This window comes from Bufo gargarizans, chromosome 6, assembly GCF_014858855.1.
Source record: "Bufo gargarizans isolate SCDJY-AF-19 chromosome 6, ASM1485885v1, whole genome shotgun sequence".
In the NCBI taxonomy this organism is placed as follows: domain Eukaryota; kingdom Metazoa; phylum Chordata; class Amphibia; order Anura; family Bufonidae; genus Bufo; species Bufo gargarizans.
Window position 1 is genome coordinate 267,336,840 of NC_058085.1, and position 144,179 is coordinate 267,481,018.

General features: G+C 44.0%; 2 protein-coding genes across 5 annotated transcripts; both read right to left on the reverse strand.

Annotated features, from left to right (window-relative positions):
* Positions 1-13,218: 13,218 nt before the first annotated feature.
* RGS19 (regulator of G protein signaling 19) lies at positions 13,219-75,437 on the reverse strand. 4 transcript variants are annotated; one of them, XM_044298995.1, is made up of 6 exons: positions 52,668-52,749; positions 43,800-43,923; positions 29,858-29,976; positions 29,465-29,539; positions 28,683-28,917; positions 13,219-14,481 (listed from the first exon to the last, which is right to left on the reverse strand). In XM_044298995.1, the coding sequence occupies exons 2-6, from the start codon at positions 43,857-43,859 to the stop codon at positions 14,293-14,295; spliced, it is 678 nt and encodes a 225-aa protein (XP_044154930.1). In that variant the 5' UTR covers positions 43,860-43,923; positions 52,668-52,749; the 3' UTR covers positions 13,219-14,292. The 4 variants fall into 4 exon arrangements, with proteins under 4 accessions (XP_044154930.1, XP_044154933.1, XP_044154931.1 ...); XM_044298998.1 differs by lacking the exons at positions 43,800-43,923; positions 52,668-52,749 and adding an exon at positions 75,287-75,437; XM_044298996.1 differs by lacking the exon at positions 43,800-43,923 and having other exon boundaries at positions 52,668-52,773.
* An 18,049-nt stretch (positions 75,438-93,486) lies between these two features.
* Positions 93,487-131,974, reverse strand: LKAAEAR1 (LKAAEAR motif containing 1). The gene is made up of 4 exons (XM_044299284.1): positions 131,892-131,974; positions 118,152-118,488; positions 107,186-107,308; positions 93,487-93,675 (listed from the first exon to the last, which is right to left on the reverse strand). The coding sequence occupies exons 2-4, from the start codon at positions 118,458-118,460 to the stop codon at positions 93,613-93,615; spliced, it is 495 nt and encodes a 164-aa protein (XP_044155219.1). The 5' UTR covers positions 118,461-118,488; positions 131,892-131,974; the 3' UTR covers positions 93,487-93,612.
* Positions 131,975-144,179: the final 12,205 nt, after the last annotated feature.

Here is a 144,179-nt window from a genome sequence, read left to right on the forward strand (position 1 = left end):
ATTGAGAGCTGAGTGTGGAACCAACTTCACAGGCAAGGCTGGCGTCAGCAACCGGCATACCCGGGCAAGTGCCAGGGCCCACAGCTCCTGCGAGGGCCCACAGCACAGCTGTCAGAGGCCAGAAGCAATGAGCGCTTCCATCAATACAGATGGAAGCGCTCGTTGCTGGAGCGCAGGGAGATGGGTCCTGTCAATCAGCTCAGCTCCCCGCGCTCCTCCCCTCATTCAGGCCAGCCGCTCTCTGAATGGTGAAGCAGGAAGACCTCTCCCTGCTCCACCATTCAGCCTGCAGGCACGGATCATGCTGCCGGCCGGTGTGGGCAGAGCCTGCAGCCCGGTAGTCTGCATAGGCTCCACCCATACCACGCTGCAGAGCGATCTGTGCCTGCAGGGAAGAGAGGACTGTGAGCTTCAGGAACGGGACAAGGTGAGTAGTTACTGTGTTTTTTTTGTTTTTAATACAGAGGGGTCACAGAGGACTTTATTACTATGGAGGGGGCACAGAGGACTTTATTACTATGGAGGGGTCACAGAGATCTTTATTACTATAGAGGGGGCACAGAGGACTTTATTACTATGGAGGGGTCACAGAGATCTTTATTACTATAGAGGGGGCACAGAGGACTTTATTACTATGGAGGGGGCACAGAGGTCTTTATTACTATAGAGGGGGCAGAGCCGTAAATCTGGCAGAGCAATTTGAGGAATGAATGGGGACATTTCTGGATACATGTGTGGATACATGTGAGGTACAGGGCTGGTTCTATCTGTGTCAGAAAAGGATTGTCATGTCCCTTTAAGTCTTACAACCTTTGCATATCAAAATAATAGCTTTTGTGTCATTGTAGTCTAGTAACATAGTAACATAGTATATAAGGCCAAAAAAAGACATTTGTCCATCCAGTTCAGCCTGTTATCCTGCAAGTTGATCCAGAGTAAGGCAAAAAAAAAAAAAAAATGTGAGGTACAAGCCAATTTTCCCCACTTAAGGGGGAAAAAAATTCCTTCCCGTCTCCAATCAGGCAATCAGAATAACTCCCTGGATCAACGACCCCTCTCTAGAAGCTATAGCCTGTAATATTATTACACTCCAGAAATACATCCAGGCCCCTCTTGAATTCCTTTATTGAAATCACCATCACCACCTCCTCAGGCAGAGAGTTCCATAGTCTCACTGCTCTTACAGTAAAGAATCCTCTTCTATGTTTGTGTACAAACCTTCTTTCCTCCAGACGCAGAGGATGTCCCCTCGTCACAGTCACAGTCCTGGGGATAAATAGATGATGGGAGAGATCTCTGTACTGACCCCTGATATATTTATACATAGTAATTAGATCTCCCCTGTCGTCTTTATTCTAAAGTGAATAACCCTAATGTTGAAAATCTTTCAGGGTATTCTAGTCCCCCCATTCCAGTTATTACTTTAGTTGCCCTCCTCTGAACCCTCTCCAGCTCTGCTATGTCTGCCTTGTTCACAGGAGCCCAGAACTGTACACAGTACAACATGTGTGGTCTGACTAATGATTAGTAAAGTGCTAGGACTATGTTCTCATCACGGGCATCTATGCCCCTTTTGATGCAACCCATTATCTTATTGGCCTTGGCAGCAGCTGCCTGACACTGGTTTTTACTGCTTAGTTTGCTGTTTATTAAAATTCCTAGGTCCTTTTCCATGTCAGTGTTACCGAGTGTTTTAACATTTAGTATGTACGGGTGACTTGCATTATTCCTTCCCATGTGCATAACGTTACACTTGTCACTGTTAAACCTCATCTGCCACTTCTCTGCCCAAGCCTCTAATCTATCCAGATTCATCAGTAGCAGTATATGGTCCTCTTCAGTGTTTATTACTTTAAACAGTTTAGTGTCATCTGCGAAATTTTTTATTTTACTGCGCAAGCCTTCTACCAGATCATTAATAAATATATTGAAGAGAATAGGGCCCAATACTGACCCCTGAGGTACTTCACTAGTGACAGTGACCTAATCTGAGTGTGTACCGTTAATAACCACCCTCTGTTTTCTATCACTGAGCCAGTTACTTACCCACATACAGACATTTTCTCCCAGTCCGTGCATTCTCATTTTATAAACTAACCTTTTATGTGGTACAGTGTCAAATGCTTTGGGGAAGTCCAGATATACGACATTCATTGATTCACCACTGTCAAGTGTAGAACTTGAAAAAAATTGGTTGTCTTCCCAGGATAGGTGACTGTGTGTGCAGTTCTCCTGGATACTGCTCAAAATCAAAGCAATACTAAAGGAAAGGGAGCAGTGACAAGTTAAAACTTAGCTTTTAATATATATACATTTTCCCTAGACAGAGAGTAAAAACCCCTTACAAACAAAAAATAGATACATATGTGTAGGACCTAAATTGGTGTGATACCAATATGGCAACACACCAGGCTAGGTGCAGTCCTCCCTAGGCCTAAGTGATCAGTGGTATAGGCACATAGAGGACCGGGCGTGGCGTCCCTATGTCCCAGTCCCAAACAGGGGGTACCAGAACTCTAGGGGACGCTAAAAAAACGGAACGGTCTTACCGGTTTTGTTGAGACCTCACTTATTCACAACGTATGGTGTGTTGGTGAAGAAGGTGGTCACACACCGAGGGCTTATCAATACCGGATGGTGATGGAGGCATCCGAGACTTCGGTCAAATGTAGTAGTAGTATGGCCTCAAAGAAAGAGAAACTTTCCCTAGTACGGCCCTACTTGACCTATTTGGCCCTGGTGACCTAACACGGGGTCCGTGCCCCGCAAGGGGTGGCCCCGTCCGGAACCATGCCCTGATAAGGAGTCCCTATGAAGCCCTAAAACAGGGTGACCAGAGACTAGACTCGTAGTATTATCAAGGTAAGGGAAAATTATGCTACAATAAATAGCCGCAATATGTTAGCGTGTTCCAACGCATTTCATCAGCCCAACATATTACAAGGCTGCTAAATATAACCATAAGACCCCATGAATCGTCAGGGGACACAGGGCTTAGTATTACATAGCTCCTGCTTATATACCTGCTATAAACAAAAGAAAGTAGGGGGTACTTGTGTCAAAGCCCCTCAATGCAGTGCAAGGTAGAGGAGTGTTCAAATGAGGCATGTAGTATGATCCACCTGCAAAACATATAAACAAAATGGGCGACCCGTTAGAATAGAGATCCCACACTGCCCACTAAGTGATGAGTGAGGGCTGGTACTCACAATACTCCTGGAACGGCGTGTTGCAGATGTCCAGGGTCGTGGGCACAGAGGTTTACCGTGCCGTCATCACACGTGCCGGCCTGGCAGGCACTGACAAGCACGCTGTATTTTAAAAGGGGAAGGGGAGGAGAGTCGGCCCATGCGCGTGCGCTCTGTATGACGCCGGCCCACGTGACCGGACCATATGACATGATCGGGCCATCGGAGGTGCGGCGCTCCGAAACAGCGCACAAGCGCATGCGGCCGATCGATGCCAGGGCTGCCCATGGTGAGTGCAGCCTCAGTGACGTAAAGACGTTACTGAGCCGCCAAGGCTGACTGTAGAACGCCAGGCTAGTAGGTAGTTGGAGAGCTGTTAGGAGAATATGTACAGGCATAACAGCTTAAAGGGACTCTGTCACCAGTTTCTAACCCCCATTTTTAAAACTATTGTTCTGTCCATGGAGCCCTTGTGATTACTAAGGTGTTGTTATAAGCTAAATCTGCTGGCTCGTTTTGATAAAAAAACCTTTTATCTAACCTGTCAGTCATGTAGATAAGGTGCCCAGGGCGTTTCTCATGGTCTGAAGATGCCGCCCGCCTGCCGTTGGTGCCCAGCTCCTCCTCCGCTCTGATCAGCGCCGCCTGAATGTCAAGAAATACGCCTCCGGCTCTCCCTCTTTCTTTTCTAAGATCCCGCGCGTGCACACAGGCCTGTGCCTGATGCGCCCGTGCGGACTTTTCGATTCAGCCTCATTGAGCGAAGTGCGCGCAATCAGGCGACACCTTCCGATTTATACTTTTTACCATTTATATAATTGAAGAACATTTTAGGGTTAGTTTTGCTCTCTTTGGCAATTAATCTCTCGGTCTCTAGTTTGGCGGCTTTTATTCGTTTTTTACATATTCTATTTGTTTCCTTATAGTTTTTCAGTGCTTCCTCGCTACCCTCCTGTTTTAGTGATTTAAATGCTTTCTTTTTGTCATTTATTGCTTTCTTTACAGTTCTATTTATCCACATTGGTTTCTTCTTGTTCCTTAATTACATTTTAGGATTCTTTTTTTCCGTTGCTAAAGCTTACTGAGCGCTTCTTTTTGTGGGAAGAATTGTAGTTTTAATTGGTATCATTTATGGGTACATATTACTTTTTGATAATTTTGCATTAATATATTGGGAGGTGAGTGAACAAAAAACCCAGCACGCTGGGGCTACTTATTATGTGTATTTTTTTGCTTTAACTAAATACAAATTTTATATATTTGGGGTTTTTACATTTTTAGTGCAACAGGGGAATCACATATACTGGACTACTTATTTAGTGCAGTATTTAATACCTGCCCATTTACTCTGACGTTTAGCCTCTGGCAGGGCCTAATAGGCTTCCGTAGACGGCAGACCCAGAGAACAATTTTAGGTCCCCTGCTGTCATAACAGCCACTGGCACCATGCAACTGCAACATGGGGGTGGGGTCAAGGGGTGAGAAAAAGGGGTCACCTCCATCTGAAATCACTTGGGTCCCAACTGTTAGAGCAGGAGCCTGGCTGTCATTAGACAGCACATCACTCACTGCAGCTGGCATGGGACAGTGGTGCAACACTTAGGCTAGGCCACATAAAAAGGTGGTGGCGTAGTCTAAGGCTTCTTAGTGACTCCCATTAAAAGGAGTACTGATGGTGACTAAAGGGTTAATGTAGTTTCCACGTCTTCTTTAAGTAGAATCACTGTATAATGAAAAGTAATGCAACTTTCCACTATACTTTGTGTTTCAATTTCTTCACTGTTTTCAAAATCTCTGCTTGATGTCACTGAATGGGCAAATCTACAAATAGCTGAGATTTCTAACAGCTCACGATTTGTTGCAGTTTTATCCAATCTCGACAATCCTAAATAAGTGTCCCCAGGATCGTTGATCCCTATTGATTCACACATGAATCTAGGGATACATTCTCTGCTGCGCCCTAGACACTCCAGCTCAGTCTGACACATACCCATCTTGTACAATAAGATACCAGAATATACAGTGAGGCTCATTTATAATGACCTGAGTAGACCATAGCCAATAGTTTCTTGCTTGAGGGCTGTGGCTTAATTTGCTAACAATGCTTTTAAAGAGGTCCTGTCACCTCTCCTGACATAGCTGTTGTAGTAACTACTTGCATCCCCCATGTAATAACAATTTTGGAGCATCTATTCTTATGGCTCGGTGTTGTGCCATTCCTTTATTATTTCTACTAGAAGTTTATGAATGAATTCTCAGCAGCTTGCAGTAAAGGTACAGACGGGCGTTACCAGCTGGGGGCGTGTCCCTGCACAGTCTAACACCAGGAGTACTGATTGGACAGAGTCAGACAGGCCGCTACTGGTAACACCCAGCAGTACCTTTAATGCAGACTGCTGGCAATTTATTGGTAAACTTCTAGCAGGAATAATAAAGGAATTGCACAACAAATAGTCAAAAGAATTGATGGTCTAGAACTGTTATTACATGGGGAATGCAAGTAGTTACTAAAACTGACATGTCAGGAGATGTGACAGCTCCTCTTTAAGAAATATTTTTGTGGGTGTGTGTATTACTGCTGTATACAGTGATGATCACTGCTGAGGTCCCCAGGGGCCACACCCGGCTTCTTCAGAAGGCATAGGAAAAGAGGAAGGTTGATAATGGCAGATGGAAGTGTAAGGCTAGATTCACACGGACAAAATCTGACTGATAAAAAATTGGCAGATCAGTAGGTGTTTTGGGCAGCGGAAACGCCACCAAAAACATAAGAAAAAAAAAAGATTTAAAATCAGTCGCAAAAAACGTGACCATGTGCATGTGATGGTGTTTTCCCATTTATAACAATGGGAAGCTGTTGGTGGCATTCTGATAGCAGTTGTTTTCCACCGCGTATTTTATCTGTGTGAACAGGAGAGAAGGAAAAGGAAGAGCCTACTTCGGCCTACTCATTCTATCTGTCAGGGAGCCTTCACTTTTATGACTGAGCTGTCTGACTTAAATGCCAGTGTATTGTAAGGATATTTTTAAGTACTGATTGGTTCTGTCTCCTTTAATTCTGTCTATTACTTTTAATATTCTGCATAATAAAGTTCACCTTCTAATGTATTGGGTTAGAGAAGTACCCAACCCCCATTGTGCTGATAAGACCACATTCCTGAGTGATCTCAGAGACATGTGTGATGCACACTGGAGGAGGGGCTCTGATGGGGATAACTCTGGTTTGCACACATACATATGGGGAACTCCACCTAGAACTTCATCCTTGGTAGGATGTAAGTATTGAATTGCGCTATCTCTTGTAACACCCTGGGGTGTAAGTCATGTGTTATAGCATGACCGACAGAGTCTCACCCCATATTGCATGTTGCATATTTAGGCTAACGATGTATTTACTTTTTATTATTTGGTATCTGATTTGTCTGTGTTATCCTATATTTAATTTCACTTAATAAATATATTTATTCACTTAGCTTGCGTATTAGCTTATTCATTCTCAAATCTTTTAAATTCACATTTTGAAACATCCAGTGATAAAGTACAGAGAAGATACACCATATTGGACTGTACTTTATCACTTTGCTATAATTGTCCCGCTGTGCTATAATTGCCTGATGTTATTTAGACTAGTAATGGTTCCCCTGCATAAATACCCCCCTCTTAGGGCACGTTCACACCACTGGTATTTATTTCTGTTGTTCTGCTCTGTTAGTTTCAATACGTTTTTATTGAGGATTTTCTAAAGTGTAAATGTACAGACAGTTGTACAGGTAAATAAGATAAAATAAAATAATACAACTTATAAAGACAACATAATAAAAGGAGTGTTCCTTATTTCACATTTAATCAAAATGTCATGCGCATACATACATATACTCAGATACCATTGAGTTGTCATCTACATTTTCATTCTCACTGGCCCTAAGCTTTAGCACCCAATATCTTATGCTCAGGTGACACTTATTGGCAATGACGTGGCATAAGTGCTTGATAACCACATAAGCTACCTATTGTGTGCTACTATCCTGGACGGCATAGTTTGGGCAAAAACCAGTTCACAGTGCATATGATAACTTACCAGCTGCACTACTTCCTTTGTTGAGGAAGTTTGTGCCATCTTCCAGTGTCGAGCTATTACCCTTTTTAAAGCATTGAGAATGTGGGCTACAATCCACCTAGCTTTGTATGGGACTTTGTCAATTCCGGCTCTAATGTTGTTTGCAGACTCGTCACCTCTTCCAGAATATTTGATATAGCTGCCCAGAAGCTATTGACCGACGGACATTGCCACCAGATATGGGTTGGGGTACCTATGTGTCCACAGCCCCTCCAACAGTTTGGGATGATATGGGATAACCTATTTGGAGTTAAGTACCATCTGAGTTGAATTTTCCTATTCTGTTAAGTATGGTTAATACACCTAGAGCATTTCATAGATCAATATAAAGCAGCGGTCCAAGAGGTCAGTGGGAATTCCTTCCCCAGTTCAGCCTCCCATTTTAACATAAATGGCTGTTTTCCCCCACTGTTAGATGAGAGTAGGACTGAGTACCATACAGATAAGCTGGAGCGGAGTGTGGCATCAATTTTAAATAACCGGTACAGTGGGTCATCTCTATCCAATGCTGTCTGTGGCGGATTTTTAGATAGCTAGTGACGAATCTGCAAATACTGATAGAAGAGGGAATTAGGCAATGCATATTTGGAGTATAATGTTTCAAAATCAACTAGGACTGAGTTGTTGAAGAGGCAACTTAAGGTGTCAGTGCCACATTCCAACCATTTGGTGAGATAAAGTGTAGGGATGTGGTATTCAAGAACCGTGATAGGAAATGAAGTAAAATCCAGATATGTATGTGCTCTGGATTTATGTAAAGTGAAGAAAGTGGCTTGCATGGTATTTAGACGGAGGGGATAATTGTGCGGTTTTAACCTATATGCTGCTAATAGTGCTTTCAGGGACTTCCTTTTAGAAAAGTGTTCCTCTATATGCAACCATTGATGGGGTGCGGCCGGAGACCACCACTCCATGGCCTGATCCAGCAGATTAGCTATGTAGTAATTATACAAGTCTGGGACTCCAAAGCCTCCCAAACGAAGGGGGGATGTAATGCCTTCTTGGTGACTCTGGGGCAGGAACCGTTCCATATGAAACGTGTCATATCCTCTTGCAGTTGCTCAATTAGTTGTTTTGGTATCTTAAGGGGAATGCAGCTAAATTTATACAAAATCTTTGGCAGAATTAACATTTTAACTGTGTTTATTTTTGCAATCCAGGATAATTGCACTTTAGAGTACTTAGCATAATCCTTCTGCAGTTCTGACCTTAGACATTTGAAATTGGAGGTAACCAACCTACTGATAGAGTGAGTCAGCTCCACTCCTAGATAAACCAATGATTTTTTAACCAAGATATATTGAAAGTGGTTACTTATTCTGCTTTTCAGGGTGTCCGGAACATTGATAGGTAGCACATTGGTTTTGTTGACATTAAGCTTGTAGTAAAGAGAGTGAGGAATACTGAGTGATAATCTTGGAAGCTGCCTCTAAGGATCTCAGGGGGTCTGATAGTGTCAAAATAACGTCATCGGCTTATAGCCCGATTATATGGGAACGTTCGCCTACCAATACACCTGAGATGTCCCTGCATGTGCAGAATTTTTCCGCCAGCGGCTCCATAACCATGGTAAAGATAAGGGGCGATAGTGGGCACCCTTGTCTGGTGCCTTTGGTAATTGGAAAGACGTTGGATAAAAAACCTGAGGCTAAAACCCTTGCAGAGGGGGTGGAGTATAAACAAGATATAGCTTTCAATATGTGCCCCTGGTTCTCAGTATTTCCTCTCTAGTTATGGGTTGGTTTAAGGCATCGGGAGACAAAGTGGGAAGTGATATTGAGTCTAAAAAAGAGGATATGCTAGCTGAGCAGGGCTGGGGAGTATGATGATCCGACCCTAGATTGTATAAGGAGTAGTAAGATGCAAAAGCGTTGGCTATTTCCTGTGGGAGTGACTAGTGAGTTAGCATAATTCAATCTGTCAATCCTAGCCTCTGCCTGCTTTCGGTTTAACCTATGAGTTAGCAGTGCACCTGTCCTGTCCCCCGTATGGTAAATTGGTATGGCAATTTGCTTTGAGGTCTCTAATCCCTAGCTCTTGTCGATATAAGAGCAGTGACCGCAAGTGTAGCCTGCATTTCTGTAACTCTGCTAACGAAGAGGCATTTTGATGTACTGTAGTTTATGCCTCTTCTCTGCAGCTGTTAGTGCATCCTGCATTGCCAGATCCCTGCTTCTTTTCATTCGTGCAGCAGACTGCAATAGGATACCTCTCATATATGCTTTATGCGCGAGTTATAAAGTGTTTGTATGTATTCCTGAAGTATCATGTAGGCTCATGAATTCCTGTAATGTAGCAAAGTATCCTTCAACCCTCTTAGGACATTTGATTAAGTATGGGTTCATTCTCCACTCTGGAGGAGGGGGATTAGGAAGGTCATCTTCAATCATTATGCTCACAGGCGCGTGATCTCACCACGTAGCGCTCCCAATGTCAGCCCGCAAAACCCTATGAAGCAGGTTTCTAAAGACTAGTATATAATCAATCTGTGATTGGGACATGTGTGCTGAGGAGATAAATGTATAATCGCGCTCTCCTCCATGTTGATATCTCCAAATATCATGATAAGGCGATTCACAGAGAATAGCCTGCAGATCCACCTGGTGACTACCGTGTGGTGAGATGTAGTCAAGGTCTGAGTTAACCGGGAAGTTAAAATCTCCACCTATTACCACTTCCCCAACAGCTTCTTTTTGCACTTTTTTTAAATAGTCTCCTGCCGAAGGCCAGCTGACCGACATTGGGAGCATACACTGACACCAACGTATATGGTTTACTATCAATCGTGCAAACTAGGATGACATATCCAATAGAATCAGGGAAGCACCTTATCAAAGAAGACGCGACCGTGGATTTTTTACAGATCATAATCCCCGCTTTCTCTCTGTTGACAGCATGGGAGTGGAATATTCTGGGGAACACCGGTGTACGCATCTGTGCACATCCGCCTCCAGCAGGTGGGATTCTTGTCTAAAGGCTACATCACTTTTAGACTTGAGGATCTCTGTCCACAGCTCCGTACGCCTGTACGGGGGGTTCAAACCCCTCACATTAAGCAAATAAACCTTTAACCCCATGACATATAATCAAAAATTCCCTTTGACAAGCACAACCCCTCCTCATTGTAGTGACAGAGTGGAGCCTGATGTTGTATGTCACTTGGTACATGATTGTCCATCATAGGAACACATTTAAGAGATGAAAAGGAACAACTCAAAATGGAAAATAAAAACAAAAAAGGTGATGTGAAACAAAAAGCCAACTTGGCAAGATATCCCTATCAGGGCTTCAGACCCAATGGTCAGGAAAAATATGAGGTGGTGGGGCAGAAAAAAGAAACACCACCCCTGCCTCGGACCAACACTTAGATCTGGTCCTTTTTTATTTCCCCAGCAAATTTCTGCAACTCACGGATCAGGCAGTGTCCCATTCTGGGGTAATCTTGTCTGGACGGACGGCGGCATCTCCCAACAATCGTTTTTCTTCGGCAGTGAGGCCCCATTCCACTAGCTTACGGGATGCCCCTTGTGGAGAGCTGAGCATTTGTAGGGACCCGTTGTAGGTGACCAACAATTTCACCGGAAAACCCCATCGATACTTTACTTGATGTTCCCTCAGTATTTTGGTGATGGGAGCAAATTATTTTCTTTCCAATGTTGCTGCAGAGAGGTCTGAGTAGATAGAGATGCCCTTGAAGATATCAGATGGTGCGGGTTCTTGTCTCAAAGCTCTCAGGAATTACTACTTAATCGTGAAGAAATTATGTGCAATGACGTGACAAGGCAGTGAACCGTCCAAGCCCCGCGGTTTTTGCACTCTGTGGATGTGGTCTATAATTAGGTCACTCTCAGTGACCGTCGGCAATGCTGTTTTAAGAAGCTCCTTGAGTAATGGCTCCAGCTCGGCTGACTCCACATTTTCTGGAATCCCGCGTATTCTAATATTATTTCGGCGGTGCTAGTCCTCCAAGTCATGCAGTTTGGCTGACAGCTTGCCGATATCCTCCTCTATGGCCTCATGGGCGTCTATGAGAGAGTTGTGTGAAGTGGCGAACTCCGCCCTCTTAGTTTCCAAGTGCGCTGTGTGGTCTCCAATGCTTTGTATATCTCTTTTGAGCTCACTCAGCAATCCCATCATGTCCTCTTTCATAGAAGATGATTTTCCAGCAATGACCTCATAACATCCTTTGTGAGGTGAGTATCCAATCGTCCGTCATGCCCCAGCACTTTGGCGCCGATGGAGGCACTCGACATGGACATTGGCGTGGCAGCGGAGGAGATAGGAGAGCGCACTGGCGGCGTGATGCTCCCTAAACCCGGCTCAACAGAGCCTGTTTTGCCGAAGAACTCGGTCAATTTCGGTGGAGCTGGGCACCTTTTAACTTTCCCCATGCCTGGTGAGTACTAGAGGTTACCCCAGGTCATGTCTGGTCCGCCAGGTGAATCGCTTTGAGTCTCTTTCCACTGTGTAGGTCTGGAGCTAAGGGATCAAGCACCCAGCGCCATCAGCGTGCAGGCCACGCACCCCTGTTCTGCTCTGTTAGATGAGCAGAACAATGAAAATAATGGAAGTGCTGGATTAAGAACATAAGTGACCCGAACAGAGCTCAACAAATTCCATTAAGCGTAATGAAGTCCATTCAGTTTCCGTTTGGGGTCTTGTCTTTTATTTAGTTGTAGTACTACAACTTTCGTACTCCTTCTCGGCTATAAATACTCTTCATAAATGGTAAGAGGAGTATTTTACTCTTCTGCAAAAAATGTAGTGTGACCTCTGATTTTTGGTTTCAAGTATAATGGCTAAGGCTACTTTCACACTAGCGTTCAGAGTGGATCCGTCTGCATTATATTGTATAAAATTTTCTAAGTGTGAAAGTAGCCTGAGCGGATCCGTCCAGACTTTTACATTGAAAGTCAATGGTGGACGGATCCGTTTGAAGATTGAGCCATAGTGTGTCATCTTCAAACGGATCCGTCCCCATTGACTTACATTGTAAGTCTGGACGGATCCGCACGCCTCCGCACGGCCAGGCGGACACCCGAACGCTTCAAGCAGCGTTCAGGTGTCCGCCTGCTGAGCGGAGCGGAGGCTGAACGCCGCCAGACTGATGCATTCTGAGCGGATCCGCGTCCACTCAGAATGCATTAGGGCTGGACGGAAGCGTTCGGGTCCGCTTGTGAGCCCCTTCAAACGGAGCTCACAAGCAGACAGCCGAACGCTAGTGTGAAAGTAGCCTAATATGCTAATAGTCAATAAGGCCTTATGCAAGCTTTATTCTGTCACACAGAACACTACTAGTATAGTGATAGATAATGGAGCCTGATGGCAGTTGTAATTCGTTCCCATAGCATTAACATGTGGTATGATGGGAGTTGCTCACTACTTCCATAGGGCAATGGTACATTATGGGTCACATATAGTGGCCTACAGAGTATTGATAACAAGTGTATCATGTCCCTGAAGGACAAAGAAAGTGTCTACCCAAATGATATTGAGCATGGTTGTTGTACTCTGCTCCCAGAGAAGCATTAGTGTAGAAATGTAGGGTTTTATACTGACCCGCGGGGGGCACTGTTCCTGGGTAACATGTACTTCTGACCCGCATGGAGAGCTTTATTTCATGGAATGTATACTGCTGACCAGCAGAGAGAAATGACACATCAAACATATATTTCTAACCAGCAGAGGGAGCTATAACACAGGGAAAATATATTGCTGACCAGCAGAGGGAGCAGTGACACAAGCCATATATATATTGCTGTCCAGCAGAGGGAGCTGAGACACAGAGGACACCAATTTCCTAGTGCTGTTCCCTTGTGCAACAGCAGAGGGAGTAAACAAACAAGGCAGCACTATCCTATACAGGAGTACACATAAGAGGCTTATATAAAACATTAGCCACATCACATAATATAGATATAATATATATATATTTGCACATATATATTTTTATAAAAAGTCTGTTAAAATTTTCATGGAGGTGTTGAAAGAAAAGTAACACTGTTAGACGGTGACATCACATCTGCTCGAGGAGTGCTGGAGTATTTGGTAGCTTTAGGAAGTTTTGGCCAGCAGGGGGCAGACAATACCCCCAAATCTGATATAGACCCTGCTGATGGATGAAAGGTATCGTTTCTCGACTGACCTCTCTCCACAAACAGGCAACGTCTCAGCTTGAAATGAGGCTTGATAATGTCCACACTGTAAACAGACGCCCGCCCCCCCCCCCCCCTACATGTTGTTGGCAAGTTGTGGGTATTATGTGTAATATAATGTATATGTATTTAAAGCAGGAAAATTTTGCCCACCCTCCCCAAAATCCACCACACTGGTTCCTCACCACTAATTAGGAGAGAACCTAGCACCCCACTCCTCAACGCTCAGAAACGTAAAATCAGAACAGAATCCCCAATAACTGAATAAAATCGTACCTCCCCCTCCATATTAAATATCTCACTGACGATGCAGACACTGAACAAGGAGGGGGTACCAGAGCATTTCACATCTCTATTTCTTCCAGTACTGAACTTCGAAGCCTGGAGCTCATAAAGCACACTTCCAACCCGCCTCCCTCCCCAAGCTCCCATACTTAGCCCTTTCTATCAAGAAAGGCATTACTATATGAAATATTTGGACCCCTCTCCTCTCAGGACCCCCCCTGGGGAGTTCAGTAGTATTTACGTCCTGAGGTAAGTTCCCCCCATACAGTACCTAATGCCCCATTGTCTTCCTGCACACAGTAAACAGAGGGGGAGAGGGAGGTCAGGAGAGGTGTGAGGTGAAGGCGTCGTCGTTAAATTCTCCTTAAGCTATGGGGGGCTGAGGCTCTGCGGCGCTCTGCATTCCGAGGCAGGATGGATCTTGGAAAGTGGCTGGAGGAAACAGGACGTGCGCCAACTGCCCCTTAAATTTCCCCTTCTTGCTCCCAACAGCTTGTATAAAATGTGCGTATCGACCAGTCTCTGCAGCCCCTGAAGTGGTTCAAACCTATGACTCCGAATTGGAGCGTGAAATGTTCTGGAGCATGGATTTGTAAATGCCCGAGTTAAGAAATCGTGGGTAGGAGTCTCTGTGCATCAGGGTGTATATCTGCAACTGGGCATCGTCAAACGTGTGAGAGGAGGGCTCCTGCATCCGTCTGTTGATCACCTCTCTAACCCGAGAATCCAGACTGACCTGTAGAGGGCGACAAAGAGCTTGTCAGCACAAAACAGCATACACATACTGTAAACATAGAGAGCAGTATTATAGTAGGTATATTCTTTTACATATGGACAGTATTATAATAGTTATATTCTTGTACATAGATGCAGTATTATAGTAGTTATATTCTTGTACAAAGGAGCAGCATTATAGTAGTTATATTCTTGTACATAGGAGTCAGTATAAGGCTACATTCACACATCCGTAATAATGGGTCCGCATCCCTTCCGCAAATTGCTCTATGGGGCAGGAATGGATTCGAACAGCAAACAGTGTGCTGTCCGCATCCGCATTTCCGGAGCGGGCCGCCGATCTTCCGGTCCACAATTGCGAAGAAGAATAGGCATTTCTATGGGGGTGCCGGCCGGGTGTATTGCGGATCTGCAATGAACTACGGACGTGTGAATGGACCCTTACAGTAGCTATATTCTTACACATAAGGGCAGTATTATAGCAGTTATATTCCTGTACTGTATATAGTAGCCAGTTTTACAGTAGTTCTATTCTTGTACATTAGGGCAGCATTAGTTATATACTTGTACAAAAGCACAGTATTTTAGTAGTTATATGCTTGTATACAGGAGGCAGTATGATAATAGTTATATTCTTGTACCTAAAGAGTCAGTATTATAGTAGTTAAAAATGTGGGGGGTTCAATCAGCACAACCCTGTATGCAGGTGCACATTGCTATGGCGAAATACAGATACAAACGCAAAAACACAAATGCAATCGCACTCTGCAACCAGCACTCTGCCCTGCCTCTATGCTGGATGTTGAATGAGGCATTGGTGTACATTTTGGCCAAAGCGTAATAAGCCACTCACCACGTCAAAGTCGCCTCCATGAGTGGTCCCTAACACTAGTTCCTACCTGTTATGGGCCATGACAGCCACACAAAGTCCAGGGAGCGCAGGTACAGCATGCACGCCAAGCACACTCTGCTTTTAACCCCGTCGGGGGCCATTACAGCTTTCATCGGATCCAGGGATGCAAGTACCAACATGCATGCTGAGCCCACTATATACTTCTCCTGGAGCCAAATGGCTACTGGTAGGCGCTATGAAAGCAGACTCAGTTTTATACTGACTTTAAAACCAGCCTCCAGGGCAGACTAACTGGTCAGGTGTGCATTATAGTAGTTATATTCTTGTACATAGGAGGCAGTATTATAGTAGTTATATTATTGTACATAGGAGGCAGTAATACACTAGCTATATTCTTATACATAAGGGCAGTACTATCATATATTCTTGTACATAGGTGCAGTATTGTAGTACTAATATTCTTCTATATAGAAGGCAGTATTATAGTTCTTGTACATAGGTGGCAATATTATAGTAGTTATATTTTTGTACAAATAGGACAGTAGTATATTAGTTATATTCTTGTACATAGGAGCTAATATTACAGTAGTTATATTCTTGTACGTAAGAAAGAAGTAAGGAAAGTATTATAGGATTTCCTTGTATATAGAGGGCAATATTATAGTAGTTATATTCTTGGATATAGGAGGCAGTATTATAGTAGTTACAGTGTAACTGTTACACTGACGAGCAACAAGGTAACAATGTTTTGAACTTTTGACTTTCAGGGTCAATATCTCACAATCCACTACACCTTCAAATGTTAAACTACCATCATTTTATAGACAATCATCTTGGTTATCTCATACATAAATTGGACTTGCAACTTTGCTCCTAAAACGTATAGATTGTAAGCTCTTGAGAGCAGGGCTCTCACTTTCCCCGTGTTATTCAGTTATTTATTAGCCAGTTACGTTGTGATGTCTTTTGTTTTGTACATGAACCTTGTGAATGTGTAAAGCTCTGCAGATTATAGTGGCGCTATATAAAGATTATTATTATTTAAATTTTTATAATTTTGTTAGTATTTTGTAAATCCACCTTTGGCTTTCAACACTGCCTGAATCCTTCTGGGCATGCTCTCGACCAGATTAAAGCATGTCTCGACCAAAATCTGTTCCCAGGTCTCTTCTACACATTCTCAATGTTGGTGAATACTGGTAGACTCACTTGGGTACAAATACAGCTTTTTCTTCAACTCCACCAACAAGTGTTTGATTAGGTTGAGGTCTGGGGATTGTGGGGGTTCATTGTCATTGAGCCATTTCTTCGCCAATCTCGACATATGCTTCTGGTCACTGTCCTGCTGGAAAACTATCCAACCCTTTTCACTGGAGTGTACAAAGTAACTCGTCTTGTAGGGTACTCACATGGAGCTGAGCATTGAAACCACCATCGATTCTAGTCAAGTATCCAACGCCTTTGGCTATGAAACAACCCCATATCATCAGGCTTCCTCCACTGAACCTGACAGGTTCTTCAATTTTTTTCGATCCATTAGCCCCCTTTTCCCTTGTTTCTTCCAGACCCATTTGCACCCATCAGAGCCCAGTCTATTGACTTTCGTCTCATCCCTCCAAATCACCTGTTTCCAGTCTTCTACTGTCCACTGTTTGTACTTTTTTGCCAACTGGATGTCAACTGCATGGATGTCTGTGATCTCACTGACGTGAAGCATACGAGTCACCTCCACTGCCATGTTTGTCGTGCCAGAACAGATAGACCTTGTCATGAGCCGACTTATCGACTCCAATATTTTGCTTGGATGTCCACCTCTTGGCTTTGGAATGGATGAACAGACCTCATTTTGTATTTTTTCAACTGTCATGGCACTCACATGATGCAGTTTGGCAATTGTCTTGGCCGACATACTGCTATCGGTGAGATGGATGATGCTGTTTCTCTTTTCTTGGGAAATCTTCTTCATAGCTTCTCCTGGATTCAAACCAGTGACCTTTCACTTGGGAATCAACCTAGTACCACACTGAGCTATTAGGGAATGTGAGAAAAGGTTGTAATTTGTAGTGTACAAGAAGAAAGAGATTGTTCCACCACCAGGAGCAAAACAGTAACAATGCAGTTACATGACAAAAATCTGCATAACTAATCATATGCTAAATAGTTGCAAGTCCAATTTATGTATGAGATAGCCAAGAGGATTGTCTATAAAATGATGGTTGTCTCACGTCCGAAGCTGCATTGACTTGTGAGATATGGAGGCTGAAAATCAAGAGTTTAAAACATTGTTACCCTTTTGCTCATCAGTGTATATTCTTGTACATAAAGGCAGTATCATAGCAGTGATATTCTGGTACCTAAGGGGCAGTATTATAGTAATTATATTCTTGTACACAGGAGAAGATAGACTTGTGAGTTCCCTGCTGGGAGGTGGTATGGCTTCTCAACCAGCAAAGGAAGAGGGAAGCTGGGCTGATGATCCTGGGAACCCCAGAGTCTGGAGTATGGCTTACAACATGGTGATGGTGGAAGTGATAATCTGAAAATGGTGACTAGTGAATCAACTGAATCTGAAAAGTTTATTTAAACTGGAAATCCAAATTTTTAAATTGAGAGATGAGATTAAGATAAAGACTCATCCAAAGAAAAGGCTGATGAATTGGACAAGCGGATTTGCCATATTGAAGAGAGATAAAGAAACAAACACAATACCCAAAGTAGAGTGCTGGGGAATGGAGAAAAAGAGGGAGGCCAGAGCCCAAAATGTCAAAATTAATGAAACCATTAATAAAAAATGTACTGATTATGAAGTTGGGTATAGTTTGGTGGATATAAATCACAGAAAAAATGCACCAAACGGATATGCCACTGACTATACTAGCTAGTCATACAAGCAGATATTAAAAGCTGAGACTTTTGCCAATATATTTCTGTCAGGAACACATCGGAGCCCATCATGCACCATGTCATGGTCTCTCAGCATGGCAAGGGTCCTACCTCTACGCTAACTATGGTGTGAACACAGTCTGAAGTATAGTCAGTGTCATATCAGTTTGGTGCATTTTTTCTCTGATTTATATAATTATATTTTCATCCGCACAATGCTCCGTTTTGTGTAGGATGCCTTTGTGGTGCATGTGGACCGTGGCAGCATCCTCCATTGTACGCATTTTTTTGCTGGGGATGGTCGTTTGCTGTGGTCCACATGCGGTGGGACTGCTCCCCCAATGAGAAACACGCTACAGTGTTTGGGGTTTGAGCAGTTCCCCCATATTTGCCACTATATTTCTGTGATATAGTTTGGTGGAGCAGGAAACCTCTTAATAGCGCCTACAGTAATGTGGATAGATCCAGCTATACTAATCTGGTCCAGCAGGCTCATTTAGTGGTTGACAGTGCACAGTATACTTGCCATAAGGGGTTAACGCCAGCAGAATAGATCGTTTGTAGTTTTGTACATTAAGAAAGACATGAATTATGGTCTGTGGTAGGCGCTAGTGGAAAGTGAACAGCTCGTGCCCCAGGATCCACTACAAAGGCATTTACCACCTTCTATAATGAGCAGAAAATGACCCAGTGTATGTGTGATAACACGATGGAGTGGTGGAAGTGCATGAAAGGGGACATCAAGTAGTTTAATATAAGTGCCACCAGGAGACACATTAATGTGGAGATAGTCTGTGTTGAGACTGCAGCTGAGCCGCTTATACAGCAGGACAAATAGTGGAGAGAAGGTGGATGAGCATCAACCAGATAAAGCAGAAGATGAGAGAGAGGCAGTATGATCTCCTCAAACCTCTTAAAGCAGGGGGCCTGTTTGATAATGGGGAGGTTTACACCTCTGACCCTGTTATTGCTTGTAAGAACAGGGCAAAGCAGGAGGCTTATGACAGGATTATTAGATGAGAACAGGACGGAGCAGTCAAAGCAGAAGAAACTCCATCAGGTCAACGGAGATTAATATGGGAATCTGTTTAGAGGGGGCAGATTAGGGAAGGGGACATCAAATTCTATCTGAAGAGTGTGAAAGTATAACTGAGCCCATAACTGAGGAGGAGGTGAAGAGGAACATTGACTTCTTAAAACCCAAGAAGAGTCCGTTACTAGATGGTGTGACCAGAGAGTACTATAAAGAGTTCAGGGACCTATTAGCTCCAGATCTGGTGAAGGTTTAAAATGATATCCTCTCTGCAGGGAAGATGTTGCAATGTCACTTTAAGGCATACAACCATATTCATTTTGCGGTCCGCAAATCGTGGATCAGCAAAATTTGCATGGAGTCAGTGTGCTTTCCACATTTTATTTGTAGACCCATTGTTTTCAGTGGATCCATGGTTTGCACTCTGTGGACATATTCTATCTTTCTGTATAAGGCCTCTTTCACACGACCGTATGGCTTTTTCAGTGTTTTGCGGTTCGTTTTTCACTGATCCATTGTTCCGTTTTTTTGTTTCCGTTTCTACGTTCCGTTTTTCCGTATGGCATATACAGTATACAGTAATTACATAGAAAAAATTGGGCAGGGCATAACATTTTCAATAGATGGTTCTGCAAAAACGGAATGGATACGGAAGACATACGGATGCATTTCCGTATGTGTTCCCTTTTTTTTTTGCGGCGCCATTGACTTGAATGGAGCCACGGAACGTGATTTGCGGGCAATAATAGAACATGTTCTATCTTTCAACGCAACGGAAAAACGGAATGCATATGGAGTACATTCCGTTTTTTTTTTTTTTTGCGGAACCATTGAAATGAATAGTTCCTTATATGGAACACAAAAAATGCCCCGTGAACAGAAAGAAAAAATGGTAGTGTGAAAGAGGCATACGGAAGTGGAACATGGATGATTCGTGTGTTGGGTCCACAAGAAATGGGGATGCAACAGCATCTGTATTTTTCAGGTTCGCATTTTGTGTACCCCAAAAGGGATATGGTCGTGTGCATGGGCCCCCAATCTGTCTTAGTTTTACTGCCAAAGGGAAATCTAAAGGATACTAAAAACTGGCATCCATTGTGTCTGTTAAACACTTATTATAAAATCCTGGCCAAGATCTTGTATTACAGGCTGAGCGAGGTGACTAATAAGCTAATCTTTGCTAACCAGACGTGTGGTGTGAAAGACCAGACTAAAGAGGACTAATTACGGCTGGTGAGAGAAGCTATAACGTACATGAAAAAACATGAGGTAGGAGCGTATATTGTAGGCTTAGACTAGAGTAAGGCCTTTTAGATTCTTTAAAAGCAGATGTTGTTGGAGCACGGCCTTCCTGCTCGCTTTGTAGAATGGCTGCAGGTTCTCTACAGGGAGGCAGTAAGCCAGCCTCTGATTAATGACTACCAAAGATATCTCTTCAGGATCATGTCAGGTATGAGGTAGGGTTGTCCTTTTAGACCACTATCACATTTCTTTAGTCTGGATCCTTTCTTGGGGAAATTGCTGAATAATATAGATTTTCAGGGGTTGAGATGTCATATTCAGGAAAAAGTGGAAGATATAAAGTTCTGTGCTTACATGGACGATGTGACGCTCCTGGTGTCTTCTACAGATGACGTGCAGCACTAGAACAAGAAATAGCAGCGTTCTCCAAACTGTCTAAGGCTAGTGTCACACCTGCGGTGTGAATTCCAGCAGGCTGTTCCGGCAGAGGACGGCCTGCCAAAATTCATCAGAGCCAGCACTGCCGGATGGCGACGGAATGCCTGCCGGCCACATTAAGTATAATGGGGTTGGGCGGAGATCCGGCCGCATTCCTGCAAACAATGTGGAGGATTGGCCAGACACAAAACGCTGCATTCTGTGGTTTGCATCTGGATGATTCCCAGCACTGTCTGCTGGAAGAGCCGAATGGAATTCACACCAGAGGTGAACATGGAGAAGGTCGAGGCGCTGTGGCTGAGGAATGACAGCAATGTCCTCTCTGTGCCCTTCAGGGCAGTTCAGGATAAGATCAAGATTCTGGGTGTTGTGTTTGGAGCGGTAGATGAAGGGAAGGTGAACTGGGAGGAGAAGGTGGCAGTGTGTGAGCAAAAGGTGCAGAGCTGGAAGCATTGAAAGCTGATGTATCAGAAGAAGATCTGCTTGATGAGAAGATTCCTGCTTCCGCTCTTCCTGTGTATCTCGGTGGTGTTCCCAAAGCAAGATAGTGTGCGCCCCAGACTAACCAATGTCTTTGTTCACTTCTTGTGGGATAGCAGGGTGGGAGTGGTCAGGAATACCACTGCTTATCTCCTCCATAGGGATGGGAGACTCACCATGCCCTGCCCAGGGCTCTTCTTTAATTTGATGTTTTTGATGAGAAATTTCTCATTTTGGAAGGCTTCGGTGATGAAGCCACGGTGCTGTCTGAGTGCCAAATCCAGCAGTTTGTGTCTGTGAGGTCGATAGGTGACCCCATTCAGAGGATCTCAGGGCACATTAAGAATAAAGTGTCCTGGTATGACATTCATATAATCAGTAAGATCATTAGGTGTATGTATAAAGTCAGATTGCTCAATACGAAGGTGATGCACAACAACCTGCTGAGATCTCAGTTTAGGGTCCAGATATAGCCAAGGAAATCTCTAAATATCGATGTAAGACAGGCTGCAAAAATCTTACAGGATCTTAAAGGTGGTGTGGCTAGGACTTTATGACAGAGCCAATCTGAAGTGCCAAAATGTATCAGACAGATCCTGTCCTGGAGATCAGTGTCACCAGATTCTAGAGACAAGCATCTCTTATCAGAATGTCCATTCAGTACACAAGTATGGAAGGTCGTGTCCCTGGCCCTGCAGTTACCCCATCTAATAGGACAGCTGTACCCTCAGCTAATGTAAGGGGACTTCCCACCGCAGCTCGGGATATATTGTAAAAGTTCTCTGTATGGAATAAATGTGGTGAAAAGGTACCATCTGTGGTATGCGTGATGCTGCCTGGTCATTAATAAAAAGGTCACCCATGTAATACTGTCAAGTATAATATAGAAAGTCTGAAGACAGTATATAAGAAAGACCTGGAATATAATCCACATAATGTATACTGGAAGAGGATTCATGTACCATGTTCTGCATGATGTTTCTGAGGTTATTAAAGGTGTATTCCCATCTTGGACATTGGGAGCATATCACCAAGATATGCCCCTAATGTCTGATAGGTGTGGTCCCACCTCTAGGACCCGCACTTATTCTTAGAATGGAGACCACAAAGTGCCAGAGGGCGCACCACGCATGTGCAGCCGCCCTCCATTAATTTCTATGGAAGCTCCGAAAATAGTCGAGCAGCACGCTCGGCTATTTTTGGAAGTCCCATTGAAATGAATAGGAGGAGCACTGAGCAAGCATGGCCACCGCTCCATTCACTTCTTCTGGGGCTGACGGAAATTGTTGAGCCAGTGCGCGGCTAGGAATGAATGAAGGGCGGCCGCGCATGTGCGGTGCGCCCTCCGGGACTTTGTGGGCTCCATTGTAAGTATAGAACATATCAGACATTGGGAACATGTCCCAGAAATAAGACCCCAATGTTGAGATGGGAATACCCCTTTAAGTGATGGAATCATATGTTTGTTCATTTTACCCCTATAATTTTATTGTAATATTTTGTTGCAAGTTTTAAATAAAAAGATCATTATACTAGTTATATTCTTAAACATAGAGGGAAGTACTATAGAAGTTAGGTTTTTGAAGATAGAGGGGGTATTATAGTAGTTATATTCTTAACCATATTTCTTTTTATTGAAAGAGAGCAAAAGATCAGGGTCGAGACCCATACATGACATTACAGTGGCGATGACAAATCTCCATAAGCACATCCAGCATATACATCATGTATGGACAATACAAGCAATCTTGCCATAGTCAATAAGAAACGCCAAATAAAAATGTAGAAGGGAAGAAGGGAAAGGAGCAATCAGGAGGGAGGGAAGGGGGGAAGGGGGGGGGGGGAAACAAGGAAGTGAGATAACTTCTGCTCTATCCTGTAAAATTCCTATGGGCTTTCCATGGGGACCACAATTTTAAGAAGCGGGCACGTGAGTTGGTCTCCCAATGCGCCAGCTCCTCAAAACGGTAAATCTGGTCCACCTTGTCAGTCCACATAAGGAGAGTCGGTGGGGAGTCATTTTTCCACAAAAAGGGAATAAGTAGCTTCGCTGCTGTAAGCAGCATCGTGGGGAGATCATGCTTAGAGGGAGTGAGAGAGCTGTTAGGGCACCATAATAGTACGAGCTTAGCATCTAGTGATATCTTAGTATGGCATATTTGGTTGACCAATGTCTCAATTGATTTCCAAAACGGTTGAATCTTATGACAGGACCACCAAATATGCGACAAAGACCCAATACCTGTGCCACATCTCCAACACGATTCAGGGATCTCAGGGTTCAATTTATGCAAGAACTCTGGTGTTTTGTACCATCTACTGAGAAGCTTAAAGGAGTTCTCCTGAATCCTCACGCATCGACTGAAGCCGTGTGAGTGGGACAGAATGGACGCCTTCTCCGGCTCCGTAAGAGACATGGATAGCTCCCGTTCCCAGGAGACCACATAATGTAGCTCTGGGGGAAATGAAGAAAGTATTTCTTTATACATCTGGGATAACGGTCTAAGGGGGGGTTTAGCAGCCAACACCCTCTTTTCAAGCCAGGAGGGGGAGCTACTACCTGCAAAGGGCCCAGTACACTTTTTAGTGTCACGTTTAAAATCTGCTAAGTGGAAAAAGGGTGCCGCTTTAACCTCAGGGAGGTCCACCACTGAATCCCAGTTCAAACTACCGTCCGGGAGAAGGACATCTCGCAGAGGAATGTCAGCGAGCTTAGACCAAATCCCGGAGGGGTTTAGCACAGAGGGGTGGATGTGGCTCTGTAGTAAGTTAAGTGGCATACTAGGGTTAGGAAAATTAAAAGTGCGAGATTGAACCATCTTGGACCATTCAACCAGCATACCCTTCCAAACCGGAGTATAGTAGTTATATTCTTGTACATAGGGGGTAGTATTATAGTAGTTATATTCTTGTACATAGGGGGTAGTATTATAGTAGTTATATTCTTTTACACAGGAGGTAATAATATAGTAGTAATATTCTTGTACATAGGGGCAGTATTATAGTAGCTATATTCTTGTACATATTTGACAGTATTATAGTATTTGTATTCTTGTACATAGGGGGACAGTATTATAGTAGTTATAATCTTGTACATAGGGGGTAGTATTATAGTAGTTATATTCTTGTACACAGGAGGTAATAATATAGTAGTAATATTCTTGTACAGAGGGGCAGTATTATAGTAGCAATATTCTTGTACATATTTGACATTATTATAGTAGTTGTATTCTTGTATATAGGAAGGAGCAGAGGTCGCAATAACGCCTGTACAAGCGTCATAGATGCCTGTTCAGACCATTTTACTCCCTGGAAAAAGTCTAGGGCGTACAGATATGCCTTAGACTTTTCCCTGCCATTCATCAGCACAGTGAGCGCTGTGAACGGCGAGGGCAGTGCAGCGATGCTGCTGCTGCCTGAAACAACCAATCACAAAGCTCTTTACAGTAAGGAGCTTAGTGATTGGTCAGTTTGAGCGGGCTGCCGCAGCTTATGGCACACCGCTCTGAAGTGAGGAAGGAAGCGCACGATCGCCACTGGCGGGGTAAGTGGCCTTGCTGTGTAGTAAAATTTAGCGGGGATTGCAGATCTGAGCGTCTTGTTTTTCTCTAGAATAATGAGTCTGAAGCACTCAGCCGAGCGCCGTCTCTCCTCCCTGCTGAGTGCAGTACTGAAGATGGCCTCAATAGAAGGGTTATGGGACCTTCTTCACTACCGCGCTCAGTAGTGAGGAAAAGTGGCTGAGCGCTTCAGACTCCTGCTCATAGAAGTCAGCGGGGGTCTCAGCGCTGGACACGCCAACAGGGGACCAGCAACAAGCAACACCAACCTCAGACTTGGGTCTGACCGCCAGCTGCAAGACAGTGAGGACACGGGAGGGAGACCCTCAGGGCAGGTCATTCTATTGTCCCGTAGTCAGAAAAATAAAGGAGGATTAGCTTATAGGTGCAGCAGACTGTGATGTGCCTGTGTACCCGGTGCAGGGCCCAGCACAAGCCTCCTGGCTGATACACAGATGTCACAGCATGACTGACTTACAGATACCCCTACTCTCATTGTCAATGCTAATCCTGGAGATAACAGGGGGAGAAGAGAGGATGCTGCATGAGGAGTAGGGTCGGGTTCACACACAGACAGTAGTGGCCAAGGAAAAGCATCACTGTCCCACTATATACCGTACACTATTAACCTATGTGCACTATAGTCCAGGACACTATCACCCTATATACAGTATACTGTATCACTATGTACACTATAACATTATATACAGTACATCACACTATGTACACTATAATAGTATAACAGTACATAATCACACTACATCCCACTATGTGTACTACATACAGTACATTACCACACTGTGCTACCCTAAGCCTAACACCCAGACCCTGCAGAGCTCTCTGTGCCACCCTAAGCCTACATAGCCTCATACTGTGCCAACCTGACCCTGCAGAGCTCTCTGTGCCACCCTAAGCCTACATAGCCACATACTGTGCCAACCTGACCCTGCAGAGCTCTCTGTGCCACTCTAAGACTACATAGCATTAGCATCCAATCTGAGACCACTGAGCTTGCTGCTTGGTACCAAGTTGCCCCTAAACTCCATTTCCGCTGAGTGTAAGGGTCCATTCACACATCCACAAAATAGGGCCGCATCTGCACTTCCATTCCACAAAAAAATAGAACATGTCCTATTCTTGTCCGCAGACACGAACAAGAAAAGGCATTTCTATTTAAAGTGCCAATTTGCGAACCGCAAAACACTTGCGGACATGTGAATGGACCCTAACAGTGTCCCCAGCTTTAGGCGTTGGAGGAATGACTAATAAGGAGTCTACTGTTCGCATCTATACCGGCAAGAACTGGTGACACTGTTGAGGTGGCACTGGTCTTATGTTTAGTATATGATGTCAGCTACATTTAAAATTGTCTAAATTTGCTATTTATGCATGGAAGACAGTTCTAGAATACTGGTAATGGTTTTCATGCATAAATAGCAACCCCTAATGTTATGTAGGCCTTCGTATTAACTATTTGAATTACTCTAACTTTCGTACTCCTTATCGGCTAAAAATACTCCTCAAAAATGGTAAGAGGAGTATTTTTACTCTTCCAACAAAAATGTAGCGCGACCTCTGGGAGGGAGTATTATAGTAGCTATATTCTTGTATATTGGACAGAGAATGATAGTAGTTATAAGCTTGCATATAGGTACAGTATTACGTTATAGTCTTAATATATACAGCTATACATTTATTTTCTAACCTTGATACCATATTCTACTGTCAGTCCCCCACAATTTTCAGTTACATGAAGTATACTTCCCTTTGCTAACTTTAAACCTCAAATCTCAATGAGCAGAGGCAGAATCCAGGGAATTATCGTTAGTTAGGTAAATGGCCACATGAGGGCAGCAAAGTCTCTCAATTCAATGTGACTGATCAATTTGCCTATTACTAACCCAAGGACAAGCGGTTTCTTTTCTCAGGTCGATATTTTCTAAGCTTTGTAATGATTCACAATCCTGAATAACAAACAGCTCAATGTGGAATGTAAAAAAAAAATTTCAAATATGCCATACAGATATATGTCCAAACAACTCTTCACTACCTTAGATTGTGAGCCCCATTGGGGCAGCTTGATGCTAAGGTCTATAAAGCACTGCGGAATATAGTAGCGCTATATAAATGTGTAAAAAATAATAATAATAATAATAAAAAATTAAATAATCTTACTTTTCTTACTATTAGTTTCAGTGGGGGTCCTACCTCTGGTAAGCACGAGAACAGGGGCTCCGTACCTCTTGGTGTCCCACTGAAATGAACGGAGCTGCAGATTCATCTCTGTGGAAATTTCGGATACAGCGGAGTACAGCTCTAGGGTAGGACCCCTGCTGATCTAATAGTTATCTCCTATTCACAGGATAGGGGATACCATTGAACTACTGGAATACCCCTTTAAATACCCATGAATACACCCACTTCAAACAAGACACAATGTACTCTGTCTACAATTGAATGCAAAATCCATATTCAGATAATCAGAATATGGGAATAATTTCAATGAAATTTTTTTTACATTTACATATTATTCAGATACCTTACTGTATGCAAACATACCGTATTTATCGGCGTATAACACGCACTTTTTCCCCCTGAAAATAGGGGGCAAATGATGTATGCGTGTTATACGCCGATTAGGGCTGAAACGTGTCCTCCGGAGGCCAGAGAGGCAGGACTGAGCCGGCCGGCACAGCAGAGGGAGGAGGAGGGGGGAGGAAGGAGGAAGGAGGAGGGAGTCCCTCCCTCCCCACTGTGCGCGGCTGCCGCTGAAGACCAACGAGGACAGAGTAGGAGGAGGAGGGGAGGGACTGTGGCCACTGCGCCACCAATGAATGTGCCGGCCATATCCCACAGTTCCGATCGGAGTCCCAGCAGTGTAATGCTGGGGCTCCGATCGCTTACCATGGCAGCCAGGAGTCACGCTACTGAAGTCCTGGCTGCCATGGTATGTTAGTGAGCAGAGAGCAGCGCATTATACTCACGTGCGCTGTGGCCGCCGGTCGCTCCTTCTTCTGTCTGTGCGGCGGATTGCTAATGCTTACAGCATTAGCAATGCACCGCACAGACCTATGAGAAGGAGCGACCGGCGGCCACAGCGCACGTGAGTATCATGCGCTGCTCTCTGCTCACTAACATACCATGGCAGCCAGGGCTTCAGTAGCGTGACTCCTGGCTGCCATGGTAAGCGATCGGAGCCCCAGCATTACACTGCTGGGGCTCCGATAGGAACTGACACTGCCACCAATGATGGGGGGGAGGAGGGGGACCCTGTGGCCACTGCCACCAATGATTAATACTGGGGAGGGAGGGAGGGGGGGGGGGGGGTTTGCGTTACCAGAGGGGGCAGATCAGAGGCTTTATTTGAAATTTAATTTTTTTTCCTGAAATTTCCCTCTAAAATGAAGGTGCGTGTTATACGCCCGTGCGTGTTATACGCCGATAAATACGGTATATATAAAAATATATTTTCTGCACAAAGTATGAAACTACTTTTGGCCACAAATCATTACAAATATGTTGCTTTCCTTACATTGTACTGATCTAGAATACATAATGTATTATACTCCAGTCGCATCCAGAGCTACATTTAAAAATCTGTTGGCTGCCACTTAGATTTAGTCAGTCTTGCAGCTTTGGTTGTAACTGGAGTACCAGCCATGAGTCAAGATTAGTAGAAGATGAACCTAATCTATAGTAATAGGTACTGTTACCTCTTTGGGAGACAGAATGGAAATATAATCCTCGTAGATCATGCGTGCCTGTTCTTCAATGCTATGCTTGCAGTTGTCTTTCTTCAGCTCCTCACATGCCAGCCAGAACAGCATGTTCTCCTCACTGTACTCTGTGCGGAGAAACTCCCGAAACACGTTGCGACCAGCCGGGTTCTTCATCAGCTTCTCGAATGAATGAGACCAGCTGTGCACCTCTTCTGAGGATGGTTTTGAGCTATAAAAGAAAAAGTAAGATCAGTGACGACCTTCCCTCACAATAAGGCCGAATGCACACGGCCGTGAGCAGTCCGTGGAACCGCGGCCTGGATTCCTGCTGAGAGCAGGAGCGCACAGCGTCATTGGATGCTATGACGCCGTGCGCTCCCTGCTGCCGCCGCAATACAGTAATGATCTATACCAGTGTATTACTGTACTGTGGCGGCAGCAGGGAGCGCACGGCGTCATGGCAACCAATGACGCTGTGCGCTCCTGCTCTCAGCAGGAATCCAGGCCGCAGTTCCACGGACCGCTCACGGCCGTGTGCATTCGGCCTAACCCTATAGGTTTAAGCTGAAAGACTCTGTGCTGCTGGAAAACACTGCACCTTACAATATGAGTCTGTAGCCTCCACTGGCCTCCTTACCATGCACTCCTGATCCCACGTACATCATCATACGAATGAACATGTCATTGCCCCACACAAGATCAGCACACCCCTCTCCGGTAATACTCTGCTGGGCACATTGTCCCTTCCACTATGTGACTCTCAGTGCCACACTTACCAGACCTCACAGTGAGCGACAACCTCCAACTTGGTGTCTCGTGATAATCTCCGACGTCTGTTGCGCTCGTCATTCCTACATAGGAAATGGAAAAATAAAATTCCTTAAAGTGTTTCTAGCCATGGATGGTTGAAAGGCCTTAAAGGGGCATTCCAGCCTTTAGATACTCTAGATAGGTCATCAATATCAGATCAAGAGGGTCCGACACCCGACTGGCAACAGAAAACAGCTGACTGCCAGGCAGTGCTGGTTGTCAAGACCCCCAAACATCTGATATTGATAACCTATTCAGAGGATAGGTCATCAACATCTAAAAGCTAGATGGGGCCTAAGTTGTTTATAGTGCTGGAATATGAGACACAGATGAAGAAAGAACGAGGAGACCACACTCACCAGGAACAGCTGCAGCAACAACACCAGCAGAGGCAGCAGGGATTGTTCCGGTGGTTCCGGGTGGGCTGCTTCCTGTCATATCGTGACATGGGAGACTCGCTGGGGTCAGGCCCTGTGTACTAAGGGAGAGATATCATCGTTAAATGGGGACCCAAAATTCTTCTGTATAACAAGTCTCAGTGCGTCAATGTCATTGCCCTTCCCCCAAGTGTCAGCATAACATGGTCTTCTACTCCCAAGCATTCTCTAATTGTCCTGTGCCCCAAGTGTCACTGCCCTGTACCCCTAATGTCAGCATAAGTCATATTATGACAGTGTCCTGTCCATCTGTCAGTGTGTCATTATCCTGTCCCCAAAAGGTCAGTGTGTCAGTATCCTGTACCTCACTTGTCAATGTGTCATTGTCATGTCCCCCCAAGTGTTTTATTTTGTCCAGTTTAAGGAACAGGAAATTGGCAATCATTATTCCCTATACTAGTGATATGTGACTCTATTGCCCGTGTGAAACTATAACTTTCAGCATGCACTGACTGCCACGGACTAATGCTCAATACACACACACTGGCACATGTATACTGGCGCTGAGTGTAGGGAAGCCTGGATGTAATAAGAAACATCTACTGAGACAATAACAATTCAGAATCCTGGACTATGACACAACGTTCTGAGAAACCCTTACAAGTCCGCAGAAATTCCACGCAATACACCTTTGTGCACACACGTTCTGCGTTCATGGAAAATGTGAAGAAAAGCTCCATTTCACTCCAGAATTGTATGCCAAATTGTGAGATGACTTTCCACTCAGATGTCCAAAAAATATCATGTTTTCAGGTTTACATCATCGAGACATCAGGTTCAGTAACCAGCATTTAAATGAAGCTATGGAGCCAAAGACGGGCCATACCATTTTGTGGAGAGGGTGGACAGAAGTTATTAGCACACCAACATAAGTCCTTAGAAAGCATTAAAGGTGGAAATTTACTGAATCAAGTGGAAAGCCTCTTTGGAAACTATGAAACTGGGGAGGGTCCCATATTTGGGAGGCCCCACAGAACATGAACCTGAGCAGGGTTCCCTAAAATTTAAGAGGGAACTACATGTAGATCATGACAAGTTAAGGGATCTCCTGACGTGTATAATCTACCACAGTATATTATATTTACGGGACCCCCCTGACCCATGTACCACCAGCTGTCCCCCCACAGGACTACCCATGGCATCTGTCTTACCGTTGATCGAAAACACAAGCATCGTTTACTCATCCTTCTCCTGAACTACTGGCAATGTCTAAATGGAAACTTCTGTCCCCTCACACAACTATGGGCCATTTTATCTTGGTCTATGAAAATATTGGAGTCACTTATGCAAATCACCCAACCATAACTGATAAAAGAACACAGTTTACTATTGTGAAGCGATAAAGCTCCGCTCTGCATCACCCACAAGTTTCCAAGTCAAAACTTTATCCTGGAGATGTTTATATCTAGAAAAACATGGACACATGGTGCCCCATGGGTCAGATCCCTCTAGATGGCAGCAGATAAGGCCCGACCTTTCCCATATGTTCTAGGAGCCAAGAGGGGTCACATGACACCTTCCTGGAGCCCTGACTCCTTACAAACCAAAAGAATCCTTAGGAGTCACCTTAAGGGATGGAATAGGACATTTAATGCAGTTGAGACCCACGTTCTCTTTAAGGGTATATGCACACAGGGTAATTTTTTGCCGAAGCTTCTGCAACTGAAAATCTGTTTCAGTCGTCAGTTTTTTTTTTTGGTGGCAACTCCATGGATTTCTGAAAGTCGCATTGGAAGTAATGAGACAGTGGCATGTGTGAATATATCCTACATACACCAGCCAAAAGCTACTTCAACAGCACTTCATACATGTTCATATGAAGTTCTCAAAATTGGTATGGAATGGAACATGGCATGTAAAATCTGAAACTGTTCAGCTCACAGCAAAGCTGAGTTTGTCCATGTAAAGTCCATCAGACGCAGCAGAGCCAGAATTATCATTTAGTGCCACTTATACTGATATCACTCGGCTTCACGTTACATGGACACAAACGTATCCTGTTTTGGAGGTCCGCAAACTGCGGATCTGCAAAATACAGACACCTTCCTTGGACAATCCGCTTTTTTCTCAGTTCCAATAATAGAAATTACTATTCTCGTCTGCAAAATGGACAAGAATAGGACATGTTCTATAATTTGCGGGACGGACATACGGATGCGGACATTTGTGTGCCGTCCTTTTTTATGTGGAACCATAGAAATTAATGGGTCCGCAAAACACGAGGATCAGTCGACAATCCAAAATTCGGTTGTGTGCGTGAATCCTCAATTAAGGTTCTCCATAGGTCTTGCAGGTAAATGAACCTCTTTGTTTTAACTCAAGAACCTTAAATAGTTACATAAAGTCAGCTCTGCTACATCTGTGCAGATACAATCACACTATGTATCTGAGCATACGTCACAGCTGAAGCCGATTAGAGGAAGCCCCAAAAACACAACTTCCCCCAACTTTCCATCCTTCGCTGCAGACGTGTAAACCGCAGGGCGGCCCTGAGTCCGTGTATCCTCTGTGAGACCAGACACTGTGCAGAATTGTACCGTAGAAGGAGCAATTTATCTCCAAGAATCTGATATTCAATAAGCATGAGATCGGTACTGGTAATGTTGTATAATGGTACGTTTTTAGTTCCATCACAGCCCTATACAACTAACTTTGTCAGAGCTACGTTTGTCAGATGCAGAAAGGTCCTATCCCCAGTCCATCAGATGCTAGTATAGGAGAAGGTCTAATAGTGCAAATTTTTTAGCTACCGGTACATTGGCGTTAGGCAGAAGCAGCAGAGCCGAGCTTAGCAGGTGCAGCAGGCTTAAAGTTGGCAATATTCAATATGTTATCTCCATAGGTCTACAAGTTACTGCAATGCAATACAAGGTAGTCCCAAGAAACCAACTGACAAAATCGGTACTGCTATAACCGTACTTAACCTTAATTTAAAGCCATAGTACACAGCAACCTGCACATTTCTGGTCCCTGTGCTAGGACCTCGGTCTCTGGCACGTCCTGTAAATCCATCTCCGCTGACCATGAACCAAGTTCAGCTTCCCAGTCGGGTCAAAAGTAAGAGATTGATGCATGGACAGCAATCTTCACCCACCTTGTATCCCATGGACTGCTCTCCCAGCGGGTGCATCTGTTGCCCCCGTTCTCCAACAGCCTTTGAGCAGACAGACCGCTGTCGGCCACAGCTCTCTCCCCGGTTTAGGGATAGGAGAGAATAGGAACACTAAGGGTGTGGGTGAGAAGCGATTATGACATCCTGTGGTGAGAATGCAACTTCCTGACAACTACACTTCCGCTGTAGAGCGAAACCAGCTTCAGGCAAACATGTACAAAAACACACGGTGGATGGACCCATGACAAGGGTGCAGTAGCTGCTCTGGCTTCTAGAGGCTGCTGTAGAGCTTTATGAGGGTGGGTTCATCCAGGCAGGTTACAACTTGGCATATGGCAGAAACAACAGTCACCCAGCTCTTCCACACCTCTGAAGGACATCTCCTGCTCCTGTGTTGACATCACTAAATAGATATGCCATGCAGGGCTCTAGGAAAGCTGAGTGACAACCCTATCTCTTACCACTCAGCTACACCGGAAGCAGATATAACTAAGCCCCACAATTCCCGTTGGCAAGTGACAAAACAGACCTGTGTACACTGAGCCGTCCTGAGCCACGGTCACACCTGAACAATACACACATGGGACCGTTTCCTCCATCACACATTCACATTATAGACAATGCAGTTTCCTCCTTTTTACATTCAGTAAAATACAGATTGCAAGCTCTTGTGAAAGTTCCTCTGCCTCTTCCTTCCCTGCGCAATACAAAGTGACTGTTTCCTGTTCTGCTGAGACTTCTCGGGTTTCTTCAGTCCATTATTGTCCTCGTCTTCCTCCTTCACACATATGCGTGTATATATATATATATATATATATATATATATGTGTAACCTGCTCCCCCCCCTCTTCCCAATGTAGGAGGACCCTGATATAGAGCACTGAATCCCAATTGTCCAGTCCCTTCCTACAGTAGGAAGCTCATATTTGGGGCGTGTAGTTCAGAGGTGGACTTATTAGGGTTAATGGTATTTGAGAGAAATCTGAAAGAGACAAAGTAATGGAGACTTAAAGGGCAGGACAGGTTTCCTTCAGGTTAGTGGACAATATCCAGCCAAAACTGACTGTAGTGGTTGAAACTGCCCTAAGTAAATGTCTCCACCAAAATCTAGTCTAATAAGCAGAAGAACAAACATAAGTTCCCCATCAGTCTGGAGAAACAAGAGACTTCCTGTTTCTTTGGAGTCAGGGCAGCAGGGTGTGTCATGTGACCCTTCTCAGCTCTGCTGATTGGCCACACAGAGGGACCCAGCTGTTTTTAGTACATCACTAAATGTAACGATTATCAGTTTAATAAGTCATCCATGCTTAGATTGTTCAAGGTCTATGGTTACTTTAGAGCAGGGATGCTCAACCTGCGGCCCTCTAGCTGTTGTAAAACTACAACTCCCACCATGCCCTTCTGTAGGCTGATATAGCTGTGGGCTGTCCGGGAATCATGGGAGTTGTAGTTTTCCAACAGCTGGAGGGCCTCAGGTTGAACATGCCTGCTTTAGAGGAACACCCGAGCCAAAACTCACACTGTGGTGGATTTACTATTGCAAATTGACCATGTGCCACATTAATTGTCACAGACACTCCGCCGCCTCCCATCACAGTGAATGAGGCTGGTGAGCATTGTGGTAACATCCGGCAATGCTGGATCCAGGGAGCTCCAGGCAGCCGAATCTAATAACTTAAGGCTACTTTCACATTAGCGTTTTTCTTTTCCGGCATAGAGTTCCGTCCTAGGGGCTCAATACCGGAAAAGAACTGATCAGGCATATCCCCATGCATTCTGAATAGAGAGAGCAATCCGTTCAGGATGCATCAGGATGTCTTCAGTTCAGTCATTTTGACTGATCAGGCAAAAGAGAAAACCGTAGCATGCTACAGTTTTATCTCCGGCGAAAAAAAACTGAAGACATGCCCGAATGCCGGCATTTTTTCCCGTAGGAATGTATTAGTGCCGGATCCGGCATTGAATCCGTCCTTCCGGTCTGCGCATGTGCAGACCTTTAAAAATTAGAAAATAATAAATACCGGATCCGTTTTGCCGGATGACACCAGAAAATCGGATCCGGTATTGCAATGCATTTTTCTGACTGATCAGGCATTTTTGATAAGGATCCTGAAAAGTCTGAAAAATGCCTGATCAGTCAGAAACTGCCTGCCGGAATCAAACAACGCAAGTGTGAAAGTACCCTAAGGCTGGTTTCACACGGGCGTTGCGGGAAAAGGTGCGGGTGCGTTGCGGGAACATGCACGATTTTTCCGCGCGAGTTCAAAACATTGTAATGCGTTTTGCACGCGCATGAGAAAAATCTGCATGTTTGGTATCCAAACCCGAAATTCTTCACAGAAGTTCAGGTTTGGTGTTCTGTAGATTGTATTATTTTGCCTTATAACATGGTTATAAGGGAAAATAATAGCATTCTGAATACAGAATGCATAGTACAATAGGGCTGGAGGGGTTACAATTTTTTTTTTTTTTAACTCACCTTAATCCACTTGGTCGCGCAGCCGGCATCTCTTCTGTCTTCTTCTTTGCTGTGCACAGGAATAGGACCTTTGATGACGTCACTGTGCTCATCACATGGTCCAATCACATGGTCCCTCACCATGGTGAGGGACCATGTGATTGGATCATGTGATGTGACGTCACCACAGGTCCTTAGCCGGCAGCTCAACATTACAGAAGAAGACTGAGATCCGCAACTACGCGATCAAGTGGTTATTTTTTTTTTTTTTTTAACCCCTCCATCACAATTATTATTTTTTTACTGTACTCAGAATGCTATTATTTTCCCTTATAACCATGTTTTAAGGGAAAATAATACAGATCGGGTCCCCAGCCCGATCATCACCTAGCCACCATGCGTGAAAATCGCACCGCATCCGCACTTGCTTGCGACTTTCACGCAGGCCCCATTCTCTTCTATGGTGCCTGCGTTGCGTGAAAAACGCTGAATATAGAGCATGCTGCGATTTTCACGCAACGCACAAGTGATGCGTGAAAATCACAGCTCATGTGCACAGCCCCATACAAATGAATGGGTCCGGATTCAGTGCGGGTGCAATGCGTTCACGTCACGAATTGCACCCGCGCAGAATACTCGCCTGTGTGAAAGGGGCCTAAGTGTTAAAGAAGCCTAAGGCCCCTATGGGCGAATGCAGCAGGCAACTGCCGGAAAAGAACCATTCGTTCCCTATAATTGCCTCATCGTTACAGCAGGTGAACAATGCATTTACATACAGCAATCACCTCTGTGGTGTGGGGATGATCTGCTGCCCAGAAACGATGATTAAGGTGTCCATGCCCACAATACCTTCACAGGATGAATAAGTGTTTTCTCAATCATCTGGTGATCTGTGGCACCTTTAGAAGGAGCAATTATCGGGAATGAGCGTTTGTACAAAAACTCCTCCCCAAACATTGGCCCGTGTAAATGGGCCTTCAGACATTCCCAAACTGCACCAGATTTAACACAGTGCCTGATGCTAGATGATAAGGGCTCAGCTGTAGTTTCTGTCCACATCTCCATAGACTCCTTAACCTGTGTCACATTTTGGAACAGTTTACTCCAGGACCTAGGTGCACTGACATCCATAAATGCGGGCCATTGAGGAGCGTTTCACACACCAGTCTTAGGGGGCATTCACACAACCGTAGTTACGGTCCTCAACTGTTCCGCATATTTTGCGGACCAGAGGCGGACCATTCATCTCAGGAACAGGACTCATCTCAGGTTAATTTGCATATGTAGCAAATCGGTTTTTTTACACAATAACAGCACACAGAGCTATGGGGACTGGGTATTGTGGATGTGCTAGCGGCCATCTAGCAACCCATGTCCTCAGCTCTATTCACAAAATCCCGGTGACAGGTTCCCTTTAAATCAACGTCAGCTAGCACATCCGCAATACCCAGTCCCCATAGCTCTGTGTGCTGTTATTGTGTAAAAAAAAAACATTTGACACATATGCAAATTAACCTGAGATGAGTCCTGTCCCTGAGATGAGTCCAGCGTGAAGGAGCGCAGCACCGCCCCGCATCCTCAGAATCTCCGCCTTGCTCCCCAACATCAGAAAGCTAGAGCGCCGTAATCTCGCAATGCGCGAGCTAGTGCATGCACTGTTCCTTCCCTGAGGCTGATGCCAGCACAGGGAAGGAACACTATGACGACACTGTGCATGCGCTAGCTCGCGCATCGCGAGATTACAGCGCTCTGGCTGTCTGACGTCGGGGAGCAAGGAGGAGATTCTGAGGATGCGGGGCGGTGCTGCGCTCCTTCACGCTGGACTTATTTCAGTGACAGGACTCATCTCAGGTTAATTTGCATATGTATCAAATAGTTTTTTTTACACAATAAAAGCACACAGAGCTATGGGGACTGGATATTGCGGATGTGCTAGCGCCCATCTAGCAACCCATGTCCTCAGCTCTATACACAAAATCCCGGTGACAGGTTCCCTTTAAAATCTATTTACTGCTCGACTAATCACTGTGGAGTGAATGTCGGCTGCCCTCAATGGCCCTTTATACAGTTCATATCAAGTGAATATTCCAGTAGCTCCACTCGTGACTGGTGTGATCTCAGGCTACATATCCTTCTCTCATGAAACCAAAATGGCAACTCTCTCAGTGACACAAGGTATTTAAGGAGCATTTTCCACAAACGATCCCTAAAATAAAGTTATCTAGGTCTCCAGAACAGTAACCAATAACAGCCTGTGTGTCAGTCTTTACTGAATTCTAGCACTCTATTCTTGAGTCAGAAAGATCAGGACTATAAAATACTATACATCTTCGTTAGGATACATTCACACGACCATATTAAGTTGCTGTCTGCAAAAAATACAGATGACGTCCATGTTGCATACATTTTTTTGGCAAACTCATTGTAACAATGCCTATTCTTGTCCCTAAGATGGCCCAGAATAGGACATGTTCTATTTTTATTCTTTTGTGAGAATGCCGAACAGACATATGGACATGGACAGCAGACTTTGTGCTGTCCGCATCTTCTGTGGCCTTATTGAAATGAATGGATGTGCATGAGGCCAAAATTCTCAGTTTTTCACTGACATAACTCAGACAAGTTCCGTATCACTCATCTGAAAGAGACCTAGGGACTCAAGCACACAACCGTTGGGTGTTTTGTGGTCTGCAAATTGCGGCTCCGCAAAACACGGATACTGGGCGTGTGAATTCCGCCTTTCGAGGAACGGAAAGGCTGGCCCCTAATAGAACAGTCCTATCGTTGTCAAGCAATGCGGACAATAATAGGGTATTTCCGTTTTTTTGCAGCCCCACTAAAGTGAATGGTTCTGCATATGGGCCACAAAAAAAAAAAAAACTGAATGGACATGGAAAAAAAAGTTCGTATGCATAAGCCCCAAGGCCCCTTTCACACGGGCGAGATTTCCGCGCGGGTGCAATGCGTGAGGTGAACGAATTCCACCCGCACTAAATCCGGACCCATTCATTTCTATGGGGCTATGCACATGAGCGGTGATTTTCACGCATCACTTGTGCGTTGTGTGAAAATCACAGCACGCTCCTCTTTGTGCGTTTTTTACGTAACGCAGGCACCAAAGATATGAATGGGGTTGTGTGAAAATCGCAAGCATCCGCAAGCAAGTGCGGATGCGGTGCGATTTTCACGCACGGTTGCTAGGTGATGATCGAAATGGGGACCCAATCATTATTATTTTCCCTTATAACATGTACTTGTACTATGCATTCTGTATTCAGAATGCTATTATTTTTTCTTATAACCATGTTATAAGGGGAAATAATACAATCTACACTACAACTAACCCAAACCTGAACTTCTGTGAAGAAGTTCGGGTACCAAATATGCCGATTTTTCTCATGCGCGTGCAAAACGCATTACAATCTTTGCACTCACGTGGAAAAATCGTGCATGTTCCCGCAACGCACCCGCATCTTTTTCCGCAAGGCCCGTGTGAAACCAGCCTAACTGTCTTACATTTAGAACATTTTCTACACCTGAAGCAGGCGTAGAAAATGGTAAATGAGACAGCCCTGCCAGTCCCTCCTCTTCCCCACCCACTTTTTAGCTCTGGCATGAGCGGGGAAAATTCGCAGATCTTTGTGTCGCAATCTGCACCAGAAATACACCTAATATAGGCAAATTTCTGTTTAATAAATTACCTCTATAATGCCTTAAAAGGGTTGTTTAGGATTTTGATATGATGACCTACCCTCAGGGTATGCCATCAGTATCAGATGTTCGGGAGTTCGAAACCCAGCAACCCCAAGATTTAGGGCTCATGCACACGACCGTTGTTGTTTTGCGGTCTTTTTTTTCACGGATCCGTTGTTCCGTATCTGAGTTTTTTTTTCTCTGATTTAAGTCCTCTTCCGTTATTCCACAAAACATATCTGTATGGTTTCCGTAAGCCATCCGTTAATTACCAAACACATGAGTAATATGGCATGGGCATAGCATTTCTACAGTATGGATCCACAAAATACGGATGATATACGGATGTGTTCCATGTGCGTTCCGTATGTTTTGCGGACCCATTGACTTGAACTTGAATGGGGCCTCGGACCGTTATTTGCAGACAATAATAGGACATGCACGACTTTTTTTCGCGGACTGGAAATACGGAAACGGAATGCACACGGAGTACCTTCCGTTGTTTTTGCGGATCCATTGAAATGAATGGTTCCATATACGGTCCGCAAAAAAAAACAGAACAGACACAGAAAGAAAACATGTTCATGTGCATGAGCCCTTAGCCATTTCTTTCTAGCTCTGGTGCTGGGACTACACACTACTGTCCATTGTGTAGTGGATGAAGCTGGTCACTGCAAAGCATCTCCCACTGAAGTGAAAGGGAAACAGCTGATTAGTGGGGGTGCAGGGTGTTGGTCCCCTGCCGATGTGATATTGATGGCCTATCCCGAGGACAGGCCATCAATCTCAAAATCCTGGACATCTTTATTGTGGATCCTATTTAAAGGGGTTATCCCATCTTAGACAATGGGGGCATATCGCTACAAGGAGAACGGAGCCGGTTAGAGTTGTGGCTGGAGGACCCCGGGTTTCCCGGGGTCCGTCCACCACCAGGCGCAGCTCCCCGCCTCTCCCATTGAAGTGAATGGGAGCGCACCGCGCATGCGCGACCTCCGCTCCCATTCTTTTCTATGGGGCAAACGGAAATAGCCGAGCCAGTGCTCGGCTATTTTCGGCGGCTCCATAGAAATGAATGGAGGGCGGCTGCGCATGCGCCCTCCTCAAGTTTCTCCGCTCCGTTCTGCTTGTAGGTGCGGGTCCCAGCGGTAGGACCCGCACCTATCAGACAATGGGGGCATATCCTAGCGATAGGCCCCCATTGGCTATGATGGGATAACCCCTTTAAGCCTCAGTCACACGTCAGTGTTTTGATCAGTGATTTCCATCAGCGATTGTGAGCCAAAACCAGGATTGGATCCTCCACAGACATAAGGTATAAGGCCTCATGCACACGACCGTTGTGTGCATCCGTGGCCGTTGTGCCGTTTTCCGTTTTTTTTCGCGGACCCATTGACTTTCAATGGGTCCGTGGAAAAATCGGATAATGCACCGTTTGGCAGCCGCATCCGCGATCCGTGTTTCCTGGCCGTGAAAAAAAAATGACCTGTCCTATTTTTTTCACGGCCAACGGTTCACGGACCCATTCAAGTCAATGGGTCCGTGAAAAATCACGGATGCACACAAGATTGTCATCCGCGTCCGTTTTTTCCTATCATTTCAATGGCAAACTTGACTTAGATTTTTTTTTCATTTTTCATGTCCGTGGATCCTCCAAAAAACAAGGAAGACCCACGGACGAAAAAAACGGTCACGGATCTACGGACCCCATTTTTGCGGACCCTAAAAAAAAAAACTGTCGTGTGCATGAGGCCTTAGGGAAAGATCTGCACCTGTTCTGTGGTTACAGCCATATCTGGTTTTGACTTACAGTCACTGATGGAAATCACTGACGAAACACTGATGTGTGAATGAGGCATTACTGATTATTCTGGAATTGGCTCAGTCATAGGGGTCATTTGATATAGGTCTGCCCTCAAAGGTGAAATACTGGGTGCAGGATATGCAACATCCGAGGTTTGAGGACCCTATAGACAGTATGCAATCATTGTCACCGTGCTTTTTGGAACGCTTTGTGGTTGTTCTGGTTTTACTTTGTTCTAAGTACGTAAGTTACTAAGTGCATTTAATGAATATGCTGTGGTTACAAAAAGATCTATTATGCTGAATAAACTCTACAACCCTCATCTGGGGGTGTCCAAATATGAGTGTCTGGTGCCTGTGAGGTTGACCGCTGCTGATCTAGACAGATGAGCTTTGGAAAGAGTGAACATTCTACTCAACAAAGTGCCAAATGTAGCTTTACGAAACAGGAAGCTCAGAGAGAGAACAGACCACAAAAAGTGCAACTCCCTTACCCATAGTCTGTCATGTGGGAAAAGACCCACCATCTAGGACCCGTGTGACCAGTGACACCTGCTAGTCAAGCTTATTCTGAAGGAAATACATTTCATAGTTGTGTTATGGTTATGTACCACAAAGGACAGTGACCCAGAAGAGAGGAGATTCTCTGGTCCAGCTCCACCCAGCCACCCGAGTCTCAGATCCAGACACAGCAGGTGATGGGGCCAAAGTCAGAAGGGTTTTAGGCCCAGAGCCAGCTGGCCACCCAGGGTCTTGACCCAGAGTCAGCAGGCCACCCAGGAGGTCTCCTAGGTCTGAGGCCCAGAGCCAGAAGGCCCACAGAAAGCAGGCCCCCTAGGTCTCAGGCCCAGAGCAAACAGGCCAGCCAGGTCTGAGGCCCAGAGCCAGCAGGCCACCTAGGTCTTGTGAGGTCTATGAGCCTTTCCTGCTAGCCCACCTGGTGTAGGGGCAGATTGGCCATAGATTCTACAGGGATTTTTCCTGGTGGGCCAATGACCTGAGCCCTCATCATGGCCACTAGTTAATTAATGCTGGGGGCGTCAAGTAGTTATCTTCCTGGCCGGCGACCATAGGTGTCCTCCTGATTCCTAATATCAACTGTATTGCCATCTTGAGGCAAATGGAATAGTAGGACAGAACGTGGCAGCTAGTGCTGGCCACCACAAAAGGGCAGCTTCTGGGGAGGTATTTTGTCCAGCTGGAGCATTATTTTGTGCTGCATTGTGATTTTGATACTGCTCGGTCAGTTTATGTGTTGCACTGGAGTATTTGGTTCTGCTGCTGCGGTATTTTGTGCCGCAATATGGTATTGCTGGCACTGCCTACTTACGTTATCCCTACCTTCTGTCAATTTGGACCACCTACAACATGGGGCCACTTTTTCTTTTTTTATCCAGGGCCACATAAAGTTCTCAGTCCGCCCCTGTAGGCATCTGCTCCCATGGACACCAAGAATGGAACATATCCCCTACCTGCTACTCAGCAATTCCCCTTTTATTCCAAAGGAATGGGAAATATAAAAAAGGGGCATAGGCTATGTTTAAATGGCTAAAAAAAATGCAGCATATTTCTTGCATAAAATATCCATTTACATACAGTAACATGCGTCCAAAATGCCAACTTCCCATTGATTTGAATGGAAATATGTACCCTAGTGCAAATGGGGACGTTTTTTACGCAGCTGATTTCAGAAACGCTGTAGAATGTTACTTCTTTCAAGCATTTTGAGGCTACTTTCCCCACTGAAGTCAATGTGAAGTGGCAAAACACCTAGCAGATTTCCCGAAGAGGAAATTTCCACTGCGAATTTCGCTGCGTATCCAGTGTGGATTTCCATTGGATTTCAGACTAAGCACCGCAGTGGGCCTCCACAGATTATATTGACATGCTGTAGAGTTAAAATCAGAGTTCAGTTCACACTGTGGATTTTCTTTTTGCAGCATGGACGAGATTTCATAAAAGCCACTTTGCTGGTACTGTAATGGCAAATCCGCAGTGTATCCGCAAGTATGACCATACCATTAGGCCACGTTCACATTACCGCATCCGCTTTATGTCAGCCTCAATCACAGTCCATGTTATACCTGTGAAGATGTCTGTGAAGCATCTGTGTTTGGTCCGTGTGTCTGTTTTTCACCCTCCATGTGTCATCTGTATTCCACGGATGATGCTGTGCTGAAAATGTATTTCCACAGCATCTCCTATAAGTGGTCACTGAAAAACCGATGCATCACGGACGCCATCTGTGTTGTGTCCGTGATTTTCAATGGGTGTGTTTGGCCCACATCACGGAAAAAAGTGACAAAAAAAAACTGTATGGAAAATGTTAGAAAGCTTGGAGGACATAATTTAATGGTGGAAAGGACGGCACCATCCCTGTCTTTAGTCCCTGACCCATAATCTGAGCTAATTTAGTGGTAATGTGAAGAGCCAAACATGTCCTCTCTTCATCGTCTCCTCAGACATCACAGACACATAAGCTGGCATCTCACTCAGTGCTTCTCTGAACCAAAGAGTTGAGGCATTTGGGAAAAAAAGCAAAAAACAAAACTACTTTGGCGCTGTATGAAGATTTCTGTAACTTATTACTTATTTAGTTACCCGCCATAAGACTGCGGCATCCAGCACTGCACAACATGGCACTGTATACAGAACAATGCATGAGAACAAATTAACTGCGTCGCCGAACATGACTCACTGTACAGTGCCGCTACACTACAACCTCCTCCTCCTGCACACATTCACTTCCCCAAATCCACAGCTGGACATGCACAAAACACACAGTGCTGCAATACACATACATTATATAGCACGGTACACATCATTGGTCCGCTTTCATATAGCTCCTCCATGGAGACCATGTTTTGAGGCTTCTGCTATAACCTCCCTTTTGTTTATGCCAGGAGCATTTGGGGCTTTAGGACCCTGTACAATGGAGAACAAAGTGGACAAAACCAATTAGGGGGTGAGGGGTGTTAATACCGTATAAATGTACAAAAACAACCATCTCCTCTGCTGTGACACATGAGGGAGATTTATCAAACTGGTGTAAAGGAAACTGGATAAGATGCCTGTAGCAACCAATCGGATTCCACCTTTCATTTTCCAGAGGAGCTCTGACAAATGAAACGTGGAATCTGATTGGTTGCTATGGGCAACTAAGCCATTTTTCCTTTACACCAGTTTTGAGAAATCACATACCACAAACCACACATGCAGATAAACAAATGCCCCCACTCACTGCGTATACACGTGGCATGCAGGGTAGTCATGTTTCTCCTGGGGACAGTGATGGTATAGTTTGGGGTGCAGGAGGTCAGTGTAGGTATGGATGGCAGTACTGCCTTTCTTGAGTACAGTCAGGAAGTAGCTTGTCTCTCAGAATGTCTCTCTTAGGGTCTATTCACAAGTCCACAACTGTTTTGCGGTCCGCAAAACACGGACACTGGCCATGTGCGTTCCGCATTTTGCCAAACGCACATGACTATGATAGAAATGCCTTTTCTTGTCCGTGGATGCGGACAAGAATAGGACATGTTCTATTTTTTTGCAGGGCCGCGGAATAGAAGTGCGGATGTGGACATCCTTTGCGGCCCCATTGAAAATAAATGGGTCTGCACCTGTTCCGCAAAATTGACGTGTGAATGGACCCTTAAGCCCCTTGCAGACGAGCGTGAGCGGATGAGGTCCAGATGCATTCAGTGAAAAATGCACGATTTCGCAAGCAAGTTCATTCATTTTTGTATGCGATCGCGTTCAGTTTTTATCGCGCGGGTGTATTGCGATTTAATGCGTTTTGCACGCGTGTGATAAAAAACGGAATGTTCACAAACAACATCTCCTTGCAGCCATCAGTGAAAAACACATCGCATCCGCACTTGCTTGCGGATGCGATGCAAATTTCACGCAGCCCCATTCACTTCTATGGGGCCATCGCAGAATATAGTGAAAATCGCAGAATATAGAACATGCTGCGATTTTCACGCAACGCACAAGTGATGCGTGAAAACCAAAACGCTCATGTACACAGACCCATTGAAATGAATAGGTCCAGATTCCGTGCGGGCACAATGCGTTCACATCACGCATTGCACCAGCGCAGAATACTCGCTCGTGTGAAAGGGGTCTTAGACACAGTGTGGAGTGTAGGGGTACTATGTATATAATACTGGTATGCAGGGTAGTAATATCTCTCTCAGGCACAGTCTGGTATGTAGGTGGTACTATGTATATAATACTGGTATGCAGGGTAGTAATGTCTCTCTCAGGCACAGTCTACGGGGTACTGTGTATGTAATACTGGTATGCAGGGTAGTAATATCTCTCTCAGGCACAGGCTGGTATGTAGGTGGTACTATGTATATAATACTGGTATGCAGGGTAGTAATATCTCTCTCAGGCACAGGCTGGTATGTAGGTGGTACTATGTATATAATACTGGTATGCAGGGTAGTAATGTCTCTCTCAGGCACAGTCTACGGGGTACTGTGTATGTAATACTTGTATGCAGGGTAGTAATATCTCTCTCAGGCACAGGCTGGTATGTAGGTGGTACTATGTATATAATACTGGTATGCAGGGTAGTGATGTCTCTCTCAGGCACATTCTACGGGGTACTGTGTATGTAATACTTGTATGCAGGGTAGTAATATCTTTCTCAGGCACAGGCTGGTATGTAGGTGGTACTATGTATATAATACTGGTATGCAGGGTAGTAATATCTCTCTCAGGCACAGGCTGGTATGTAGGTGGTACTATGTATATAATACTGGTATGCAGGGTAGTAATGTCTCTCTCAGGCACAGGCTGGTATGTAGGTGGTACTATGTATATAATACTGGTATGCAGGGTATTGATGTCTCTCTCAGGCACAGTCTACGGGGTACTGTGTATGTAATACTTGTATGCAGGGCAGTAATTTCTCACTTAGGGCTCATGCACACGAACGTATTTTCTTTCCGCTTCCGTTCTTTTTGCGGGCCGTATGCGGAACGCAAAAAGTAGTGCATGTCCTATTATTGTCTACAAATCACGGTCCGAGGCCCCATTCAAGTCAACGGGTCCGCAAAAAATACAAAACGTATGTCATCCGTATTTCATTAATCCATACTGTAGAAATGCTATGCATTATTGCTATGCATATTGCTCATGTGTTCGGTGATTAATGAGTACTGTTTTAGTTTCTGATCCGCAAAAAACGGATCAAATACGGAAACCATACGGATATGTTTTGTGCAATAACGGAATGGAAGAGGACTTAAATTAGAAGAAAAAAAAAACTTGGATACGGAACAATGTATCCGTGATAAAAAGGACTAAACAACAACAGTTGTGTGCATGAGCCCTTAGGCACAGTGTAGGGGTACTATGTATATAATACAAGTATGCAAGCTAGTGATGTCTCTCACACGGCCGTTGTTTTGGTGGCTCGGATGCGGACCCATTTACTTCAATGGGGCCGCAAAAGATGCAGACAGCACTCCGTGTTCTGTCCACATCCGTTGCTCCATTCCGTGGCCCCACTAAAAAAATATAACATGTCCTATTCTTGTCCGCGCTTTGCGGACAAGAATATGCATTTATATTAAAGGCTGTCCGTGCTGTTCCGCACATTGCGGAACGCGCCTGGACGCCATCAGTGTTTTGTGGACCGCAAAACACACCACGGTCGTGTGCATGAGGCCTTAGGCACAGTGTGGAGTGTAGGGGTACTGTGTATATAATACTAGTATGCAGGGTAGTAAAGTCTCTCTTAGGCCTCTTGCACACAAACGTTTTTCTTCCGTTTACGTTCATTGCCTTCGTATGCCTTCAGTTTCCGTATTTCCGTTCCATTCAAAGAACATGTCCTATTATTATCCGCATAACGGACAAAGATGATAGTACTGTTCTATCAGGGGCCAGCTGTTCCGTTCTGCAAAAAACTGAATGCACACGGACATCATCCATATTTTTTGCGGATCCATTTTTTGCGGACCGCAAAACACTGAAAAAGCCATACGGTTGTGTGCAAGAGGCCTTAGGTTACATGCACACGACCATATGTGTTTTGCGGTCCACAAAAAAAAAAAAAAAAGGGGATCCATTGTAACAATGCCTAAAATGGACAAGAATAGGGCATGTTCTATTTTTTTTGCAGGGGTACTGAACGGACATACTAATGTGGCCAGCACACAGTGTGCTGTCCGCATTTTTTGCGGACCCATTGAAATGAATGGGTCCACATCCTATCCGCAAAAAAAAAAAAAAGGGAACGGACTCGGAAACAAACAACGTTCGTGTGCATGTAGCCTTAGGCTCAGTGTGGGGTATAGTGGTATTGTGCATATAATACTAGGATGCAGGGTAGTGATGTTTCTCTTACGAACAACCCGGGGTGTAGGGAGTATTGTGTATATAATAGTGGCATGCAGGGTAGAAATGTCTTTTAGGGCTCCTGCACTCCATGAGCGGGCCATATATCCCGGAACGGCACACATCGTGCGCACGGGAGCGCACAGTATCATAGGTCATATGATCTTATAAGTGGGGGACAATAGCCCCGCGGGCGGCCCGATGCGCACAGCATCATAGTAACCTATGATGCTGTGCGCTCCTGTGCTTACGATGAGTGCTGCTCCGGGACAATTACTACCCTGCATACCACTATTATATACACAGTGATCCCTACACCCAGGACTGTGCCGAAGAGAGACATTACTACCCTGCATACCAGTATTACAAACACAGTACCCCCTACATCCCAGACTGTACCTAAGGCTTTATGGACATGGCCGTATCCATTTTTGCAGCTTGCAAATAGCAAATCCCCAAAACATGGATACCGGCCTTATGCATCCCGCATTTTCCCTTCCACAGGTCCGCCAGTTTGTTCAAATATCTATTTTTGTCCGCAGAAATTAGACATGTTCTGTTTTTTTGCATGGCACAGAATGGAAATACGGACACAGTGTGCTGTCTGAGTCTTTTGTGGCCCCAATGAAATGAATGGGTATGCAACTGATCCTCAAAAAATGCGCATCGGATGCAGACCGAAACTATGGTACATTACTATCCTGCATGGCACTATCATATACACAGGGCCCCCTACACCCCGGACTGAGCATAAGAGACATTACTATGCTGCATACCTATATTATATGCACAGTACCCCTACACCTCGACATTACTACCCTGCATAAGGGTACTTTCACACTAGCGTTTTTCTTTTCCGATATTGAGTTCCGTCCTAGGGGCTCAATACCGCAAAAGAAAATGATCAGTTTTATCCTAATGCATTCTGAATGGAGAGCAATCAGTCCCTCTTACGTTTTTTGGCTGGAGAAAATACCGCAGCATGCTGCATTTTTTTCTACGGCCCCCAAAAAAACGGAACACTTGCCTGAATGCCGGATCCGGCATTCATCTCCAATGAAATGTATTAGTGCTGGATCCTGCATTAAATTTGGCGCACTGACGGATCCGTTCTTCCGGTCCGCGCATGCGCAGACCTTTAAAAATGTGAAAAAGAAAAATACCGGATCTGTTTTTCCAGATGACAACCGGAAAGACGGATCCGGCATTGCAATGCATTTGTCAGACGGATCTGCATCAGGATCCGTCTCACAAATGCATCTGTTTGCGTCCAGATTGCCGGAATCCTCTGCCACAAGTCTGAAAGTAGCCTAACAGTATTATATACACAGTACCCCCTATACCACAAACTGTCCCCACACTTGAGTACAGGACAGACATTACTACCCTGCATGGCAGTATTATATACACAGTACCCCTACACCACAGACTGTGCCCAACAGAGACATTACTACCCTGCATGGCAGTATTATATACACAGTACCCCTACACCACAGACTGTGCCCAACAGAGACATTACTACCCTGCATGGCAGTATTATATACACAGTACCCCTACACCACAGACTGTGCCCAACGGAGACATTATTACCCTGCATGCCAGTATTATATACACAGTACCCCTACACCACAGACTGTGCCCAACAGAGACATTATTACCCTGCATGCCAGTATTATATATACAGTACCCCTACACCACAGACTGTGCCCAACAGAGACATTATTACCCTGCATGGCAGTATTATATACACAGTACCCTTACACCACAGACTGTGCCCAACAAAGACATTACTACCCTGCATGCCAGTATTATATACACAGTACCCCTACACCACAGACTGTGCCTAAGGGGTCATTCAGTTCACAGTATGAATGGGTCCGGATCTGTTCCCCAATTTTGCAGACCCATTCAATTCAATGCGTATCTGTAGTTCCGTTCCGCGGCCCTGCAAAAAAGATAGGCATTTTCTATCATAGTGCTGGCCATGTGCGGTCCACAATTTTTGGACCACAAAACACTACAGATGTCTGAATTAGCCCTAAAAGAGACATTACTACCCTGCATATATACACAGTACCCCCTACAACCCACACTGTGCCTAAGGGCTCATGCACATGACAGTATGCCCTCCGAGACATACGGTCTTTAGACACAGTGTGGGGTATAAGGGTACTGTGTATATAATACAGGTATGCAGGGTACTAATGCCTCTCTTAGGGCTCGTTCACACGACCGTTGCTGTATTGCAGCCCGGATTGGCGGATCCGCAATACACGGGCACCGTTCCGTGTGCATTCCGCATCACGGATTCGGAACGGAACACTATGGAATGTTTCTGTGGGGTTCATTTCCGTACTTCCGTTCCGCAAGAAGATAGAACGCTATCTTTTTGTGGAATGGACGAATGCAGAGCCATTCAAGTTGAATGGGTCTGGATTCGTCCCGGCGGTCGTACGGTGGTTGTTGGGCATTGGGGACTGCAAATTGCGGTCCCCAATGCACGGAACGGCCCACCTACGGCCGTGTGAATGAGCCCTAACTCACGGTCTGCAGTGTAGGGGAACTGTGTATATCAGGCATCCTCAAACTGTGGCCCTCCAGCTGTTGCAAAACTACAACTCCCACCATGCCTGAACAGCCTACAGGTATCAGCCTACAGCAGGGCATTGTGGGAGTTGTAGTTTTACAACAGCTGGAGGGCCGCAGTTTGAGGATGCCTGGTGTATATAATAGTGCCACGCAGGGTAGTAATGTCTCTCTTGGGCACAGTCTGGGGTGTAGGGATCACTGTGTATATAATAGTGGTATGCAGGGTAGTAATGTCTCTTTTAGACACAGTGTGGGGTATAGGGGTATTGTGTATATAATACAGGTATGCAGGGTAGCAATGTCTCTTTTAGACACAGTGTGGGGTATAGGGGTATTGTGTATATAATAGTGGTATGCAGGGTAGTAATGTCTCTCACAGTGTGAGGTATAGGGGTATTGTGTATATAATACAGGTATGCAGGGTAGTAATGTCTCTTTTAGACACAGTGTGGGGTATAGGGGTATTGTGTATATAATACAGGTATGCAGGGTAGTAATGTCTCTCTAAGGCCCAGTGTGGGGTGTAGGTGGTACTGATTATATGATAGTGCCATGCAGGGTAGTAATGTCTCTCTAAGGCCTCATGCACACAACAATAGTTTTGATCTGCATCCGGTCCACATTTTTGGAGGATCGGTTGTGGACCCATACATTTCAACGTGGCCGCAAAAGATGCAGACAGCACACAGTATGTCCATTCCGTGCCATGCAAAATGCGGGATGCATAGGGCCGGTATCCATGTTTTGGGGATTCGATATTTGCAAGAGGCAAAAATGGATACGGCCATGTGCATGAAGCCTTAGGCACAGTCTGGGGTGTAGGGGTACTATGTATATGATATTGGTATGAAGGGTAGTAAAGTCTCTCTAAGGCCCAGTGTGGGGTGTAGGGGTACTGTGTATATAATAGTGCCATGCAGGGTAGTAATGTCTCTGTTGGGCATAGTCTGAGGTGTTGGGGTACTGTGTATATAATACTGGAATGCAGGGTAGTAATGTTTCTTTTAGGCACAGTCCCGGGTGTAGGGGTACTGTGTATAAAATACTGGAATGCAGGGTAGTAATGTCTCTGTTGGGCACAGTCTGAGGTGAAGGGGTACTGTGTATATAATACTAGCATGCAGGGTAGTAATGTTTCTTTTAGGCACAGTCCCGGGTGTAGGGGTACTGTGTATAAAATACTGGAATGCAGGGTAGTAATGTCTCTGTTGGGCACAGTCTGAGGTGAAGGGGTACTGTGTATATAATACTAGCATGCATGGTAGTAATGTCTCTGTTGGGCACAGTCTAAGGTGTAGGGGTACTGTGTATCTAATACTAGCATGCAGGGTAGTAATGTCTCTTTTAGGCACAGTACCGGGTGTAGGGGTACTGTGTATATAATACTAGCATGCAGGGTAGTAATGTCTATTTTAGGCACAGTCCCGGGTGTAGGGGTACTGTGTATAAAATACTGGAATGCAGGGTAGTAATGTCTCTGTTGGGCACATTCTGAGGTGAAGGGGTACTGTGTATATAATACTAGCATGCAGGGTAGTAATGTCTCTGTTGGGCACAATCTGAGGTGTAGGGGTACTGTGTATATAATACTAGCATGCAGGGTAATAATGACTCTTTTAGGCACAGTCCGGGTGTAGGGGTACTGTGTATATAATACTGGAATGCAGGGTAGTAATGTCTCTGTTGGGCACAGTCTGAGGTGAAGGGGTACTGTGTATATAATACTAGCATGCAGGGTAGTAATGTCTCTGTTGGGCACATTCTGAGGTGAAGGGGTACTGTGTATATAATACTGGCATGCAGGGTAGTAATGTCTCTTTTAGGCACAGTCCCGGGTGTAGGGGTACTGTGTATAAAATACTGGAATGCAGGGTAGTAATGTCTCTTTTAGGCACAGTCCCGGGTGTAGGGGTACTGTGTATAAAATACTGGAATGCAGGGTAGTAATGTCTCTTTTAGGCACTATCCCGGGTGTAGGGGTACTGTGAATATAATACTAGCATGCAGGGTAGTAATGTCTCTGTTGGGCAGTCTGAGGTGTAGGGGTACTGTGAATATAATACTAGCATGCAGGGTAGTAATGTCTCTGTTGGGCACAGTCTGAGGTGTTGGGGTACTGTGTATATAATACTAGCATGCAGGGTAGTAATGTCTCTTTTAGGCACAGTCCCGGGTGTAGGGGTACTGTGAATATAATACTAGCATGCAGGGTAGTAATGTCTCTGTTGGGCACAGTCTGAGGTGTTGGGGTACTGTGTATATAATACTAGCATGCAGGGTAGTAATGTCTCTTTTAGGCACAGTCCCGGGTGTAGGGGTACTGTGTATATAATACTAGCATGCAGGGTAGTACTGCCTGAACTGTGCTCAGTGTGGGGATAGTTTGAGATGAGGGGGGATTTTGTGCAGTATAGTCGGGTGTATCTTGCCCTCGGTGTGGGGGTAGTTTGGGGCACAGGAAGGACTGTACATGGTATGTTTGGGAGGGTATGGAGAGTACTAATGCTCCTCTTGTGCCCGGTGTGGGGGTAGTTTGAGGATGCAGGGGAAGGGAGGTATAGTGTATGTTTGGATGGGTAGAGGGAGTTACATTTCTTGCACCCAGAGAGGGGATCCCCTGCACTCGGTGACCACCTATGCCGGTGCGGGCTGCAGAGAAGAATTCGGGGACCCCCTCCCGGTGCCCCATGCACTGATCTCCCATCCGCAGGGCAGCTGCTACTTACAATCTGGGCAGCACCGGAGCCCGGTCGCTTCCTGAAGCACATCCGCCTGGCTGGGGGGGAGGGGGGGATGGAGCCGGTACCGGGAGGGAAGGAGGGAGTGACCCGGGGACCGGGACACACACGGGAGGGACCCGGGGACAGAGACACAGCCAGAGGCGCACTGCGCATGCGCCCCGCCCCCATTCACTTCCGAACTCAGCGCTGCGGCTCCACGTCAGTCACTGCCCGAGTGTGTGTAGTATATATTATATGTGTCCTGCTGTACTGTATGCTGTATACTGTACCGTACTACATATATAATACACGTCAGTCACTGCCCGAGTGTGTGTATTATATGTGTCCTGCTGTACTGTATGCTGTATACTGTACCGTACTACATATATAATACACGTCAGTCACGGCCAGAGTGTGTGTATTATATGTGTCCTGCTGTACTGTATGCTGTATACTGTACCGTACTACATATATAATACACGTCAGTCACTGCCAGAGTGTGTGTAGTATATATTATATGTGTCCTGCTGTACTGTATGCTGTATACTGTACCGTACTACATATATAATACACGTCAGTCACTGCCAGAGTGTGTGTATTATATATTATATGTGTCCTGCTGTACTGTATGCTGTATACTGTACTACATATATAATACACGTCAGTCACTGCCCGAGTGTGTGTAGTATATATTATATGTGTCCTGCTGTACTGTATGCTGTATACTGTACCGTACTACATATATAATACACGTCAGTCACTGCCAGAGTGTGTGTAGTATATATTATATGTGTCCTGCTGTACTGTATGCTGTATACTGTACCGTACTACATATATAATACACGTCAGTCACTGCCAGAGTGTGTGTATTATATATTATATGTGTCCTGCTGTACTGTATGCTGTATACTGTACTACATATATAATACACGTCAGTCACTGCCCGAGTGTGTGTAGTATATATTATATGTGTCCTGCTGTACTGTATGCTGTATACTGTACCGTACTACATATATAATACACGTCAGTCACTGCCAGAGTGTGTGTATTATATGTGTCCTGCTGTACTGTATGCTGTATACTGTACCGTACTACATATATAATACACGTCAGTCACTGCCAGAGTGTGTGTAGTATATATTATATGTGTCCTGCTGTGCTGTATGCTGTATACTGTACCGTACTACATATATAATACACGTCAGTCACTGCCAGAGTGTGTGTAGTATATATTATATGTGTCCTGCTGTACTGTATGCTGTATACTGTACCGTACTACATATATAATACACGTCAGTCACTGCCAGAGTGTGTGTATTATATATTATATGTGTCCTGCTGTACTGTATGCTGTATACTGTACTACATATATAATACACGTCAGTCACTGCCCGAGTGTGTGTAGTATATATTATATGTGTCCTGCTGTACTGTATGCTGTATACTGTACCGTACTACATATATAATACACGTCAGTCACTGCCAGAGTGTGTGTATTATATGTGTCCTGCTGTACTGTATGCTGTATACTGTACCGTACTACATATATAATACACGTCAGTCACTGCCAGAGTGTGTGTAGTATATATTATATGTGTCCTGCTGTACTGTATGCTGTATACTGTACGGTACTACATATATAATACACGTCAGTCACTGCCAAAGTGTGTGTATTATATATTATATGTGTCCTGCTGTACTGTATGCTGTATACTGTACCGTACTACATATATAATACACGTCAGTCACGGCCAGAGTGTGTGTAGTATATATTATATGTGTCCTGCTGTACTGTATACTGTACCGTACTACATATATAATACACGTCAGTCACTGCCAGAGTGTGTGTATTATATGTGTCCTGCTGTACTGTATGCTCTATACCGTACTACATATATAATACACGTCAGTCACTGCCCGAGTGTGTGTATTATATATTATATGTGTCCTGCTGTACTGTATGCTGTATACTGTACCGTACTACATATATAATACACGTCAGTCACTGCCCGAGTGTGTGTATTATATATTATATGTGTCCTGCTGTACTGTATGCTGTATACTGTACTACATATATAATACACGTCAGTCACTGCCCGAGTGTGTGTATTATATATTATATGTGTCCTGCTGTACTGTATGCTGTATACTGTACTGTACTACATATATAATACACGTCAGTCACTGCCCGAGTGTGTGTAGTATATATTATATGTGTCCTGCTGTACTGTATGCTGTATACTGTACTGTACTACATATATAATACACGTCAGTCACTGCCCGAGTGTGTGTATTATATATTATATGTGTCCTGCTGTACTGTATGCTGTATACTGTACTACATATATAATACACGTCAGTCACTGCCCGAGTGTGTGTATTATATGTGTCCTGCTGTACTGTATGCTGTATACTGTACTACATATATAATACACGTCAGTCACTGCCAGAGTGTGTGTATTATATGTGTCCTGCTGTACTGTATGCTGTATACTGTACTGTACTACATATATAATACACGTCAGTCACTGTCCGAATGTGTGTATTACATATTATATGTGTCCTGCTGTACTGTATGCTCTATACTGTACTACATATATAATACACGTCAGTCACTGCCCGAGTGTGTGTATTATATGTGTCCTGCTGTACTGTATGCTGTATACTGTACTACATATATAATACACGTCAGTCACTGCCCGAGTGTGTGTATTACATATTATATGTGTCCTGCTGTACTGTATGCTCTATACTATACTACATATATAATACACGTCAGTCACTGCCCGAATGTGTGTAGTACATATTATATGTGTCCTGCTGTACTGTATGCTCTATACTATACTACATATATAATACACGTCAGTCACTGCCCAAGTGTGTTATATATATTATGTGTCCTACTGTACTGTATGCGTTATACTACATATATAATACACATCAGTCACTGCCCGAGTGTGTGTATTATATATTATGTGTCCTGCTGTACTGTATGCACTGTACTACATATATAATACATGTCAGTCACTGCCCGAGTGTGTGTAGTATATATTATATGTGTCCTGCTGTACTGTATGCTCTATACTATACCACATATATAATACACGTCAGTCACTGCCCAAGTGTATTATATGTGTCCTGCTGTGCTGTACTGTACTACATATATAATACACGTCAGTCACTGCCCGAGTGTGTGTATTATATATTATATGTGTCCTGCTGTACTGTATGCTGTATACTGTACTACATATATAATACACGTCAGTCACTGCCCGAGTGTATTATATATTATATGTGTCCTGCTGTACTGTACTACATATATAATACACGTCAGTCACTGCCCGAGTGTGTGTATTATATATTATATGTGTCCTGCTGTGCTGTATGCTGTATACTGTACTACATATATAATACACGTCAGTCACTGCCCGAGTGTGTGTATTATATATTATATGTGTCCTGCTGTACTGTATGCTCTATACTATACCACATATATAATACACGTCAGTCACTACCCGAGTGTATTATATATTATGTATGTCCTGCTGTACTGTATGCATTGGGTGGAAATCGGATTTTTTTATTTATGTAAAATGCTTTTTGAGGAAAATATATTACCATCCAAAGGTTATTCCATCATGAAATAAAGATTAGTTTTTTAATTATGTAGAATAAGGCTGTATATGTTTAATTTTTTGGGTAAATAAATTCCATTAATCCATTCACAATGGGAGGGAAGAAATGCAAATGAGCTCTTAACAAGCTCTGCCTCTAATGCCCCTCATCAGTGCAGAGCAGAGAGTGTACTGGCTTAACTGGGTAGGAGGCCTGTGTCCGAAACAGCTGTCTGCAGATGAGGTGCTGGCTTATTTAATATCCAAGTCACGTCTCAAGGCTTATTTTAAGAGCTGAATATTGACTTATAGGATAGCTGCCTTACATCTGGTGGCATTAGAGGCAAAGCTTGTTAAGAGCTCATTTGCATTTCTTCCCTCCCAGAATTCCAGAGGAGCATGTATGGCCTATGTCTCCTCACATTGATTAAGGTGCTCTCTCCCTAAGGAGAGTTAGTTCCCCCTTGCTCTGACACAGGCCACCTACCCAGCTAAGCCAGTACTCTCTGCTCTGCACTGATGAGGGGCAATCGCTCCGAAACAGCTGTCTGCAGATGAGGTACATGCTTATTTAAAGGATAACTGTCACATTTAGACCCTAATTTCAATTTTCATATATGTAGTTACTAATAACATGATATTCCAGAATCAGTTACTATTAGACTGACTTACCCCATATTTAATAAGATTCAGCCCTTAGCAACCAGTCTGCATAAAACTGCAATTTCTCTATTCAGTTAAGATGGCCGCCACTGCCCTCACCCTGAGGCTAATCGCGCCTGCCCTCACTAGCCAGGAACAATAGCCCCCCCCCCCCCCCCGAAAGTGTCAGTAACCAGAGCCCTCCCCCCTTAAGGGTTAATCTCCTGCAGCACAAAGGGGTCCTCTTACCACATGTTGCTTTCATTTATACACTGAGCAGACGGCAGATCTCCCTTCCCTGGTCCGCACTGGTTCAACTCTGCATTCTCCAGCTCTGCTGAGTGAGGGAGCGTCTGCCAAGCGCAGGGACAGGGAGAAGTGCACACAGCCCAGGCACTGTTATCAGCTGCTGGGGAGGACCTGGCTTTAATCATTTACTTACAGTCCCTGGCTGTCAGTAATGTGACCCTGCACGCTGCGTGCTCCGTCTATCAACAGACAGACGGACTATGCCTAGCAACCCTATTTTAAGCAGAAGTAAAAGTAGGCACTACAGGGAATAAAAATGTGGAATTAAGGGGTAATTGAATACACAGTGAAAAGTTTAAATATGGCCACCAAGGTGATATTAATCACCACAATCCAATACTCCCAAAAAATAAATAAATACGACAGTTATCCTTTAATATCCAAGTCATGTCTCAAGGCTTATTTTAAGAGCTGAATATTGACTTACATCTGGTGGCATTAGAGGCAAAGCTTGTTAAGAGCTCATTTGCATTTCTTCCCTCCCAGAATTCCAGAGGAGCATGTATGGCCTATGTCTCCTCACATTGATTAAGGTGCTCTCTCCCTAAGGAGAGTTCGTTTCCCCCTTTGTCCTTTCACAGTGTCATGCTCTTCCAGAGGTTTTTGTAAGATTATTGGGCAGTTTCTCTGCCTACAAGATATTATCACAGATGCTTGGTTTACTTTTGCAGTTCTCAAAACTGAATTTGACTCAGCAGAGATCACATGCCTCTTCTTCACAACAAACATTTTATAACATGAACAGAGTTGAGAAAAAGACTTTAATCCTAACTTCTACAAACCTATGAATACAGAATCAACCTAATATGAAAAGTTGTTATTCTAAAAATCTTCATCTACTTGAAGAATTTGTCTTTATGTAGAAAACTATGATTTAAATCAAGCCTTACTGACTAGTGATTTAAATCGTGATTTAAATCAGTTTGATTTAAATCAAATCCACCCTGAGCAACCATAAGCCATCATTGTGAAATGTACTGCACTCTCTTATACAGTGGGAGCAGTGACATATGCTATACTGGTGGATGCCTAAAGGACACTCCTTTGGCATATGTCAGGCCCATAGGGGTCATGTATGTGGTCTGTATTTTCCAGCACATGCGCTCAATGTACACGCTGAAGCCCGACACTGTAGGTAAACACACTGCTACATACTACAGTCCTGCTATCTATTGCATTAGGAAATATTAGAGGAATGTCTCATGAATGACCAAACTGTTGATCAATGAGGCCTTCGAAATAAACCTCTAAATAAAGTGAAAGGATATTTAAAGAGAAAGGATATATATATAAAAGAACTTTTTTTTTTTTTTTTTTTAATATATATTTATATATGTGTATATATATATATATATTTTTTTTTTTTTTTCTTTATTTTATTATTATATTTTATATTTATTATTTATTACTCTTTAAATTACACTTTTTATGCACATTTCCTATACATGGGTCTACACCGTTATATATATATATACATTTATATATATAGATATAAATATTTTTCATGGTCTATACTTGAGATACATATAGATTCAATCTCTTCCCCCCTCCCCCTTATTTATATATACACACGTTTACTTTTACATTTTTATCTCTTTTATCCTATATGTTTTTATATATATACAGAATAGGTCTTTTATTTGTATACATTTTATAATATCTCTTAATCAGTGGCTAATATATACTAAATATTTCCCTACACATAACATATATAGAGTGCATAGACCGGGTTGAAATTAGCTTTCTAACCGAAGATACAGGTTTTCTTTTTCACATGAATACCAAATACGATAGACTGCTACAGCTTAGGAATGAACTCTGCTGAAAGACGACAGGTCACATGACCGCACTATACGATCATGTGACACCCCCTGCTCTGGTTTTCGGCTGCCAGCTCAGAGTGTCCATGTGAGCATGCGCCGGCAGGGGGATCGCAACATTACTGCTACTTCCGCCCGGCTAGATGCCAGCGGCGTGAAGACAGCATATACCTCCCGAGTCATGTGACGCTTGCAATAGCGATCACATGACCGGGAACCGAATCTCATGTTTATGTTTATGTTATGTTTATTTAAGCAATCGGCAGCGAATTTTAATATAATAAGGAAGCGATCAAAGCCACTATACTGTACACATTGTGTCACTATAACTGAATGTTATGTATGATTTGTACACCCATATGTTTTGGATGACACCTGAGGATAGCTCCTCCCATAAGGGGCGTCACCCAGGTGCATCCTTTGGCGGTTTTTTTGAAAGAATTTATCTATAAATATGTTCTTGCCACAATACCCACTATATGTTTGTGAAACCTGATGAAGGGGAACCTCTAATCCCCGAAACGCGTTGTTTCTGAATAAAAGAAGAATACATCTATAAGACTGCTTCCACCAAGTGATTTTGCGCCGATGCAGAACCTCTTTCCTCTACCAAACTGTTCATCTGACGCCTACAAGAATATATTAAACCATATTGTTCACTGAAGCTGAAGAATACTCAAACAAGTTTATCTGGATGCTGTCTCTAGAAGCAACGTCAGCACAAGAACCGTTCATTGGGGGCTCCATGGGTTGGGTTTCCATGGCAGAGCCTGAGATCACCATGCAACCTGGAAACAGGAACCCATCATTAAGTTCAAAACCTTTCCAGATGTACCACCATAATTATGCAGAATGAAGACTCATGGATTCATGAAGGATATCTTATTGGAAAACTTTCCCCACTGCACTTAGTTATCCAGACTAGCTGAATCTTCATTCTGTCTGTCCATAAGATTAGAAAATACATTTAATACAGAAATTCTTAGGGTATGTTCACATGGCTCAAATCCACAGCAGAAAAATCTGTGGCTGAAAACAGGTTGTTTTTGGTGGCAGATTTGTAATTTGGGGGTAGTTTTATGGGAGATTTTAGTAGCTTTTGAAGAGTTTTTGGTTGAGGTTTTCCTGCCTCCCCATTGATTTCTATGAAAACCACAATTATATCTGCATCCAGGAAGTCACTTCTCAAGCGTGTTTCAATTCAGGTACAAAAAACCCCCTCCAAATTCAGGAGTGAATTTAAAAATAGAGGAGAAGTTATATCTGTCCTTTTCATACTCTTCTTTCATGATCCACTCCTAATTTTGTCCTCCAAAACTGCAGAAGGAAACCTGACCGAGTGGTCGTACCCTTACACTGTGTGCACAAGGTGGCGTTTTAAATTAAAGGGCATCTGTCAGCAGATTTGTACCTATGAAACTGGCCAGCCTTTGCATGTGTGCTTGGCAGCTGAAGAAATCTGTGTTGGTCCCATGTTTATACACTACTCACAAAAAGTTAGGGATATTTGGCTTGTGGGTGAAATTTCAGGATGAACCTAAAATGCACTCTAACCTTTACAGGTGAACTTAATGTGACCTTCTCTAAACTTTTGAATGCACATGTCCATCTGTTCAGTGTTTCAGTACTTTTTGCACAACTTGCTGTTCTTTAACAAGGAGCTTAACGGTAAAATTCACAACAGGTGTTTGATCCATAAATCACCCAATTAATTAACTGGTTCAATTAGAATTGGTATTTAAACAGTCCTCCTCATCATGCTGTTCACATTTTGACATCATGAGACTAAGGCCTCTTTCACACGAGCGTGACGGATTAGTTCAGGGTGCGTTCAGTGAAACTCGCACCATTTTGCAAGTAAGTTCAGTCAGTTTTGTCTGCGATTGCTTTCAGTTGTTGTTTTTTCCGCGTGGGCGCAATGCGTTTTGATGCTTTTTTTCACGCGCGTGATAAAAAACTGAAGGTTTACAAACAACATCTCTTAGCAACCATCAGTGAAAAACGCACTTGCTTCCGGATACAATGCGTTTTTACTGAAGCCCCATTCACTTCTATGGGGCCATGGCTGCGTGAAAAACGCTGAATATATAACATGCTGCGATTTTCACACAACGCACAAGTGATGCGTGAAAATCACCGCTCATGTACACAGCCCCATTGAAATGAATGGGTCAGGATTCAATGCGGGTGCAATGCGTTCACCTCACGCATTGCACCCGCGCGGAATACTCGCCCGTGTGAAAGGGGCCTAAGACGACACCTAACAATATATCAACAGTACCTCGCCATTGCGAGGCTTCAAGCAGGATGTTCTTGGACGGAAGTGGCCACTAAGCTTAAAGTGTCACAGAGTGTCATCAGCAGGTTGCAACAGAGATACAGAGAGACTGGAAGAGTCACAGAGATGCATAGAAGTGGGTGTCCTTTGACCACATCCCACACTGATGACTGCTTTATTGTGAACAATGCCCTGTGGAACCGGATGATGATGCCACACAACTCCAGGCACATATAAGGAAGGTGGGAGGCACCCACGTGTCATGTTAGACCATTCGAAACTATTTAGATCAGAGTGGTCTGCGTGCTAGACAACCTGCAAAGGTACCTGACCACAGGCATCATCGTCTTGCATGGGTCGGAGAGCATCTACACTGGACGGAGGGACCAGTGGGCCTCAGTGCTTTTCATTGATGAAAGTCTATTCACACTGAGCAGAAATGATGGCCACTAACGATGTTGGAGACGTCAAGGAGAGCGCTATGCATCAGCCACTGTTGTCACCAGACGAGTCCTTGGTGGTGGCGGTGTTACAGTGTGGGCAGGTGAGTCTAGCCAATACAGAACTGCCCTCCACTGTGAACGTTACAGTGACAAGCCCATACTACTTGACTAACATCATTAATCCAGTCATTGTGCCTCTGCATGAACAACACAGGCCTAATTTCATCTTCATGGATGATTATGCGCCTGCTCATCGAGGTTGCATCATTAGGGAACGACTGCTGGAGACTGGGGTACCTCAAATGAAGTGACCTGCACTTTCTTCAGACCTTAATCCCCTTGAAAACCAGCTGAGATGCCACTTAGAGGCTCGTAACTCTGTACCTCACAACCTCAATGACCTGAGGGCCACTCTTCAGAAAGAGTGGGATGTCATGTCTCAGCAGACAATAAGTCGAATTGTGAACAACATGAGAGGACGTTGTCAAGCTGTAATTGATGCTCCAGGCCACATGACGAGACATTTTTGTGGGGTATACCCACCACTGTTGTTGGCTTTTGTTTCAATAAATTGTTTGAGATGAGGAAATCACCATTGCATGTTTCTACTTACACTCACCTAAAGAATTATTAGGAACACCTGTTCTATTTCTCATTAATGTGATTATCTAGTCAACCAATCACATGGCAGTTGCTTCAATGCATGTAAGGTTGTGTTCCTGGTCAAGACAATCTCCTGAACTCCAAACTGAATGTCAAAATGGGAAAGAAAGGTGATTTAAGCAATTTTGAGCGTTGCATGGTTGTTGGTGCCAGACGGGCCGGTCTGAGTATTTTCACAATCTGCTCAGTTACTGAGATTTTCACGCACAACCATTTCTAGGGTTTACAAAGAATGGTGTGAAAAGGAAAAAACAACCAGTATGCGGCAGTCCTGTGGGCGAAAATGCCTTGTTGATGCTACAGGTCAGAGGAGAATGGGCCGACTGATTCAAGCTAATAAAAGAGCAACGTTGACTGAAATAACCACTCATTACAACCGAGGTATGCAGCAAAGCATTTGTGAAGCCACAACACGCACAACCTTGAGGCGGATAGTCTACAACAGCAGAAGACCCCACCGGGTACCACTCATCTCCACTATAAATAGGAAAAAGAGGCTACAATTTGCACGAGCTCACCAAAATTGGAATGTTGAAGACTGGAAAAATGTTGCCTGGTCTGATGAGTCTCAATTTCTGTTGAGACATTCAAATGGTAGAGTCCGAATTTGGCGTAAACAGAATGAGAACATGTATCCATCATGCCTTGTTACCACTATGCAGACTGGTGGTGGTGGTGGTGGTGGTGTAATGGTTTGGGGGATGTTTTCTGGGCACACCTTTGGCCCCTTAGTGCCAATTGGCCATCGTTTAAATGCCACGGGCTACCTGAGCATTGTTTATCATTGGTGGTGCAGTAGCAGCTTCTGATCGGAGCCCCAGCAGTATAAGCCTGGGGCTCCGCTCGGTTACCATGGCAGCCAGGACGCTATTAAAGTCTTGGCTGCCATAGTCAGCTCCATGCTGCTGTGTGCACAGAGCAGCAGGGAGAGTGTGAGGTCCTATTCACCCTAATAGAGCTCTATCAGGGTGAATAGGACAAGGGATGAAAGATCCCAGGTTCTAGTTCCTAAGGGGGTAAATAGGTATTAAATAAAAAGTTAAAAAAACAAACACCAAAATATTAAGTTTAAATCACCCCCTTGCCCAATTTTACATACCGTGTGTAATTTTTTTTATTGTTTATATATTTTATATCGCCACGCCCGAAAAATTGTGAACTATTAAAATATTTAAAAATATCTCCTATGCAGTGAACGTCGCTACAGAAAAAAAAAAAAAAACGTGCAATTTGAAATTTTTTAGTCACCTTGTCCCAACAAAAATTAGGTTAGGACTATTCTATTATGGTCCAGGCGTTCCATAAAATCTGGAATGCACGCGGCTTTTTTGGTGTTTTATTTTTTTCACGTGGTATCGAGTATCGCAATACTTTTTTATGGTATCGAAATAGAGTCAAAATGTTGGTATCGTGACAACCCTAGGTAAGACGTGTGGTTTTTTATTTTATTATACCGTAATTATATGTATTTTAAGTTTGGCGAAAAATTTTGTTACCACAAATTAGTTCTCAGGTCTCCTATGTACCACAATAGCCAGAAAATCACAAGTGTGTTATAAATGTAACCACAGATTCTCTGGTACCAAATATCGATTGGAGGTCTATGCTGCAATGTTTGAGGAATCAAGTACAGTTTAGGTCCCTTTCACACGAGAGAGTTTTCAGCGTGTGCAATGCGTGAAGTGAACGTAACGTACCTGCACTGAATCCTGACCCATTCATTTTAATGTTTCTGTTTATACAAGCGTTTTTTTTTCATGCATCAGTTCTTCGTTGCATGAGAATCACAGCATGTTCATTAGGCCTCATGCACACAACCGTGGTCCGCATCCGAGCCGCAGTTTTTGCGGCTTGGATGCGGACCCATTCACTTCAATGGGGCCGAAAGAGATGCGGACAGCACTCTGTGTGCTGTCCACATCTTTTGCTCCGTTCCGTGGTCCGCAAAAAAAAATTTGAACCTGTCCTATTCTTGTCTGTTTTGACAAGAATAGGCAGTTACATCAATAACTGTCCGTGCCGTTCCGCAAATTGCAGAACGCACACGAACGCCATCTGTGTTTTGCAGATCCGCAATTTGTGGACCGCAAAACACACAATGGTCATGGGCATGAGGCCTTATTCTGCGTTTTTCACGCAGCCCTGGCCCCATAAAAGTGAATGGGGCTTCAGTGAAAAAATGCATTGCGTCCGGATGTAACTTGGATGCAGTCCGGGTGCAATGCATTTTTCACTGATGGTTGCTAGGAGATGTGGTTTGTAAATCTTAATTTTTTTTCACGCGCATGAAAAATGCAACAAAACTGACTTTACCCGCGCAAACACTGAGCGAAACGGCAGAAAAAAGCGACTGAGTTTCACTGAATGCATCCTGACACAATCCGTATTGTTTGTGTGAAAGAGGCCTTAGGGTCCACACATCCCGAATATTCTTCAAGTATCTATATATGGCTTTGAATTCTGGAAGGGATGACGCCATAGGCCATCTTTTAGGGCATAATCTTGATTGAAATGTGTATATACTGTATACAGTATATAGTACAGATTTTCTGTTTGTAGAAGACTTCTTCAAAGCTGGAATAGTAAGACAGTGGTGCCAACTATGAGGGCAAATGTATGGACCGGAAGATTTACAGAGTAAGGGAAAAATACAATGAAAAGATTTCTGGAAAGCTCTAATTGTAGAACCCCCACTTGTGGAGGCAGGAATGGTCATTCACTGAAGATTTATCGCAGGTACTTATTTATTTTATTCTATATATATATATATATATATATATATATATATATATATATAAAGAAGGACGTATATATGTGTGTATGTTCCGCGATCACTCAAAAACGCAACCATCGATTTCAACAACACTTGGTATACACATCCCTTGCTACCTGGAAAGAAATCTTGGGGGAGGTCTCACCTCTCTAGGATGTACCATTCCTGAGAAATCCCCCGTCACATGTCCCTTATCAGCCAATAGAAGCTCGCAGGCCCTTAGTCTCCACATACACACAGTTTTACTCCAGGTTTCAATTAACAACCCAGCCATTTTTCTTCACTGCTGTAGGTCAGCTTCAGGCTAGGGCTACACGACGTCATGTGTTGCGCAACAAATAGGGCACAACTACACTGCTACATGTGTCGCCCGACATTGATGTCGCACCAATGTCGCGCAACAATTTTTATAATGATAGTCTATGCTGGTTTTGCACTGCACATCTTGGATGGATTTTTTGCAACTGTTGTGTCGCAGTCGCAGCTTGTCACATGTAGCAGTGCAACACCATAACCTATCATTATAAAAATTGTTGAGACAAAATGTCGCGCGACACGTCATTGTGTAGCCCTATCATTAAAGGGGCAGGGCACTGTGGAGGTCACTGTTAAAGAGGCGTTCAATATGGATGTTACTGCTAAGGGGGCAGGCCGCTGTGGAAGTCACTTTTAAAGGGGAGGACACTGTGGAGGTCACTGTTAAGGCAGTGGGGTACTGTGGAGATCACTGTTAAGGGGGCGGACCCCTGAGGTGGTCACAGTCAAGCTTTAGAACATATAACTGCACCGCACAAGAGCAAATAAGATGTAGAAACATTTCCTTGTAATAAACCCTGTTAATGGCTGTATTAAAAAGCACTTGCACCCCAATAACAAGAACGGTTTGCTGGAATTACAGAGCTGAATAATGGCAATTTGGATCTGCAGTCAGTGCAGCAAGGTGTAATAGGATTGTTCCTATTACCCAGGCTGTAATCTCCCCTACTGAACTCTGTTCTGCTTCAATACTGTGGAATGATTCCTCCCTATTCTTTCCCTGAACTTCTATACAGCAAAATAAAAGTTTTTTCTATCACTGTCCCTAGCGCCTGCTGACGTCTCTCCCTGCACTAAGTACACTGGAAAATGGCTGAATCCAAGATGGCTGAGGCTATTTATAGGGCTGTGACATCACAGGGCTGGCTGGCTGCATGCATGGCATTGTGGGTGATCCCTCGTTCCCAGAGTTTCTTTGCTCCATGTCCTAACACGTGCAGCAGCCACTTTAGGAAAAAATTTGATTCGTTACTACGAAGCGTGAGGAAATTCGGAATCAAATTTTTCCTGAAATTTAGATCGAATTCCACTTTGTCAACTTCGATTCGCTCATCTCTATTTGAGGATATATTTATAATAAAGTAATATTTAAGTATTTTCTTAATTCCCAGAGAACCTCTTTAAAGAATTTGGGATATCTCAGACACTGATGGCATATCACTAAGATATACCATCAATATTAGATAGGTACATGTCACACCTCTAGGACATGCTCCTAATGCAAGGATCTGCACAGCAACCACCTCCCACCACATTCACCTGGACCTGAAGTGTGTTCACAAAACCGGTATTAGGTGCTCAGCGATGTCAAGGCCCACAGGAAGCGCACGTGTGCAAAGTGGCCGTTGCTTTTCCATGTACCCTGTGTCCTGTACCACAATGGGGCTTTTATCGTTATTTTGGAGTAAAGAAGATTTTTAGTGTTGAGTGCCGAGATGTTTTTTCTATATTTACTACTATGATACTCTCTGCAATGTATTAGTAAAATAAAATCACCATAAAATGGCAAATATACAATGCAGTATGATGGACCTGTATACCTGTTAGTCCCCACCTCTTTGCACAGTACAAAATGATTTACAGCACTAAAGTTAAACACAATGCAATAAATTATAATAGTCTACTAGAAACAGCCTTTGTGTCTCAGTGTTAGGCCTCATGCACACGACCGTTGTGTGCATCCGTGTCCGTTGTTCCGTTTTCCGTGATTTTCAGCGGACCCATTGACTTTCAATGGGTCCGTTGAAAACTCGGAAAATTCACCGTTTGTCACCCGTGTCCGTGATCCCAAAAAATAGGACCTGTCCTATTTTTTTGACAGACAACGGTCCACGGACCCATTCAAGTCAATGGGTCCGTGAAAAAACACGGAGGCACACAAGATTGCCATCCGCGTCCGTGATCCGTAGGCTACTTTAGCACAGACGGATCCGCAGATCCGTCTGCATACAACTTTTTCAGAGCTGAGTTTTCACTTCGTGAAAACTCAGATCCGACAGTATATTCTAACACAGAGGCGTTCCCATAGTGATAGGGACGCTTCAAGTTAGAATATACTAAGAATTGTGTACATGACTGCCCCCTGGCAGCACCCGATCTCGTACAGGGGGCCGTGATCCACACAATTAACCCCTCAGGTGCCGCACCTGAGGGATTAATTGTGCATATCATAGCCCCCTGTAACAGATCAGGTGCTGCCAGGCAGCAGGGGGCAGACCCCCCTCCTCCCCAGTTTTTAATTCATTGGTGGCCAGTGCGGCCCCCCTCCCTCCCTCCCCTGTATTAAATTCATTGGTAGCCAGTGCGGCCCCCCCGGCCCCCCCTTCCCTGTAGTAAATTCATTGGTGGCCAGTGCGGCCTCCCCTCTACCCCCCTTCCCCCATCATTAGTGGCAGCGGAGAGTTCCTATCGGAGTCCCAGTTTAATCGCTGGGGCTCCAATCGGTAACCATGGCAACCAGGACGCTACTGCAGTCCTGATTGTCATGGTTACTTAGCAATTTTAGAAGCATTATACTTACCTGCGCTGTCTGTGACCGGCCGGGAGCTCCTCCTACTGGTAAGTGACAGGTCTGTGCTATAAGCAATGCGCCGCACAGACCTGTCACTTACCAGTAGGAGGAGCGCCCGGCCAGTCACAGACAGCGCAGGTAAGTATAATGCTTCCAAAATTGCTAAGTAACCATGGCAGCCAGAACTGCAGTAGCGTCCTGGTTGCCATGGTTACCGATTGGTGCCCCAGCGATTAAACTGGGACTCCGATCAGAATTCTACGCTGCCACCAATGATTGGGGGGGGGGGGGGGGGGGAGAGAGGGGAGGCCGCACTGGCCACCAATGAATTTAATACAGGGGAGGGAGAGAGGGGGGCCGGGGGAAGCCGCACTGGCCACCAATGAATTTAATACAGGGGAGGGAGGGAGGGGGGGCCGCACTGGCCACCAATGAATTTAATACAGGGGAGGAGGGGTCGGGGGGCCGCACTGGCCACCAATGAATTTAATACAGGGGAGGGAGGGAGGGGGGGCCGCACTGGCCACCAATGAATTTAAAACTGGGGAGGGAGGGGGGTCTGCCCCCTGCTGCCTGGCAGCACCTGATCTCTTACAAGGGGCTATGATATGCACAATTAACCCCTCAGCTGCGGCACCTGAGGGGTTAATTGTGCGGATCACAGCCCCCTGTAAGAGATCGGATGCTGCCAGGCAGCAGGGGGCAGTCATGTACACAGTTCTTAGTATATTCTAACTTGAAGCGTCCCCATCACCATGGGAACGCCTCTGTGTTAGAATATACTGTCAGATCTGAGTTTTCACAATGTAACTCAAATCCGATGGTATATTCTAACATAGAGGCGTTCCCATGGTTATGGGGATGCTTCAAGTTAAAATATACCATCGGATTGGAGGAAACTCCGATAGGGACTCCTGACTATACATTGAAAGTCAATAGGGGACGGATCCGTTTGCAATTGCACCATATTGTGTCAACGTCAAACGGATCCGTCCCCATTGACTTGCATTGTAAGTCAGGACGGATCCGTTTGGCTCCGCACGGCCAGGCGGACACTAAAACGACTTTTTTTTTTAACTTTCCTTCATGTCTGGTGATCCTCCAAAAATCACGGAAGACACACGGAAGAAAAAACTGACACGGATCACGGAACAACGGAACCCCGTTTTGCGGACCGTGAAAAAATACTGTTGTGTGCATGAGGCCTTAGGCTGTAATACAATATCATATATACATATTTTCTGTACATACTATATATAGTGATATTGTAGCATTGCAGGATAACAGGCCGAACTGGGTGGACAAATGTCTTTTTTCAGCCTTATATACTATATGTTACTATATCTTATTACTTCATTGCACAATTAGCAAGATATGTCATAACTAATCATGGGCCATGCCATTACTACGATTTATTAAAGAACTCCCCAGGTCATATATAAAAATAATTATATTCTTGCCTATAGGGGATAGTATTATAGTAGTTATATTCTTGTAAATAGGAGGCAGTATTATAGTAGTTATATTCTAGTACATAGGGGTAGTATGATAGTAGCTATATTCTTGTACATAGGGGCAGTATTATTGTAGTTATATTCTTGTACATAGGGAGCAGTATTATAGCAGTTATATTCTTGTACACAGGGGGCAGTATTATAGCAGTTATATTCTTGTATATAGGGGCAGTATTATAGTAGTTATATTCTTTTACATAGAAGGTATTATAGTAGTTATATTTTTGAACATAGGGGGCAGTATTATAAATGTTCTTTTCTTGCAAGTAGGAATGATATTAGGCTCAGTTCACACAGCAGCTTTTAACAGTGGGACTTGGTACTGTCTCGCCAGTGGCTGTGAGGATTTCTCCTCACATTGTTTTCAATTGGAGGCTGCACTGCCGTTCAGGCAATCAAGGATTTAGAACCACAACTACGCCAAGAAAAAACATATCCTTACAGTATTATATTAGTTATATTCTTGTACATAGGAGGCAGTATTATACTATAGGAGATATGTTTGTGTACATAGGGAACAACATTATAAAGGCTATATTCTTGTACATATGAAGCAGTAATATAGTAGTCATATGAGGCAATATAGTTTATTCTCATGCATAGAAGGCAGTATTACATTAGTTATTCTTGTTAATCGAGGCAGTATTATAATATTTATATTCTTCTACGTAGTGTGCAGTATTATAGCAGTTATATTCTTCTGCATAAGAGCAGTATTATAGCAGTTATATTCTTGTACATAGTAGGCAGTATTATACTATTTATATTCTTGCTTGTGAGTAGTAGCATTATCATAACTCTATTTTTGTGCACTCCTGTTCCCCTTTCACTTTCATAGGGGGGGGGGGGGGGGGGTAGAGAAGACAGGCTCCCCATAGCGTAAAGAGAATATGACATTTGTATTCCATCCTGAGGCATGATGGGGAGGGACATTTAAAATAAAAATTAGCAGGATATTATATATCTGCAGTTAAAGTAATTACCATACCTAAACATGCCCACGTTCCCAACTACTTTTCAAAACTTGAACGAGTGTTGTTAAAATGCAAAAAGTTGCAAGTTTTTGCACATATAAGTCCAAAAAGTTTTAAACGCCCTGTTGTGCAACATTTCGAAGCCAGACTTCTAGGGTGCAGGGCTTGATAAATTCCCTCCAATGTGTTCAGTGAAATGTTTACGGTACTATGCAGTGTTTTTTCAGTAGTGCCTAAAGTTGCTGTTTATTTGTAAATGTTTTAGTAGTGTCATCTTTACTCCGCATCAGTAATATACGGCTTCTGATCTTTGTTAAATACTTCCCAGGCAGTTTCTCTGTTCTACTAGCTGTAACAAGTTATTAAAAAAAGCACAAGCAGATCTTTATCCTGGCAGTGACCCGGGTCAGATTACATCTCCGCATTTCCTCTTTTTCCTTCCTGGATGTGTTCTGCTAAATAACGGACACACGTTCAAAGTATCATCAGTATTTTAATAGCATTTTGAGGTTTCACCGTAGTGGCTTATCTAATATTTGGGCTGGGAGGTACATATTTTGTTAACGCCATAACAACCAGTCAGCAATTAGCTTTTATCAGACTGGTGGCAGACAGTAAATATCTGAATGGTTAACCTTGATGTCGTGCAAAGAAGGTTCACCGTGACCATCACACCAGCAGCCGACCACCTATAGCAGTGGTGGCGAACCTATGGCACAGGTGCCAGAGGAGGCACTCAGAGCCCTCTCTGTGGGCACCCACACCCTGGAAAAAGTCTATGGTGTACCAATATGCCTATAATCTTTGCTGCTATTCATCAGCGCAGGGCGCACTATGAACAGCACAGGCAGCACATGGAATGTAGGCCGGAAATTATAGCTAAATAATAAAGTACATGGAGGATATACTATATTGGACTGTAGTATTCTGGTTAAATTGCCGTGTTGGCACTTTGTGATAAATAAGTGGGTTTTGGGTTGCAGTTTGGGCATTTGGTCTCTAAAAGGTTCGCTAATGCTGACCTATAGCAATACAATAGCTATAAATGGCATAAGTGCTGCTGCCAGGAGTGCTGTCTGCAAAAATGATGTACAGAGCCCTCTAATGAAAGAAGAATACCACTTTTAGTTATCTTCTCATGTGTGGATTTTGAGCTACGATTCTTTACACAGTCCTAGAATAAGACGTATTCACACGTCCGTGTTTGGTCAGTGTTTTGAATCGTTGATTGCAAGCCAAAACCAGACGAGGGTCAAAAACATAGACAAAAGCAGATCTTTCCCTTAGGCCTCATGCACACGACCGTTGTTGTGTCCGTTGTTCCGTTTTCCGTGATTTTCTGCGGACCCATTGACTTTCAATGGGTCCGTTAAAAACTCGGATAATGCACCGTTTGTCATCCGCGTCCGTGATCCATGTTTCCAGCCGGCCCAAAAAATATGACCTGTCCTTTTTTTTTTTATGGACAACGGTTCTCGGACCCATTCAAGTCAATGGGTCCGTGAAAAAACACGGAGGCACCCAAGATTGTCATCCGCGTCCACGCGTCTGTTTTTTCCTATCATTTGCAAGGCAAACTTGACTTAGATTTTTTTTCACTTTCCTTCATGTCTGGTGATCCTCCAAAAATCAAGGAAGACACACGGAAACAAAAACGGATCACAGAACCCTGTTTTGCGGACCGTAAAATCGTGTGCATGAGGCCTTATACTGTATCTCTGTCAGATCCACTCCTGGTTTTGGTTCACAATCATTGATAAAAAAAAAACTGACGTGTGAATAAATCCTGAGGCATCGTTCACGTTTCCATTTTTCACTGACATGTGTTATCTGCATTTTCCACGGACAGCATACCTACCCATTGATTTTAATGTGTTTTTTTCACACATCGGTATTTTTTTTACTGACCATGGGTCAGTGACAAATATCAGAAACATGCACTATGGCCTAAGGCCTTGTTCACATTTCTGTGAAGGATCCCTGTTTTTGACCTCCGCGTGTCATCCGTATTCCACCGACGCTGCTCATGCGAATTAATTTCTGGAGCATTTCCTACCTGTAGTCAGTGAAAAAGAGACCAAACATGGATAACAACCCAACCGTGTTTTGTCAGTGATTTTTCACAGAACCATAGACTTCAATAGGCGTGTTTGGTCTGCATCACAGGCCTGATGTGTGAACAAACACATGAAAATCAATGGGTACGTGTGCTGTTTGTGGAAAATGCGGACAGCACACGTCAGTGAAAAAGGACTTAGGCCGCTTTCACACAGTCAGTGTTTGATCAGTAAGTTCCATAGAACCTGGAGTGAAACATACACAGAAACAATACAGAAGCAATAGTTCAGTACAGCTCACCTGTTACAGCGAAGTCTCCCGGAAAATACTGAGCTCAAGTGCTCACAGATAGGAGAACGAGAAATTTAAGCGATCTTCTAAAACAAATCCACCTTTATTGAAGCATATAAAATCCAGTATGATCCAAAGCCAGATATATGTAGTAAAAAAAACCTCAGAGATAAGGTATGATGGAAATATTTACTCCTGTTCTGTGTTTTTAAACCCACACCAGGTTGTGGCTCACAATCACTGATCAATCACTGATCAAACACTGACTGAGTGAAAGTGGCCCAAATTCTCCTGTTAAGGACTCATGCACACGACCGTTGGATGCTTTGCAGTTCGCAAATTGCGGATCCACAAAACACGGATATCGGCAATATGTATTTTGCAGGAACGGAACGTCCGGCCCCTAATACAACAGTCCTATCCTTGTCCGTAATGGGGACAATTATAGGAACGGATATGCAGCCATAGATCGCACACAGAATAATTTCCGTTTTTTGTAGCCCCATTGAAGTGAATGGTGATGCATACGGGCAGCAATGAAACTAAACAGACGACTCCAAAAATAAATAGGTTTGTGTCCATGAGTCCTAAGCCACATAAACAACGCATTGTTGATGGATTTCACTAATTTCTAGTTTCTTTACATTCAGGGTCATAAAAATGATCAACCAGACCTGAAAAGGTTCAGGCCCTGAGCACAGCAGGTTCCTCATTCTGCGAAACAACATTCGTCCCACTGAGGTTATCCTGTTTAGCGTCTCCCTGATCTATCAGGGCATAAGCAAATTTGTAATTCCCCTTTAACTCAAAGATTTGTATGGTAACAGAATAGTCATTTGTTTATGGAAATCAGATATAACGTTGGACGCTTTAGATGTTGTCGTGGTTTTTTTGTGACTGGAATAGACTGTAACTGTACTGTTGTCACTGATGTAAAAATCGCGCTGATGGCGTGTGGGGCCCTGTTTGGTCATTATGCAAATCTTGGCTGCTTTGTCAAACAAATGTTTGACGTGAGCTCTGCACAGTAACTTTACTGTCAGAATTTTTTACACTACTAATCAAATTTCAAAAATTTGCCACTCAGGTTATCAGCAGAGGTATATTATTAGCTTTTCTGGATTATCAGATTGATCTTGAAAGTGTAAGTCTGGGCATAAACTGAAAGCTTGATCTCTCGACCCTCTTACGAGTTTTACCTGGGTCATGGGATAGATACTGTGAAGAAGGGATGAGCGAAGCGAGCGTCAGATCCTAGATCCGAAGTCACTTTGCCTAGAACTTTTTCAATGCTGTACGGAAATTTGTCTCCGTAAAGCATTAAAATGTATGGGATCCGGTGAGGCGAAATGAGTCTAAATAACTTTGATTTGAACGTGATTTGATTTTTAAACTTGAAAACCATCTTAAAACTTGGTTCTGAAGTCAGCTTCGGTACCAAGGTACCAGTCTGTACCAAAGCCGACTTCGGATAACTGTCTTAAAATGGTTTTCAAGTTTAATAATCAAATGCCGAAGTTAGGGCTTATTCATATGGCTGTATGTACAAAATAGCGGGACAGGTGCAGACACATTCATTTCAATAGGGCCGCAAAAGATGCGGACAGCACACTGTGTGCTGTCTGCATCCGTTGTTGATTCCGCGACCCCGTAAATAATATTGAGCATGTCCTATTGTTGTCCTCAGTCGTGGACAAGAATAGGCATTTCTATATAGCACTGGCCCTGTGCGTTCCGCTTCTGATGTATCAGAAGAACGGAAAATGAAACAGTGATGTCAACCCGGCATAGCCTTGATATCTATATAAGGAAATATTCCAACTGCACTAGAGCAAGGGTGTTCATTTATACATGGGGCAGGGCAGATCGTGATATCACTATTTGCAGGTATTGTGATGAGTTGGGCTCTTGACCTTCAACCTGTGGCTCTCCCGCCAGACTACAACTTCCAGTGTGCAGGTCAAAGTTGTAAAGCTCCAGCGGCAAAACAGGAAATTTATGATAGACTATCTCCCCAACCATGATCCTTTAATTATATCCGTTTCCCTTTATGGCGTGTGGCCATGGCATGCTGGTAGTTGTAGTTTCACAACAGCTGGGGAAACATAGATTGCAGGCCATAGTTCTAGGCCTGATGGCTAACCTCCGGCACATCGGCTGTGGTGAAACTACGACTCCCAGCATGCTCCATTCATTTCAGTGGAGTTCTGAGAACAGCCAAGCAAGTGTGCATCTTGGGAGTTGTAGTTTTACAATAGCTGGAGTGCCGGAGGTTAGCCATCACAGTTCTAGGGAAAGCAGGCAGCGATCCTCAACATCTAGTCATAATAGTACCACAGACCACTTTTAGTGTTTGCCCGAAGTTACAATTTAATTAATTAGACTGCAAAATAACAAGACAACACAAAGATAATCATACCTTCGCTGCCACTTCCCACCACTTTGCTGGTTGATGTCTATCTCTTGACTCTCAAAACTTTGGACTACCTTCTAAATTCTGGAAGATTGGTGCCAGTCAGTAGAAGTTTAACCATCTTCATGTTTCAGGTGTCTTGTATCCCTTTAAAATGCATATCTGGCCCTAAATGTCCACATATAAGATCTGACTAGCTCTAGCCACACCTCTGAACCACCCTGATATGACTAATTCAGTGCATTTCTGCTTTTTCTCCTCTATATAGTTTTTAATGTGAGCTAAATTTTAGACATGCCTACCTAAAATGCTTGCAGGGTATGAGCAATTTTGGAGGACAATGTCTTCCAAGCAGGGGCTTAATGGGTTAAGCAAGAATTACTGAGAACCCACAGGTTTCTGCAGGAGCTGCAAGGGTTAATGATTGCAGCGCAGGGGGCAGAGTACCCAATTCTTTTCCACTTCCTCCTTCTGGCTTCATGTTTCTCTATATGGTTGCATAGATCAGCCAGTCATCCAGCCTTGTGCCCCATCAGCTTATTTTTTTTTTGGTTCCCGCAGTTATTGCAAAATGTATAAATGTTTATTTCTCCAGCAACAGCAAAGAAGCACAAAGGTGAGGCCTTATTCACACGTCGGTGAGCCACAGGCGTGTGCTGTCCATGTTTTCCACGGACATCACACATACCCATTGATTTTAATGTGTGTATTCACACATCTGTGAATTGCCATGGTCCGGGGGTATGTGGTTACATCACAGAAGTATGTCCTATTTGTGACCGTGTTGACAGATCCCTCACGCCCATTATAGTCTATGGTTCCGTGAAAACACACGAACACAACATGGATGGCATCCGTGTTTAGTCCATGTTTCACAGATTGTTGCCAGGAAATGCTCTTGATCTGGACCAAACCACTGACCATGTTGTCACTGATGACATCCCGTGCATGTAAATGAGGCCTATGAAAAATACTGTGCAAGCGCCATTCTTTTTAATAGAATTTCACAGTGATGTCACTGATTTCTGGTCAACAATAGGCTGTATTATCAATTCAAGTCACTTATTCAAATAAACCTTCCTATTTAGATTCATATACTTGTCCAAAGGGGCAGTATTATGGTAGTTATATTCTTGTACATAGGGGGCAGTATAATAGTAGTTATATTATTGCACATAGGGGGCAGTATTATAATAGTTATATTCATATACATAGGTGGCAGTATTATAGTAGTTATATTCTTGTACATAGGGGCCAGTATTATAGTAGTTATATTCTTGTACATAGGGGCAGTGTTATAGTAGTTATATTCCTGTACATAGGGGACAGTAGTATACTAGTTATATTCTTGTACATGGGGAGCAGTATTATAGTAGTTATTAGAGATATCCGAAGCCACTTCGCTAAAAAAAATGTTATAATACTGTACAGAGATTCATTGATTTGTTATGGCATCACATAATTGTTTATGCTTGCCCCAACTCCCACCCCTTTTAGTAGAGAAAAGCAGCATAATCATTTGAGAATTTCTTCTGCAAAACAGTAGAGGAATCCAACATCCATAAACAGTAAAATAATTTAAGGTAAATTAGACCATCCTTTATATCACCTTTGTTGGTCTACTTTATATCACCTATTTGTTGGCTTAGTTTACACCAAATATGTGTCCACATGCCCTGGAAATCTGTCCCAATTAGCCAAAATTCTGTCCTGCGAAAACTGTAGACCAGCTCTAAGTTAATGGGCTAATGTTTATGATTGGCGATCACAGCCATTTAACGCCTCAGATGCCATGGTCAAATGTGACCACGGCATCTGAGAGCTAAAAAAATCCCACAGAGAAGCGCTTCAGAGGCGGGAACATTTTCCCCTCGCTGAGATTGGGGAAGGCGTTACCTAGGCTACTTTCACACTAGCGTTCGGGTGTCCGCTTGCGAGCTCCGTTTGAAGGGGCTCACAAGCGGCCCCGAACGCATCCGTCCAGCACTAATGCATTCTGAGTGGACGCGGATCCGCTCAGAATGCATCAGTCTGGCAGCGTTCAGCCTCCGCTCAGCAGGCGGACACCTGAACGCTGCTTGCAGCGTTCGGGTGTCCGCCTGGCCGTGCGGATCCGTCCAGACTTACAATGTAAGTCAATGGGGACGGATCCGTTTGAAGATGACACAATATGGCTCAATCTTCAAACGGATCCGTTCCCCATTGACTTTCAATGTAAAGTCTGGACGGATCCGTTCAAGCTACTTTCACAATTAGAATTCTTTTAACAATATAATGCAGACGGATCCATTCTGAACGGAGCCACCGTCTGCATTATATGAGCGGATCCGTCTCAGACGGATCCGCTCTGAACGCAAGTGTGAAAGTAGCCTTAGTAGTAATAGGCCTAAGCCTGTACAAGGCTACCAGGCCTATTACAGGTATATTCCAATGCAGGCCTGCAGGTGGCAGCCCTGCATTGGAATATACTGAACTTTCTATTCAGTATTGAATAGAAATGGCAATCTGATGATTGCATGTTGAGGGCTGCTTAGAGGCCTAAAAATAAAAAAAAGGAAGAAAAAAGTTTTTAAAAATATAAAAATTCAAATCACCCCCTTTTCCTAAAACTGTACTATTAAAATATAAAAATATTTATCGTATACGGCGAACGCTGTAATGGAAAAAAAATGTAAATGGCCAAATTGCAATGAATCCCCTATAGCCCTACTAGAGCATAGGGGTCTCTCTGACAAGTTGGTGGGATATCCTACACTTAAAGGGGTATTCCCATTACAATGATCACTGTTAAATATGTTAATGATTTGACAGTGATTATTTTTGTAAATACATTTAATTACCCAATTCCCACCCTTTTTGAGAAAATAAGTTCCCTCTTACCTGATTGTTGTCTTTCGTCTCCCCTGGTTACGGCCACCTCTCCTGTCGAATCCCGCCGGGCCGCGCTTGCGCAGAAGACTGAAGATTTTCTCCCGGCCGGGCCGCGCAATGTCCTGAACGCGCATGACACCGGGCATGCGCCATGGTGACTTCTTCCTGGCCAGTATAGTACAGAGCCGCAAAAGTACATGCCAGCTCTGTACTATACAGGCCAGGAATAAGTCACCATGTGGCACACGCGGCGGTGTGCGCGTTCAGGACATTGTGCGGCCCGGCCGGGAGAAAATCTTCAGTCTTCTGCACAAGCGCGGCCCTGCCGGGAGAAGACGTCAATCAAGCCCAGCCGAATCCAGGAAGTGAACGTCGTGCTCAACGGAGGTAAGTATGAAAAGTGAAGATGGGAATACCCCTTTAATTTGATATATAAGGTTTGGCATAAGTGTCGTGACTTGATGTCTATACAGGGTCTCAGGTTACACCTCTATTCAATAACATTCTGTTTTACATTTGAAAGGGTCTATTTCTGTATCGTGTGCTTTCATTATTGAAAATTGGATGTCAATTATGGAAAATTTATTGATATCTTTCTGAATGTCCAATGGGATTGCATGTACTCATCCCTCTATTTTCTTTATGGGTTTCTCTTTTTTTCTGAATATTAAAAACTTGATCTGATTTTTTTTTTAAATGGCGAAATTGCCGTTTATTCGTCACTTCACCTCCCCAAAAATTTGAATAATTACATTTTTTTTTTCAGTATTAAAGATATTGTGTCACAAGTTAATACAAGGCACTTACTAATGTATTGTTATCATCCATATTGCCTCCTTTTCTGGCTGGATTAATTTTTCCATCACATTATACACTGCGTGTTTCCATGGTTACGACTACCCTGCAATCCATCAGTGGTGCCTGTCCATGCACAACATAGAAAAAAGCACCAGGCTATATGTGCTCCCACAGTCCCGGCCACCAGAGAGGCCAACACTTTTTCCTATAGTGTGCAAGCGCGGCCACCGCTGCTGGATTGCAGGTGGTCGTAACTAGGGTGGCCAGAGGTCCGGCATTAGGCCGGACAGTCCAGCTTTCAGACTCCCTGTCCTCTTCCCATCGCAAGGTCTGGATTGATGCAGAATTTTAAACACCTCATGCTCAGACAGCAGCACTGTGCTGTCTGAGCGTAAGCTGCAGGGAGAAAGTCACCCTTCCTCCCACCCCTGCAGTTGTTGCAAAATTGATTTTACCTTGATTTTTTAAATCCCCGTCGGATGCGGAGTGGGAGGGGTGTGGCTTACCCGTTTGGGGGCGTGGTTTAGTGAAGCCAGGGCGGGGTTTTAAAGTCTTTCTTTTGAGGCTGGCCTGAGTGGCCACCCTAGTCCTAACCATGGAATTGAGCGGTGTATAATGTGATGTAAAAATTAAGGAGGCAATATGGACAATCACCAGGGGCGTTGCTATGGTCTCAAAAGATCCGTGGCCAAAGCCCCAATGAATATGGCCCAGTTCTCTAAGTCGTCCCCCCACACACCGCATTTTGCTGTACTTGCTATACAGCAACACATACGTGTCACATCCTGGGCCACCCAGGTGACATCTCCTCGGATGTAGATCTTCTCTGTCATCATCTTCTCCATTCGGTTCGTACAACTTCTCTCAGCCGCCTTAGTCCCATGTAAATAACACCCTCCTGCACCAGCCCCATGTAAATAACATAATCCCCTACCACAGCTGCCTTCAACATACAGTCCCATTCATATAACATCACCCTGCCCCAGCCCCCTCCGACATACAGTCCTTTGTAAATAACATCACTCCCTCCTACAGCCACTATTAACATACAGTCCCATGTAAATAACATGACTCCCTCCCCATTCACCTCCAACACACAGTTCCATGTAAATAACATCTCTCCCTTCAGCCCTAACATACAGTCCCAGTTAAATAACCACAACTCTTAGCATTGCTCTGCCTCTCCCTTCACTTACCTCTCCTGATGTAGCAGACATCGCCTCAGCTTCTTCTCCTCTTCACTGCTGCTCTCTCCTGCACTGGTCACATGATGGTGACATCATCAAAGGTCCTTCTCAACCACTCACTGTTTTACTGGTCACATGACCTGTGATGCCACCACAGGTCCTACAGCTCTTCCACCGCATTAGATTCAATTGTGCCATCGTCTGGATGGCAATACAGTTGTATCTAGCAGGCAGGCAGGACATTCGGGGCCTGGGATAAAACATAACAATCACAATACATCAGTAAGTGGCTTGTATTAACTTTCTCTACATGATAAATGCCATTTGCTGCAGTGACACAACCCCTTTAAAACATATGAAAAACTATATAAATGTGGTATTGTAATCGTACTGACCCGTAGAATGAGGTAACAGGTCATTTATACTGCATAGGGAACGCTATGAAAATTGTATTACAATTCCACCCTATTTGAATTTTTTTTCCAGCTTTTCACTACATCTTATGTGAACGGAAAAATCAAAAAGTTATGGCTCTGGGAAGGCAAGGAGTAAAAAAAACAAAAACGCAAAAATGGAAAACTGTCACTTCAGGAAAGGGTAAAGCGTAAATGTCTTCCTGGTAGGGTGCATCTGCTCGTAAATTGCTGCAGGTTTGTAGGTGGACATTTGCTGCATATTTTAAGAAATCTCATCTACATACTGTGAAAAAAAATTATCTGCCCTGTGTGGCCATACCCCTAAGCAGTTTTTTTTCACATGGTCTCCATCCCTAGAAGAGCAAATAACTCTTTCGATGCCCTGTACCTCCATAGCAGAGGAGTTCCCATTATGTAGTTGTGCCAAATACAGGGAAACTGCAGAAACAATGTGTGTTTCAGTTAGAAATATCAGACAAGTGCCTGTGTATACAGATCTTCAAATTGCAGGAGGTACAGCCCACATACTGGACCTGGCAAAGTATGGATCTGAGAGAGAGAGAGCGATATACATATTTAACCCTATTCAACCCCTCTTCTCCCATGTTTGCTAATACTGATCTGATATTGGAAAGGGGAGTCCCTCGCACGACCCTGCAAGATCATGAGAACACTTGTTTGCCCCGCTCCTTTGTATGAAAGAAGGGCAGGATGACCTCTGGGGTCAGCACAAAGACTGTATCAATCTAAATTGGGCTCTTCATGGGCTGGGCAAAACCCTACTAGTAATATGTCAGCCCTTGCACATGCGTGCATGGAGGAAATGTGGATATATAGCATAATCTAATTGGTTTCCGGTCTGCATTTGTATGGATCTATTTCATGATGTCACCATAAAGGCCCCCACCTCTTCCCATTACTTGTATAAAGACACAAAAGTTTTTATTCACAACCCCATGATTAAGATTTTTTGTGGTTGAAACGTGTAGGCCTGACATGCAGTATGCTTCATAAATCATTTTATCTAATTGGAATAAAGCCTGTGGATTTTATGAAGATGTTGTGGAGTGCCGGATCATTTTCTGTTCAGTGTATGTAAGTAGTATATTTCCTGGCCTGATCACTTGGCTGCACACTGTGGGAATATTCCCGGCACTGGATATTTCGCCGCTCGCTCTTTAAATCAGTTTCTATTTTAACAATAAGAGCTTTAAGTGTCCTGATAAGATTCGTCCAAGTATGGACCACTTCCTGTCAGCTGAGTCCAGGAACACATACAGCACTGGCTCATAAAGAATCATAAGAAGTACATTGTAGACCACACATGATGCCACAGCTCAGCAGACAGTATTACACATCAGGTTTTAATGCAGTATCACATATGATAGGCTTAGAGATACTGATTCATAAATGATAGGCTTAGATACTCCAGCTCAGGACCACAGTATCACAGTTCAATAGGTGGCCATGCACTTAACATTGCTTCGGCCATACACTTAACATCGCCGACAGCTGTTCCTCCTGACCAGGGCCGTCTTTTATATTGATTGGACCCTGGCAAGAATTTACTTGGGCCCCCTGGATCCCGCCTTCCTACATAAAACAAGTCAAATATATACTATAGCTTACAGTGAATTACTGTAAATACTTACTGTTCTGAAGACTCCAGCAGGCTCAGGATCAGTGCTCTGGGCAGCTAGGCTCAGGGCTGGAAGTCGGCACCGCTCTGCAACTAAGGAAGGAAACCGGGGCTCACCCTAGCGTTACAGTGCCTCCGCGTGACATCTCGGTGCGCAGCGTACGCAAAGGGCAGGGGAGGTCGGGAGGAGGAGCGCGCAAGTACAGTATTTTTTCGCTATGTAAGATGCACCTGATGATAAGACGCACCTAGGTTTTTGAGAAGGAAAATAAGAAAAAATATTTTGAAACAAAAGGTGTGCTTTTGAACTAATGGTGGTCTGTAGATGACAGTAATATGGGGGATCTGTGGATTACACTGTTATGGAGGGGATCTGTGGATGAGGCACTGTTATAGGGATCTGTGGATGAGGCACTGTTATAGGGATCTGTGGATGAGGCACTGTTATGGGGGCATCTGTGGATGGCACTGTTATGGGGGAATCATCGGGCCTCCCGTTGCAGCAAGAGGCGGTGGCGATCACCACCCATCGGGATGGGTCCCACGGCCTCAATACCAGCAAAAGAGAGGCTCGATAGATCACCGCCATGGACTGCACGGACGTGATCAATCAGGCAGGGAGAGCCCCGCCCCGTTCTAGTGGAGCTCAAATGCTCCCGGACCCTTTAAAAAAGGGGTCTAATAGTCTTACCAATGTAAAACCTATGGCAAGTACATATTATGGCAAGTACATATTATGTGTGACCTCCCCAATACTTAACATTTTACTCTGTGAATTATGGGGGCAAAATGAACCATTTCCACACTTGTAGTTCCCCTGCGGTTTTCTACTCTGCAGCCAATTAGTTTTAAGTGTTACGGTGCTCAAGGAGATGCCATCTTGTGCAAGCTTGAAAATACTCTGGCACGTGGAAAAATATGGTTAAAAACAATATTTTTGTATGACTCCATTAAAAACATAACACAGTCCACCTATGTGCATCGGTTCTTAATCATAGCAGAGTGCCGGAGCATTATCAAGCTTATACACATTCAACAGCGGTTGTCCAAATGATCGTTCAGTTGACAGCTATCTCTCCCGACTCCTGTATACACATTCACGTTCAGCTTATGTCCGGTATTGCAGCTCTACTCCACTGAAGCAATGGAGCCGATCTGCAATACCACACACAGCCTGTGCACAACTGTGGCACTGTTCTTTTTGTCAGTTTGAATAATCCCACTCTCGTATTGCTTATATCCTTGTTGCTCAGGAAGCTCCGTCAATTAATACCACTGCAAAGAAGGCAGAGAAACTATATGGTCACTGTCAGCATGGACATCCATGTACGCTAGACGTTCTTTGAGACATCTGTCTCAATGTGACGGGATGATCTTTTGCTGTCATACAGCTAACTAGGAATAGTATCGGAAAGCTTGGTGGCGTCTCTATAAGAGACATAAATAACCTTTAAAGAAGACCTTTTACCACATCTGACATGCCTATTTTAATAGCTACATGCATTACCCATGTACTTACAATCCTGGAACATCTATTCTTATGGCTCTATGTTATGCCATTTCTTTATTATTTCTACTAGAAGTTATGAATGAATTTCTATTAGCCTTCACTAAGGGTACAGAAGGGAGGTAGCAAGTTGGGGGCTGTACCTGCACAGTCTGAAAATGGCAGCACTGATTGGATCGAGTCAGTCTGTGCAGGTACACACCCCCAACATGTTACCTCCCCTCTGTACCCTTACTGAAGGCTAATAGCAATTCATTTATAACTTATAGTGCAAATAATAAAAGAACGGCACAACATAGAGCCATAAGAATAGATGTTTCTAGAATTGTTATTACATGAGAAATGCATGAACCTATTAAAACAGGAATGTCAGGAGAGGTGAAAGGTCTTCTTTAATGATGGTTGCAATGTATTTGTATTATCACTTTGCACAGAGAGGAATAAATCTTGTATGTATTTATGGCCCCTGAGTGGGTAGACTCTTCATCCTACAAGCACTGACATGAATCTCATAGTGCAATGCTGCAACACTCAGGAATGTGCCTGGATACACATCAGGAGATAGCACAGTTTTGGTGTTCCCTTCAGACACACCATCCATCCATATTGTGGACTAAATCAATCTTCATGTGAGTGCAGCTTCTGAGATCATTAGACAGATGTCTCCTCCTTGAGCTCCTAAAGGCCCTTTTATACAAGCCGATAATTGTAATTATAAGAATACTCGTTTTTGTACCATTGGCCCATATAAATATGGCAACAAACAGCCGACAAACGAGCAAACATGGATAATTACATCTTTTTAAGGGCCTAAATGTTACTGTTGTCAGCAACACATGAACCCACAGGAGATGTGCTGTAGACCTGTAGGGGACAAACTGTTCGGTCCTATATGATTTGCATTGCTTTGTGTGAAAATCCCTTCAAACAACTGACTTGTTATATAGTCCAGGCAGTCCATGTAAATGGACCCTAAAGCTTTGCCAGTGCATGGGGTTCCAATCCCTATGTGTAAAGAAAGCTTGGGCCATCACTAAAAATGTTGTCGGGCATATAAAGCAAATGCTTTATATAAAAGAATTAAAAGTAAAAATTTCAAAGGGAATTGATCCTAGAGGTGGACATATAAAACACCTCAAAAAGAGATCATTGTTAATTTAGTTATGTTGTGCAATCAGTAAAATAAGGTACAAGAGTCTATACACAAAAATAAATGATTTATTATACAATAATTAAAAATTCAATCAAAGCTTAATGAATGTGAAACTCAATAATATGCAATAACACACAGTGATATGCAGAACCCAAAATTCACCACTAGATGGGTCTAACAGAATACCAGCGTTCCATATTATCTCTCAAACATAAAATGTAATACAACCATCTCAACGACAATTCTGAGAAATTTATCAGATGATAATATGCAGTAAACTCAACAATGATTAGGGTAAATACGAACCCTTGCTCAGCTCAAACTATAACCAATCTCGGATATCGGGTAGTATTGCTACACAAATTATAAATTATCAAGCCTGATATGACTATGGAATTAATATTCCAATCAGAGATTCTCTCTGATATCAATATTGGATCTTTTATTCAGTAATATACATCTTTACTGAATAGTGATAATATTGATATAGTACATCTAACATTACACATCCGCAATAAAGCGGGCATTTTCCTAAATATCAAGCTAATTAATTCAATCAAGACTACATATAATAAAGTTATACGCTACCCAAGAGTGTAGATGATATGCAGAGTCTAAGGGAAGTTAGCTCTAAAGTCTGTTCTTATTATTGGGATTTTCTCCTGGGGTGTGATTCCTTTCTTTGTTTCTCTGCGTTTCTGTGTCTTCTGTTTCTCCCTGTCTTTCTTTCATGTCTGTGTGGTATATGATCACAAACTTATCAGTTAGACACACCTTCCTAACTTGGAGTTTTCCAATCATTGTCGGATAGGCGTGTACATATGATAATAACTGTGATGTCACTTTATCAACCAGAATGCATTTCAGCTGTTGGTGCAATGTTACCTATTCATACATAGGTGGCACTATTGCATAAGCTACTAGCATCATCACTATTAAGGGTTAACTGTCCAGGTCTGATTTCTCTTACATTCTATACACATAATATATGGAAGAGCTAAGGGACTATTTTTGACACATAAACAAACTAAAACACAGATGTTTGGGTACCATTTGAGATGTTTCTCAAGCTACTAAATTTACGGTACCGATAAGAATATAATGGACCTTGTACTCTCACAGACATTTGTGTCTCCTCTGTTACACCAACGGTTGATTGATTGCTAGTTAAAAATAACACTATCTCAATACAAAGTTCTTCTCATCACGCTTTAGGAGTGTATGCATTCCTAGTGAAAAATATATAAGATAATAAATGCATTGACGTCCTTCATAATATAATACAATACATATGTAATACAATACATATGTCCTATTGATTATCTTATACCAAAAACTAAACTTCACTATATGTTGTGTGGGGGTTAGCTCTTCTCCAGGGTTCATTCACACAAGTATCTTCGCCAGACACCTGTCACAGGCTGAGGATGGGGAAATCCTCAGCCGTGCGGTGAAGGAAGATGTCCAGTCGCTACTCGCCAGGAACACAGAATTAGGGAGCAGGTCACCTCCTGTTGCGTCCCTAACGCTGACCCTGTCTCCTACCTGCATGGGCCGACCTTGATGGTAGGAGGACCCATGCGCAGGAACCTCGGAGCCCTGACTTACCCTCCGTCCGGTCCCTGGGCTAATGAGCAGGGTAAGACAACCCACTCCTCCTAGGAACGGAGGAGCAGGAGTCTCACAGGCCAAGCAGCATGAAGATAGGGGTACATAAACAGGACTATGGATAAGACAGGTGAACCCTAACAGTTCCACACATACCTGTCTCAGCCTAGCTGACTGGAACCCGTGCAAACGCTGTCCACACAAACAAAGGTAAACAGCACACACATGAAGACACACAGGGACCAGGACATCCATAGCTGCACAAAAAGCAAAGACACAGGACATCAACAACAAATCACACAATAATAACATATGACCGGAAGGGTGGCCCTTACAAGGAGATAGAAATCACAGGAGGCTGCTACAGCAAAGCATGAGTGAAGCAACCTCCTGAGCCATGCCAAAGACAGAAGCTATATAGGCCTAAGTGGCCACACCCACCGGTCAGACACACCCAGTGACATCACACACACTGGGAAGAGAGTTAACCCTTCCAGCACCACAGGAAAGGGAAAACACCAACTTAAAGGAACAGTGTCCAAATACAACAAACACACTGTGGTTGTTGCCGCAGGCAACGACATGGGTGGCAACCGTGTCCTGGGAGTCAGCCCAAAGGCCAGGACACTGCCACCACATGTACACATCACCAAACGTTGCCACGGGCAACCACAGTGCAGGAAAGGTGTCAGTGCACACCACACAATACAGAGTGCACACAGACAAACAACAGTGCATACATACACGCACACAGACTCCAAAAGGGACCGCACACACACCTGTTGTCCACGGCAACCGCACCTGAGACAAGTAACATCATGCCTCAAGCTGCGGTTGAAACAACAACCCAAACCGCGGGCAACAGTATGCGGCTCCCAAGGAGTCACGGCCAAAACCGTGGCCGTGACAACACCAAATTTAAGGTCCAAACATTGCTTTTATTTGGCATCTCAGCAAAACAAACATAATACAAAACAAACACCTGCCCGGCTGGGCTCTAACTTAACATATGGTAGAATCCCTGACTCACCTATAGAGTGCTGTTCAGACACAGTGTCAGGTCTGGCTTTCTCAGCCAAGCGTATACCAGCCCCCCAGGCTGTGACACGGTCAGTCCAGGCTATGTCCCTGCCTCATGGTTTCTCAGGCTGGAACCAGACACCCAGAGCCTCACCCAGCCTCTGTTTACAACCACTCCCCCGACTGACAGTCTGGGATGGGCTTTTACCCCCAATAATGATCCCACTATGAACACTAAACAAAATATCTCCAGTAGCTCCAGCCTTTCTGAAGCCAGCACCACTCTTTAACTTCACTTATCTCACCCAGCTGAGGAACCTGGGTGAGATATACCCCTCTTCAGGGATCCTTATTTACTTTAGCGTTCACATCACCACATACCCCCCCCCCCCCTTTGTTCCAACCTGTGGGGGTGAACACTTGCACCCACAGGATGCTCACGACAGGGCATCCGCCTTATCCTACAACCTTCTAGCTCAATGTTCCCCCTGGAATATGTGGTCAGTATCACCTATTTACCCTTATTCTACCCTGCCCAGGCCAGCCAAGTTTGGTTTGTCACCAATACTGGCTTTCTACCTAGTAGAAAATACCTAAGGGACTCGAGTGCCCATCTAAAGGCCTGACACTTTTCTTTTACTCTCTGGTCTCGCTCTTGTTTCTTTGGCTCTTGCCCATGCCCTTATAGGAACCTCCACTTTGTCACCATTCCTTTTTTTCTAGTTTTTTCAGCATTTCTGCTTCTAGACTTGCTAGCTCTGCAACGACCATAAGTTCCACTTTCAAGTTCATCCTTTACTTCAGCAATGGTTTCCTCAGCTTTGGCGGCAGTTTCAGAGTCTTCTGCTTCCTCCGTGACTTTTTCCACTTTGGCAGATTCTCCTTCAACCATTTCTTTGATCTCTGCAACATCTGAGAATTTGGCCCACTCCAAGTCATCGGCCTTAGCTCTTTCAGCTGTTGTCTCTTTGTTGTCTCCACTCACTTTGTGAACCTTCTTATCCTTCTCAGACAGGGTATTATATATCAGTCCGCTTAACTTCTTCTTTTCCTTCTTATCAAGGTTGGAGATACGGGGAACACTGGGGTCTTTATCAGACTCCTTGTCTTCTGGCATTCCCTCCAAAGGGTCAGCCGGGACATTGAGTGCCATCCCACAGTAGGATACAGGATCTACATACTGGTCAACCATCTTCTTCCCCAGCAGGCTGCTGGCTATTTGGAAGGCCTTGTAGGCGGAGGGAACTTCTTTCAGGACCAGGTCCTGGCTACCCACTGCCATCAGTCTCATGGAGTCTGCATCCACATCAGCCCCATCAACGGGTTCAGAAGAAACATATTCCATCTTCTCTGCCTCGATCGGCACTGCAGCGCCACCATCTCCAGACCCCTTCTTAACAAGCTCTGGCTTAGACTTCTTGGCATCTTTCAGAGGACTCTCCTCTTCAGGTTTCTCATTTTCCTTTGATTCAGCCAACCTGTCATCTCGAAAAGTTCTTGCCTCTAACTCTTCAAGCTTAGTCCTCATTTCTTCGACCTGATGCTCGAGAGCACGCTTAGACATCTCCAACTCACAGACGTTCTTCCCACCGTCATCCTTTGAGCTCACGAGATCCTCTATCTCTGCTCTATGTTGCTTGTTCAGCTTCGCCAATTCATCTCGAGCCTCAAGCGCTTCTTCAAGGTCCCTAGCCAGAGAGAGGACCTTAGTCTCATTTTTACGAGCATCAGCCTCCTCTTGGTCACGATCTTCGGCATAAGGGGGCCGAGATGTATTTCTCTTCAGCCAGGAGCCGGTCAAACGTCTTCTGTTTCTTCTCAGATTTTCGCACCAACTTGTTGGAAGCACCCCGCTCTTGGGCCTCCTGTTCAAGCTGCTCCTCGCTCTGCTCTGTTGCAGAAGACGTAGGAGTACCCACATTCTCTTTTGGACACCCTGTGGGGGTACCACCCAGGGTCCCTTTAAGCACTTTGTCTGTGTCTACTGTAGTCTTTGGTGTCTTTCTGGAGACTTTACTCTTCTCCTGGACATTAGGCAGTAGACCCTTCCGTTCACTCGTCTTTTTCTGGGTCTCCTCCTTTGACCCTTCTATAGCCTTCTTCAGTGGCTCTTTGAAGACCGCTAGTCCCTTCTCTAATGCATCCAGGAACAGCGTGGAGCGAGTGGAACCATCTTTAAGTTTGCAGCTGTACTGACCTGCTGGGTGAACTATAACTGTCTGGATCTGGGCCTGAGACACTAGGCTGCCGTTACCCCCCTTAACTCTTTTCTTGTCAGATATAATTATCCTCTGGTCGCTATTAGTAACCCCCTTTATTTTGCAGGATTTTGACATGGTAGGCTCACTCTCCGAGTCGCTATCATTCACAGCATAAACGTCACACACACCGCTCGGGTGATTAGTTATCCTGACCGCTAGGGGCGTCGATGAGCTCATTCCCACCCGGGCCATTTCCTTATTACCCATAGAACACTGGGAGACTGCTTATCCCCACATGATACGTGTGGTACATCCTCTAGCACTGTCACATTTTTACCAACAGGGGAAGCTTTTTCCCAAGACACAGCCTGTAAAGAAAATGGATTGACATTTCAAAGGAATCCACATTACTTATATGCAATTCTTTTGTTCTTCTTGAACAATAATAAATTAAGAAAATAAACATTCATTATCACTACATATTTTACATAACTTCACACCTTCATCCGGAAATGCATTTAGCTTGACATCTTCCCTTAAAGGGACAGGTACAAATTCTGCAGGAGTTGCATCACTGACTGCATAAGTGTTTCCATTTCCTGACAACTCCCAAAGCGAGGGGAAAGCACTGCCCAATTTCCTATCCGGCATGAGGGTATCTGCAACCCCAAGCTCATAAGTCCCAGTTCGCACTGGTGTCTCACACTCAGTGAGCACCACCGGATAGTCCTTCCTATCCGCATGAATGTCCCGCACATTGTCCCCAACTACACAATCAATAATCGGAACAGTCTTACCTATTGGTGTCACTGGTTCGCAGGGACCACTAACTCCTGAGAGCCGAACTGCTCTTCCGCTCTTTTTCTTCCCGACGGTTGCCCTTGGCAACAGCATATATTCGCTTTACCTCTGACACTCCCCGGCACGCCACCAGCCTCTTGGAATTTTACAAAGTGTCCAGACCACGTTGAGGACCCTCTCTTCATCAAATTACTAGTTCTCTGCTCCAGCTGCTTCATCATGTCCTCCATGTCCCTTGTTTTCCGCCAAACTGGAGTACAATTCACATGGGACGTCATCTTGACCCAAAAATTTTCCCCGAGACCCATGACCAGAGTCAGTCTCGCAGCAACACAGTGATCAATTGTGACCATAGCATCTGAGAGGCTTTTCCCTGGGAGCACTGCACTTCCAGGGCCCGAATGGCTCTCCTGCGCAGAGATCGAGAGAGACGTTCATTTGCTGTGGCAGCCTCAGGCCTTCTAAATGTTCTGAGGTTTGCCACAGCTGTTTTTATGGAGCATAGGGAATCTCCCAGAGGCTGCAATGGTAATTCATCACATTTTATGGGACAACCGATCTGACGATCACATGGTAAAGTCCCCTAGGGGACTTAAAAATAAGTGAAAATAAGTTTTTAAAAATATAATCATTCAAATCACTTCAAACCTTTCCCCATGTTGAAAATAACAAATAAATAACTAATACATTTTTTTTTTACATCATTAGCACCGATGCGTGCCAAAAAACCTAAACTATTAAAATATCAATGTATACATCCTGCCAAATAAAAAAAAATCAAAAGGGCCAATTCACCCTTTTTTCGTTCCCCAAAAATAAAAATTAAAAAGTCATACAAACTCCAAAATTATATTAATAAAAAGTAGAGCTCTCCCCTTGAAAAATTAGCCTTAGGGTGGGTTCACACTAGCGTTATGGAGTCCGTTATGTCTTTCCCTTATAACAGGGTTATAACGGAACATAACGGAATCCATAGGATGGAATGCAAAACGGAATCCTTTAAATTGCTATTGCTCCGTCCTAATAGAAGTCTATGGGAAAACATAACGGATCCATCTGGGTCCCGTTATGCAAGACAGAAAACAAAGTCCTGTCGACAGGACTTTGTTTTCCGTCTTGCATAACGGGAAACAGACGGATCCGTTTTGATTCCCTTAGACTTCTATTAGGACGTAAAGCAAACTGAATGCCTTTTAAAGGCGTCCGTTTTGCATTCCGTCATAATGCAAGTCTATGGGCAGCAAATCGGATCCTTCCTACCGTCTTATGGATTCTGTTATGTTCCGTTATAACGGAAAGCCATAACGAACTCCATAACTCTAGTGTAAACCCACCCTTACTCAGCTCCGTAGTCATAACTATAAAAAAGTTATGGGGATCAGAATGGTGATGGAAAGAGATTTTTTCCCAAAGATTTTATTTCTTTTTTAACCCCTTCCCGACTGCCCACTGCGTCTATACGTCCTATCTGCACATGCCCTCTGCAGATAGCACATATATACACATGCAGGCAGCGCTTTAATCAGCGCTGGGATTAAAGCTCCTTCAATCTAGCAGGAGCAGGTCGGGTCCCGGCTGACAGACACAGCAGGGACCCTGAGGAGAAGACAGGAGCGGTTTATTACCGCTTCTGCCCTCTGCTGTGCAAGCAGGAGAGCGCTGAATGAGCTCCTGGTGGAGGGAGCAGGAAGCTTGCTGAAGCCAACACCACTCTGGAACTCTACTTATCTCACCCAGTTGAGGAACCTGGGTGAGATATACCTCTAGTTAAACAAATAAAAAAGCTTCGGTAACTAAACCACCACGTGCACAAAATCACAAAAAGTTGGCCTTTTTTGGGCCCGGTCATGAAAGGGAAAGGGTATGAGAACACAAGAAAAGACTATATAAATGGGATATCACTGTAATTGTACTGACCCAAAGAATGAAGGGAACAGGTCAGTTTTATTGCATAGGGAATGCTGTAAAAACAAAACCCATAAACTGCTATATTAAATGGTGCCACTAGAAAGAGCAACTCGCAAAAAACAAGCTCTCATACATCTACAGGAAAACAAAAATTTATGGCTCCAGGAAGCCAGGGAGTAAAAAAATGAAAACTCAGGGTCTCGAAGGGGTTCATTTTGCTATGGGTCTATTTCGATGCTTAATTTAGGACAAGAATAGGACATTTTTGCAATCCAGGTAAAATAAATTCTTGTTATTCAGATTTTTTTGCCATAATAGGACGGGTATATTATTTGGTGGATAGCACTACCATAGACAGCTGAAATGCCAGTTTTTATTTGTTGGTCACAATCTTCCAATGTCAGATCTAATATACAACTATGCAGAAGACATATCCGCTTTACGTATTGCCCAAGGTGCTATTATTCTACCTGATACTGATTATCATTAATTTCGGCCCTGAGGCTCTGCAAGTTCTTTGTGAACAATTGGGGTCATTTATTAAGACCAGCAATTTATATGCTGGTCTTAATACCCCTGCGCTGGATGCGCCTAAGTTATGTAGAGGTGCAGGCCTCTACATAACTTAGCTGTATGTTCTGGTGGCGTACAACAAGCTTAAACCTACGCCAGCTCCCTTGCTGGCATAGAAAATCATAAAGGAGATGGGCCGGCCCCTTCTCCCCCCGCATGCACGCCACGCCCCCCTTGTTCCACCACCTCGCAAAAGTGGCGTGAGTGGGAAAAAGTTGCAGATTCGGCTGCAAATCCCCTTTGTGACCGAATCTGCAACAAAAGTATGCCTAAAAGTGTCGTACGTCACATCATAAATGACCCCCAATGTCTTTTTCGAACCACAAGACTGGAAGAAACAAAGTCCAGTCATCGAAGGAGGGAGCTAAGAAACAGAATGTCATTACAAACGAAAGCAGTAGGTGGCGCTGAAGCCCAGTGTTACACGTTCACATAGGTAACAGTATAGCTATGTACTGTAGAAACACTTTGTTACTATAAACGGGTTTCTTTATCTGCTCACGAAATGATGAGCTGCACTGAGATGGGCAGTAAATGCGGTCTTTAATAAGGATGGTTCAGATGCACACTTGAGTTCCAGACTACAGTGGAATGTGTCCGGATACCACGGCTTGTGTTCTGTATAATTAGGCCAGCTCTGGTCTGGTCACTCAGGGAATGCGGTTAGTCATCAGTCCTCGATCGTCCTCCAGGAGGCTTTCTACTCGTTCTCTCTGTAAAAGAGCACAGGACAACACTCAGCTTATCCCTCCTACTACACAACCCCCGCCCTCAACGTACAGATCACGCACCTTCTCCTACTATACAGAGCTGTCCCTTCTCCCAATATAAAATGCCAGAGCTGTCCACGGCCCCTAACACCCCCCCCCCCCTTAAAATACATTATGCAGTGCACTCCCTTGCTCCTAATATAGAGCCTTCGCCTCCACATAAAGGGGTTTTCCAGGTTCAGGGCTGAACCTGGGTGTAAGCTGTTCTTGATTTGTAGACTGCCTATTAGTGGGGCATAGGAGTATTTCCCTGTTTCGATGCTCCCGCTCGTCACTCTGTTTGTTTTGTGCCGGTAACGTACTGGGTTTCGCATCACTATGCTAAGAGGAAACTTCCTCCTAGCAGTGAGCAAAGTAGCATAGTACCTGCACAGTGCTAGAGAGCACCCATCTGTCCCGGTGACGCCACCAGGCTCACTGCTAGGTGGAAGTGTCCGGTTAGCATAGTGATGCGAAACCCCGGTATGTCATTGGCACAAAACAGATCCTTGTGCAACACGCCAGACCTGCAGGGTATAGCGACAGTGAGGTCACGGTATGGGCAATGGAGGGTTACTCACTTTTCTGAGGAGCACCCTGGGCAGGCATGCGACAGTGAAAGAGAGGCAGACACTAGTTCCTCGGGGGCACACTCTGTAGATAGGGACCAGGCCTGATGGTGTGTGAGGTGCCCTGGATGTTGTAGGTGTTTTGAGTGCCTTAGGTAAGGTCCCTTTAAGGATCGTGACGCCAGTGCCTGTAACGGTGGCACACCGGTTTGTAGGAGGATTAATTGAGTACACAGTTGGTGAACCAAACGTTGCTTTACTTTAGGAAACAGTCCAACTTTATACATACAGTTGCAGTAGATGAAAATAATGCAGTCCTTTCTAGTACAAGTGCACAGCAGGTTTACTTCACAATATGGCAGGTATAATCTTGCAAGATACTTGGAGGGTAAACAGTTAATGCTTCGCAGAGCTATGCTGCTCTATCCCCACAGCTATTCTAGCTGCCTGGATCCCAAGGCCCGGATGCCTAATTGCTGGCTTGAATCCTTGGTATATAAATCCTTCCTCCAGTATTGGCACTTGCTTAAGGTTACAATACCTCCTTTTCCTAGCTGTCTTCACTGCTGGATAGGAAAGGTGGCTGCAGGTCTCTCCCAGGAGGTGCTCTCCTACTACTGGGGTATCTCAACTGAGCTATCCTTAGCCTCAGGAGCTTCAGGCTGACTAGGTGACTCCTCTAGTCCCCTGTAGTGATGTCTGGATCATGAACGAATCGTTCTTTTGAACCGATTCAGTTCACTGATCCGGAAGAGTCGGTTCCTCTGACTGAGCCGATCCGAATGAAACGGCTCAGTCAGATCAGCATACAGGCAGCAGCAGCCAGTGTAATAGCCCCGCCCTCCAACCAATCAGAGGCAGCCAGTGGACGCTAGCCCCGCCCTCCAACCAATCAGAGGCCGCAGCACTGACTCCCAGCACAGGGGGAGTCGCAGGGACTCGAAGAGTCGGCTGAGTCTATTAGTTAAAAGAATCGAATGAGTCAGAGACTCATTTGATTCTTTTGAGTTAAAAGAACCGCGAGTCACCGAGTCCCTGCCAGGCTCCCTGTAAGTCCGTCCGGGGGGAAGGGGGGCATTAATCTAGCATGTAGCAGAGCTGTATGTGTACTGGGTGCATGCAGCAGTGTAGCACATGCTACACTGCTACATGCACCCTGTACACACACAGCTCTGCTACATGCTGTAGCAGAGCAGGAAGTCTGGTAGGGACTCGGTGACAATTCTTTTAACTAAAACTCTCAATTATCACAGTCTGCTCACTGCTGCAGAGCTGTGTTTGCCAGGAGCCAGTCCCTCCTGACCTTCGGTTCACTTGAGAGCCAACTCAGCAAGTGAACCGAAGATTCGATGAGCTGAACATGCGCATTGATCTTCAGTTCACTTGCCTCTGCCGGCTCATGAAATGAACCGAAGATCCGAATCATGAATCGGTTCATTTGAATGAGCTGATTCAAATGAACCGATTCATTTGAAAGATCCGAACTTCCCATCACTAGTCCCCTGGAATACACTGCCTCTCCCCTGTCTGGGCCGTCCTATATATAACTAGGGCTCTCTAGCTCCCTCTAACGCCTGGGAGGCTAAACTGCATCCCGACAGGCCTGACACCCAGTTAACACAGGGAAATACATGCACATGACATTCAATGCAATAAGACACATTAACCCCTTTTGTGTAGTGCCCACCTTTACCTAGTAGGACACTACACTTGCCCTGCACAATGCAGTATGACAAGGAGGAGCATCGGGGGAAGGAAATGCTCCTATCCTTCACTAATAGGTAGCCTACAAATAAAGAACAGCTTATAAATCAGGTTCAGCCCTGAACCTGGAAAAACCCTTTTAAGGGAGTCTGTCACCACTATATGACCATATACACCGCTTACATGGCTCTGTAGCACACCTATATATGATTCTAATGGTACTTTTGTTATATTCTTTTGACTTGCACAAGCAGGAGTAAAGTAAAACAAAGGCAGAGCAGCCTGGGCTCCCACACTGGGAACGCCGCCCCTAGGAAGTTCGGAGTGCTCATTTGCATATGGATTAAACAGCGTCTTTCCTGCTTGTGACAGACTCCCTTTAACCCCTTAGTGACCAGCCTGTTTTGGGTCTTACTGACCTTTTTTCATCGTCGCGTTCCAAGAGCTATAACTTTTTTATTTTTCCGTCTATATATCTTTATGAGGGCTTGTTTTTTGCTGGACAAGTTGTAGTTTTTAATAGCGCCATTGTGGGGTACACATAACTTACTGATTAACTTTTATTAACTCTTTCTGGGAGGGAGATGGGGAAAAACAGCAATACTGCCACTGCGTTTTTACGTTATACATTTTATGGCGTTTATTTTTCGGTATAAATAACATAATATCTTTATTCTCTGGGTCACTACGATTACAGTGATACCAAATACATATTGTTTTTTTTTTAAGTTTTACAACTTTTTTGCAATAAAATACCCTTTTTTTTTTTAAAGAAAAAAATGTTTTTGCATTGCTGCTTCTCAAGACCCATAACTTTTTTTTAGTTTTATTTCTATGGAGTTGTATGAGGGCTTGATTTTTGCAGCATGACTTATATCTTTCATTAGTATCATTTTTGAATAAATGGCGCTTTTTGATCGCTTATTACGTTTTTTCGGTGGCAACTAAAAATAAATGAGCAATTCTGCCTTTTTTTTTATTAATTTTTACGCCGTTCACCATAGGGGATAAGTTACATGATATTTATGTAGTCTGGGTCGTTACGTACGTGACAATACCAAACATATGGGGGAGATTTGTTTGCAATTTTTTTTCATTGAAAAGCAAAGCGCAAATTTTTTTATGGAATTTTTTTTTTGTGATCAAATGTGTTTTGTTATTTATTTTTATTTTTTACCACTTAATAGTCCTACAAGGGGACTTTAACAACATTCTGATTGATTTTAAAATGCAATGCATTATCCCTATAGTGCATTGCATTTTAGTATCAGTGCTATTCTGACATTGACCAGAGAGGCGCAGCCTGCTGGAAATTACTCAAGGCTGGTCAGGGGCCTACACAAGACCCCAGCCAGCCTTCACACACATCGGCACCCCACGATCGTATTTATGGGGTGCCGATGGGAGATAGAATAAGCCATTGCCCGCAGCATGTAAAGTGTTAAACATCCCGGATCAGCACTCCTGCCTATCCGGCCTGTTAGAGCAGGGCCGCGGCTCTCATGTGAGAACTGGGCCCTCGCTCCACGGGGGACACGTGCATAGATTAAATTAGATAATTTTGTACTCCGCACACCTGGATCCAGTGTGGGTGCCTGTGAGAGTGGTTTAGACAATATAGGTTAAATCCACGGCACTCCAAAAGTTTTTTGCAAAATAAAGTTTCACATTTTAATTTTCAGTATACAGAATATCGTTCATGTACATCCAGTGCAATTCATAGTGCAATTCATTTACAAATAGTAAGTATGTGCCATATCAGAAACTTCCCGTACGTTTCGGTCTGTACGACCTTCTTCAGCGGGCTCTGTAGGCAGGGTCAGGAGGCTGGCGCCAGCCTCCTGACCCTGCCTACAGAGCCCGCTGAAGAAGGTCGTACAGACCGAAACGTACGGGAAGTTTCTGATATGGCACATACTTACTATTTGTAAATGAATTGCACTATGAATTGCACTGGATGTACATAAACGATATTCTGTATACTGAAAATTAAAATGTGAAACTTTATTTTGCAAAAAACTTTTGGAGTGCCGTGGATTTAACCTATAACGTGCATAGATTAGACTGGGCAGCTGTAAAAAAAACTGCGGGCCAGCCTAAGGCTACTTTCACACTAGCGTTCGATCGGATCCGTTCTGAACGGATCCGATCATATTAATGCAGACGGAGGCTCCGTTCAGAACGGATCCGTCTGCATTAAAATGGCAAAAAAAAGCTAAGTGTGAAAATAGCCTCGGACGGATCCGTCCAGACTTTCAATGTAAAGTCAATGGGGGACGGATCCGCTTGAAGATTGAGCCATATTGTGGCATCTTCAAACGGATCTGTCCCCATTGACTTACATTGTAAGTCTGGACGGATCCGCACGCCTCCGCACGGCCAGGCGGACACCCGAATGCTGCAAGCAGCGTTCAGCTGTCCGCCTGTCCGTGCGGAGGCGAGCGGAGCGGAGGCTGAACGCCGCCAGACTGATGCAGTCTGAGCGGATCCGCATCCATTCAGACTGCATCAGGGCTGGACAGAGGCGTTCAGGTCCGCTCGTGAGCCCCTTCAAACGGAGCTCACGAGCGGACCAACGAACGCTAGTGTGAAAGCAGCCTTAGGCCCCTTAGTAACTGCCGTAAAAAGGCGTATGGGTGGTCACTAAGGGGTTAAAGGGGTTATCTAGGAATGGATAATGATGACCTATCATCATTATCACATCGGTGGGTATCTGAGTCCTGGCACCCCCGCCATTCAGCTGTTCCAAGGAGCTAATGCGCTCACCAGAGCTCCAAAGAGCGTAGCAGGCTCCCAGCAGCTCTCCAAGCACAGCGCGGTACATTTTATAGAGGCTGTGCTTGGTACTGCAGCTTAGTTCCATTCACTTCACATGACTGATGTATGGTGATGTCACACGGCCTCTTGTAACAGCTGATCTGCGGGGGTCCCAGGTGTTGGAACACCACCTATCTGATACTGATGACCTATCCAGAGGATAGGTCATCAATATTAATTACCAGATAACCCCTTTAACATACAGAGATGGACACCCCTAATATAAAAAGCACTTTCTGCCTACTATACAAGGAGCTAATTTGCTAAAAAAAAGTCCAAATGGATCCAGTGAGTAAAATCAATGATTCTTTATTTCTTTATAAAAAAAATTGTATAAACAAGTAATCTTCTTGCATAAAATTGCGCTTCAACCATAAGACAGGTCTTCTTCATGGATTCATAGTATAAAGTATTCAGATACAGGCATGTAACTGCTTTTTAAGCAAAAAGGTAATTCATTCCATAAGGGTAAGCTGTTTTTAAGGTAAAAATCCAGAAAGCTTCTCTCTCCAATAATAATTTTTTGAAACTGCCCCCTCGCTTGTATAATTTTACTTTTACTATACCAATTGAGAGCTGGACTTTGTTCTATCTACAAGCTAATTTTCTAATCCTGTCTAAAATGTAGACATCGGAAACGTAGATCAGGAAGTCTAAAAATGCAGCAGATTGATCACACAGACACAGGGTCCATGAAAAATGTGGTGCATGGCTAGGCAAATTGGGGGACATTTATCAAACTTTTTATGTGGTGTAAAAAAGTAGCAAATAATGGCACATGCCATAGTTGTGCCATAATGTTCGACTTTTCTAAAGTGGTGAGAAAGGGGTAGGGCTTAGTAGAGGGGGCAGAGCCTGTTGCGGCCCGCCGGATTTACTATACTTTAAAAAAACACTCCCACAAAATGTTTTATTCTTTGGCCTGTTAGAAAGGTACATGTTGTAAATTGTAGGTAATCTTACCAGTGACTGCATTTGCGAGTTATAACATCATCCCTTCTGATCCTCAGCTGTGTCATGTGACCAACACTCTGATCTCCAACTCACACAGGACAGGAAGTCAGTTACTTCTCTTGTCATTCCTATAAGGCTGACATTGAGGCTCCCATAGGAATACATAGAGAAACTGACTTTCAGTCCACACAGAGTGAAGCAGAGTGTTGGTCACATGACACAGCTGAGTATCAGAAGTGAGATTATAACTCACAAATATAGTCACCAGTAAAAAAATTACCTTCACTACAATTTAAATCATGCACCTTTCTATCAGGTCAGAATAAAACATTTTGTGGGAGTGCTTTTTTTAAGTTGGAAACTGGCATAGATATAGTAGAGGACCTTTCACTAGAATAAAACAGCTAAACTAACTATACAGAAATGGAGAGCGGCGCCCAGGGATCTCCCTGCACTTACTGTTATACCTGGGCGCCACTCCGTTCTCCCTGTATAGCCTCCGGTATCTTCATATGTTAGGCTCCACCCAGGGGAACCTGCCGGCGTCTCATTCTCCCATGCTGTAGCGCTGGCCAATCGCAGCGCTCAGCTCATAGCCTGAGAGGCTTTTTTTTCTCTCAGGCTAGGAGCTGAGCACTGCTATTGGCCAGCGCTACAGCATGGGAGAATGAGACGCCGGCAGGTTCCCCTGGGTGGAGCCTAATTATGAAGATACTGGAGGCTATACAGGGAGTGCAGAATTATTAGGCAAAATCAAGTATTTTGACCACATAATCCTCTTTATGCATGTTGTCTTACTCCAAGCTGTATAGGCTCGAAAGCCTACTACCAATTAAGCATATTAGGTGATGTGCATCTCTGTAATGAGAAGGGGTGTGGTCTAATGACATCAACACCCTATATCAGGTGTGCATAATTATTAGGCAACTTCCTTTCCTTTGGCAAAATGGGTCAAAAGAAGGACTTGACAGGCTCAGAAAAGTCAAAAATAGTGAGATATCTTGCAGAGGGATGCATCACTCTTAAAATTGCAAAGCTTCTGAAGCGTGATCATCGAACAATCAAGCGTTTCATTCAAAATAGTCAACAGGGTCGCAAGAAGCGTGTGGAAAAACCAAGGCGCAAAATAACTGCCCATGAACTGAGAAAAGTCAAGCGTGCAGCTGCCAAGATGCCACTTGCCACCAGTTTGGCCATATTTCAGAGCTGCAACATCACTGGAGTGCCCAAAAGCACAAGGTGTGCAATACTCAGAGACATGGCCAAGGTAAGAAAGGCTGAAAGACGACCACCACTGAACAAGACACACAAGCTGAAACGTCAAGACTGGGCCAAGAAATATCTCAAGACTGATTTTTCTAAGGTTTTATGGACTGATGAAATGAGAGTGAGTCTTGATGGGCCAGATGGATGGGCCCGTGGCTGGATTGGTAAAAGGCAGAGAGCTCCAGTCCGACTCAGACGCCAGCAAGGTGGAGGTGGAGTACTGGTTTGGGCTGGTATCATCAAAGATGAGCTTGTGGGGCCTTTTCGGGTTGAGGATGGAGTCAAGCTCAACTCCCAGTCCTACTGCCAGTTTCTGGAAGACACCTTCTTCAAGCAGTGGTACAGGAAGAAATCTGCATCCTTCAAGAAAAACATGATTTTCATGCAGGACAATGCTCCATCACACGCGTCCAAGTACTCCACAGCGTGGCTGGCAAGAAAGGGTATAAAAGAAGAAAATCTAATGACATGGCCTCCTTGTTCACCTGATCTGAACCCCATTGAGAACCTGTGGTCCATCATCAAATGTGAGATTTACAAGGAGGGAAAATAGTACACCTCTCTGAACAGTGTCTGGGAGGCTGTGGTTGCTGCTGCACGCAATGTTGATGGTGAACAGATCAAAACACTGACAGAATCCATGGATGGCAGGCTTTTGAGTGTCCTTGCAAAGAAAGGTGGCTATATTGGTCACTGATTTGTTTTTGTTTTTGAATGTCAGAAATGTATATTTGTGAATGTTGAGATGTTATATTGGTTTCACTGGTAAAAATAAATAATTGAAATGGGTATATATTTGTTTTTTGTTAAGTTGCCTGATAATTATGTACAGTAATAGTCACCTGCACACACAGATATCCCCCTAAAATAGCTCAAACTAAAAACAAACTAAAAACTACTTCCAAAAATATTCAGCTTTGATATTAATGAGTTTTTTGGGTTCATTGAGAACATGGTTGTTGTTCAATAATAAAATTAATCCTCAAAAATACAACTTGCCTAATAATTCTGCACTCCCTGTACAGGGAGAACGGAGCGGCGCCCAGGTATAACAGTAAGTGCAGGGAGATCCCTGGGCGCCGCTCTCCATGTCTGTATAGTTAGTTTAGATGTTTTATTCTAGTGAAAGGTCCTCTTTAAGTCTACTACAGCCTCTGGCCAGTTTCTGGAGAATATGCCTCCTAATAAATTAGGCGGATCTTACTCAGGCACACAGGGGATTAGGACTGGTGTATGGATACACCAGTCTTGATAAATCTCCTCCTTTCTCTAACTTTATACCAAAAATGTTGCATATTAGGTCACACCTCTTTCCAGCTAAGTCACACCTCTTTCATGCTATGCCAAGCCCGCTTGGCAAGGTAGGTGCAGTGGATTTCTCTATAACTGGAGTTCTAGATGCAGTCACATTACTAAATGTGGGCCAATGTTATCATATTCCCCAAAGGTCTTTATCTACATATACCAAGCACTCATATCTTCCTACAATAGCGCTCCCACTTTCGCTTTACCCCTTAACGCATAATTGTGTACATGTTCGCGCTGTCACATGCTGAGCTTGCTCCAAAGATGGAGGGTGCTCTATAATACAGCACGCACCTGCCGGCAGTAACCTGGATCGGGGATGACACCGTTATCAGTCATTTAAACCTCTCACTTGGCATGGTTACACAAAGTCTTCTGATTGGAGCCCCTGTGGTGAAATCACTAGGCTCCGACTGGTTATCTTGACAGCCTGGGGCCTTGTGAAGGTTCACAGGTCTGTCATGGCAAACTGCCTGTGACACTATGTCTGAAACACAGCTTTAGGCCTATTTTACATGACTGTTGTGCTCCCGTGGCCGTATTGGGGGCCGCATAAGGCGGTTCCGCAATACACAGGGCATCGGCCGTGTGCATTCCGCATCACGGATGCAGACCCATTCACTTAAATGTGCTCGCAAATCCGGAGATGCGGTGCGGAAGCACGGAATGGAACCCCACGGAAGCACTACAGAGTGCTTCCGTGGGGTTCCGATCCGTTTTTCCGTTCCGCAAAAAATAGAACTTGTTCTATCTTTTTGCAGAACGGACGGATCATGGACCCATTCAAGTTAAATGGGTCTGGATCCGCCCCAGCTGCCGCACAGATGTTGCCTGTGCATTGGGGACTGCAAATTGCGGTCCCAAATGTACGGAACGGAACAACAACGGCTGTGTGAAAGAGGCCTTACAGGCAGTGGGTCAGAATCCCATAGTCTGCAATAGTATTCTATTGCAGGCTATCGGAAGAGCACATGTTCAAGTCCTCTAAGCGGACTAAAAATAACAAAAAGTAAAAAAAAGTTTTAAATTAAAATTCAAATCACCCCTTTTCCCAATTTTACATATAAAAATTGACAATAAAAAATATAATAGGCGTCACCACATCCGAAAATGTCTGACGATTTCTGGTCACCTCGTCTCACCAAAGAAATTTAATAAAAATGTATTGAAAAGTCATATGTACCCAAAATGGTACAAAGGACCCTGCAATCACCTCCTTCTATACAGAACAATCACCTCCTCCTAATATACAGAGCACTCACCTCCTCCTAATATACAAAACAATCACCTTCTCCTAATATACAGAGCTCTCACCGCCTCTTAATATACAGAGCACTCTCCTCCTCCTAAGAGACAGAGTACTCTCCTCCTAATATACAGAGCAATAACCTCCTCTTAATATACAGAGCTCTCACCTCCTCCGAATATAAAGAGCACTCACTTAATATACAAAGCACTCCCCTCCGAATATACAGAACACTCACCTCCTAATATACAGAGCATTCTCCTCCATCTAATACACAGAGCTCTCACCTCCTCCTAATATACAGAGATGTCACCTCATCCTAATATACAGATCTCTCACCTCCTTCTAATATACAGAACACTCACCTCCTCCTAATATACAGAGCTCTCACCTCCTCCTAATATACAGAGCACTCTCCTCCTCCTAATATACAGAGCACTCTCCTCCTCCTAATATACAGAGCACTCTCCTCCTCCTAATATACAGAGCACTCTCCTCCTCCTAATATACAGAGCACTCTCCTCCTCCTAATATACAGAGCACTCACTTCCTCCTAATATATATAGAACACTCACTTCCTCCTAATATACAGAACACTCACTTCCTCCTAATATAAAGATCTCTCACATCCTCCTAATATACTGTACAGTGCACTCTCCTCCTCCTAATATACAGAGAACTCACCTCCTTCTAATATACAGAACACTCACCTCCTACTAATATACAGAGCTCTCACCTCCTCCTAATATACAGAACACTCACCTCCTACTAATATACAGAGCTCTCACCTCCTCCTAATATACACAGATGTCACCTCCTCCTAATATACAGAGATGTCACCTCCTTCTAATATACAGAACACTCACCTCCTACTAATATACAGAGCTCTCACCTCCTCCTAATATACAGAGATGTCACCTCATCCTAATATACAGATCTCTCACCTCCTTCTAATATACAGAACACTCACCTCCTCCTAATATACAGAGCTCTCACCTCCTCCTAATATAAAGAGCTGTCACCTCCTCCTAATATACAGAGCACTCTCCTCCTCCTAATATACAGAGCTCTCACCTCCTCCTAATATACAGAGCTCTCACCTCCTCCTAATATAAAGAGCTGTCACCTCCTCCTAATATACAGAGCACTCTCCTCCTCCTAATATACAGAGCACTCTCCTCCTACTAATATACAGAGCACTCTCCTCCTCCTAATATACAGAGCACTCACTTCCTCCTAATATATATAGAACACTCACTTCCTCCTAATATACAGAACACTCACTTCCTCCTAATATAAAGATCTCTCACATCCTCCTAATATACTGTACAGTGCACTCTCCTCCTCCTAATATACAGAGAACTCACCTCCTTCTAATATACAGAACACTCACCTCCTACTAATATACAGAGCTCTCACCTCCTCCTAATATACAGAACACTCACCTCCTACTAATATACAGAGCTCTCACCTCCTCCTAATATACACAGATGTCACCTCCTCCTAATATACAGAGATGTCACCTCCTTCTAATATACAGAACACTCACCTCCTACTAATATACAGAGCTCTCACCTCCTCCTAATATACAGAGATGTCACCTCATCCTAATATACAGATCTCTCACCTCCTTCTAATATACAGAACACTCACCTCCTCCTAATATACAGAGCTCTCACCTCCTCCTAATATAAAGAGCTGTCACCTCCTCCTAATATACAGAGCACTCTCCTCCTCCTAATATACAGAGCTCTCACCTCCTCCTAATATACAGAGCTCTCACCTCCTCCTAATATAAAGAGCTGTCACCTCCTCCTAATATACAGAGCACTCTCCTCCTCCTAATATACAGAGCACTCTCCTCCTACTAATATACAGAGCACTCTCCTCCTCCTAATATACAGAGCACTCACTTCCTCCTAATATATATAGAACACTCACTTCCTCCTAATATACAGAACACTCACTTCCTCCTAATATAAAGATCTCTCACATCCTCCTAATATACTGTACAGTGCACTCTCCTCCTCCTAATATACAGAGAACTCACCTCCTTCTAACATACAGAACACTCACTTCCTCCTAATATAAAGATCTCTCACATCCTCCTAATATACTGTACAGTGCACTCTCCTCCTCCTAATATACAGAGAACTCACCTCCTACTAATATACAGAACTCTCATCTCCATCTAATATACAGAGATGTCACCTCCTCCTAATATACAGATCTCTCACCTCCTTCTAATATACAGAACACTCACCTCCTCCTAATATACAGAGCTCTCACCTCCTCCTAATATACAGAGCTCTCACCTCCTCCTAATATACAGAACACTCACCTCCTACTAATATACAGAACTCTCATCTCCTCCTAATATACAGAGCTCTCACCTCCTCCTAATATACAGAACACTCACCTCCTACTAATATACAGAACTCTCATCTCCTACTAATATACAGAACTCTCATCTCCTCCTAATATACAGAGATGTCACCTCCTCCTAATATACAGATCTCTCACCTCCTTCTAATATACAGAACACTCACCTCCTCCTAATATACAGAGCTCTCACCTCCTCCTAATATACAGAACACTCACCTCCTACTAATATACAGAACTCTCATCTCCTACTAATATACAGAACTCTCATCTCCTCCTAATATACAGAGATGTCACCTCCTCCTAATATACAGATCTCTCACCTCCTTCTAATATACAGAACACTCACCTCCTCCTAATATACAGAGCTCTCACCTCCTCCTAATATACAGAGCTCTCACCTCCTCCTAATATACAGAACACTCACCTCCTACTAATATACAGAACTCTCATCTCCTACTAATATACAGAACTCTCATCTCCTCCTAATATACAGAGATGTCACCTCATCCTAATATACAGATCTCTCACCTCCTTCTAATATACAGAACACTCACCTCCTCCTAATATACAGAGCTCTCACCTCCTCCTAATATACAGAGCTCTCACCTCTTCCTAGCATACAAGACACTTACTAATGTATTGTGATTTTCCTTATTGCCTCCTTTGCTGGCTGGATTCATTTTTCCATCGTATTATACACTGCTCGTGTCCTGGGGTTATGGTCACTGCTGCAGCACAGATACAAAGCGGCCAGGACAGAAGCTGCTGCCTACGTGCGCTCCCACGGTTCCAGCCACCAAAGAGGCTGGAGCTTTCTCCTATGGAGTGCAAGCACGACCACCGCTGCTAGACTTCAGGGTGGTCATAATCCCTAGATATGAGCATTGTATAAGGTGATGGAAAAATGGATCCAGCTAGCAAAGGAGGCAATATAGACAATTACAATACATTAGTAATTGCCTTGTATTAACTTTCTCTATGTGATAAATGCCAGTGAGATAACCCTTTAAGCCAGGAGCGGTGGGGCTGAAGCCCAGACTGTGTAGCTCTTCCAGATATCATCATATCTGCATACTGCACATTATATTTTAAAAATGATTTTTGCTATTCGGCATCAGACTTGGCATACAGGGGCATGTTTAGAATATGTCAGCCCATGTAATAAGGCATGGTGGCAATGCTGTCCAAAACCAACCTGCCATGTTCTTTTTAACAACACAAGGCTTACCTGTTGCCGTCGTAAAGAGTCACAGAACTTGTCTTCATGGGTTCTATGTGGCAGGAACACTTCCAGTCTGATGGCTTCACGGGCAGTCGGTTGGCAGGAGATCAGGTATTTTAAGTCCTGGGCCTGTAAAAAAAAGTGTTACATTGCTACTAAGGTTTAAGGGTCCACTCACACGTCCATATAAATGGGTCTGCATCCGCTCCGCAACTTTGCGGAATGTATGTGGACCCATTCATTTCAATGGGGCCGCAAAAGATGCGGACAGCACAGTGTGCTGTCCGCCTCCGTAGTTCTGTTCCGCAGTCCCACAAAAAAGTTAAAACATGTCCTATTCTTGTCTGCAATTGCCGACCATGTAACATAATTTATAAGGTTGAAAACAGACATCTGTCCATCAAGTTCAGCCTCTTATCCTGCAAGTTGTTCCAGAGGAAGGCAAAAATCCCTTGTGAGGTAGAAGCCAATTTTCCTCACTATAGGGGAAAAAATTCCTTCCTGACTCCAATCAGAATAACTCCCTGGATCAACGACCCCTCTCTAGTAGCTATAGCCTGTAATATTATTACGCTCCAGAAATACATCCAGGCCCCTCTTGAATTCCTTTATTGTACTCACCATCACCACCTCCTCGGGCAGAGAGTTCCATAGTCTCACTGCTCTTACCGTAAAGAATCGTTTTCTATGTTTGTGTACAAACCTTCTATCCTCCAGACGCAGAGGATGTCCCCTCGTCACAGTCACAGTCCTGGGGATAAATAGATGATGGGATAGATCTCTGTACTGACCCCTGATATATTTACACATAGTAATTAGATCTCCCCTCAGTCGTCTTTTTTCTAAAGTGAATAACCCTAATTTTGATAATCTTTAAGGGTGCGGTAGTTCACCATTCCAGCTATTACTTTAGTTGCCCTCCTCTGGATCCTCTCCAGCTCTGCTATGTCTGCCTTGTTCACAGGAGCCCAGAACTGTACACAGTACTCCATGTGTGGTCTGACTAATGAATAGTAAAGTGGTAGGACTATGTTCTCATCACGGCATCTATGCCCCTTTTGATGCAACCCCTTATCTTATTGGCCTTGGCAGCAGCTGCCTGACACTGGTTTCTAAAGCTTAGTTGGCTGTTCACTAAAATTCCTAGGTCCTTTTCCATGTCAGTGTTACCCAGTGTTTACCATTTAGTATGTACGGGGGACTTGCATTATTCCTTCCCATGTGCATAACCTTACATTTGTCAGTGTTAAACCTCATCTGCCACTTCTCTGTTTAAAGCCTCCAATCTATCCAGATCCCTCTGTAGTAGTATACTGTCCTCTTCCGTGTTAATTACTTTAAACAGTTTAGTGTCATCTGCAAAAATGTATATTTTACTATGCAAGCCTTCTACAAGATAATTAATAAATGTCTTGAAGAGAATAGGGCCCAATACTGACCCCTGAGGTACCCCACTAGTGACAGTGTGTACCGCTAATAACCACCCTCTGTTTTCTATTACTGAGCCAGTTACTTACCCACATACAGACGTTTTCTCCCAGTCCGAGCATTCTTATTTTATATACTAACCTTTTATGTGGTACAGTGTCAAATGCTTTGGAGAAGTCCAGCTATACGACATCCATTGATTCGCCACTGTCAAGTCTAGAACTTACCTCCTTATAGAAACTGATTAAATTAGTTTCACATGACTGATCCCTCATGAAGCAATGCTGATATGGCGTTATTTGCTTATTTTCATTGAGGTAGCATTACTTAGAAAATCTTCAAACAGTTTACCCACAACAGATGTTATGTGGACCGCAAAACACTTGAGGACGTGTGAATGGACCCTAAAGAAACCCTCTAGTGAAGAGCTCAAAAATGAAAGTCATTACCTACATGGGAGACATACCTGCTACTTATCTTTCTCAGATCTTACTCCATGACGGGTTTTTAGCTTAGCTCTGAGCGTGGTCGGAAGTAGTCAGAGACAGACCTCCTTTCCCATTACTTCTCCAGGCTCCTGTTCTGTTCCTCCCTGTCAGGCTTTGCTGTAATGACGTGCCCATATAGCATACATGACATCGGGTGTATGTGCATGGCAAGAGAAGAAAGCATGGTGGAGCACTGAAGAAGTCAATTAAAAGGGTGAGCATAGCTCAATCCTGGCTTTGGTCAACTTTTAACCATCCCGGACAAAACCCTTCCCACCCAATGACATAAATGAATGGTATGGTCGGGCGCGATGGACATTTTTGATATGATGATCTCACGGGCGCTGTAAGTGCACCCATGAAATCAGAGGCAGGAGCAGGGTAGCCGAGGGAGGAGCAGGGTTGCTCTTGCTGCAACTTCCAAGATGGCATCTAAGTGACCAGACAGTGGAAGGGGGATCCTCTTCCCCCGCAACAGCAGGGTGCCAAAGGTTGCGATAGCAACTGGGGGCCTAACAACAGCCCTCAGATATCCTATCTAACCATGCCTATCAGACCCTGCCATAGGCCTGATGAAAATAATACACTAGTGGGAACGAACAAAAAAAACCACAAAGTAATTGGTATTTTCATGTCCATAACCGGAAGTATAAAATGATATGATTTAAAAGGGTTGCCTCAGGAAAAATACTCAGCATTTTTCAAGGCAGCTCCTGGATCTAAATCCTTTTGTATAGGCATGTAAGTAAAAATGCAGTATAGTCACGGAGCTATTTAATAAAATGTATCTGTATAGCGCCACCTGCTGTTTTTTCTTTTCCTTTCACATGCTGAGTTCCATCTTTCAACTGCTACCAGCCGTGTCTTCTGTTAGAAGCTGTGACAGTTACAGGGAGGGAACTGCAGCAGACGGGACACGCCCACTGAGAAAGGGCACATCCCTGAGAAAGAGCACGCCTCCTGAGCTGCTAGCCTGAAAATAATCAATTGGAACAGTGGATGGGGACTGGATCTAGCTTTCTTAGAAAGAGATTGAGATGTACTATATGATGTCTCATTTTTATTTTTTACATTAATGATGAGGCAACATGTTCATTGGTCATGTGGCCTAGGCGCAGCTCTGTCTCATTGAAATGACTGGGGCTGAGCTGCGATACCAAGCACATCCGCTATACAATGTACGGCGCTGTGCTTGGTGAGTGCAGAAGGCCGCGGCCTCTGGTGCCTTCTCAAATAGCTAATCGGCAGGGGTTCCAGGTGTCGGACCCCCAACGATCAGATACAATCTAGTATTTAAATGTCAGAAAACCCCTTTAAAGACCCACACAGGCTTCCTACATGAGATTTACTGAATATTTTACAGTTTGAGGCATCTTTATCGTTAGGACTGTTTTCATTTAGCTCAGTCAGACAATAAGGAAAATTTTATACACATATGGATTGGGGGTTTCTTTAAATTTGTATTTAGTTACTAACCCAACCCCCCCCCCCCCCCCTCTATTGATCCAGCTTTGTGAGCTGGAGCCTATTATACCTCTTTATCAATGTTAGGAACTACTCCCCAATATGGCTCTGCGGGCAGTCTTCCAGATCTGGCTCTGGGCTACTCATGGCCCTTGACACATTCTTGACCCCGTCTCAGTGAAAGGTATTTCTGGCTCATGTGACATGGGATGAATGAGGATAAAAGCAGGGGGGCAGAACTATTTTAGAAATCTAAAAATAACTGCATTGGGTATCTTCTGGAGGAAATGCAGACGACATTCCAGATGTTTTAGGAGACACGGTTCAAACAATGTCACCCCTGATATACGATGCTGCTGGCGTTAACCATTAGCTGGCAGAAAACTTCATGACCGGACGGCACAACGTTTCTAATGAAGAAAGTCAATTTCCAACATGCTCTCCCTGCTTTCTTAAAGGGAATGTGTCATCAGCAAATGACTTATAGTTCAAATCACATTTTTTTGACAAAAAGATATTTTACTTGACTTTTGTTTAAATTTTCCATGTCACTATCTACAGTACCGACCAAAAGTTTGGACACACCTTCTCATTCAAAGAGTTTTCTTTATTTTCATGACTATGAAAATTGTAGATTCACACTGAAGGCATCAAAACTATGAATTAACACATTTGGAATTATATACATAACAAAAAAGTATGAAACAACTGAAAATATGTCATATTCTAGGTTCTTCAAAGTAGCCACCTTTTGCTTTGATTACTGCTTTGCACACTCTTGGCATTCTCTTGATGAGCTTCAAGAGGTAGTCACCTGAAATGGTTTTCACTTCACAGGTGTGCCCTGTCAGGTTTAATAAGTGGGATTTCTTGCCTTATAAATGGGGTTGGGACCATCAGTTGCGTTGTGGAGAAGTCAGGTGGATACACAGCTGATAGTCCTACTGAATAGACTGTTAGAATGTGTATTATGGCAAGAAAAAAGCAGCTAAGTAAAGAAAAACGAGTGTCTATCATTACTTTAAGAAATGAAGGTCAGTCAGTCCGAAAAATTGGGAAAGCTTTGAAAAAGTGTTCCCAAGTGCAGTCACAAAAACCATTAAGCGCTACAAAGAAACTGGCTCACATGCGGATTGCCCCAGGAAAGTAAGACCAAGAGTCACCTCTGCTGCGGAGGATAAGTTCATCCGAGTCACCAGCCTCAGAAATCGCAGGTTAACAGCAGCTCAGATTAGAGACCAGGTCAATGCCACACAGAGTTCTAGCAGCAGACACATCTCTAGAACAACTGTTAAGAGGAGACTGTGTGAATCAGGTCTTCATGGTAGAATATCTGCTAGGAAACCACTGCTAAGGACAGGCAACAAGCAGAAGAGACTTGTTTGGGCTAAAGAAGACAAGGAATGGACATTAGACCAGTGGAAATCTGTGCTTTGGTCTGATGAGTCAAAATGTGAGCTCTTTGGTTCCAACCACCGTGTCTTTGTGCGACGCAGAAAAGGTGAACGGATGGACTCTACATGCCTGGTTCCCACCGTGAATCATGGAGGAGGAGGTGTGATGGTGTGGGGGTGCTTTGCTGGTGACACTGTTGGGGATTTATTCAAAATTGAAGGCATACTGAACCAGCATGGCTACCACGGCATCTTGCAGCGGCATGCTATTCCATCCGGTTTGCGTTTAGTTGGACCATCATTTATTTTTCAACAGGACAATGACCCCAAACACACCTCCAGGCTGTGTAAAGGCTATTTGACCATGAAGGAGAGTGATAGGGTGCTGCGCCAGATGACCTGGCCTCCACAGTCACCGGACCTGAACCCAATCGAGATGTTTGGGGTGAACTGGACCGCAGAGTGAAGGCAAAATGGCCAACAAGTGCTAAGCATCTCTGGGAACTCCTTCAAGACTGTTGGAAGACCATTTCAGGTGACTACCTTTTGAAGCTCATCAAGAGAATGCCAAGAGTGTGCAAAGCAGTAATCAAAGCAAAAGGTGGCTACTTTGAAGAACCTAGAATATGACATATTTTCAGTTGTTTCACACTTTTTTGTTATGTATATAATTCCACATGTGTTAATTCATATTTTGATGCCTTCAGTGTGAATCTACAATTTTCATAGTCATGAAAATAAAGAAAACTCTTTGAATGAGAAGGTGGGTCCAAACTTTTGGTCTGTACTGTATATTTAAAAAATATGTAAAATCAAGAGGTTTCCACACTGGCATCTAGGCCCAAGGCTAGTTTTACACTTGCGTTCACAGCCAGAAGATCCGGCAGCAACCCGGCAAATATGCAGAGAATCAGCCAGGCAAATTCCACTACGTGTTTCTTCAGGGAAGCACAATAATACAAAAAAGCTAAATCTGACCAGCTAAGAGGCCATTGGTCTAACCAAGGTCCTCAAAAATAAAAATGCAGCCACAAAATCGGATATTTTTAAAAGCATCCTAAAAATACCGTATGGGGATAAAAGGGTAAGAAACAAGGAAAAAACAATGTGGCTAAATAGAATTGTAAAGAAAGCAATAAAAGACAAAAAAAGCATTTGAATCACTAAAAGAGGAGGGTAGCGAGGAAGCCTTGAAAAACTATAAGGAAAATATAGAAAATGTAAAAGCCAAATAAAAGCAGCCTGTCACAAACAGGTAGGTGCGGCCCTAACTCCACACACACCTCTATCCCTACCTACTTGCACGGTCCGTCTTAACCGACAGGGCACAACTGGGCGGCAGTCCCTAGCTTACTTACGTGCAGGGGCCTAAGGAAGGGGAGACACAACACAGGGAGGAAACTATACACAAAGACAGACAACACGGAAGCGAGAGCTTCCCAGGCCAGCCCCAAAATAGCAATAGAATCAATGGAGCTAAGATCAAGAGCCAGGAGATAACACAGGCACAAAAGGGGTAATACAAGATCGAAGTCAAAACAAGCCGAAGTCAGGAGCCAAGATATCGCGTCAGTACAAGGGGTAACACAAGGTCGCAGTCAAATATGAGCCAAGGTCAAACAAACCGAAGTCACACATGCAGGATTCGCTAGTGAGGTGATAAGACCAATCACAGGCAACATGTGGGTAGCAGGCTACCTGTTTAAATATGTCCTATTGATGGGTCATGTAACGTGGCGAGCGTAACATGACCCATGTCCAGCATCTCTGTACACCTGAGCGCCGACTCACTAGTACCGGCGCTCAGTTCCCCACCTGCTCGTTGTCTAGGAGATGGAGGATGCCGGCCACTCTGAGAAAGCATGCGCGCCCGGATCTTCCCCGCCCCCTTGTCACCATGGAGACGAGGACGCCAGCCGTGTCCTCGCTCCTCCTCACGAGTGGGATGCCGGCAGTGCTGCATAGAGAGCGCGTCGCCTGCTCCCTGTTACACAGCCAAACTGGAGACAAAGAGATTCATTGGCAAAGATAGTGAAAATGTTCTTCAATTATATAAATAGTAAAAAGTATAAATCTGAAGGTGTCGTTCCTTTACAGAGTGATGACAGGGGAGTTCCAGACAGCGATGAGGAGAAAGCAAAGCTACAAAATAATTTTTTATACACTGTATTCACTGAGGAAAATAAACTGTCAGATGAAATGCAGAATGTAAAAGTAAATTCCCCATTAAAAGTCCCCTGTCTGACCCAGGAAGAAGTACAGCGGCGTCTTTAAAAAATTAAAACAGATAAATCGCCAGGACCAGATGGCATACACCCCCGTATCCTAAGAGAATTAATAAATGTCATAGCCAGACCCTTATTTCTGATATTTTAGGACTCTATATCAACAAGGAGTGTTCCACAGGATTGGCGAAATTGCAAATGTGGAGCCAATATTCAAAAAGGGTCCACTAAAGGCCGGTAAGGCTGGTTATTAACAGTACACACTCAGATTGGGTCATTGTCACTAGTGGGGTACCACAGGGGTCAGTATTGGGCCCTATTCTCTTTAATATATTTATTAATGATCTTGTAGAAGGCTTGCACAGTAAAATATCAGTTTTTGCAGATAACGTAAAACTGTGTAAAGTAATGAACACGGAAGAGGACAGTTTACTGCTGCAAATGATCTGGATAGATTGGAGGCTTGGGCAGAGAAGTAGCAGATGAGGTTTAACACTGACAAATGTAAGGTTATGCACATGGGAAGGAATAATGCAAGTCACCAGTACATACTAAATGGTAAAACACTGGGTAACACTAACATGGAAAAGGACTTAGGAATTTTAGTGAACAGCAAAAACTGTAGAAACCAGTGTCAGGCAGCTGCTGCCAAAGCCAATAAGATAATGGGTTGCATCAAAAGGGGTATGGATACATATGATGAGAACATAGTCCTGCCACTCTACAAATCACTAGTCAGACCACACATGGAGTACTGTGTACAATTCTGGGCACCGGTGAACAAGACAGACATAGCAGAGCTGGAGAGGCTTCGGAGGAGGGCAACCAAAGTAATAACTGGAATGGGTGGACTACAGTACCCAGAAAGATTATCAAAATTAGGGTTATTCAGTATAGAAAAAAAGAGGACTGAGGGGAGATCAAATAACCTTGTATAAATATATCAGGGGCCACTCCCATCATCTATTTATCCCCAGGTCGGTAAATGTGACGAAGGGACATCCTCTGCGTCTGGAGGAAAGAAGGTTTGTACACAAAAAACATAGAAGAGAATTATTTACGGTAAGAGCAGTGAGACTATGGAACTCTCTGCCTGAGAAGGTGGTGATGGTAAATTCACTAAAAGAGTTCAAGAGGGGACTGGATGTATTTCTGAAGTGTAATAATTAGGGATGAGCGAATCGACTTCTGATGAAACATCCGAAGTCGATTGACATAAAACTTCGCTCCAATATTGTACGGAGCAGGAGCTCCTGCTCCGTACAGTATTTGAACAAAGTTTTATGCAAATCGACTTCGGATGTTTCATATGAAGTCGATTCACTCATCCCTAGTAATAATATTCCAAGTTGTAGTTATTAGATTTCTGGAGCGGTCGTTGATCCAGGGAGTTATTCTGATTGCCTTATTGGAGTCGAGAAGGTATTTAATTTCTCCTAAAATTAGGAAAATTGGCTTCTACCTCACAAGTTTTTTTTTGCCTTCCTCTGGATAACAGGCTGAAATGGATGGATGGATGTCTTTTTTCAGCCTTACAAACTGTGTTACTATGATTCCCAGCTTTCTATGCTGGTAAAGCCTGCCGGAAAATTGTGACAAAGTGTGAAAATTGCATGATTTTAGGATTATTTTTAAATATAGATAAGGACATAGAAAATAGAAAACAAAAATTCTAATAAGTTTAACATAAAGATTTGGTTTAAACAATTGGTCCTTTTGATGACACATTCGCTTTAAAGAAACTACGGTAATAGGGATGGAAATGAGGGAGTGGAATATCAGAGACCAAACTCTACTGCTGCTGCAGAACCTCTTTGTATAGAGACCTGTCTATCTACATCCCCAAAGTAACTTGCCACTCCTTGCTTGCTTAATATATTAGTTAAAAAATACTAATTTAACCACAATGTTTATGCCCATATGAATTGCACTGGCTTGGCTCCAAACAGGAAGCTGAGGGGTACCAAAAAAGATCAGAATCCACTTGTTGCTGCTCAGTATTACAGCATAACATAATAATCTTCGGGAAAAAAAATGGGTTTAGGCAGTGTTTAATCCCTGCAAATCCAGAGTATTATGCTGCCATTTCAGTAAAGCAAAAAAAAAAAAAAAAGGGAGGAATAACATTGCCCTGGACCCCAGGCTAGAAGGAAAGAAAGAATAACTGTAGGGTGCATTAACAAGCCTTGTTGGCAAACAGGAAAGGTCCTCAGTAGCCATCCTATTGCCTGATTGCATAGCTTCCCTTGGTTACAGGACTTTACCATCTAAACTCGCTGTGCATTAATTTGCCTGACCCTGTACCGTGGATGTACAGATTTCATTAATAATAAAACATAATCCGATGCAATCAGAACTTCGCTCGGAGGCGAGAACTTCTCTTCCACTGACTACGCTTAAAAACAACATTTATAGATCTGTCCTGCTGAAATATAATTGCTGTGCATTTAACTAAAAGCACTGAGACCTTTTGGGAGAGCAAAAGTGCTGTATTTAATACAAGCTGTGGGAAAAGATGAAAAGCTCCTACGTTCCCTGCGTCGGCTTTTTGCCGTTTGTTTATGTAAGTGGAGAGTCAGCCCTCACTTGAACCGTTCTTTCTGCCGGCATCTGTACAGGCAATGTCTAATCGCTGGGACATAGACATGTCTACAAACTGGGGTACTGAAAGTCCAGAATCACAAATATGGAGCCCATGCAGAGGAGGGGGTCCACAGCCCAAATGTCCATGTCCCATACAAGATTAGTTAGCATTGTAACAATGTCTTTGGTAAAGTACTGGAAGGGTTTATATTTCACCCAGATGGGTGAGATAAAAGGAATCCAGAAGGCTGTAAGGTTTGAGCAAAGTATAGTTTCAGACTTTGTTTATGGGATAGATTTTTTTGGGAATGGTAGATAGGATTGGTAGAGGGACCTACCAATTCCACCCTGCTCCAGTACAGCTATTTTTCCTAACCTGAGGTTTTCCCAGGTGTAGTCAATGGGATGGATCGTTACTGGAGAATAATTAGAGGCCTCAGAGCTTTGAAGCTGGTAGACCTGTCTTCTGGAAAAAAGTCTGATCTGCATGAGTTTTGTACCCAGGTGAGGAAAACACTGTTTAGTTTGCGCCCAGGCGAGCTAGGACTTATATATATATATATATATATATATATATAGTGTTATTTTGGTGCTGTGCATTCACATGTACTTTTATTACTTGGATGCCTTGTTTTGTGCTGGATACAAAATAAATTGCGTTTGGACTTTTAAAAGGGGGTGTCTCATCATAGACCATGGAGGAATATCAATAGGATATGCCCCCATTGTCTTATAGGTGCGGGTCCCACTGCTGGGACCCGCAGCTATATAGAGAACGGAGCCCCGCGAGGTGGTGGCTGGAGGACTCTGGTCTGGCCACTACCAAGCAGGCTCCCCATAGAAGTGAATGGGAGCATACCGCACATGCACGGCCCCCGCTCCCATTCATTTCTATGAGGCCGACGGAAAAAGCAGACCCAGTGCTTGGCTATTTTCGCTGGCGCCATAGAAAATGAATGGAGGGCGGCTGCGCATGCGCAGTGCACACCCCTTCACTTGCGGAGCTCCGTTCTTGAGATATATATATATATATATATATATATATATAACAATTGGGGCATATCCTAGCGATATGCTCCCATTGTCCAAGATGAGACAAGAAGGCTTTTAAGACTGCTGAACCTAGTGAAATCTGTCATCACCAGCCCTATTCACACACAGATCCCTAAAGCTTATTAGGAATCACACCACCCATAGTTACTACTAGGATAAGAAAGCGGAATAGTTTGGAAATCAAGTTCCAGGATGTCCAGAGTGGGCAGTGTCATGGCATCAATCAGCGCCTCGAGGACAGCCTATTTTGATTTTTGAGTTCTCAAAGTAAGCCTATATTTATGGATGGAACATATGAATTCTTTGGACATGGGCTAATCATGTAAGTAAATTTTACCCTCATGCTCTGAAAGCGAAGTCTCATCAAGCGTATACGGTTTTGAGCTTCTGCGGCTTTTAGCTGACCCACCACCTTCTCCTGTTTCTCTTGTTCTGGGTCTAGGACCCGCTGTTGGGGTTTTGGGATGGACTTCAGAGCATGCTCCCTCAGTCGGTTTTGAGTCATGAGCAAGGAGGCGGCCATCACTTTGCTGGGCTGTTCATAAGCCATGTGTCTTGCCCGCTGCATGGGAACCATCTTCTTCACATCTCCACGACCTATAACCTTCTTGCCTTGAAGCCCTGGCTTGATGTTTCCTGAAGCCATGACCTATTATGTCTTCAATATCATTAGCCTGAAAATGAACACAATATGAGGTCAAGAACTCAGGATATAAAAAACATCTGAGCTTTAATATACTCTGATTTCATATAGTGCAGCAGCATAATACAAAGATATTCTCCCTGAGATGCATTGCTTGTCAGCAGGGTGGATAAAAATCAATGATTTAAAAAATAAAATAAAAAAAAATCAGATTTTTTTTAAATCAATTTTTTTTTTTAAATATAAAATGCTTTTTGAGGAAAATGTATTACCATCCAAAGGTTATTCCATTATGAAAAAAAGATTTGTGTTTTAATTACATAGAATAAGGCTGTACGTGGACTCCCATATTATTGAATGCATTAGGCAGTGGCTTAGGGACAGACAACAGAGGGTTGTAGTCAATGGAGTATATTCAGACCAAGGTCTTGTTACCAGTGGGGTACCTCAGGGATCTGTTCTGGGGACCCATATTGTTTAATATCTTTATCAGTGAAATTGCAGAAGGCCTCGATGGTAAGGTGTGTCTTTTTGCTGATGACACAAAGATTTGTAACAGGGTTGATGTTCCTGGAGGGATACACCAAATGGAAAGGGACTTAGGAAAACTAGAGGATTGGTCAAAAATCGGGCAACTAAAATTTAATGTTGATAAGTGCAAGACAATGCACCTGGGGTGTAAAAACCCAAGAGCAGAATATAAAATCAGTGATGCAGTCCTAACCTCTGTATCTGAGGAAAAGGATTTAGGGATCATTATTTCAGAAGACTTAAAGGTAGGCAGACAATGTCATAGAGCAGCAGGAAATGCTAGCAGAATGCTTGGGTGTATAGGGAGAGGCATTACCAGTAGAAAGAGGGAGGTGCTCATGACGCTCTACAAAGCACTAGTGAGACCTCATTTGGAGTATTGTGCTCAGTACTGGAGACCATATCTCCAGAAGGATATTGATACTTTGGAGAGAGTTCAGAGAAGAGCTACTAAACTAGTACATGGATTGCAGGATAAAACTTACCAGGAAAGATTAAAGGACCTTAACATGTAAAGCTTGGAAGAAAGACGAGGCAGAGGGGATATGATAGAAACTTTTAAATACATAAAGGGAATCAACAAGGTAAAAGAGGAGAGAATATTTAAAGAGGACCTTTCACTAGTTTACAAACTAAAAACTAACTATATCTGTGGGCAGAGCTGCGCCCAGGGGTCCCCTGCACTTACTATTATGTCTGGGCGCGCTCCGTTCGCCCGGTATAGGCTCCAGTGTCTGCAGCTCCGTCTGTTGTACTGGACGGATTTTTTTGTATTAGGTGTGTCCCTTCCTGCAGCGCTGGCCAATCGCCCACAGATATAGTTCGTTTTTAGTTTGTAAACTAGTGAAAGGTCCTCTTTAAAAGAAGAAAAACTGCTACAAGAGGACATAGTTTTAAATTAGAGGGGCAAAGGTTTAAAAGTAATATCAGGAAGTATTACTTTACTGAGAGAGTAGTGGATGCATGGAATAGCCTCCCTGCAGAAGTGGTAGCTGCAAATACAGTGAAGGAGTTTAAGCATGCATGGGATAGGCATAAGGCCATCCTTCATATAAGATGGGGCCAAGGGCTAGTCATAGTATTCAGTATATTGGGCAGACTAGATGGGACAAATGGTTCTTATCTGCCGACACATTCTATGTTTCTATATGTCTAATTGTTTTGGTAAATAAATTCCATGAATCCATTCACAATGTCATGCTCTTACAAAGGTTTTTGTAAGATTATTGGGCAGTTTCTCTGCCTATAAGATATTATCACAGATGCTTGGTTTACTTTTGCAGTTCTCAAAACTGAATTTGACTCAGCAGAGATCACATGCCTCTTCTTCACAGCAAAAATGTTATAACATGAAAAGAGTTGAGAAAAAAAGACTTTAATCCTAACTTCTACAAACCTATGAATGCTGAATCAACCTAATATGAAAAGTTGTTATTCTAAAAATCTTCATCTACTTGCATATTATAAGTTACACCAGCAAGAATTAGTCTTTATGTAGAAAACTAGGATTTAAATCAAGCCTTACTGACTAGTGATTTAAATCATGATCATCAAATCCACCCTGCTTGTCAGTAAAACAACATCTGATGGATCATGGTAGAGTTTATTTCCTTTAAGATTCCATATGATTCCAACACAGAAAAAATCTGTATACCTTTGAATAAATTTGGTGGCCTGAGGAGGGCTCCACAGATGTGGATACTGTATTACAGCTCAGAAATTGCGCAAAACCATAAGGGCTCATTCACACAGCACATTTTGAGCGGAGATATCTATGCCAAAAACGTCCTCCCACTATTGTCAATGGGAGTTTTCGTCGAGGCATATATAACTACGGATTACGTTTGAGACATCCCCTTCTTGACGGGGTTTCTGCACATGGATTAACCCCATTGCGTGGACCCTCGGAATACAAAATGCAAAACTATACAGAAAAATCTGGTGGAAAAATCTGCCATATGCACATATCCTTGTACAGTCATGTGCATAACCCCATAAAATGGGTTAAAGGGCTATTCCCCTGTGGGACATTAATGGTATATCTCTAGGATATGCCATCAATGTCAGTTGTGGGTCCCAACTTCTGGGACTCGCTCTTATCTCCATAACAGGATCCCCAAAGTGTAAAAAGCACACCATGCATGCCGTCATGCTCTCTCTTCATTGTTACGGGAAAGTAGCTAAATGCGCTCAATTATTTTCGGAAGTCCCATAGTGGTGAATGGAGAGGCCACCTCTATATTCACCACTATGGGACTGCTGACGCAAGCCCTTGGCTATTGACAGAACTCCAATAGCAGTCAACAGAGGGTGGCCAGGCATGCACAGCTCCTCTCTGTTCACTTCAGGGGCCTGTTCTGGACATAGGAGCAGGTCCTAGATGTGGGAACTGCTCCTTTCTGACACTGATGGCATATCCTAGCTATATGTCACCAATGTCCCACATGGGAATAGCCTTTTAACCCCTTCCTGATGTTGGGAAGGATGGTGCCTGCTCTGGAGTGCAGCAGGAGCCATACCCAAATTTCCTTGTGCTTCATTGTAACTAATCAATTTTCCAAGAAATGGTGTAAAAAAACCAAACAAACAAACATACTCACCTCATCCGTTTGAGCGCGAAGAGAACACCACCATCTTGATTGAAGATCCCGCATGAAATCTTGTGCTCTGTGACATATGACGTCATCATGCACCGTGCAAGATTTCGCGCTGGATCTTCAATCAAGATGGCCGCTGCAGCCATTTTGCGCTCAAACAGATGAGGTGAGTGTTTTTTTTTCCGGCCTCCATTTTTACATCAGATACCATGTTCAGCGATAATTTGTCACAAAGCGAATTTCTTTGTGAAATTCGGTGAAGCAGCCGAATCAACGTTTTCAATACTTTGTTCACCACTAGCCACCAATGTCTCAGAGACAAGCCCTTTAACCGGCAGGTCACAAATTTTAAATCTGCACTGCAGATCAAGTCATGTGCTGGTTCCATTCCGGGAATTTTTTTTACAAGTATGTGGATGACTTTTTTTTTTTTTAATCTCTTTCACTTTGCTGCTCCTGTATTACACTGCTACTTCTGAGCACAACTCTGCAATAGTAAAAGTGTAGCTTTTCCACTGCAGATGCAAGCCAGTCGAAACAGTACTAATGTGTGTTTTCTGTCTTCTGCCATCATGGAGCAGAAGGGTAGGGCATGTTGGACTTCAACATGGCCGATCCTTTGCTCCCGCAGCAGAGAGGTCTAGCTGCAGCATATTGCTCTCTCCCCATTGAAAACACCTGCCAGGTGTGCATGTATATGAGGAATTATATGGGGGAGGTTAGGAGGAATAGCTGTAAAGTGCAGGGGCTGTGTAAATGGTTGTGCTGTAATACGTGCCGATGCATTTCTATCCGTGACTGACCTAATACAGGACTGACTCAAGAGGTCAGTTTTTTTTGCATTTTGGGCCCCAAAAATCCACAGTTGATTTTTCCTGATTACCACGATATTGAAGGTAGAAGTTAGGACTCCTATCTTATGTCATTAGACCAGACGTCTGTACAAAGAGAAGTCAGTCTCCTGTGACACTAAGTGACAGTAACAGCATAGGCGGAACTACCAGGGTAGATGGCATAGCAGCTGCTGTGGGGCCCTTTCCACACAGACATAAGGTGCCGTTAGTGATAAAATGTATATAAATTGCCATGGAAAATGTATACGACCCCATTTTGAGTTTTACTATGGAGCCTTAAGGCATTCTTTTTTGCATTTCTCTTATGCTGTGACATCACTACATTATTTCTGTACTGTGACATCACATGTGCATTATTCTTGAATGTGACATCACTGAATAATTTCAGTGTTACAACATGACTGAGTAATTATCCCTGTACTGTGACATCACTGTGTGCATTATCCTAAGGCCTCATGCACACGACCGTTTTGCGGACCGCAAAAAACGGCACGGCCGTGTGCATGAGGCCTTATACTGTGACTTGACTGTACACATTATTCCACTACTGCATACACTATCCCTGTACTGTGACATCACTGTGTGCATTATCCTTATACTGTGACTTCACTGTGCACGTTATTAGATCACTGCATACACTATCCCTGTACTGTGACATCACTGCATACGCTATCCCTGTACTGTGACATCACTGTGTGCATTATCCTTATACTGTGACTTCACTGTGCACATTATTAGATCACTGCATACACTATCCCTGTACTGTGACATCACTGCATACGCTATCCCTGTACTGTGACATCACTGTACGCATTATCTTAAGGCCTCATGCACACGACCGTTGTTTGGGTCTGCCGTTTAGGCGGCTCGGAGGCTGACCCATTCACTTCAATGGGGCCGCAAAAGATGCGGACAGCACTCCGTGTGCTGTCCGCATTCGTGGCTCCGTTCCGCGGCCCAGCTAAAAAAATATAACATGTCCAATTCTTGGACAAGAATAGGCATTTATATTGCAGGCGCCCGTTCTGTTCCGCAAATTGCGGAAGACAATACAGGCGGCTTCCGTTTTTTTGCGGACCGCAAAAAACGGCACAGCCGTGTGCATGAGGCCTTATACTGTGACTTCACTGTACACATTATTCCACCATTATTACATCACTGCATACACTATCCCTGTACTGTGAGCATTATCCTTATACTGTGACTTCACTGTACACATTATTCCACCATTATTACATCACTGCATACACTATCCCTGTACTGTGACATCGCTGTGTGCATTATCCTTATACTGTGACTTCACTGTACATATTATTCCACCATTATTAGATCACTGCATACACTATCCCTGTATTGTGACATCACTGTGTGCATTATCCTTATACTGTGACTTCACTGTACACATTATTCCACCATTATTAGATCACTGCATACACTATCCCTGTATTGTGACATCACTGTGTGCATTATCCTTATACTGTGACTTCACTGTACACATTATTCCACCATTATTACATCACTGCATACACTATCCCTGATCCGTGGTTTGCAGTCCGCAAAACGTACTCGGTCTTCTGAATATACCCTTAGGGAGACCAATCATAAGCTTTTTTAACGTTTTGTTGAAAGTGGCCCTGGTGGAATGGGGCCTCATTCCAAATTTTCTATGGGGCCCCACGGTCACTTATTATTCCCCTGTATCACAGATGGGAAAGTACAAGCACATATTTCTCCGTGTGTGGGGTCAGGCCTAGAAAGTCTGAGCTGGTGGATACAAGCGAAACCCCAGAGATTCTGATGGAATTGAAATTTTTAAATACGTAAATTGATCTGGGTGACAAATAAACTGCACTGAGAACAAGAGCTCTACGGGGAGGTCTTTCCATAGACACCTCGTCCTGGTTTACTAAATACTGCAAGGATTGCCTGTCTTACTGGAACTATAAAGATTTCACAGAATTTTCTTTCAGGGTTTTGCTTTTGCAAGTATAAACTGTGATAAAGCCTCGGTCTCCTGACGCCGAGCTGGAAACCACTCTGTATGCTGCACGGGAGAAGCTTGGAAGGAATGGATTTTACGCTCTACACACAGCGAATCATTAAGAGAACAAAGCGCCTGGGTCTGAACGAAGCCTGGGAGGCAGGAAAGTGAATTTCCAGCAGAGATCAAACTGGAAAAACAAAACTAGATCTACAGATCAGGGTGAATCGTCGTCTCGGTATTTTCCAGCAAATGTTTATTGCAGCTCGTGGTAACCTCTCTCCTACCCCTGAAGAAGCACCCTAGGGGCACTCTGTGCATTGCTGGAGCTTGACTATTGTTAAGGTGTTCTCTGGGAATTAAGAAAATGAAAATACTTAAATATTACTTTATTTTTTATATATATATATATATATATATATATATATATATACACACATACACACACTCACCTAAAGAATTATTAGGAACACCATACCAATACTGTGTTGGACCCTCTTTTGCCTTCAGAACTGCCTTAATTCTACGTGGCATTGATTCAACAAGGTGCTGATAGCATTCTTTAGAAATGTTGGCCCATATTGATAGGAGAGCATCTTGCAGTTGATGGAGATTTGAGGGATGCACATCCAGGGCACGAAGCTCCAGTTCCACCACATCCCAAAGATGCTCTATTGGGTTGAGATCTGGTGACTGTGGGGGCCATTTTAGTACAGTGAACTCATTGTCATGTTCAAGAAACCAATTTGAAATGATTTGAGCTTTGTGACATGGTGCATTATCCTGCTGGAAGTAGCCATCAGAGGATGGGTACATGGTGGTCATGAAGGGATGGACATGGTCAGAAACAATGCACAGGTAGCCCGTGGCATTTAAACGATGGCCAATTGGCACTAAGGGGCCTAAAGTGTGCCCAGAAAACATCCCCCACACCATTACACCACCACCACCAGCCTGCACAGTGGTAACAAGGCATGATGGATACACGTTCTCATTCTGTTTACACCAAATTCGGACTCTACCATTTGAATGTCTCAACAGAAATCGAGACTCATCAGACCAGGCAACATTTTTCCAGTCTTAAACAGTCCGATTTTGGTGAGCTCGTGCAAATTGTAGCCTCTTTTTCCTATTTGTAGTGGAGATGAAAGGTACCCGGTGGGGTCTTCTGCTGCTGTAGCCCACCTTTCTTTCCAATTCTGACATTCAGTTTGGAGTTCAGGAGATTGTCTTGACCAGGACCACAACCCTACATGCATTGAAGCAACTGCCATGTGATTGGTTGACTAGATAATCGCATTAATGAGAAATAGAACAGGTGTTCCTAATAATTCTTTAGGTGAGTGTATATATATTTATATATATATTACCAAATACCTTTCATTAGTTACAATTGCTTGTTTTGTCCAGGGAGCAATCATTAGGAGAAATTAAATGGCCGCCATACTAATAGTTCACACAAAACTTGTCCTAATCACACAGGAGGACAAGTTAAAGAGCTGTGCCATCTTCCTTGTCAGGAATTATGATCCTAAATACAGTTTAATATGATCTTCAGCTGAATCTCTGTACAAATGGAGTTCATGAAAAGACATGAAGTACAGAGAGGAGGTGGGGGTGTACATAATGAGCAGCAGCACTTGTATGCATCCGCCATTACCACAGTCTGTCCTGTCCGTCCTCTCTGTACTTCATGTCTTCTCATGAACTCCATTCCTGCAGAGATTCAGCTGAAGATCTTATCAGCTGTATTCAGGATCATAATTCCTGACAAGTAGAGCAGAGAGGAGGATGAGGAAGATATTTAGCTCAGTGTTGTGAAGTAACTTGTCCTGTTGTCTGATTAGGACAGGCTTTGTGTGTACTGATAGGACGGCGGCCATTTTATTTCTCCTAATGATTGCTCCCTAGACAAAATGAGCTATAACTAATGAAAGGTATTTGGGAATATATTTATACTAAAGTAATATTTAAGTATTTCCATTTTCTTAATTCCCAGAGAACCCCTTTAAGATTGCAACATCTGAAAAACAAGTGGATTCTGTATAAATGGCCTCTACAGTGCTGCGGTTTCCTAAATGGCATCTGTCAGCAGATTTGTCCCTATGACACTGGCTGACCTGTTAAGCCTCATTCACACGTCCGTGTCCGTGCTGAAATCAGTGATGCATCCGTGTTTCACTGACACGGAGGCCTCTTTCACACTACCGTATGGCTAGTTCAGTGTTCTGCGGTCCTTTTTTCATGGATCCGTTGTTCCGTTTTTTTGTTTCCGTTGTATTTCCGTTTCTGTTCTTCCATTACATTTTTCCGTATGGCATATACAGTAATTACATAAAAAAAATTGGGCTGGGCGTAACATTTTCAATAGATGGTTCCGCAAAAACAGAACGGATGCGGAAGACATACGGATGCATTTCCGTATGTGTTCCGTTTTTTGGGCAGACCCATTGATTGAATGGAGCTACGGAACGTGATTTGCGGGCAATAATAGGACATGTTCTATCTTTCAACGGAAGGTAAAAATGGAAACGGAATGCATACGGAGTACATTCCGTTTTTTTTTTGCGGAACCATTGATATGAATGGTTCCCTATATGGAACGCAAAAAACGGCCCGCAAAACTGAGAAAAAAAAGGTAGTGTGAAAGAGGCCTGAAAGAGCTGAAAAATAATTTTCAAAGCATCTCTTCTTAATGATCCATGAAACACAGATACAACACGGATGGCATCCGTGTTGTATCCGTGGTTTTCACGGATCTATAGACTATAATGGACGTGATGGATCCGTGAACACGGATAAAATAGAGCATGCATCCGTGCTAAAAACACTGACCCACGGACCGTGCTAAAACACTGATGTCTGAATACAAACATTTAAATGAATGGGGACATGTGCTGTCCGTGGAGAACACGAACAGCACAGGTCCATGAAACACTGACGTGTGAATGAGGCTTTACATGTGCGCTTGGCAGCTGAAGACATCTGTGTTGGTCCTATGTTCACATGTGCCCTCATTGCTGAGAAAAATGATGTGTTAATATATGCAAATGAGCCTCTAGGAGCAAATTGCCATCATACCTAGAGGCTCTGCTCTCTCTGCAGTGGTAATGCCCCCGTTGCTCCTAGAGGCTCATTTGCATATATTAAAACATCACTTTTCTCAGCAATGTGGGCACATATGAACATGGGACCAACACAGATGCCTTCAGCTGCCAAGCGCACATGTAACAGGTCAGTCAGTGTCATAGGTACAAATCTGCTGACAGATGCCCTTTATTTGACAACCAATATGGCTGCTGTAGCAGTTCTTGCAGGTTGAAACCCAGTTTATCTAGTCGCATAGGTGAGCTGGGACTGGCAGGAAATGGCTATGTATTTGCTTTGCCATTGCAATGACTTGAATACCAAAGAAGCTCCCTGTAGGGGATTCCTGTCTCCAACCTTAGGCTTCTTGCACACGACCGTATGGCTTTTTCAGTATTTTGTAGTCCGCAAAAACGGATCCACAAACAATACAGATGACGTCTGTGTGCATCCTGTTTTTTTGCGGAACGGAACAGCTGGCCCCTGATAGAACAGTACTATCCTTGTCCGTGTTATGCGGACAATAATAGGACATGTTTTATCTTTGAACAGAACGGAAAAATGAAAGGCATAAGGAGTACCTTCCGTTTGTTTTTTGCGGATCCATTGAAATGAATGGTTCCGTATACGGTCCGTATACGGAACGGAAAAAAACAGAAAGTAAACGGAAAAAAAAAAACGTTTGTGTGCAAGAGGCCTAAGGCTACTTTCACACTTGCGGCAGGACGGATCCGACAGGCTGTTTACCGCTGTTTATCCGTCCTTCCGCTATTTCGCCGTGCCGCCGCTCCGTCCCCACAGCACGGCGAAAGGCCGCCGGACTAAAAGTCCTGCATGTCCGACTTTTTAGTTTGGTGGCCTCTCACCGCGAACTGCCGTACTGCGTCAGAGCCCTGCCCCATCCCCATTATAGTCAATGGGAACGGAGCGGCGGTCCGGCGAAATAGCGGAAGGACGGATCCGACAGGGTGAACAGCCTGTCAGATCCATCCTGCCGCAAGTGTGAAAGTACCCTTAGTCAGTGGTGTTCTTGCTCACTGCATGACATGCGGCACCCCCTTCATTATAAAAATCTGTGAGACGCGACGTTCACGGTGCAAGTCCCCTTTCAGCTGCCAAGCGCACATGTAACAGGTCAGCCAGTCTCATAGGTACAAATCTGCTGACAGGTGCCCTTTAAGCATGGATTAGGAAGAATTCTTTGTGAATGCTGATGCTTATTTATGTGCAGATTACATCCCCCACTGAAGTTAGTGAAGACATTGTGCTTCAGAAAAGCAGAAACACATCATTTTTTATACTGCAGAATAGTATTCCGCAGCAGAACACAGCTCTAGGACTGACATTTTTTAACCACATAGGGATAAGTCTTTATGCTGCATTTTGATTGCCAGATTTTATTCGCTACATGAGAAGGCATCATGAGAGTTTTTTTTGCAGAATATACAACTATGATGGATCCAAAACATGCAAAAAAAAAATTTTTTTTTTCTGAATTCAATTGTCTGTACTACCCCACCCAGCACTGTAACCCGTTAGGCCTCATTCACATGACAGTGATTCATGGACGTGTCCTGTGCATGTTCATCACAGACGGCACATGTATCCACTGACTTTAATGTGTGTATTCACACATCAGTGGTTTTCCACGGACCAGGCATCTGTAGTGACACCATGGAAGCATGCCCTATTACAGGGATGGCCAGCCTGCGGCTCTCCAGCAACGGCACAGCTACAACTCCCAGCATGCCCAGCCTGTCTACAGTGATCAGCCTACAGCAGGGCATGGTGGGAGTTTCAGTTTTATAACAGCTGGAGAGACGCAGGTTGGCCATCCCTGCCCTATCATGTCCGTCATTAATGATCCCTCATGCACATTATAGTCCATGGGTCTGTTACTACCATGGACATAACACAGATGCCATCCGTGTTTGATCCTTAGTTTTCACTGATCATTGGTAGACGATGCTCTTCCTGGAATACAGATGACAAAACAGACACATGGATCAAACATGGACGTCTTCATGGATGAACTACTGACTATCATGTCATGGATGTCATCATAGACACGGACCTGTAAAAAGAGGCCTAAGTCACAACTACTACTAGTACTAACATCTGATTACTTGTGCGAGTCTCCTAAGTCAGATGAGGATCTTTAGCTCGGTCTTTCTCAGTATGGGACTGGGACCAATGTCTCTCTGGTTTCTCATCTCAGGTCCCAAACTCAGTGTGGGATCTCTACCCTTACAAAATCCCAGGACAGGATATTTGCAATGTCTAAATTACAAAACATAATCTGTCCCTTTCTAATTTCGAGGAGGACATCCCTTCAATTTCTAAATCACTGGTCAGGATCCCCCAAGGTTCCTCATGTCTAAGTCCTGGATTGGGAATTTCTAGACTTTCACATGAGATCCCTTGTTACTGAGTCCTGAGAAAAGTTCTCTCTAAATTCTAGTCCCCAGGACAGGATCTCTCCTATTTCTAAGTCCAGTGATGGGGGGTCTCTCCCATTTATAAGGCCCTATGCACACAATGCAAATCGCGGATCCGCAAAAACAAGGATACGGCTTTGTGCATGCTGCCATTTCTTTTTTAACTCCTGTAGAAATGTCCTTTGTCTGCAAAATGGACATGAATAGGACATGTTCGCAGAACGGACATCGGATGCGGACAGTACAAGGTGTGATGTCCACATATTTTGTGGCTGCACTGAAATGAATAGGTCCGTATCTGATCCGCAGATGCTTACCGAACCTATGGTCGTGTGCATGACGGCTCAGTCTGGGATCTCTCCTGTTTTTAACCTTTTTTAACCCACAGCAGAGAATCTCTCCCATTCCTCCAAGGATGGGAGCGGACACAAGCCTGTATCATAGGCAGTGGTGCACCACCAATGAGGCCACTGCATCAGGCGGCAAGACCTAGAGACAGTGGCAGGGCTTACATTGAAAGTCAATGGGGGACCGATCTGTTTGAAATTGCACCATATTGTGTCAATGTCAAACTGATCCGTCCCCATTGACTTACATTGTAAGTCTGGACGGATCTGGGGCTGTACAGATCCGTTCGGGGCCGCTTGTGAGAGCCTTCAAACGGAACTCACAAGCGGAACCCCGAACGCAAGTGTGAAAGTAGTCTTAAAGGGGTTGTCCGAGCTTTCAAATGTTGATGACCTATTGTCAGGATAGGTCATCAATATCAGATTGGCGGGAGTCTGACACCCGGCACCCCCACCGATCAGCGGTATGAGGAGACAGCACGCGCACTGCGCCCAGTGCCATCTCCCTTCTCTCTTCCTGTTCACTGCTGCTCTCTATAGGCTTTGTCATAGACAGCAGTAGTGGACAGGAAGAGAGAAGGGAGACAGCACTGTGTGCACGCTGTCTCCTCATACAGCTGAATGGCGGGGGTGCCGGGTGTCAGACCCCCGCCAATCTGATATTGATGATCTATCCTGACAATAGGTCATCCATATTATAGCGGGGTTGGGCCCCGTGTCAATTTTCGCTTCAAGCAGTAGAAAGGCTATGTGCACCGCTGATCACGGGTCTGGATCATCTTTGTGGAATCCTTCCCAATTCTTCATCCCTGCACACAACCTTTCCTGACTTCCTGATCCTGGCATAAACATGAGAATGATATGGATCCATCGACTCAAAATGAAACGTAACCTTTACTTGATATTTTTAAAATCACATGGCTTCCCTTAGCTTACACGTTTCACTCATAAAACTATGCACTCAACAGGCGCTAAACGCGTAAGTTAAGAGAAGCCATGTGATTTTAAAAATATTAAAGGGAACCTGTCACCTGGATTTTGTGTACAGAGCTGAGGACATGGGTTGCTAGATGGCCGCTAGCACATCTGCAATATCCAGTCCCCATAGCTCTGTGTGCTATTATTGTGTCAAAAAAACGATTTGATACATATGCAAATTAACCAGAGATGAGTCCTGTCCCTGAGATGAGTCAAGGACAGGACTCATCTCAGGTTAATTTGCATATGTATCAAATCCCTTTTTTGACACAATAAAAGCACACAGAGCTATGGGAACTGGATATTGCGGATGTGCTAGCGGCGCTCTAGCAATCCATGTCCTCAGCTCTATACACAAAATCCAGGTGACAGGTTCCCTTTAAGTCAAAGTTGTTTTATTTTGAGACGCTGGATCCATATCGTTTTCATGTTAATTCTGAGACACCTCCAGTCCAAGGGTTAATGCCTTCCTTACTACCAAGGAGCTTGATGTTACTATGGGTGAGCTGTATGATTTATTCCCGGCACCCCCTGTCAGAACAGTATCTCCCCTATCTCTTCCCGCCATAATACGACCTCTGCATGGCCGCCATGGCGGTGCCCCCGTCCCTGGTACTCTACCGTCTCTCAGCCTCACGCCGCACGTTCCCTCCTGTCAGTCCGCTCTGACGTTTTGTTGACAAACGCTACCAAGGAGATGTTTTTCTCCGCCTCTTCAAGCACGTGAGTTGCGGCAGCCAATAGGGATGCGCGGTTGTCAAGCTCTTTCGTTTTTTTTTTGTCAATCTGTTACCGAGGCCAATAGGCGATGCGGGGCGGGGCATGGTTTCCTTATCAGCTCTTTTCCCGCCTTTTTGGTCACGTGGGTCCGTACAGCCAATAACGTTGCGCGGCTGTCGAGCAGTGAGGTGTGAGGAGCAGGAGACTAGTCGCTCAGGTGTAGAACCTATTTCTCCGCTAGTTTACCGTCAGGCAATGAGTGAGTGCCGCACAGCAATGGACACACTACTAGTAATATGGTCCTTACTCCGCATGAGGATATCCAGTTAGGTTTCGGTCAACTCTTTTTTTTTTTTTTTTCAATCACCTATATATTGTATTATTGATTAGAGTTTATCTTTTACACATCATCAGTATTATCATACCTCCCAACTTTTTGGACAGTCTAAGAGGGACACTTATGGTGCATTGTATGAAAGCTCCATTTTTCCTGCATATCTATACACTTCAAATGTTTTCTCTTATGAAATAGACTATAGAAGTCTAATCTAATTCTAAAATCCCAACTACATCAAATACTGAAATACTATACAAGACAGGCTCAAATATATGGATAGGAACCAGACAAACACTATCAGCGTCAATATTGTGAATGTAATAATGCAAATCTATCCCTCAGATCAAAAGAGGGACATTTCAGGAGCAAAGAGGGACATAGGGACAAAAAGAGAGACTGCCCCTCCAAAAGAGGGACACTTGGGAGGTCTGGTATTATACTTTTTGTTTGGGTTGCTCTACAGTCTGGTGATGTTACTACCCATAAGGGGAAGTAAAAGTGATCACCTCACGGTACCTAGGAGATTCCGCAATACTACCATTCTGGGTGAGCCACAGATAAACTTGAATTTTTTAAATATCCAAAGATCTCTATTACACAATTAACTCGTAGATGACCACGGCTGTACATTTACGACAGAAGTCGTCGTCTGTTTAAATATGGCACCCACTTATGGGTACCATAGCTGCTGAGTTTCTGCTGTTTTAAACAGCAGATATCCGGGCCTAATGTATGTGATCGACGGTAACTCCAGTCTCAGACATTTACCCCCTTAGATGCCATAGCTAAAGGGAACCTGTCACCGGGATTGTGTGTATAGAGCTGAGGACATGGGTTGCTAGATGGCCGCAAGCACATCCGCAATACCCAGTCCCCATAGCTCTGTGCGTTTAGTGTGTAAAAAAACCTGATTTGATACATATGCAAATTAACCTGAGATGAGTCCTGTATGTGAGAAGAGTCAGGGACAGGACTCATCTCAGGTTAATTTGCGTATGTATCAAATCATTTTTTTTTACACAATAAAAGCACACAGAACTATAGGGACTGGGTATTGCGGATGTGCTAGCGGCCATCTAACAACCTATATCCTCAGCGCTATACACAAAATCCCAGTAGACAGGTTCCCTTTAAATGTAACCACAGCATCTGAATGATAAAGATCTGGGAGCATTGGTAACAGCTTCCCCTCAGTAAGACCTGTTTCACACTTGCGTTGTGGCTTTCCGGTTTTGATGTCTGTCAGAGACACATTCTTGTGAATACACCCAAATAACATCAATGATGAATGGGCACTGTCAATATGTGGGGACATGGGATAGAGTCTGGTGCTACAAAGCTAAAGATGTTTCAGAGTTTGTGGATCTGTATACCCGACATAGCAGAGCAGGATTTGCGATGCTGTTCTGATGTAGCAGAGTTGGAATAACGGTGCTGGATGATGTATCTGAGCGATGTAACATAGTTGATGTTGGGGAGTTCGAGGGTCAATTGTCACCACCAGACATCTGAGAAGCTCTGACAGATGCCTTTCAGAACCTCCTCCTTGAGCTTCCTTTTGTTTTGCTTTCATTTTCTCATCTCGTTAGCCTCTCTCAGCTGTCATGTAGTTGCACTGATTGCATCACTTTAAATCCCTTCCCAGACTGCTTCACTTTGCGGTTTATATTCCTTCCTGGAGTGTGTGCATGCTGATCCTACTTCTGAGTCTTCTACAGATAAGTTTTGTTCATTCATTTGTGTTTTTCTGTTTGCTGGATCCCAGGTGACCCTGACTCCCTCCGTATCAAGTGTAGGGAGCCGGTGGCCGTGTCCCCTCACTATTATAGGGTGTTCGGGTGTTATACAGTCGAGGTACGAGGATATGCGATCATCTACCATTGGGATTTTCGCATAGGCTGAGCAGTCAGGGAGAGAGCCAGGTCTGATGCAGGGGTCTCCCTTTTGTTCCTTAGTTTTGGATCCAGTGAGTCGGATATTCATTTTGTGTCTTCTAGTTTTCTGTACACCTTCCGTGACAAGAATGCTATCAGTCAGGAATTGGCCCAGAAGTTGAGTAAGAGCATGCCCATTCGAATTGCAGAGGTCCTGAAAAAGAAGGGCCAACACTGCAAATACTGACTCTTTGCATAAATGTCATGTAATTGTCGATAAAAGCCTTTGAAACGTATGAAGTGCGTGTAATTATATTTCACTACATCACAGAAACAACTGAAACAAAGATCTAAAAGCAGTTTAGCAACAATCTTTGTGAAAATGAATATTTGTGTCATTCTCAAAACTTTTGGCCACGACTGTAGGTAAACGGCGCCGGCGTACTGAAGCTCAGCTCCTATTCACTTGAGTGCTGCAATATGGCCACTAAACAGCGTACAAACTGTCTGCCTCCAGCAATTTCTATGGGGCAGCACGATGTTCTGCCCGGATCCGGAATTGCGGATCCGCACTTCCGGGTCCGCAATTCCGTTCCCAAAAAAAAAGAACATGTCCTATTCTTGTCCGCAATTGTGGACAAGAGTAGGCATTTTCTATTAAGTGCCAGCGATGTGCGGTCCGCAAAGGCGGAATGCACATCGCCAATGTCCGTGTTTTGTGGATCCGCAAAACACACACGGACGTGTGAATGGACCCTTATACTGTATAGCCTCTGGTGCTGCAGTAGCCTGAAACAACTGTTTGGTGGGGGTGTCGGGTGTCGGACTCTTACTGATCTGATATTACCGACCTATCTGGGAAAAAAAACCTTTTAACCCTTAGGATACCAGAGTTTTTTTTTCGTTTTCATTTTTCTTTTTCCCTTTCTTCCTGGAGCCATAACTTATTTATATATCCATATGAGGACTTGTTTTTTGCGGGACAAATTGTACTTTCTAATGCCTTCATTTAATATGCCATACAATGTATGTCACTGGTAGTAGAAGGGCTAAGGGTGAACTCACACATAGCAGTCACAGAAACAACAAACACACAGCCATTCACAATCAATTTAAAAACTTTTGTTCTAAAACTGTTCTAAAACTGCCTTCTGGTGTGATGTTTGGCTACGCTGTGGCCACTACATGTGATCTCATCCTTTACAGGGTAACCCATAAATGTCATCTCTGGATACTGATCTATCCGGTAAATGGGAGTCCACCAATTCCTGCCCACTGCTTTTTCCATATACCGGTAGTTCAATGGAGACATGGCTGCATGGGAACCCACCTACCTCTTTGGTGAAGTGTTTGTAGAATGTGGCGGCCAGAAATTTGCCAAGGATGCTCAGGTGATATTTGCATGTAGTTGTACCATGGGCCTCCAGAATATATTTTACTGGTAGGTCCAATGTCACTTAAAGATGTGCCCACTAGTGACCAGCTAACCGCACAGGTGGTGTGGTTCTGCCACATAAGGTGCAAATAAAATCAATGCCCCGGACCTCCTTATATAACATGTAACTATGTAAGGAGCTTCTCACCACTCCCTTGATAAATATGTAGATGTTGAGCAGATGTCAGTTTCTTCAGTATAGCAGGTAGTATATGTTCCTCCTAGGTAGCATACATTGCCACATAAGATAGCAGTCCGCGCTGCAGTGACGCGCAGAAGCGCATGTAGCTACCATTGTGCATTTCAGGGTTCATGGTGCAGCCAAGGTCTGAGGTTATAAATATAATCCTTGGTGATTTCATCTGGAAATGGGAAGCTCCCACCATGACCAGTTGAGGCATGCCCTTCTCCCCAACTATCGAATTTCCTAACCTGAGTTCATGACTGCTTGACGTTGTACCATAAATTTAAGTAAAGTTCATCTTGATCACACTGCAAAATCACCTTCTATGAATAGGCACTAAACATGTATAGTGACATTTATAATGCCCATAACATGCCAACCATTGTATACATACCGTAAATGTCTATGGGAACATCCAGCTCTATCATTACCACCTTCTTCATAAGAAAGAGGAAAAAGTCTGGTACTGTGTTAGCCAATAGAAAACTAGTTTAGTGCTCTCATTAAAGGGATTCTGTCACCTGGATTTTGCCTATAGAGCTGCGGACATGCGCTGCTAGATCGCCGCTAGCACGTCCGCAATATACATTACCCATAGCTGCGAGTGCTTTTATTTAGGCAAAAAAACTATGCTTTATATAGGGATTCAGCGTCTTATCAACCCATTGCAGTGGCTATAAGGGGCGGCGCGGTAGGCGAAGAGAGTAGGAAGCACGATGGTGCAATGAATAAATTAAATGATGTAGTGGGGAGGGGGCTGCGCCGTTCGGCAAGTATGTAGGAGGACATTTATTTCTTAGGAGCCGTGCTGGGCTTGGAAGAAAGGCCGGCTGGGCACTGCAGGGGTGCGTTACTGGGCACTAGAGCAGAGTAATAACGCCCCTCTGGGCACCTTGGAACCTCATTTGCATATCAGACAAATCGCTTTTTTATAAGAATGAAAAGTTGAATGAAAGAAAGAAGACACATGTAGGTAAGAAGGTACTTTATTCCACATTGCTATGTAAACGGTTTTATATGGTCAAAATAGGTGACAGATTCCCTTTAAGGAATATTCTGATCATATCAAGTTCAAGGCCATGTACCACAGAAAAAGGAATCCATCCCTGTAATATATAAGATTGCAAAACCTGTTTCTGTATTATGACAACAGATAAGATCTGGATCCCCAACACACAGCAGGACTATAAGAGCCCTGGGACATTCACATGTTCTACATCTAATGTTGTTTATCTGATTCTCTGCACTAAGGCCTCTTTCAGACGGGCGTTGCGGGAAAAGGTGTGGGTGCGTTGCGGGAACATGCGCAATATTTCCGTGCGAGTGCAAAACATTGTAATGCGTTTTGCACTCGCGTGAAAAAAATCGGCATGTTTGGTACCCAAACCCTAACTTCTTCACAGAAGTTCGGGCTTGGGTTAGGTGTTCTGTAGATTGTATTATTTTCCCTTATAACATTGTTTATTTTTTTTAACCCCTCCAGCGCTATTTTACTATGCATTCTGTATTCAGAATGCTATTATTTTCCCTTATAACCATGTTATAAGGGAAAATAATAATGATCGGGTCTCCATCCCAATCGTCTCCTAGCAACCGTGCATGAAAATCTCACCGCATCCGCACTTGCTTGCGGATGCTTGCGATTTTCACGCAACCCCATTCATTTCTATGGGGCCTGCGTTACGTTAAAAAAGCGCACAAAATAGAGCATGCTGCGATTTTCACGCAACGCACAAGTGATGCGTGAAAATCACCGCTCATGTGAACAGCCCCATAGAAATGAATGGGTCGGGATTCAGTGCGGGTGCAATGCGTTCAATTCACGCATCGCATCTGCATGGAATACTCGCCCGTGTGAAAGGGGCCTAAATGTCCTGTTGGAGGCCTCTACGTTGGAGAAACAGGACAGAGACTCAAAGGATGAGGTCCCACCGCCACACAATTGAAGAGAAGAAGCTACACTTTCCTGTAGCCAAGCATTTCTGTAGCCCAGGACACAATGAAGAACACATGAAAGTTCTCATATTAAAAGGTAACTTCAAATCCCAAGGAGCCAGAAGAATTTGGGAACAGTGATGGCCAGTTCGCATTGTTCGCCCACGAACATATGCGGGCTGCCATCTTTTTTCACAAGTCCGGCGAGGCACAGGTAAGCCCTTACCTGTGCCTGTGCGCGAGCCAGTCTGAAAACAAGTGCGGTCAGCAGAAGCAGGCAGTTCCGAGAACAGCCACCTTCATCAGGCTGTCTCGGAACTGCCTGCTCCCGGTGACCGCATATGTTTTCAGACCGGCTCGCAGCACAGGCACAGGTAAGGGCATACTTGTGCCTCACCGGACTTGTGAAAAAAGATGGCAGCCTGCATATGTTCGCGGGCGAACAATGCGAACTGGCCATCACTCTTTGAGAATACAAATTTACAACACTGCTTGACATTTGTCCCCGGGATTTATGACCCACTACAAGATCTAAAGAGTCTTCTATATACATAGTGGGGGCACCAGGTCTCTGAGATAACATCAATAAAACTTTCACACCCCTTATCTGTAAGATAATTAAGGACTCATTCTCAAGATCTTTGATATTCTGTTGTTTTTCAAATGTCCATTCATTCCCCCACGTCTGTTCTTATTGTGTATATATTGCTGTTTCTTCATATATTCTTGTAGTATGCCAGATGAAGGGACTGGTGATGTCTTGAAAGCTCGCTATGTAACATCATTACTTCTATTTTTGTTAAAAAGTATCAAACCTGCAATACTCTTATTTTGTTTCTCTTAATCGGAAGACCTTCTTCATGTCACTTCTAGAGCTCGGCCCAGTAACCACCATGAAGATTCCCTGTCCCTATTAGGTAATATTAGTTACAATAGGTTACCTATGATGCTCAGTAAAGAGACTCAGACACATTGTTTGTGCCCTTAAATACAGACTTTTATTTAAACACTCAGGAAAGGAAAAACCTTCAGTAGAAGAAACCTCTAGGAGCCATAGCTGAAGAACTGCCCCTCTGGAGGTGGAAAGACGATATGATGAAGCTGCAGCAGAATATTCTGTTGTTCTGTGAATGGATCTGACTGTGGGAATTCCAGTAAGTAGTGAGCAAAGATCCTGAGCCTGGAATCTGCTTCTTAAGGGCTCATTCAGACGGCCTTATGCTGTCTGCAAAAATGTGGATCTATTTTTTTTGCAGACAGTTCAGCATGTCCGCAAAAAAAAAATGGATTGCATTCTGTTTTTTTGCTGACCCATAGACTTCAATAGGGCCATGTCATTTTTTTTTTTTTTGCTGAGCCGTGCAATGGAAGAAAGGGGCCCCATAGAAATGAATGGGACAGCATCTAATCCGCAAAAAAACGGATCCACATTTTTGCGGACAGCATACGGTTGTCTGAATGAGCCCTAATGCAGCAGGTAATATATCTGACTGTGGAAAGTTCGGTAACGTCATGTCCTGTGTTGAGAGAAACAGGGGAATCTGCCTTTTCTTTAAGTGTTTGATCCTAGTGTGAAGTTGGTGGCCACCATGTAATTGACTAGTGGTTGCATCTTCATCTCCAGATGTCCATACTTCAAGACCCCACTCTGTATTGTACTTGTCTCCATGCTATACACCAGGGGTACTCAACTGGCGGACTGTGGTCCGAATCCGGACCCCGGTTGCTAGCTGTCCGGACCCCTGCATGCACCCGGGTGCCGTCTCTCAGGGGGTGCCAGAGTTTAGAAGCAATGAGCGCTTCCATCAATACAAATGGAAGCGCTCATTGCTGGAGCGCAGGGAGCTGGGTCCTGTCACTCACCGCTCAGCTCCCGTCCTTCAGGCCGGCGCTCTGAATTGTGAAGCAGGAAGATTTCTCCCTGCTCCACCATTAAGCCTGTAGGCACAGAATGCGCTGCCGGCCTGTGTGGGCAGAGCCTGCAGCCCGGAAATAAGCATACGGCCCCGCCCACACAGTGCTGCAGAGCGATCTGTGTCTGCAGGGGAGAGAGGACTGTGAGCTTCAGGAACGGGACAAGGTGAGTAGGTACTGTGTTTTTGTTTAGTTATTTTAACACAGGGAGCACAATAGGCATTTCTACTATGGAGGGGGCACAATGGTCATTACTACTTTGAAGGGGGGACAGAGAGCGTTTTTACTGTGAAGGGGCACAAATACGGCATTACTACTGTGAGGGGCACTTAGGGTATTCATACTCTGTGGGGAGGAACTAAGGAGGCATCGCAATGTGTCAGGGGCACCAAGGAGCATCATAATGTGTGGGGGCACCAAGGGATCACCCTGCTGTGAGGGTGCACTTAGGGGTATCATACTCTGTGGAGCACTAAAGGGATATCATACTGTCTGAGGGTCATTAAAGGGGCATCATTATTGTTAGGGGGCACTGAAAGGACATTCTTACTGTTTGGTTGGCAGAAAGGAGATTAGGTGGGCTTGGAGGTGTGGATTATTGTAAAAAAATATAATAATGCAGCGCTATACGCCAATGGTGTTGTCCCTCCTTATATACTTTTTTGTTTTGCAGCTCGGACCTTCATCCTACAGCAGACTCAGGTATGTGGACCTTTACAAAAAGTATTTGAGTACCCCTGCTATACACACTAAATCTACATTGAATCAATTTTTTATTAAATAAACCGTTTTGTACTTTGTTTTACATTTTGTTGTATCTAGTTGCCTGGTGAGAAAACCACTATTTGTGGCTACAACTGGTCTGTATAGATCAGTGATGGCGAACCTTTTAGAGACCGAGTGCCCAAACTGCAACCCAAAACCCACTTATTTATCACAAGGTGCCAACACGGCAATTTACCCTGAATATTACAGTCCAATATAGTATATCTTCTATGTACTTTATCACTTAGCTATAATAGCTACATTCAGTGTCCTGCCTGTGCTGTTCATATTGCGCCCTGCGCTGATGAATGGCAGGAAAAGTCTAAGGCATATTAGACTTTTTCCAGGGTGCGGGTGCCCACAGGGAGGGCTCTGAGTGCCACCTCTGGCACCTGTGCCATAGGTTCGCCAACACTGGTATAGATCTTGTCAGTGGAGGCTGATCCTATAGATGCAGGATTTACACTTGAGGCTGGAATCACACAGAGCTAAAGAGCTGCCTCAGCCTCCTCTCTGCTCTGCTTATCAGGGATTATGATCCTGAATACAGCTGAAAATGTCTTCAGCTGAATTTCTGTAGGAATGGAGTTCATTTGGAGATGGCTGAAGTACAGAGAGGACGGGCAGGACAGACTGTGGTAATGGTAATATGGGACTGTGGTAATGTAGCCGACTGCATACAAGTGCTGATGCTTGTTAGCTGCCCATCCTCCTCTCTGTACTTCATGTCTCCTCATGAGCTCCATTCCTACAGAAATTCAGCTGAAGATCTTATCAGCTGTATTCAGGATCATAATCCCTGACAAGTAGAGCAGAAAGGAGGACAAGGAAGATCTTTAGCGCAGTGTACTGCAGTAACTTGTCCTGCTGTGGGATTAGGGCAGATTTTGTGTGCACTAATAGGATGGCAGACATTTTATTTCTCCTGATGATTGCTCCATAAACAAAATGAGCCATTATAACTAATGAAAGGTATTTGGGGATATATTTATAATAAAGTAATATTTAAGTATTTTCAGTAATTTTATTTGATTAATTCCTATAGAACCCTTTTAATGACCCATGTCCTAATTAGCACAGTTCACTGCCTCATTTTCTTGCACTGGGCAAAAATGATGTAATCAGGATATGATCACCACAGTACCAGATGATCCTTCAGTGGGCCCATGTCCGACACAAAAATCCAGGAGAAGACAACCCATGTGATTATGATTTTAAGTCGACTTGCCAATATGGACAGTTTGCGATGTTAGAACTTAAGGCTATGCACACCTTCGTGGGCATTTTTTTTTTTTTATTGCTTTGTACCCATTTTGAGCTAAAAATATATATATTTTTTCAATTGAAGCCCTTTGAGCTCCAAGTAGCATGCTGTGTATTTTTACTGTGTTCCTTCAGGCAACTCAGCTAACAGCTCCTTATCTCTGATCTGTGACCTTATAAACGCTCATTATAGCTCAATTCTTATCTCACTGATAACCATTTGGCTTAAAAAAAGTGTTTTTGAGTTATTAGTAATTTAGAGAAAAGGGTTATTAGTAATGATGAGCGAGCACCCAAAGTGTTCGGGTGTTCGGTCCGAACACATTACGATATTTGTGCTCTCTGCCGAGCATCCGAGTATAATGGAAGTCAATTGGAGACAACCAGGCACCCCCTGCTCGGATGAGGGGAGGGTGCCTGGACCATAGGAAAAGGTCTGAAAGTGATGAAAACACCTCTGAAATCGACCAGGAACAGGGGGAACATGTCTAAATGCATCTTGGACACCAATGTCGCTGCTGGGAACCATGTTGTCCAAGTTGTACGCCACTTTTACAGACTGACAAAAAAACGCCCAAAACCCCGCCCCCACAAAAAAAAAATCCTTTTTGGAGGAAAAATTGTTAGGAAACTTTCTTTCCTGTAGATTCAATTGTATATACAGTGTAAGGGCTGCCAAAAATTACAAGGTAGAAGCACTCCGATACAGCCTGTATTTCACCTAAAGGAGGGCCTCATTCACATGGTGGTACAATTGTTCAGATAGTGGGACTCCTACACTCATACAGCCTATGCACTAAGTGAAAGGGCTGCCAAAAATTACAAGGAACCGGCACTTCAATGCACCTTTTATTACACATAAAGGAGGGCATCATACACACATAGCCGGCGTCACCTGTAAGGCGACGTAGGCAGCCGCCTAGCGTGCAATTTAGCAGGGGGCGCCGGAACCGAGCGGTTTAAAAAAAAAATAAGTTGGTTAAGTGGCCGGCGGTGCCCCTCATGCTGCGCCGCCGCTCTAATAAGCAGGGCCGGCGCTTCCATAGAGTCCTTAGAGGCCCGCCCGTGCCGCACACATGTCACACGGAGATGAGTGCTTCTATTGTGGAAGCGCTCATCTCCAGTCATCTGTTTCGCCATCCTCAGGACAGCGATACAGATGGCTGTGCAGCAGGGGAGGGAGAGGTGTGTCCCTTCCCCTTCTTCTGATAGGCTGCAGGCACTAGGCCGGCGCAATGACGTTATCTCGCCGCCTGAGCCGTACAGCGCGGGACACAGGACGGAAGAGGACTGCATCGCATCGCTGACATGGAGGTAAGTATAAGTGTTTTTGTTGTTGTCAATACTGGTGGCTACTGGGCTGGCACATGATGGGGGGGGGGGGCTATGGCTACTGGGACATGATATGGATGGGGGGGGGCCCTATAGCTACTGGGACATGATAGGGGGGCCCTATGGCTACTGGCACATGCTAGGGGGGGTCTGTGGCTACTGGCACATGTTAATGGGGGGCTCAGGCTACTGGCACATGATAGTGGTGGCTCCGGCTACTGGCACATCATATGGGGGGGGGGCTCTGGCTATTGGCACATGATATAGGGGGGCCTCTGGCTACTGGCACATGATATAGGGGGGCCTCTGGCTACTGGCACATGATATAAAGGGGGCTCTGGCTACTAGCACATGATATAGGGGGGGTTCTGGCTACTGGCACATGATAATGGGGGGGGCTCTTGTTACTGACACATGATGGTGGGGGGGCTCTTGTTACTGACACATGATGGTGGGGGGGCTCTTATTACTGGCACCTGTTTGGGGGGCATCTATGAGGGCACACTTTACTGGCACATTATTGAGCGACATCTATGGGGGCACTTATTTCTGGCACATTGGGGGCACTTCTTACTGGCACATTATTGAAGGGCACTATAGGGGCATTTACTGAGGCCACAAAGAGTGGCTATTTTAAATGGGGGCTCTGTATAGGGGCATTTTATACTGGGACACATTATGGTGGGTACTATGGGGAAGGTGGGAGAGGAGTACTATGGGGTCATCTACGGGGGCACTGAGAAGGGGTATTTTATACTTGCAAATTATGGGGGACACTGAGGGCATCTACTGGGGCACTATATATGGGGCATTTTATACTGGTACATTATAGGGGGCACTAGGAGGGAGGGGGGAGAGGAGCACTATGGAGCATTTACTGGGGGCAATATATAGGGGTATTTTATACTGGCACATTATGGGGGCACTATGGGGACATTAGCTCAACTGGGGGCATTACAAGGGGGTATTTTTTGCATTGTCACATTATAAGGAGAATTATTTCTACTGGGGGGGGCCCTTATGGTGGGCTTTATTACTCCCCCATGGTATGACCCCCTAGTAGCAGCACCAGCCTCTCCCTGCTCTGCTATCCCTCTGCCCATTCTCCAAATCCTTATTATGAAATCTTTCTCATTCGGATAAAACACAT

Bases quoted from the DNA above. Each gene is read 5' to 3' on its own strand.
- RGS19 (XM_044298995.1), bottom strand. From the start codon at position 43,859: ATGGTCTCCATGGAGGAGCTATATGAAAGCGGACCAATGATGTGTACC. The intron at 28,918-29,464 runs GTAAGTGTGGCA...TTTCTTTTATAG, and splicing joins GTCGCTCACTGTGAGGTCTG to CTCAAAACCATCCTCAGAAG. The intron at 14,482-28,682 runs GTAACAGTACCT...CGCCCTCTACAG, and splicing joins CCATTCTGTCTCCCAAAGAG to GTCAGTCTGGATTCTCGGGT.
- LKAAEAR1 (XM_044299284.1), bottom strand. From the start codon at position 118,460: ATGGCTTCAGGAAACATCAAGCCAGGGCTTCAAGGCAAGAAGGTTATA. The intron at 107,309-118,151 runs GTAAAATTTACT...TTTTTTTTACAG, and splicing joins TTCGCTTTCAGAGCATGAGG to GCCCAGGACTTAAAATACCT. The intron at 93,676-107,185 runs GTAAGCCTTGTG...GCTCTTTTACAG, and splicing joins ACTCTTTACGACGGCAACAG to AGAGAACGAGTAGAAAGCCT.